This window comes from Lynx canadensis, chromosome A3 (genome assembly GCF_007474595.2).
Source record: "Lynx canadensis isolate LIC74 chromosome A3, mLynCan4.pri.v2, whole genome shotgun sequence".
Taxonomy (NCBI): Eukaryota; Metazoa; Chordata; class Mammalia; order Carnivora; family Felidae; genus Lynx; species Lynx canadensis.
In genome coordinates, this window is record NC_044305.1 from 5,547,127 (window position 1) to 5,687,507 (window position 140,381).

The window sequence follows — 140,381 nt, forward strand, 5'->3', positions numbered from 1 at the left end:
TCTCTTTCGCCACTGACCCAAGTAGCACATCTACCAGCTTTTTGATCCAGGCATCTGAGCGACGTTTCAATGTCAAGAGTGTATCCACTCATTCGCCCGCTCATTCATTCATTCAAAATACAGGCTGAAGGGTCCCTGCAGGGCTCAGTTGGCTAAGGGTCCGGCTCAGGCCATGATCTCGTGGTTCGTGGGTTCGAGCCCCATGTTGGGCTCCGCGCTGACAGTGTGGAGCCTGCTTGGGATTCTCTCTCTGCCCCTCTCCATCCTGTTCGTGCTCTCTCTTCCTCAAAATAAATAAATGAACATAAAAAAAAAAAAAATACCGGTCGAGGTCCCTTCACGAGTCCAGCACTGGTGAAGTCCCAGCAGGCGTCTCAGGATATAGAAGAGGCTCGAAAAACATTTGTTGGACAACAGAGTGAATCTCTCAAGAGCTTGCCAGCAGTGACGTTCTTGGATGTTGGCGGCTTCGTGTTGTGATGGCTTCAACCCATCACGCGTTGAAATTCCAGCTTTTACATTTTGTAAAAACAGTAACTTGTATAAAAAGATGTACAGGTTAATTACAAAGGTGTAAATCCCACCATCTGTGATTTGTGTGATTTGAGATAAATTATTTCAAAGCTCTGGGCTTCAGCTTCTTGACTATATGAAGGGGAATAACAGAGGTGCCGGGGGGGGGGGCGTGGGGCTCAGTCAGTTGAGCGTCCGACTCTTGGTTTCAGCTCAGGTCATGATCTCACGGTTCATGAGTTTGAGCGCTGCGTTGGGCTCCACGCGGACGGTGCGGAGCCTGCCTGGGATTCTCTCTCTCAGCCCCTCTCCCCCCCTCAAAATAAATAAAAGTGAAGAAGAAGGGGGCTATAACTAACCGCAGCACGTGCAGAAATGAACTAAAGTGAGGCTAACGTCTCACACAGTGCCTGATAGCAGAAAGCCCTCAGTGACACTCGCTCAGGTTATGCTCGCGAGCGAGTCGGCTGTGCACCCTCTCGGGCACTCGGACCCGGAATGGCCGAGAGAGGTGTGTCCGAGGGAGAGGGGGAGGAAAGGAAGATTTGACCACCTTGGTCTTCTGTACCCCAAGGGCTCTTTCCTCTCCCACCTTCCAAGGCAGGGGGGCCCTCGGTGCCAGCTCCGAGCACAGAAGCCAGCAGATCTCTCTGGATGGCCAGCGGGGACTGACCCGGGGCACAGCGGGTCCCATCTCTTGCTCTCAAGAGCCGACCTGCGAATAGCGAGACCTCTCCTAGCCCCGCTCCCCATCACCTACGTCAAAGTCACCCTCGGTGCACTGAGGTTCCTTTTGCAAAGTACAGGAGGGCCCTTTCCAGGTCAGTGCGTTGGAATTTGAGCCCTGCAGCGGGGCTCTCCCCTTTCCAGAGTCAGCCCCCTCCCTGGTTTGTTTCCATCCGTCTCTCAGGAGCTCGGTCTCTGCCCTCCTCTCAGGGGCGCGATTATGGCCATCTTCATTTCAGTGTATCTTTCTTATTATACTGTTATTTTTAGATTACACCAGCCAGTGCACCCTCACTTCAAAAATACCGAAACACGAATCTCAAAGTAAAGCCCTTTCCCTAGAAATGAGCAGTTTGCGAAAAATTCTTTAGGAAGTTTTCTATATGTTGACAGTATTTTTTCAACAAACACGGGTAACGCTACGCATATTATGTCAGTCTTTTTTTTTTTGCCTTTAAGCACATCTTAGACGTCGTTTCAGATCGAGTCCTTCCTGTTTTAACAGCAGCAAAGAATCTGCCGTGGGGATGATCTATAGTATATTATTCCCTCCCCTACAGGTAGATATTGAGTGGTTTTCTAATTCTTCACTATGACAAACAGTGCAGCCATGAACAGCCTTATGCCCATATTGGAAAGCCCTGGAAGAATCATGAAGTTGAAAGCTGGAATTCGAATCTGAAAAGCAGAATCAGTGGGCCAACCAATAGTCATAACGGGAATCAAGCCCTTACTAGGTCGCAGGCATGGTTTAATGCTTTCTGTTTATTAATTAATTTAATCCTTACAGCGATCTATGCAATGGTCACTCTCAGCCCCATTTCCAGGTATGGAAACTGAGGCACAGACAGGCGAGGAAATCGAGATCACAGCTGCTAAAAAGTGTGTTTTAAATTTTGGCCCATATTCCGTTATTGACCCCCAGAAAGACCGTATCCAACTATTCTCTGCCAGCTCACCCTTTTGCCCTACTCTCTAACAAAAGCGGGTCATTGATAACTGTAGCCCACATTTACGGAGGGCTTCAGACGCGCTGTATGCAGGGCACCTGGGTGGCTCAGACTCTTGATTTTGGCTTGGGTCATGATCTCGCGGTTGGTGAGTGGGCTCTGTGCTGAGACACCCAGGCGCCCCCAGAGGGCACTTTCGCCTCCAGGTAACAACCAGGGGAACCCCCCAGGAGGTTTTCCATGGGGGGCAGTCACCTCTGTGCCCCTCCCCGTGCTCTGTCCCCCCCCTGCTCTGTCCCCCCCCCCCCCCAACGGCACTCTGTCAACTCATCTACTTTGCTTTGTGGCCCTGCCACCATCCACCTCCAGGTAAGGCCTGTCTGTCACTCACACCTTAGTGTCAATTGCTTTACTCAGCTAATTAGCTCAGCACCGGGCCTGCCGGAGGTCCAGACTTCCCCTAAGGCCTTAGCAGGAAGGAGACAGACTTACTTCTGAGGGAAGATAGCCCAAGGCTGAGTGGGGGTGACCCAGCAAGGACCAGGAGACAAAGCCGCCTTCAGGGAGCCCGGGAGTGAGCCGGGAATAGGGGGGAGAGGGGTGGCTCCCTGGCCACTTAGAAGGAGTTGGGGCGGACCAGAGGAAGGTGCCAGACCCGGCCACTGCTTGCGGGAGGTGGGGGGTAATAACATGGGCCCCCCCCCCAGTGGTCTGCGAAGCCCTCAGGTGACAAGGTCACTGCCTTCACCGCATCCCACCCTGCAGCACCCACGGGCCCATGCTTTCCGCTCTGCGCCCCGGAATGCTTTTACCCCGGGAAGGTAGGGCCGCCCCTTCCCACAGCAACCCTTTTCTGCCTCCCCACTCACCCCGCAGCCATGGGAACGAGTAGGGATTTGCAAGAGATGCCCTTGTGCCCTGATTCCGTGAGACGCTAACTGTAGGGGAAGCGGTTAGGGTTGTTCTGGAAACTTCTGCACTGTGTTTGCAATTCTGTCAGTCTGCGATGACTTCCAAAACAAAAAGTTAACAACAAAGGGACCCGTTCCTCCCGACAGTCCTATTGGGCCCCACGTGTCCTGCATGATGGGACCTTCCTCTTTATCCTGTGGGTCAGGGTCTGACCTTTGTCAACCCGCCAGCCCCGTGCGCCCCCATGAATACAATGCCTGGCCTGACGGGAAAGCCACTCAACAGACACACGTGTTGCCTCCCTGAACCTTCCCTCCGCCCCCCCCCCCGCCCTGCTTTCGGCTTCTCAGGACTTGATCACAGTCGGTTTGGCCCTTAACCTGCTGCTTGAAACCACTTGGCTAAATGTCTCTGCAGTAGGTCGGGTCCCCCCCCCACCCGAAGTCGCCGAAGATGTGTGCCCAGAGGCAGCCAGACAGGGGATGGAAGAAGCCAAACCCGGGGGTGGTTTCAGACGCGAAGCTGGGCTGGGCCCGATCCCACCGGAGGTTCTGGACTGTGGAGGACGCTCAAAGCCTGGCCGGCCTCGAGGCGGGGGCCGGGCTGACCAGCAAAGGCCACGCGCTCTGAAGAGAAGGGCAGGTGCGGGGCCCCGGGGTGCTGGGGAGGGGAGAGCAAGGCAGATGCCGGGGGACGGACAGGAAGGGAAGGTGAAAAGCAGGAACGAGCTGGCACCAGCAGGCGGGAGCCGGAGGCCCCGAGGACGGACTGGAGCCCGTCCCCTCTCGTTCTCTGGCTGCCTGGTTCTCGCTCCCTCTGGCGGCGGTGACAAGGGTGCCCCGCAGCGGCGAGGGCATCGCGACAAAGCCCGACACCTGCCTGGCCCAGGAGTCGGAGAAGCTGAGGGAGCAAGAGGGGAGGAGGAGGGTCAGTGACGGGCCTGGCATCGCGGAGGTGAGCCAGCCAGCAGGCGAGTGTCGGTCTCTCCGACCGCCCCCCGTGATGGGCTGACTGTGTCCCCGCCAAAGAGACGTCGAAGTCCTGTCCCCTCGGATGCCGGCTCGGTGATCTGAACAGGACAGGGACGTTTGGACGCAGACGTGTAGAAGGACAGTATGAAGGTGGCCCCAAGCCAGAGAGCGCCTGGGGCCACCGGAAGCCGGAAGGGGGAAGGAGGATCCTCCCCTGAAGGCTTTGCAGGGGGCACAGCCCTGCCGACCCCTTGATTTTAGACTTTGAGCCCCAGCGCCGTGCGAGAATACAGTCCTGTCTTGTTAACCATCTAAGCTTTTGGTTCTTTCCAGAGGAGCTGTAGGAAACTACTCCAACTCCCTCCCACACCCCACAGAGAAGCGGGTGCCCCCGGCCTCTTAGACGAACGCCACCTCCTCAAGGAGCACAGCTGAGCCAGGCCCTGCCCCGGGGCGTCGGGTCTCTGGGCGTCCCTGTCCAGCCTCCAGCGGCCCATTCGCTCCGTGAGGTCAAGCCTCCCATCCGGCTCCTTCCCTTCAGCTGCCCCAGGCCTGGCCAAGTGCCCCGCACAGAGTGGGGCCTTTTGCACCTGACAGAAGGGGGAGGAGGCCGGCAGGGAGAGAGATGTGACCATCTCAGCCTTGGTGGGCAGGAGAGGGGACCTCCTCTAGCCAGACCCTCACTGGTCAGCAGATGAGACCCCAGCTTTCCTTCCTTGCTCCTGAGGGACAGACAGCCCCAAACCCTGGCTGACCAGGCCCCTCCGAGTGTTAGTTTATCAGGACAATAATAATCTTTGGGGTGATTGACGTTTGGAGGGATTACCAGCCTATAGTGGGGAAGCTGATAGGCATTTATTACCTACTTAACCATTTCAATCAAACAAACAAAAAAAAGCCTTGTTGCCCAAAAGGTGATGAATGTTTCTGTGGAGACACCCTATGAAAATGATTCATTAACATGACCAAGAACTGCCTCGCCTCTTGACCCACCCGGGGAAGAGGTTGGATGATCCCACAAGAGCAGTGCCCTTGGGGGCCTGAGAGAATTCGGGGTTTGTTTCTTTCTGCTTGGGGTGGGGGCGTGGGGGGCATACGTTCACAGGTTTCAGCCAGGGTGCTTTGTGGGATTTGGGGTTTTGTAAGAACCCTGACCCGTGTTCACCTCTGACAGCAAAGCTGCTCGCTGCATCGTGAGGGAGTATTGCCTTGAAAGAATCCCAGCGGCTTCCCCAAAGTCTCCTCCTTCTAGAATCATCTACGGTTCAGGGGCCAGGTAAGGATGTCACGCCTGCGCTGCCTGATGCGGCCAACATGGAAGAGAGGACGCCAAAGGTTTGATGTGTGGAAACGGGGCGGACAGGGACCGTGGCGACGTGACGGGCAGCGGGGGCTGGGAAGTGGCCGGTCCAGGTGCTCCCTCCGCCACACCCCCTCCCCACACCCTTGAGGAGGGGACTTCTCTCTGAGCCTCGGTTTCCTTGTCTGCTCATACTCAGACCTGGTTCCTCGGGGTTTTGCGAGGGTTCGTTGAGAATCAGAGCAGAATTCCTGAGTCCGTTCCCAAGCGGGGCTGAGCACAGCACCTGGTACAAAGGGAATGCCGTGCAAAGTCACGCTGGGGCTCCCTTCTGGCTACTTCGCCACAATTCCTGCCTCCCCAGAGACCCCCCACCGAGCCTGTGCGCTCCAGGACAAGCCATGCTCTCTGTAGACCCCCAGCTTGCTGCCGTTTTCTGGAGTCACAGGTGACGCTTATGCCAAGTGCTCCCACGGCTCTCTCTCTCTCTTTTTTTTTCCAATGTTTATTTATTTTTGGGACAGAGAGAGACAGAGCATGAACGGGGGAGGGGCAGAGAGAGAGGGAGACACAGAATCCGAAGCAGGCTCCAGGCTCTGAGCCATCAGCCCAGAGCCTGACGCGGGGCTCGAACTCCCGGACCGCGAGATCGTGACCTGAGCTGAAGTCGGCTGCTTAACCGACCGCGCCACCCAGGCGCCCCACGGCTTTCTCTCTTAACCGCAGCCAGCCCATGCAGGAGGCACTGGCCTGAGCCCCATTTTCCAGGCTAGGAAAACTGAGGCCCAGCGAGGGTTAAGTGCCTCACCCAAGATCACGTGGCCACTAAGTGATGAGTGCTCAAACTGCACCCTAATCTGTCTGAACCTTTGTCTTTGGTATTTGCAAATGTGCCTTGCCAGCTGGGAGAGGCCGGAAATGGGTGAATGTTTCTTAAGGAATCGGGTACCAGAATCTTTCCTTCCCTTTATCTCATTGAATCACCATGGTGGCCCTTCAAAGTGGGTATTTTATTAGTCTTGATTTATAGCGGCTTGCTCGTAGAGCGTTAGTCCTTTCAGTACAAAGAGTGACTTTGGGGAGGCAGGCGGCTTTCGAGGTAAAATCACGTTTGGGTTCAGCCTCGCTATGGAGCTGTGTGACCTAGGAGCAGTTGCTTAACCTCTCTGTGCCGCAGTTTCTCCCTCGGTAATCCTGGCACCCAGCTCCTACGGCTGTTTGAGGCTCGGTGACTTTGCATCTCCACAGAGGGCTCATGGCAAAGGCTTTGTCCTTGTTGCCTGTGATTATTGGGCCCCGATGGGTTGGGGTCTGGCAATGTCGGTCCCCTTGTCGTTGCTCAGTGGGTAGCAGTGATAGGCGGGCTTCCACCACTGGAAACTGTCCACGCCTATCTGACCCACACTGAACACTACTGCCAACAACACCCCTCCCTTTCTCTCTCTTATTTGAAGATGAAGTTCATATTTCTACTATCTGCTATAGGTGTGTCTGAGAAGGAAAAAAAAGTAATTTAAAAGCCTGGAATTCAAAACCCGCAAACCTTTGAAGCCACAGCCAGCTGAAAACATTGCAGTCAACTGTAGTCACTCATGTTTATCAGGGGGAGAAAAAAGGTTCACTCCAAACAAAAGCGCTTACCAGGGAGAGGGAAAATATGAGAAGTATTCGGTCCAACGCTTCATTTGCGCCGGATCGCACTTCTGAGCAGCTTAACCAGCAAGGCATTTCACCCACTGGGGGCTCAGCTGCTTCCCCCCCCCCACCCCAGGAAGTTATTAAGTTGAAAATAATTAAGGTTGCTAAGTGATTTCATGCCTGTGAAACCACTAGAAAGGAATCCCATCCTTGTTTAATTAAGAAATGAAGAAAGAAGAGAGAAGGAAGGATGAGAGGAAAAGGGGAGGAAGGAAGGAGGGAGGAAGGAAGAGAAGAAAAAGGAAGGGAGGAAGAAGGAAGGAAGGAAGGAGGAGGGGAAGGCGGGGGAGGGGAGAAAGGAAAGCCAGTGATACTCTCAGGGGGATGGGCTCTTCTGGGGGCTCCCTGGGAACAGCTCTTCTTATCACAGAATGAGCTCATTTCCTGCTCAACTGGAAAGTGGTTCCTGCCGCGGCCTCCCCCCCACCCCCGGTTGCCCCCACCCCTTAATGGCACCTCCTTGCTGCAAACAGGGGAGAACAAAGAGATTCTGAAGTTCTCGTGGCATATCCTGTGCCAGCTTCCGAAGACTCGAAGGGTCCCAGCTAGAACACTGAGCAGAAGTTCTGGATGCAGACTGGCTCCAGTGTTCCCCAGGTGGGTGGCCTCGGGAAAAGGCCCTGACTTTTTTGCCTGTCTAGGATTTCACTTATGTGCACAAGATCAGTAGTATAGTGGTCTTGCCTCTCTGCTTAGACCAAACCCTATGAAACTACTGTTTTTGTAGGTCAAAAATGGCCGAAGGTCAGTGATTCCATGTGATGGTACCAGAATCAGCTAACAAGAAGGAGTGTGGGAGTGTTTTGAAAATGGCTACATGTCGTACTGATGCGAGAGGCGAGCTAATTCTACATGTAGTCACCGAACGTCGCCAAGGTGCTGGTGCTGGGCTGAGTCGGCACGTTAACGCAGACATCACTCAATCCTTGCAGCAACCCCAAGGACGGATGCAAGTAATCTTCATTCTGCGGATAAGGAAACTGAAGCTCGTGTGGCCAAAATCACACACTCTAGGACATTTGCCTGGGATGTGTAGCAGCCCGGATTTGAACCCAGGGAGTCTGGCTTCAGAACCCAAGCTCTCCGCCATTAATCAATCATCAACTATTTAAGTCAATCTGTTCATTCATTCAAGAAATATTTATTAAAGTCTTTTATTTTATTTTTTTCCAAATGGGCCAGGCATGGTTCTAGGCATTAAGAATACAGTGATAGGGAAGACAGAGTCCCCAATTCTGTGGGGAGAGAAAGATAACACATAGCAGATAAGGAAAAAGGATTATAGATAATGGTAGTAACAGGAAGGAAGCTAAGAGGTGAGGTGGGGAGGGGAAGGCTATGATATCATGGAAAATCCATATTTGGTCTTTATCCCTAGTTCCTGGCACAGAGATCTTAAAACCTTTGGGATGTCCAGAGTGATAGGGGGTAATAGGAGCATCTTTTGTTATAACATTTGGTCTTTGCCTCTGGTTCCTGATACAGAGGTCCTAAATCCTTTGGAATTTAGTGAGTGGTAGGAATGCCTTTTGTTCTAATGAGGTGATTCTTGGCAGGTCCCTAAATAGCTTCATGATGGGGGCTGGTCACCCGAAAGACTAAATCTTGATTAGAAACTTGGAACTTTCAGCCCCATCCCCCAATCCCAGGGGAGGGGCAGGAGATTGAGTTAACAATTAAAGGTGGTCATGCCTATGTGATGAAACCCCCCCTACAAAACCCTAAATGATGATGTTCAGGTTTCTTCTGGTGAACACATCCACGTGTTGGGACCAGGATGAACCCCCATTCTGCAAGGACAGAGGCTCCTGGGTTCAGGATGCTTCCAGCCCTATGTACCTCTTCACTGGCTGTTCATTTGTATTGTTTTCTGGGAGAAGTTATAACAAATTGATGAACCTGAGGAGGGGGTGTCATGGGTGCCTCCCCCCTCCCCCCCTCCCCCCCAGTTTATGGCTGGTCTGTTAGAAGTATGGGAGGCCCAGGTACCTGATGCAATTGGTACCTGATGTTGGCACCGTCTTTTGGGGCTGAGCCCTTAACGTGGGGCGTCTGTGCTAACTCTAGGTAATGTCAGAATTGAATTGAGTTGCAGGACACCCAACTGGTGTGCAAAGAATTAAAGTATTGGTTGGGGTAGGAGAAACATACATTTGGAGGAGAAGCAAATCATAGTTGGTGTCAGAAGTGGGATTTGTTAGCCTTGCCCCAGTTCATGGGAACACGTGATTTGAAAAGAGAATGGATGGAAGGCAGGGGGATGAGAGGCTGTGGGTTTCTGGGTGGCCATGTGGTCACCCCTCAGCCGGAGCAGCCGCTGTACTGTAGTCAGTTATTAAAGATAAAAGTTAGCAACAGAATTCAGAGTTGGATCCAACTTTTGGCGAGTTGGTTCACTGAATGCATAAGGAAAAGCAAACTAATAAGAAAAAAGCAAAATATGTAACCCCTTGGTTACTGTTATCTGTAATAGCAAAACTGGAGTTAAAAGAAATGCTGAGTTGTACCTTGATGCTAGACAAAGCTCAGATTTCAGGCGGTCAGAGGTTGGCCATCCATAAAGGGGAAAAGAGTGGGGGGATAACAGAGAATACCCCTAAACTCTGGTCACCAAGAACGTAGTCCACGTGACAGAAGGTAAAAACCAAGGGGGTATAGTGTGAAGGAGTCTCAGTTTGTAGATCAGTATCATCAGCTTCCTGAAGAATCTTTACTAAGATTGATTTTGAGGGGCATCTGGGTGTCTCAGTTGGTTAAACATCCAACTTCGGCTCAGGTCATGATCTCATGGTCCATGAGTTCGAGCCCCATGTCGGGCTCTGTGCTGACAGCTCAGAGCCTGGAGCCTGCTTCGGATTCTGCGTCTCCCTCTCTCTCTGCCACCCCCCCCCTCTCTTTCTGTCTTTCTCTGTCTCTCGCTCTCTCTCTCAAAAATGAATAAACATTTTAAAAATTTAGAAAAATAAATAAATACAATGGATTTAAGTGACTAACTCGGGCACAGTAACCTTATGCTGCAGAGTGGAAGAGGCTATTCTGATGGGGCCGTCTGGGTGGTGACATTTGAGGAGGAGGCTGGGTGTCTGGAACATCTGGAATACAGTGAGCGTGGTAAAGGCAGCCAGAAGGTGGGGTAAATGTGGCCCGTGGGGCTTTGGGGGATGCTGGGGAGGAGGCCATGGCCACGGTCCAGGCACAGGTGGTGGTGGCCGGGATCCAGCAGCAGGCAGGGGAAGTGGGTAGAATCCAGATCCACCTTGAAGGGGGGAGTGGTAGGATCTGCTGGTGGATGAGACGTGCCAGGAAAAAGACAAGGCTGTTGGCTTTGTTACTCCAAATCCACAGCTACCGCGTTGGGGAGAAAGGACTAGAAACCCAGGCTCCCGACATTGGTCAAATACTCTCTCTGTCATCCGTTCATTTGAAAGCATTTATTGAGTTCTTGCTGTGTGCCTGTGCTGGGCACTGAGACCTGCTGTGTGGCCAGGGAGCTTCCATTCTCGAGGGGAAGGCAGATGCCAGTCACAAGGGTCTTAAGAGCCCATATCATCACATGGGTGCAGAGAAGCTGGGTGCCCTAAGGACACATGTCAGGGGACCTCACTCCTCCAGGCTTCTTGCCGAAGGACAAAGCTGGACCAGAGAGACGGCCAACACCTCTCAGGGTCCAGGGAGCGTGCCGAACAATTTATAACGGTGCTCTCATGCCACTTTGGTAAGACACCTACAAGGAAGGAACTATTTTTATTCCCCTTTTACAGATGAGACAACCCAAGGTTCCGTGGGAGGGGGTTGGTTGCCCAAGGTCACAGCTGGCAGAACCAAGATACAAACCCTGGGATTTGGATCCTAAGTTTCATCCAGTTCTCTCTTCAAAATCCTCTGGTATCAGCCCCTTCCCATTACTGCCTGGAGAAAAATAGACGTGATTAATAAATCACTATGTCAAGTAATAACCATGTTCTACCTCGAGACAGTCCCCTGTGATAGAAGCAGGTGTGTTTTTTTTGGTGGGGGGGGGGTGGGGGAAGCATAAGGGAAACTTGATGAAAGTCCAGAATTTTCCCCGTGAAGTCCACATGACCTTTAATTACTTACAGATTTAATAGAATATCACTCCACATGATTTATTCCACTGAAAGATTGATTAGTAATACAACTTGAATTGCAGTTCATCTCCCCATGCAATTTAAGATGATTTAGTGCCAAATAAAGACTAACCCCAAAGGCCTTGCTTCAAAGAGCCGCTGTCTCCCTTGTTGTTCTAACGCATTTGGGAGAAATTGTGAGTCCACTGGTCAGAAAGCAATTCGATCTTTCCTAACCTTCAACTAAATGAGGATCCGGATCCTTCCAACCTTGACGGGGTGCGGGCTTGATTGGGGTCTGGGTCACTTTCTTCTGGCCCCGGGTGTCTCAGCTTTGGCATCACGGACATTCGGTCTGGACCCACCTCTGTTGTGGGAACCCATGCTGGGTATTGTAGGATATTGATCAACATGCCTGGCCCCCACCCACCAGATGCCACTAACACCGTCCCCAAGTTGTGAAAACTGTAAATGTCCCCAGACATTGCCACATGTCCCCCTGGGGGGCGCAGAGCTGTCCCTGGCTGAGAACCACTGATCTAGACCTCACTAAAGTGGGGAACCAAAGCGTATTCTTTAGAAAAGAGCAAACGAGCACACTTAAAATCTCACTTGCGCATGTACAGTTGAAAGCAGAGAAACTTGGGCATCTGGGTTCCTCAGCTGGTTGAGATTCCTACTCTTGATTTTGGCTCAGGCCATGATCCCGGGGTCATGGGATCGAGCCCCACGTTGGGCTCTGTGCTGAGTGTGGAGCCTGCTTAAGATTCTCTCTCTCCCTCTCTCTCTGTCTCTCTCTCTCTGTCTCTCTCTCTCTCTCTCCCTCCCTCTCCCTCCCTCTGCCCCTCTCCCCTGCTCACACACACACCCCCTCTCTCCCAAACAAAAAGAAAACGAAAGAGTACATTTATAAAAAGAAGTGGGGAAGCTTTCTCCAAGGGATACATCGTTCCCTTTCATTTCCTTATCTCTTCGGTCCCCGTTGTTACATAGACAATACCCTTCGGATGCCTCCAGGGAGACCCTTGGGGGACGGACACTGTGGACCTCGGGTTTCACCAGAGGTGTTGAGCAGGACACTCTGTGCCCTGGCAGCGGCCGGTGGGTTTCTTCTCTTCCGCATTCTGGATCGTGCCTGAACCAGAGGGACTCCCCAGGCCTCCAGATGAAAAGCCAAGTGGTCAGAAATGTGGCTCCCTTAATGCGGTCTGAGTTCTCGGGCCAGAGGAACACACGTCGTTCCATTCAGCGGCTAGACTCCACCGGCTTCTGGGGTTTCAGCTTTGGGGAACCCCTGTCCCTCCAGGATGACTTCTGATGTCCCTGTGTGTGTGCACGCACGTGAGCCCGAACACGTTGCAAGCACTAGTCATGGAAATTTGTGGGACAGTCCTGCTGCCGACACCCTCTCCCCTTTTCCATCTTAGACAACAAATAAAACAGCCCAGTTCTCCTCTGCGGCAGGACCACCAAGGCTGAGCAAAGGGCCGCCAGCCCCCTCCCGAGGGTTCCCCTGCACTCTGTTCCACTCGCCTCTTTCAAGGACGTCTCAATGAGTGGCCTTGTTGAGACGTCCGCTAAGGCCCAGACTAGAAGGGACCATTAAAAACAGTTTAATCGGAACAAAAGAAGTTCTGTTCTCATTGTCCCCCTGGTTGCAGTTTGGATGCAGCAGCTGAAAACGTATCTGCACCAAGCAACAAACCGGGATCCAGCCACGCTGCCCAGTTCACCCTCCGCAGAGATTTCTGGATGGATCCTTGGAGGAGATAATTTACAACTAAAGCGAAACACGAGGAGAAGCCTTTTTATTTGGCACAAATGTTTCCTATTAAAAGCCTTCGCAAGCCCCCGGTAACTGGAGCTCTTCCCCCACCCCTGGACAAGCTCAAGGTGATCCTAGAAGGGCATGCTGATCCTGTGTGCGAGGAACAGTGTGGAATTGGACCGTGGAAAAGTATGCGGAGGCACAAGCATGCGAAAGAGGAGTGTCTTTGGGTTGATTTTAAATGCCTGTCTTGAAATCTTGGTGGTGAGCAATTTTCTGCCGCTGAGAAGCTCCAAACAGGCAGGGGCATTTGTGGTAAACCTCCAGAGCCTTCCGGAAACAGGGAGAATTGCCCCAAAGTGGAGCTTTTGGCGTGTCGTGCGGGATGGGAACTCCCGGGGCCAGTTCTCTGGGACATCCGGTAAGTTCGGTGCCATCTGTTCTTTGGAACGCACCCCCTCAAAGAGGCGATTTTAAATGCTTTGGTTCTCTTTTTCATCCGTCTTTCATTCTCATTTTCATTTAATTGAATTCTGGTTTTGACTTTAATTTAAGATTTTATGTACAGGCAAGGATGGAATTTCTAAGGACGACTGGGTTCAGAAGCTCATCCACACTTCCAGAAGGGTGAGCCCGCCTGGTTGTGGGCCTTCTCTCGCTGTGCGGGGGTTTAACGCAGCTCGGCACCTTTCTCGCGCAGGCTCGCGAGCAGACGGAAACCAAAGGAGTCACAGGGACCAGTCTTACCGTTTGGGGACTCAACTTGGGGCAAAAGGTGACCGCTAAGGTCTGAGGCGGACCCTTGATGCGCAAACACCCAGGAACTGGCCAGAAAGCCGCAGGGCCACAGTTGGACCAAAAACCCTTCTGCGTGATGTCGGATAAAAGCCGCAAAGAGAATTCGGTACCAGATCGGTGTCATCGCTGTTTTCCCCCCAGTGCCCAGCAGCCAGGGGTGCGCAGGGACCCGTCTTCCTTTGACCCCCGAGGAATTCCTGAGTAGGAATTACGAGGCTGCCGCGAGGACCAATGCCGGAGACTCGCCACCATTTTTCAAGTAATCGTCCCACACCAGGCGCTTCATGGACCGTCTCTCTGAGTCTTCCAGGCAATGAGAGGGAGGAAAAAGGAGAGTGGCGACTCTGCCCATTTTACAGACGAGAAAATGGGGCCGCAGAAAGGTGCAGGCTCGCGCAGCTGGCGGCAGGTCCCGGTCCCCCAACCACGCTCTGAGTGAGCAGGGTTTCGGGCAGGGGGTCAGGAAGCGTTTTCCGTTTTCTGTAAGGAGTCGGATCGTAAATATTTCTGACTCTGCAGAATGTACAGTCTTTGTCACAGCTACTCAAATCTGTCGTCAAACACGAAAGCGGGCTGAGAGAAGAGGTAAGCGGGTGGCCGTCGCTGCGTTAGTCAAACCTTATTAACCAAAATAGGCGACTGGATGTGGTGCGCGGGCCATAGTTTGCCGCCCCGCGGTCTAGTCCCTCGACCACAGGCAAACAGTCGCCACGTCACGAGGACGTCGGGAGACCGGAACCAGTCAGGCTGGTGGCACGTCGAGACCGGTGTTGCCGTGGTCGCTGACCCCATGTCCATCCTCCCTCACCTCCTACCAGAACCGGCCAGAAATCCTCACCGGTTGGCCTCTGGGGCAGCTAAGCGTGCCTCTGTGACCCCGTGCTGGCTGATGAGATGCCCGGAGCTGGGCAACCCATGCAACCGTGAGGCTGTAGGCCATGGGCTGAGGGCAGCAGTGTGGGGTGACCAGGGGGGGAGGACGTCCTCCCCACACGCTTCCCGTGGGCGGAACGCACATCTCCTCTCACGTTTCTGACGCACACAGCCAGATGCGATCCTACGGGTTCAAATACCGGGTCCAGGGCCGGGCGCAAAGTGAATTCTTAAGAAGCAATGTAGAGTCACTTCTTGGTAAAGTCAGAAGGGAGACCTCTGACCCTCTGGGGCATCCTGAGTGATGGGTAAGGTAGGAGGTGATACGTTCTGGCCTGAAGGCAACGTCAGTGCCTCTTTTTCCCCCTCAGTTCCGGGAACAGTTGGGAAGCTGTCGGGGAGTAGGAGGAGAGAGCCTACGTGTGCTCCTGCCACGGCCGCGTTCACAAGGTCATGACTGTGGCTCTCCGTCTCCCGAAGACAGAGATGACCTCTGAATCATCTTCACGGCCCTGGGTGGTGGTACTGAAACTCACCCACCATGTGCCTGTAGACGGTTGGGGTGGAGCCTTCTTACCCACCCCCCCCCCCCCAGGGATGGTTAATTTTAGGTATCACCTTGACTGGGCTAAGGGAGGCCCAGATGGCTGGTAGACCATTATTTCTGGGTGTGTCTGTAAGAGTGTTTCTGGAAGAGGTTAGCCTTCGAATTGGTAGACCGAGTCGAGAAGACGGCCCTCATCGATGTGGGTGGGCATCCGACCCACGGAGGGTCTGAGTACTGCGACAATGTGGACGGAGGGCCAACTGGCCGTCTCTGCCTGAGCTGGGACATCGGTCTTCTCCCGCCCTTCGGCGTCTATGCCGCTGGCTCTCCGGTTTTTCCTACTTGGACCAGAACTTACACCATTGCCTCCCCTGATGCTCAGCCCTAGACTGGATTATACACCCGCGTCCCGGTTCTGCCCCAGGGCATAGGTCTCTTGTTGGGTTGAACCAGTCCCCGACTCGGGGGTGGGCAGGTGACCCAGGCCAGGAAACTCAGGTGCTCCGCTCCTTGGCCCAAGACCCGATGTCCTTTTTTTTTTGGAAGCAAGAATCTCTCTGTCTCCACCACGGTCACCAGCTAGCACTGTCCATCTCGAGCAATCGGTGGCTGAATCCCCTCCCGCCCCCCTCCCCATGCAGAGGATGCCAGTCTGTGGTAGGAAACAAGGAAGCCAACACGAAGACAGATGCCAAGTCAAAAGACGGAGCTGGAGGGCTGGAGAGAACAGAGCTGCAAAGAAGAGGTCGTCCCGTGCGCCCTGGGAGCCGGCACTGCCTGGACAGTGCCGAGCGGCACCCCTCTGATTTGGGCTCGTGTCCTCGGCACTCAATGCCCTCCTGACTTAATATAACAGCTCAGGGAAACGCTGTACTTTAATTAAAGGCCGAGAAGCTATGAAATGAAGAAACCTGTTTGTCTTTCTCCGGCTCGTCGTTTTTTTTTTTTTTTTTTTTTTTTAATTCTTTTTTTTTTTTTTTCAACGTTTATTTATTTTTGGGACAGAGAGAGACAGAGCATGAACGGGCGAGGGGCAGAGAGAGAGGGAGACACAGAATCGGAAGCAGGCTCCAGGCTCCGAGCCATCAGCCCAGAGCCCGACGCGGGGCTCGAACTCACGGACCGCGAGATCGTGACCCGGCTGAAGTCGGACGCTTAACCGACTGCGCCACCCAGGCGCCCCCGGCTCGTCGTTTCTTAAGCTGACCTGACCGGGAAGTGCCTTTTCCGTGTAGCACGTTGCGTACGTTTGACGAACGGAGAGGAAAGAGAGGGTGTTCCAGGCGGCGAGGCAGCAGAGGCGGGGAGGTGACACTCGCGACATCAAACTCATCTGGGAAACGGAGCTGCGGGGTGGCTGCTCGGAAGCCAGGTGTAGAGAATGACCCCGCTCCCCACCTCCCAGCTTCCTGTATGTTTTAGGGTTCTGCTCCTGAGTGAGGAGATCTGTCTCCACGTGGGGCCATTTTCACAAGATGACCTCTGTGAGTCACGTTCCATTGTTTTATCTTTAAAAATTCTGCCGCAGAGACAGACCCCCCCCCCCCTTTCTAAACACAGGATGGCTTTATCTTCTCAGTCTGTTTATCGCCGAATGCCAACAAGGATTTCGGAAGTCACAGATGCCTCGAACTAACCTCTAAGAGGGACTCAGTGTGGCCAACCTCAATTGATTTTTTTTTTCCCCCTTCGAAAATGGAAACGAAACAACCAAATGTCTGCAATTAAATGTTCTGGTTATAACGAAGCTTTTGAACCCCTGTAAATCATCCTTTTATTTCTCTTGCTCCCACCCCCAACCTCCAGCAAGTTCCCACAAGGCATTTGGGCATCAAAGAATATTACCCCATAAAAACAAAATCAGGGCCGTGGTGCCAGAGACTTGGGAGGACGTGGGACACATTACAGCCGGGAGGTGGGGGCGGGGGCGGGGGCTCCAAGCGCTGACCCTGTCTACCATTCATGGGAGCCCCGAAGAAAAATCCTCCTCGGACTGGGCATCCAAACAGCAGCTGCAGGAGGAGAGCTGGGTCTGAGGTGACTGCAATCTTTGCAACCTCTTTGATGTCTGGGAACGTCGTGCTTCCTGGTTATGCAACCGCAGATAGCTTCCTGGGAGCACACTCTTCAAAGGCGGCCGGGGATGGGTCTGGCTAAAGACGATCCCGGGCTTCCGACCAGAAGCGGACGCATACATGGCTGTACCCGTGTCTGGACTCTGCTCCGGGACAGGGGCCCCGGGCTGGGGGCATGGGCTGACTTCTTTTGGCTGTCAGGATGAAGCACCCACTCAGGCCAGCCCAAGAGGGTGATGGGGTCATACAGATGCCGGGGTCCGGGGGTCTGGGCACAGGGATCCATCGGGCCCCAGGAAAAGCTGGGGTTAGAAGGAGTTTCTGGGGCCAAGTGGTCCAGGTGCTCTTGGGATTCACCCCTGGGTCTTTGTACGTGGCGTCGCCTCCTTCGGGGACACCCTTTCCCTGTTTGTCACATGCCTGGCTTCTCAGACGTCACCTTGGCAGAGAGCCTCTCCCTTGTCACCTGAACACCCGAACCCATGGTCGTTGTAGTCTATCCCCAACTGTCAAGGCCATTGTGCCACCCCATCCCCCCTAGGAACACTGGGTGCTACGGTGAGCCTCTCAGGAGCACCTAGCGGGGACAATGCTAGCTAGTGACAGCTGGCAGGAACAATCCCGGCTCCTGATTCGGAGACAGGCGGCGTTCCGGACAGAAACCGAGGTGTCAGGGAGTTCGTTCATTCTCTCAGCGGGCATTTGTCGGTCACGCACTACAGGCAGGACGCTTTCTGGGCTCGATTTACGGTGGTGCACAAGTCAGACCAAAGCCCATGCCTTCGTCACCGTGGGGGAGAGACAAGAAAGCAATAAACATGTAACTCTATGATATTTCAGGTGGCAGTATGTATAAGCGTGTCCCACACACTCTGGGACATACTTACATTTAAAAATTAGGCATCATCGTTGATCGGAAATGCAAATGTGCCGGGTGTCCTGCGTTTTTATGTACTAAATCTGGCACCCTTACTCAGTGGTCAGTCATCGTGTGAGCCACGGAAATAAAAGTTGCGGCTGGCTTTATGGAGAGGTGTGGGTGGAAGACAGAAGGCAGTCAGAAGCAGTTGGCCCAGGTTTTAAATGCCGGCACTGCCCTTTGTCCTGGCCAAGCTCCTTGACTTCTGGGCCTTTGATATCTTCATCTGCGAAACGGGAGACAGAACATCTAATTTCGGGCTGTTGGAAGATCCAAGATAATCCGCGATGCGCCCGGCACCACATAGTTTGTGTCGTCAGTACTGACCCTCATTATTCTTTGCATCATAGGTAACCCGAGCTCGTATCTGTTCATCTTCCCGAACTATGTTTTCACATGAGTCAGGACTAACCTATTTAGAGTGAGGGTTGGTTAAGAGGGAGGCAATAAAGATAACACTAAAGCAGGAGGAAGAGTATTTTTTTTAATATAAAAAATACTGGGCAGGAACACAGCGAGGGAGGCCAGAGAAGGAAGAAGAAACAGACATGGGGACATGTATAATATGGGACAGTGAAGGGTTCCCAGGACCCTGGGAGCCAGAACCCCAGATTTGAATGCCAGCTCTGTCCTGACTCACCGGGAGACGTTGGGCCCCACACTTTTTCTGTGGGTCTCGATTTCTCTATCTTCAAGATGAAGGACACGATACACACATTTGCAGGATTTGGGTTGCAACCGACTGAAACTCACTACACGGTGGCTTAAACGATCAAACGATCTTTTTCAATAAACGAAGAAATAAACGTTTAGTCTCAGTACGTCTCAAATAAAGCATGGGACGTACTTAGACTGAAAGTCGTTCATTATTGGGGCGCCTGGGTGGCATCCGACTCGGGCTCAGGTCACGATCTCGCGGTTCGTGGGTTCGAGCCCCGCGTCGGGCTCTGTGCCGACAGCTCGGAGCCTGGAGCCTGCTTCAGGATTCTGTGTCTCCCTCTCCCTCTGCCCCGCCCCCACTCGCTCGCGCGCACTCTTTCTCTCCCCAAAATAAATAAAAAATTTAAAAAAAGTCGTTCATTATTTGTCCGAAATTCACATTTAACTGGGCATTCTACATTCTTCTTTGTTAATTGGAGCAATTACAGCCACCCTTCCTCGCTCTGTTTAACCGGAGAAGCTCTGTTTCTGTTTTCTGTGTCGAGCATATGTGAAAAGCGTCCTTGATCAAAAGTTCCAGCTGCTGAAAAAAAGAGGCCTGTAAACTTCAGACTGACATGATTCCCGTGGCCCCTTCCAGCTCCCTGATGCTGTATCCTGCAGGCTTGTAGCTGTAGGCAACAGAAACCATCTGGGGCTGACGGGTACAGGAAAGGAGTTCACCAGAGGATCTTGTGGGGCTCACAGAAGTTCCAGGAAGGCCAGAGAACCAGGTTGGGGGTCTCTGCAATTGGGAACATGGCCCCAGATGGTTCTGCAGAACGGCCCAGGCCCAGGCTAGCAGCATCTGACTGGCTGGGACCTGGTCACATGCTCTGGTTGCAAAGCAAACTGGTCCAGGGCATCTCTCATCTGGGGGGGAGGGGGGGTGGGAGGCTGCTTCCCAAGATGGGAGATTCCCTGAACACAAGGGAGGACTCAGACGCAGAGGGGAGGAGGGAGACCCTTGGAGGCAATGGCAGTGAAGGCTTAGGGTCCTGGAGAGAGAATTCTGGATTTTGATGTTTGTGGGGGAATTTTCTGAGCTGGCGGGGGGGGGGGGGGCGCTGCTTTGAAACGCACAGACCTTGGGGTCCTTTGGTGTGGGGAGTGGGGAGGCTGCATACACCCTCCAAACCCAGCAGAGACCTATACAGGGACAGTGGCAAACTGGAGTCCGGCATCTGGCTGGTAGACGGGTTTTCTTTGGTCTAACAGTTGAAAAACAAATTGAATTAGCTGCCCATACACACTGAGAGCCGTCACATAAAAGCAGGGTTTCCGCTTCTCTTGAAAGTTAGCATTCTGTGGGAACGTCAGAATACAATTCCTGGATGGCACCCCCCCCCCGGCCCCCACAGGAATGTGGCTTCCAGCTCACCCTCTCCCCAGCCCTCCCTGTTAGATCTGGGCCCCGGGTCCCTTCCTTCTGTTGTGTTTGTCTCGTGTGTGGTCTCCTTTAGTGGAAGAGGAGGAAAGTTAATTCTAACTTCGGAAACGTAGAGTCCACATACCGGGCGACATCAGCACCCCCTGGGAACCGAGTAAAGGTGCAGAATCACAGGGCCCACGGGGACCAGGGGTGTGGGTATGCGCATTTTGACAGCTGGGGGGGGTGCGGATTTGGGAAATTCGACAGCACAGTCAGGATGGAGAAGGTTTGCTTTCGGATCAAGCGAGGGGGAGAAATGATCTGCTCCCGGGCCACTAAACCACCAGGTGCTTCAAAGCCCGGGCTGTGCAGACAGATGCGGCTTTGGATGATGGTCTCCTCCCGAATGAGTAGCGTGACACTCTCAGAATCCCGGTCTGCTTCTCTGTGGTCCGAGAAGAACAGACCCGCGCCTGGGGGAGGGTGACGCGGGCTTAGGCAGCGAACGGTGTAGCAGGTGCCCCACTTCGAGCTTGCCAGCCGCTCACGTCTGGGAAGGAGGAAAGAGCTTCTTCTACCCCTCAACCAAGAATAGTAAATGCTCAAAACCGGTTCCTTCAACTGAGGAAGAAACAACAGTCGTGCCAGTAAGAAACAAAACCGAAGCTTTCTCCTGGCTCTTTGGGAGACCCTGATAAATAAATCTATCTGGGAGCATCAGCTTTCCCTGGAGTGAGCGTGTGTGTGTGTGTGTGTGTGTGTGTGTGTGTGTGTGTGTGTGTGTTTTCCATCTGCAACTGTGGCTACTGCCACATGCACTCAAGACCGATAGGAGCTGTTTCGTGTCCTACTCCTCTGTTGAAAAATTTGTGCAAAGCCCCAGGGAAAGCGAGCTTGAGTCTGTATCTCCAGCGCAATGAAAGGTCTGCATGGAAAGCCACATTTCATTACAGGAGTGCTAAAATAATTTCCTCTCTGGGGCAAGTGGACACACACACACACACACACACACGCACGCACACAAGGATGTGAAACCCTGTGCACGAGGAGGCTCTCGGCCCCCTATTCCCGGCGGGCGTCTGACGTCCGTCCAGGTCATCAGGCCATGGCCAGGTGGGGAGACAGAGGGAGCAGCTCGCTAGACTGGCCAGGCTGGGGGGAGGGTGCCCCCCGGGGAGCCCCCAGGCCCGCTGAACTTCTGCCGGGACAGGTGGTACAAGGGTTCTGCTGGGGAAGACGAGGTCCCTACCTCCCGCTGAATCTGAGCGTCAGCAGGATTACTTTTTTTTATTGCCTTCGAGACACATGCTGACTTGGTCAAAATCGCTCCGGCAAGATGTGAGCGATGATGTATGAAATGAAAACTTGCCCCAGCGCTGAGAGCCGGGTGTGGACTCTCGGCTGGGCCTGGCCAGACACAGTGATACCCCTCACGTTTCCAGGCTGTCTTTCAGCCAGGCGAAGCAGGCCCCAGGTGTGGAGCAGAGAGGGCGGATCCGGTTACGGCCGGCCGGGGAGTCCTGCGCTGGGTGCCCAGCTCGGGGAACCACAACCGGGGTGGGGGCTGGGGCACCGGCTGCTGGGAAACCAGATAGGCCCCCGGGAAGTTCCTGGGCCCTGGATGGCACAGGAGGGGCGCCGGGGGACAATGAGGGGGTCAGAATGCAAGCCTTGCCCTTTCGTCTCTACTACTGTGATCGTGCTCTGCTCACACCCCTCACCCCGGCTCTCGATCTCTCATAATCGGGAGAAATGGACTTTTCTCTGCTTGGCCAAAACCAGACCCTCACGAAGAATTGTGTTGTTGTTGTTGAATTTTTTTAATGTTTATGTTTGAGAGAGAGAGAGAGAGACAGAGCGTGAGCAGGGGAGGGGCAGAGAGAGAGGGAGACCCAGAATCCAAAGCAGGCTCCAGGCTCTGAGCGTCAGCAGAGTGTGATGTGGGGCTCAAACCCACGAACCACGAGATCATGACCCGAGCCGAAGTCGGTCTCTTAACCGATTGAGCCACCCAGGCGCCCCAGGATTGTGTTTTTTTTTTAATTTTTTAAAATGTTTTTATTTTTGAGACAGAGAGAGACAGAGCATGAACAGGGGGGTGGGCAGAGAAAGAGGGAGACACGGAATCCGAAGCAGGCTCCAGGCTCCGAGCTCTCGGCACAGAGCCCCACGAGGGGCTCGAACTCACAGACTGTGAGATCATGACCTGAGCTGAAGCCGGACGCTTAACCGACTGAGCCACCCAGGCGCCCCTGTTGTTACTTTTAACTTAGAAGGCTTTCCTGTTAACATATTTTCCTTTTCATCCAGATCGTAACAGACACTTATCAAATGCTTTCTCTGTGCCCCAGTCACCTTGCAAAGCACTCTACGTGAATTGCATTAGCTTCCAAATCCTCCTGGGAACCGTAGGAGAAAAGTGACCCTAGGAAATGGGCGCTAATAGCCTCCCATTATACAGACAGGGAAACTGAGGCACAGGGCGCTTAAATCTCTGAGACACAAGGGCAAGTGGCAGGGCTGGGGTGTGAAACCAGACAGACAGGCTCCCAGGGCCAGGCTGCTAGCTCCCCTCTCCCCGACTTTCTCTAAACAATCTCCAAGATTCTGATGGTGTCCTCAGCTCTCAAACCAGCATCCCATACATTCCAGGCCAGATATTTCTCGCCTGTGTGTTGGCATTCATTCATTCATTCATTCATTCATTCATTGGTCCTGCAAGCATTCACTGAGGGCTGGGTGCAGTGCTGGGGACTACTGTGGGGGAGGAAGCAGGGAAAATAAAGAACACACCCCCTCCCCCAGCGTGGATGGCAGGAAAGATAAAGCTAAATCAGGTTGTGGGAATTCGGAGGGAACCTTATCTTTGCCCAGATCTTGGATATGGAGAGCATGCTTTCTCTTTGCCTTGCATGAGAAAAGACGGAAGGGTCTGGGGGTGAGGGGTCTGGGAGACACCTCGCCCTGGCGCCTGCATGGTCAGCCCTCGGTGAACTGTGCTTTTCAGGTATTGGTTCTGCTTATTTTGCTATTCATTCAATGGGCACTTACTGAGCACCTGCTGTGGGCCAGGCTCCACTGGGCTCCCGGTGGGATGTGTGGGATGTGCCGAGGGGTGAACCATAATCCTGGCTTCAGGGCCTTCCTGGGGTTGAGGGGAGCAGGGCAGATGCTGACCAATCAGTTGTTTTCATATGTAAATCGGTAGCACCAGCACCTGCTGCCCCTACCCCCTGCCTCCCTCGCTGGTCACAATCCCCCTGAAAAACTCAAGGGTGGATTAAAAAGCAGACAGGGCTGCAGCAGAGGACTCGGGAAGAAAGTAACCTCCTTCATCTCAGCTGGTGACGGAAGTGAGCTCAGGGGCAACAAAGCCCCGCGTCTGTTCCTTGTTCTGCACAGCCTGTGCACCTGCTGGTCGCTCTGCCTCGGATGCCTCTCCCTGGCGAAGCTGGCTCTCCCTGCTCCTTCCAGGACGCAGGTCAATGGCAGCTGGTCCAGGAGATCTCCTTCCCACTGCCTCATCCTGTTGACTTAGCCCCGTGGCTTATCACAAGATGATCTAGGGCGCGCCCCTCACCCGTGGACTCGGCAGGCCCGCCAGCACTCCTCTGACTGCCTCCGCAGGCCCCCGTGTCTGCTTCCTACCCACCACGATGCCCGTTCGGGTCTCTGCTCCCTGACCCTCCTGTGTTCCCTGTGCTGCCTGGCCCCGGCTGAGTGCACCACATCCTTCTCCGAGAGAATCAAGGGACAGCACTGCCACCCCTCCGGACCTCTAATCCCGTTGAAGCTTCCCGCTTCGTCTCCTCTGGGCTGAAAGCCAGCTTTGCGATGGAGGCCGCCGTGCGGGCTCGCTCTCTGCGGTGCCCTCCAGCCCAGCACTGTGCTTGGCACTGGGACGGGCGCGTAATTTGCAGGGCCCAGTGCAAAATGAAAACAGGGGCCCTTTGTTCATAGATTAGGAAGAATTGCAACACAGAAGCAGCAGAACATTAAGCCAAGCGTGAGGCCCTTTTGAGCTTTGGGGCCTGGGCGTCCCCACGGTTGCCCGCCCAGGAAGCCCACCCTGCCTGACTCGGAGGAAGTCCTTCACAAACCTTTGTTGAAGGAAGGAGTTAATGGATAAAGGGCAGGTGGAGGAGGCTTTCAAAGGGCCTTGACTGACAGGTGGGCAGAGGGGCCTCAGGACCTGTTCCACCTGGAAGCCAGGGGCCTAAGACACATGAATGGCTCTGACCTGTAAGCCTTGTAGATCTCTTCTCCTTGCCTGGCCTCCGGCCTCTCTTCTCCGGCTGCCATCTTGTCTAAAAGCCCCCAAAGGACTGCATGGCAGAACCATCTCTGCTCCGGAAAACTCTAGAAGGCCAGGTTTATCTTGACCAACCCCGGAGCTTTCTCCTGTTCCCAGGTGAGGCTTAGCCAGACTGTCCCCCCACCCCCCACCAGCCGGGGCTCTTGTCTCCCAAACTTAATACTTTACCTTCCTCCCAAACTCTTGTGGTGGCCCTCCATCTAACCTACCATCTGGGAACTCCTAGCTTCTGGATTTGCCTCTTTGGGGCAGTCCCAGGAGGGGAGGGAGGCAAGGTTGAACTTGTACCCACGGCCTCACTCGCACTCCGGGGGAGTATTTTGCTCCCGTTTTTACGGATGAAGACATCAAGGTTCTGAAGGGCAGTAATTCACTTAAGTTCTCCAAACATCATCCAAGGCGTCCGTGTCCCTGCCCAATAGTGCTGGGCCCCGAGGAGCTCAGGATGTTTGTGGGGTGAGGGAAGGCCAGGAGGGAAAAAAGGAGGTCTCAGGCACAGAGCCACAGAGGGGAACTGGGTGCAAGGTGGGTCCTCAGACAATGCCAAGCCAGGGGCTGATGGGGAAGGGCGGACATGGGGTGGGGTAGGGGCCAGGGTATTCAGTCCCAGGCTCGGGAGTGCTAGGAAGTAAAGGGGGGGGGGCAGAGGGGAGGAGGCGGGGCGAGTTCTGCAGCTCACACAATTTCAATCCTTCAGCAGATAATGATTTTGCGGCCACAGTGGCTACCAGGACCCGGGTCCAAGGCGCAGCGGGTACAGAGGAGTCTCAGAGAAGCCAGGCCTGGGTCTCCGGGGTGGGGGACTCCGTTTCCGGTGTGTGACGCGGTGGGGGGGGGCACGAGACAATAAAGGCAGCACGAATAACTCAAAACAGGAATCCAGGCGGTGAGGGGGAGTTCAAGAAAACACAAGAAGTGACCTTACCTCTCCTGGTCCGGGAGGAAGTGGCACCCGAGTGGCACCCGGAGGTGGAGGGTTGGCTATCGGAGCTAGGCACAGAGGGTGGGAAGGGAGAGAATTCCGGGCGGAGGGGGGGGGGGGCAAGAGCGAAGGCTGGCGCTAAGCGCTGGGAGGCGCACAGGGGTCAGCGTGGCTGGAGTAAATGGGGGGGGGGTGGTGGAGCAGAGGGCGGGAGGGACTCGGGGTCACCTCCTCCGGGAAGCCTTCTCGGATTGCTGCGCGGCCTCCGCACCCTCCCCCCCCCTCCCCCGCTTCTTCCCCTTCAGCCGGACAAGAATCCCACCGGTCCCGCTCAGGCCACCTCCCTGGCCGGACTCCGCGTCCCCAGAGGGCAGGGCCGGCTCGGATTCCTCCCTCCGCATCCCCGCGGCGTCCGGCCCGGCGCTGGGCACCCCGTGGGCACTCGGTAAATATTTGTAGAGCGCACTAGAAGGAATGAATGAACCCATTGGGCGCAGCTGGGGGGAGGGCGGGGCCGAGGGCAGGTGGGAGGCCGCGGGCGCGGGAGGGGCCCTTGGAAGCCCGTCCTCCTCCTCCTCCTCCCAGGCCCCAGCGCGTACCAGTCTGGAGCTCCCGAGGCGGCCTCTCGTGCGATCAAGGGCGCACACCGCTGGGAGAGCGACTCGGGGCCCCTGCTCTCCGCGCCGCAGTTCGGAAGAGAGTGGGTCGCCGCCGCCCGAGGGCGAGAGCGCGAGCGGAGCCGGAGGAAGGAGCGCTCGCTCGCCCGCCGCCTCGCTGCCTCCCCGGCGCTCGCTCTGCCGGCTCCTAGGTTTGCCGGCTGCTCCTCCCACCCGCGCCCTCCTCCTCGCTCGCTCGCTCGCTCGCTCGCTCGCTCCAGCCGGTTTCCGAGCCCCGCGGTGAGCCCGGGCGAGTGCGGGGCGAGGGACCCCGGGGCTAGCGCCGAGCAGGGGGCGGGGGTCCGGGCAGAGCGCAGCCGGCCGGGGAGGGGCCATGTCCGGCGCGGGCGCAGCGGGACCCGTCTGCAGCAAGTGACCGAGCGGCGTGGACGGCCGCCTGCCCCCCTCCGCCACCTGGGGCGGCGCGGGCCCCGGCGCCGGGTGCCCGGAGCCCGGGTCGCGCGTAGAGCCGGCGCGATGCACGTGCGCTCGCTGCGCGCCGCGGCGCCCCACAGCTTCGTGGCGCTCTGGGCGCCCCTGTTCCTGCTGCGCTCCGCCCTGGCCGACTTCAGCCTGGACAACGAGGTGCACTCGAGCTTCATCCACCGGCGCCTCCGCAGCCAGGAGCGGCGGGAGATGCAGCGCGAGATCCTCTCTATCTTGGGCTTGCCCCATCGCCCGCGCCCCCACCTCCAGGGCAAGCACAACTCGGCGCCCATGTTCATGCTGGACCTGTACAACGCCATGGCGGTGGAGGAGGGCGGCGGGCCCGACGGCCAGGGCTTCTCCTACCCCTACAAGGCCGTCTTCAGTACCCAGGGCCCCCCTCTGGCCAGCCTGCAAGATAGCCGCTTCCTCACCGACGCCGACATGGTCATGAGCTTCGTCAACCTCGGTGAGTGCGGGCAGGAGGGAGGGGGTGAGCCTCTAGGTCAGGAGGCACTTTGGGACGGGGAGTGGGGGGGGGTCCCTTTTGCACGCAGCCCGCCCATCTTTACACTCCGGGCGGTTTGCAAAACCGCAGTGCCGGCGCAGGGTCCGAGCCCCCGTGGACCCCAAGCAGCGCGCGCCCCAGGTAGGGCGAGCCGGGCTCCTTCGGCCCGTGGGAGTTTGGCGGAGGAAGGGGTTGGTTTGAAGCCCCCTCCGGGTGAAGTCGGCCGGCCGCACCTCTGGGGGGCCGGAGGCGCCGGGCCCGCCGCGGCTCAGTTCAAAGCGCGGGGCTGGGTCATGTGAGCTGTGCCGGGCCCGCGCGGCCCCTGCTACCTGGATTTAAAGGGCCCTGTTGGGCGAAGCTGCCTTCCCGCCTTTTCGGGGCCCCTCTCAGCCCCGCCTGGACCTGGCATCGCAGGCGTCGCACCCCCTTCCCCGCCCCGTGAAGCCCTACCTGTCCCCTCGCGGTGCGCCCGCCTTGGCGTGCGGCGCGCCGCCAGTGTCTCCGGGCGCCCTCCTGGCGGCCGGGCGCCCCCTTGCCTCCCAGCTCTCCTGGCGGGAGCTGGGGAAGAAACGGTGCCATCGCGAGCTTTCTATTTTAAATATTTAATGATAGGTCCCAGGCGGGCAGAATCCATTTTCGGCGTTTATCACGTGTGGCGCGCAAACCGCGGGTTTTGGCGATTGAGTGGCGCGGGATCTCCGAGCAGACGCTGCCGGGGGCGGCGGGGGGGACCTAGCTCTCGCCTGGAGCCGCGATGGCCCCGGGGACGGGAGGCTGGCGCTGCGGCGGGGGCGCGGGGGCTCCTCCGTCTGTGCGCGCACGGTCACCCGACTTGCTCAAACTAACCCCCGGCAGCGCGCTGTAGGACTGATGGTCAAATATTTGGTTTCCCGAGATAACACGCCCCGATAGCGCTGTTTCCTGAGCCGATTTCATTCTACGTGTGTAACTTGCTGCGAAAATGCGAACGGAGCCAGGACAACAAACTCACGCCCACGGGCGCCGTGTCAACAGGGAGATGATACCGAAGCCCCCCGCTGGGGGCGCGGGGCAGGGAAGGGGGCGCGGGGAAGCGGGGATCAACCCTCACGCTGCCAGCACCGGATAAGGTTCCCTGAGTTCCCGGGTCGCCATTGTCTGTCCTAATAGTAGCGAGAAATCAAATAGTGCAGCGACTCTCAGCTAGAAAAGGGTGGGAGGTTTAGATACCAAAATAACCTCAAGAAAGTTTAAATTATACTAAGCAGCCTGTTAGAAGGAGGCAGCTCCATATGTCCTGATTTAGAACAATCTCCAAGATGTATGAGGTGGAAAAAAGCAAGGTGCAGATCAGTGAGGTTACGTATGTGCTTGTATATCATCCGTTCCCCCTGGAAGAAGATACCGTGAACGTGAAATACATTTTACGGGGGGGAGGGGTGGGTAGCACTGGAGCTGGGGCTTAGGGAGTGCGAGCTGGGGTCTGATTTTTCATTGTCTGCACTTTTGTCTGTGTGCCTTTTTTTTTTTTTTTTTTTTTACAATGTGTATTTATGACCTACACCAGAACCTAAAGAAAAATTCCAAATATATTTATAAAAGCGGGGCTCTGTAACCATCCTGAAGCTGGGGGTTAGCCAAGGCCCTTTCTCTGGTGAGGGATTTATGGTATCTAATGCTCTCTTGGGTCCTGGTGACTCTCACTGAACGCAGCAGGTCCCCCGGGTGGCCCTCAGAGCTAGGCTGGGGTCATTAGAAAGGTATATGTAAACCCTGGCTTCTGTGGAAGGCTTTGCAAACCCAGTGCAGCAAAGCACCCTGTTTATACGGATGAGCCTCGGTGGTCAGGGCTCCCCCCACCCCAGAGAAGGACGAGGCTGCTGACTGAGCGCCTCTGGGAAACTTGGGGCAGGGCTGTTTGCTCTCCCTTGGTGGTGGGAGCGAGCTGGGACTTGTTTGGGAAGGCCACAGGTGGGTGGTTCACCTCCTCTGGCTGAACACACACCTTTCAACCCGTTAGCCCCATTTCTTTCATCTTGAAAGGACAAAGACCGGCTTGTCTGAGCCTCTTAATCAGTTGGGCTGGCTTTGGGCTTTGTGGGACAGTCCTGACTTTCTCAGGTCTTGCTTTCTGGAACATCACTCCAAATTAGATGGCAGAGTGGCTTTTAACAGAGTGCGCTGACCTTGTTTTCTTTCTCTCGCCGTCCCTAGAACTCGAGGTAATTAGTTGGGTGAAGACCTGGGCTGCAGTTTGGCAAGACTCCTCCTGTAGATGCTTTAAGGTTGGCCTTTAATTTCTGCTGAGCAACAGCACGGGAGTAAACCGCCCGTCCCTTCCATTCTGTCCAGGCTCCAGAATTTCTCCATGGGAGGGGCTTGGGGGTGGCAGCCGGGGGTGGAGGGGAGTGTGTAGGAGACTAATCTGGAAGCTAAGTTTGCAGAGGGAGCACATGGTTTTTCCTGGGGTTGCAAAGCGTAATGGATCTGTAACATACCAAGTTTTCTAAAGGTGCGTTGAGTCTCACTTTATCCAAGCAGAAGAAAATGTCATTTGTCCCTATCAGACCATTAGTTGGTATCATGCGGGGGACCTGGGGTGACGTTGGGGGGCTGTGGTTGGAGAAGCTGGCGATCTCCACCACCCTCTCCTCCCCCCACTCCACACCGCTGCTGTCCTGCATGCCGGGGAGACCTCTGCCTGGATTCTGAAGGCTTTTGCAGACCCAGTGCATTACTCTCCTGTCTGCAGCCAAACCCGGTTTTGTTCCTCTAAGTTGTTCTCCTTGGAATTCTAGCTTTTTGCCAGGCTGAGTGGGGTCTAAACTAGGGAAGGAGCTGGGAGAGAATGTACAACAAAACCAGGTGCTGAGAATGAGGACTTCAGACCCCACCTTATGACAAAGACCAGCCTGTCTGATGAACCCCCCCGTGTAACGCTAGCTGAGCTGCAAGGGAGACTCACATCTCAGCCTGGGCCCCTTCGCTTCAATGGCGAGATTTGTAAACTGGTTTGGATTAACAAGCCCCTGATTCCTCTGTGTAGAATTTAAGTTTTTGAATTCAAAACAGGCTACCTTCTCTGAAGTTGTCCCCAGGCAATGTGAGTTCTGCAGACCGAATCCAGCCAGAGCCCCCTACCATTTTTTTTTTCTTTTCTTTTTGCCTTTGGGGAAATCCAGCGGCCCCTTTTGGGATCTTCAAAAGAAGCCGGCTGGCTTTAGGGGTGAACGATGGGTGTTCGTCTCCGGCCCAGGTTATGAAGGAAGCAAATTTGTTGAATCTTCGGAGCTGAATTAAAAAAAGAAAAGGCTGGAAACCGGTCACTATTGGACTCCACGTATAAAAGTGGCTTTTGTTAATGCAGCCAAGGAGCGGGGAGAAAGAAGGCTGTGCAGTTTTTTGCTTTATACCATCTGGCTGTTCTTTTTGTTGACAAGTGTTTGGCATTAAGATCTCTCCTCTTGCCCCTTAAGAACAGGCCCTACCGCTGTAGACTATTAGAAAAAGATTCTGTTACAGTTTAAAAATTTCCTTCAGGGAGTGCTTCGAGAAGGGAGCATGGGCTGGAGGCATTTGCAGCTGTAACCTGGCTTGTGTTAAAATTTGGAAGGGGCGGATCCACATTCCAGCACTTGGAGCGCAGGCCCTCACTGGTGAGCAGCTGGAGGTTAATATAGATGTCACACAGGCTTTCCCCCTTCTTTCTAGCTTTCTTTTCTTGTTTGCTGCACGGTGTCCTCACTGTAGGACTGCACCAACAGCTGTGTGCTTCGGAACCCTCGCGAAATCGCTCCCCTTAAACCTCCTTTTCCTGCTTCTTAAATCACAGATCTTCTCCCACCCCCACCCCCCACCCCTTTTCCCAAGGATATATGTGCCCCGGACTTGAACTTTCTTGATCTTCTTTGTATGCCCTTCGGGAATCCAAGCAGGTTGAGGCCGAGCCCTGGGTGCCAGCCTGCTGTGGCTAGTTTGGGGTTTTGATTCCGGGGCTCTGCTTTGGTTGTGGAGTGGGGCGAGGGAGGTGGCCCGGATAGATTGATTTCAGGACTGCAAAGGGACGATTCTGTGAATGCCCGAGAGAAGAAACCGCTCCTAAAGCACAGCTCTTGGGACGCCTGGGTGGCTCAGTCGATTAAGCGGCAGACTTGGTTTCGGCCCAGGTCGTGATCTCACGGTTCGTGGGTTCAAGCCCCACATCGGGCTCTGTGCTGACAGCGCGGAGCCTGCTTGAAATTCCCTCTCCCCCCTCCCGCCCCGACACCCCTCACCTTCTCCCCCCTCCCCGCCATCTCCCCATGAAGAAATGAACTCAAAAGTAAAACACAGCTCTTGTGAGCTGTGGGTCAGGGGCCTTTCATCCCGGGGTAGGGCTCTCAAACCCCTGCGAGATAAACCCAGCTGGCGTCCGATCCCCTGACGGCCAGGATGCCTGTGATGTGAGCGAATATCACATGTCCGCTGAACTCCGAGACAAGTGATGACTTCATTCCGGGGAGAGTCCCATCTAAGTTGATTGATCACCCCTATCGCTTTAATATCTTTTTTCCCTATTGGGTAAGGTCATATTTGGCCCATTGCAAGCATCACAGTGTCCTAACGCTCCCCCAGTCCCCACCCTCCCCAGCCTGCCCATCCGTTTTGCCAAATGAATATTTTGAATGGAGGGCCCGAAGGGCTGGCCATGCTCCTTTCTTTGCAGTCACTCTTCAGACCTAGCTGGGGGCTGTCGACACACTGTTTCTGGCAGGCTGCTGTATCACTTTGCCTCAGTGCCGTCAGGCAGTGTCGCGGGGGTGAGGGCACAGGCAGGGATGCGTGGGACCTGTCATGTTATTGTCAGAAGGAATGCAAAGAAATGCCGTGAAAACGTGGTGGTGGGCGAGCAACGCAGCTGTGTATACTTCTTATAAAAGACTTAAGTCCCACTGGTAAAATCAATATATTGAATTGCACGACCCTCTGCTTTTAATTAGTTTGAATCAAATGTGCCGGTGCCATTTTGCCTCCTCTCGCCTTCATGGGGTGAGGAAATACCAATATTTACATAGAAACTGTTAATTTGTGGTGAAAATGATGGCACATTTAGCTTTACACGCCCAAATTGCTCAGACTTGTTGGATCCCAGAGCAACGTGGAGTCGCAGGGTGACGTCACCGGGGCGCGGGAGCAGGGCAGAGGCGGCCCCAGGAATGCGGGGTCGCCTGGACCCTGGATGTCGCGCGTGCAGGTGGGAGCTGCCGTGGGTGCGGCTGCCCGGGGATGCTGGTCTTTTACGAATTTGGCCGGTTCTTACCCGGTGAGCCAGAACTGGTGGGATTGACCCGTGCATCATCTAAAATCTTTCCTCGTGAGCATTCTTACAAAGCTGTTCAGCGGGCACTTGCCTTTCTGGTTGTTTTGAGTCCTTGCTCCCAGCATGCTGGGTCTTTCGTACGGGGCAGCTCAAGGCACAGTGCTTTATTTATTCCAGAGCTTCAGATGCTTTTCTTTCCAATTCCTGAAACAGTTTATAGAGGAAGGGGAGGGGGGGGGGGTTCTTTCGCTGCAAACGATCCCGTGTATGATCACGGCTATTATGTGAACCATTTGGTATTAGCTGTGTGTTCAGCTGCAGTTGAATTCTGGGTTTTGCAGCAACTGGCATTTGACAAATAATATCTGACAAAAATGTGACTTGGTATTTCTTAATATGGAACAGATATTTTTTCATATATTTCATAGTTGACCTCCCCCCCCCCACCTCCCCGACAGATTGCTTGAACCCAACGGGGAATGACGCGGTGGGTGAACACCGGGGGCCGGCCGCCGCGTGTTCTTCCCCTCGCCAGAGGGGAGTGTTTATGATTTGGGGGGTGGGGGGGAGGACATCAGGAGCGCAAGAGTTTGACACTTACTTATGTGAAACTCAGAGAAGCATGTGCGATGCGGCCTTTCAACATTTGTAGCAGAAGGCATTGTTGGGAGCTGCGCAAAGCCTTTGCTGATCCGAGTGGAGTGGATTGAATTAATGACAACTCTGAGCACCAGTTTTAGGGTAATTGCTTTATTGTTTTGGAGCCAGGGTGCTTATAATCCGGTTCCTGTACAAACATGTTTAACGTGTGTTAATGCATTTGCAAACCAGAGCCTCTCAGCCCAGCCCTGCTTTCCATTAATTGATGTCGGTAGCATGGTACAGTATTTCAAAGGGCTGGCCAAGTATAAACTGTGTTTCCAATTTCCTTCCTTTCCTGTGTTTGGAATGCCAATGTTAATTTGTTCCCTTGCGGGAGAGGGGGCTTCCAACTGCAGCTTTCTATAAAGGGCTTCACGGTGAAGGTCTCCAGCCCTTGCTGATGCTTGGGGCTGCCTGGCCAAGTTTCCTGACACTTTGCAGCTAATTCTGGGTGATATATGGAGTGGGGGGTTGGGGGGCTTCACTGCCTTGTAACGGAAGTTCTCGGTGACAGCCGAGGGTGTGACTTGGCAAGGGAGAACGGAACGGCATCCGCCGCGATTTCTCCTTAGACACAGCTTAAACCCATGTGTCTGTTTCCTCTCTGGTTGCTGTGTGACCTTGAACAAGTCCCTTAACATCTCTGAGTTTGCGTCCTCGTTTTGTAAAGCTGGGTAACGATCCCCTCCTTCACAGATCCTCGCGAAGGCACGACCCTATCACACACGTGTAGAGCCTGGCACACAGTAGGTGTGCACGAAACGGTGGCTCTCGTTTTTATTGTGGTGGCCACAGAACTAGTCATTTCGCTATATTGGTCTCGAGGTGAGGTTTTTTTAAAAATTTATTTCTTAACGTTTATTTATTTTTGAGAGAGAGAGAGAGAGAGAGAGAGAGAGAGAGAACATCAGTGGGGGAGGCGCGGAGAGAGAGGGAGACATAGAATCCGAAACAGGCTCCAGGCTCCGAGCCGTCAGCACAGAGCCTGACGCGGGGCTCGAACTCACAAACCGCGAGATCATGACCCGAGCCAAAGTCGGACGCTTAACCGACTGAGCCCCCCAGGCGCCACCCCCCCCATATGAGTTTTTTAGTACTTAAAATATTTAGGTTAAGCCACCCATGTTATTTTAAAGATAGCAAGAAAATGGCCCCCAAAATGTGTGTGTGTTCACACACACACGATTTCCTTCTTTCCGAGATCGATGAAATTTGAATGAGCACACCAAACTTCTTTGAGGATAAACAGAGTATTTTGCTGACTATTTCTCTTGCTTTTAGCATCTATGGCTATTTAAAAATTTTATTTCCAGGGAAACTAAAATTTGGGTGAAGGTATATGGGAACTCTCTGTACTCTCTGTGCAACTTTTCTCTAAGTCAAAAATCATTCCAAAATAAAAAGTTTTAATTAAAAAAAAAAAGCCCAGCACTGAACTATTTCTTCCCACCCCTTCTGGAAGATGGTCAAAGTACAAATTGTCTTTTCCTTCAAGGGAGTGACAAGCCCAAAGCATTCATTAACAGAACAGCACAGCCTCCCCACTCTTTATTGGAGCAGGTGCAAGGCTGTCCCCCACTCCCCCGGCTGGGGTTAGGCTGCAACAAAGCCCTGTGTGGATTCAGTGCGTTTAGAAGCCTCTGGAGACCCTGGGACGAAAGAGAACGTCTCCAGGGCCCGAGACGAGGGGTGGGCTTAATCACTCAAGGCTTCCCGTAAATTCCCTTCAGCTCTTTCTACACTGCTCGAAAAATCTGACTTAGTGAGTATTAGGTTTCCCTGCATCTTTGAGGTCACGTGTTATTCTTTCCCATCTTTATCTCCCCAGAGTGGCTTTCAAGTTCCGAATCTTTTGTTGTCTGGCTTAATTAAATTTGGCTGTGAATAAAAACTTGCACTGTTTCCAAAATCGAGGACTCGCATGTTTTTTAAGCACTGGAGTTAGGCCTGTGCTGTCTTGTCATGCCAGCCTCTCGCTTGCTTTTATGTAGCTTGGAAAAAAAAAAAAAAATCTAAACACTTAGCGTGACAGTCAGCTTAGACTGGTTCTGTAATGGTCCCGGTGCTCATCTGCCCTGGCAATTTAAGGCGGCCAACAGAGGCAAGCAAGTTATTCTGCGGTTTCAATGACTTGTGTTTGGCCTTTGATAAAGGACTCTTTTCTTGACCGTTTTTTCAGACATTCTTACTATTTTGTTCTTGCACTGCCTTGCCAAATTCTCATGGCACAGGAGGTGATCAGATATTGGCTGCTTGTATGCATGAATGAGTTGAAGATGTTCTAAGACAGCTCTTCTGAATTTTTTTTTTGCTTTTGCCTCTCTGCTTGTAAATTTCTGGGTCGACGCCCTAATTAGAAATAAGTCCTATTGGGGCGCCTGGGTGGCTCCGTCGTTTGAGCCTCCGACTTGGGCTCAGGTCTTGATCTCATGGTTTGTGAGTTAGAACCCCACATCTGGCTAGCTGCTGTCAGCCTGTGTGCACAGAGCCCGCTTTGGATCCCCTGTCCCCCGCCCTCTGCCCCTCCCCCGCTTGCACTCTCCCCCCAAATAAATAAATATTAAAAAAAAAAAAAGAAATCCTACTGTTTTAGTTTTTTTTCTTCTTTTTTTTTTTTTTTTTTACCTTATAAAACATAAGTAAAATATAAATTTAAGGAGGAAGGCACTAAAGGTAAAAACATGGGGCACCTCGGTGGCTCAGTCGGTTGAACGTCCGACTTGGGCTCAGGTCACGATCTCGTGGTTCCTGGGTTCAAGCCCCGCGTCGGGCTCTGTGCTGACAGCTCAGAGCCCGGAGCCTGCTTCCGATTCTGTGTCTCCCTCTCTCTCTGCCCCTCCCCTGCTTGCACCCTGTCTCTCTCTGTCTCTCAATAATAAATGTGTTTAAAAAAAAAAAAAAAAGAAAGAAGGCCCTAAAGGTAAAAACAATGCAAAATTCTGATGTTAATTGATACACATTTTAACTAATTGATCATTATTAATTAATACAAAATTGCACTTTTATTTAACGAGACACCTTCACCTAATTTTGCTCTCACAGGTGAGTTCATGTTGTGCGATAGAATTTGATGGCTTTCAGAATCGTGGCCCAGCAGTTTGGGATCAGCGGGCCAAAGTCCTGGTCCGACATTTTTATTATTTTGGCCCTCCATTTGCCTAATCAGCATAAGTGCAGTTGTCACATGATAACAGAGACCGCAGTCTTGGTAGGCTAAACCCACAGAGGTTTGTTGTTCTCTTGTATTAAGTTTGGCTCCACTGTGGCTTGGTAGGGGCTCTGCGCCTTGGCCGGGTTGGCAGGGGGCGCAGGTCCCCTGGCTGATGGGGCTGACACCCTGTCCGGTGTCACCTGTTCCCAAGTCGGAGGGAAAGGCTCTGTGAATTGTGCCTGGGCTTTGACAAGTGAATGCCCCACTTCTCACATTTCATTGGCCAGAGCTGGTCGCGTGGCCACACCTGACCCAAGGTGGGCGGGGAAACTAGAACCCCAGCTTGGAAAGGGGAGCACCAGAAGGAACCTGGGAAGTGTGGCACTATGGGGGGAAGGCTTTCTCCCGGGAAGAATATGGCAACGGAAGAGAGGAACTGTTGGCTGAAACACGATCCTCACTTTGTATTTAAAAAAAAAAAATGTTTTTTAGGGGTGCTTGGGTGGCTCAGTTGGTTGAGTGACTGACTTCGGCTCAGGTCCGTTAGTTCGAGCCCCGCGTCGGGCTCTGTGCTGACAGCTCGGGGCCTGGAGCCCGCTTCGGATTCTGTGTCTCCCTCTCTCTCTGCCCCTCCCCTGCTCATGCTCTGTCTCTCTCTGTCTCAGAAATAAATAAACATTAAAAAAAGATTAAAAAAATGGTTTTTAAATGTTTTTATTTATTTTTGAGACAGAGAGAGACAGCGTGAACAGCAGAGGGGCAGAGAGAGAGGGAGACACAGAGTCCGAAGTGTTTTTATTTATTTTTGAGACAGAGACAGAGTATGAGTGGGGGAGGGGCAGAGAGAGAGGGAGACACAGAACCCGAAGCAGGCTCCAGGCTCTGAGCCCGTCAGCCCAGAGCCCGACTCGGGGCTTGAACTCACAGACTGTGAGATCGTGACCTGAGCTGAAGTCGGAAGCTTAACCGACTGAGCCCCCCAGGCACCCCAAGATCCTCGCTTTTTATCTCATCCACCAGTTACGCAGAGATTTTTATCAAAGCTTGGCTGGTAAATTTCCATCTTCCCTGACGTCCATCGGTCCTTGAAATGTACTTAATTATGATTGTAATATTTTCCCCACATCCCAGTGCATCCCTCTAGCCTCCCCCAAGTGCTTGCACCCCATTGTGGAGACCAGTGTTTCTAGAAGTTTCTGCATCAGTGAGGTATTGACATGGTTCAACAAGAAGAACCACTTCTCTCTCTTCCCACTTGTAAAACGACTGACCTCTTTAGGACTTGTCTTTCAGCAAAAGCACGCTCCAGCCTCCGTCTGGTTCCCGACCCAGAGAATCAGGAGCCTGACTCTGGTCCTGGCTGGCGCTTGTCCGGCTTGTGCGGATTATTACTCTGTCACGAAGTCTTGCCCCGAGTGGGGGTGCTGCCTTTTCTGCCTGGGCCTCAGGGCCACTTCCTGTAGTCCGGGTGGGATCTTGCAGGGCTGAATGTAGGGACTGAATTCAGAGAGTCCTTCGTCAGCTAAATACGTCACTGAAATAAATCCTAGTGATAAAGGACACCATCTTTTTGTAGCAGCCGCGGAGCTCTTACACCCCTCTTTATCGGGCTTCTCATTTAATTCTCTCAACATTCTGCAAAACGAGTCGTTCCCCTTTTATCAGGGAGCAGGAAGATAAAGGGGCCCCAACTTGCGTTGCTAGAAAGCTGTGGGGTTGAACGTAAAGCAGTAAACTCTTTTCTCCTCGCCCCATGGAGGTATGTGAACGGGGGGCTGGGGGACACGCAAGGGGAGTGGTGTTGGGCCACCAAAACACACGCTGAGCCCTTGACCTTCACTTTGTGGCTTGGTGCATACCTTTTTCTTTCATCATCTATCCTGCTTATGATAACTCCTTCCTCCCGCTCTGGGACCTCAAACAAATTGCCAGGGTGGAGGGTCCCGAGTGCCGTGTACCGGGGCTCCTACATGCACCCCACTCCCCTTGGATGGTGAAATTCCAGAGGCAACTAAAGATGGGTATTTAAAATTTTTTTGGTGGTGGGGGGTGGGGGGGGGCGCGCCTGGGTGGCTCAGTTGGTTAAGTGTCTGATCAGGTCATGATCTTGCGGTCTGGGAGTTCGAGCCCCGTGTCAGGCTCTGTGCTGACAGCTCGGAGCCTGGAGCCTGCTTTCAATAATTCTGTGTCTCCCTCTGGCTCTACCCCTCCCCCACTCATGCTCTGTCTCTCTCTCTCTCTCTCTCTCTCTCTCTCTCTCTCTCAAATAAACATTAAAAAGTTAAAAATAAAAAAAAATTTGAGGTTATTTGTTTGAGAGAGATAGACACAGCATGAACGGGGGAGGGACAGAGAAAGAGGGAAAGAGAGAATCCGAAGCAGGCTCCAGGCTCTGAGCTGCCAGCACACAGCCCCACGCAGGGCTTGAACCTACAAACCGTGAGACTGTGACCTGAGCCGAAACCAAGAGTCAGATGCCCAACCAGCTGAGCCACCCAAGCGGCCCTAGAGATTGGCATTTTAATAGCAATACCTCCAGACACTCTAGAGAAGACTAGAATCACCAAATGCCTAAATGTCCACGAGCAGGAGATTGGAGAAATAAATTTGCAATCCGTTTATTTATAAATTTGTAATCAACCAGAAGGGAACTGAAGGACTTCTTTCTTATGTAGCAATACAGATTCAGAATGATGTCAGGACGGAAAAAAGCAAGTTGCAGGAAGATGTTTAAAGGTATAACCATTGGACACTATGTCGAACCACACACACTCAGGAGGGGGCACCAGGTAATACTATGTGTCGTCCGTGGGTCCGCATGTATGAGGTCACACCAGGGGCACTCCCAGCAGCTGCCTCTCGGGAGGAGAGGAAGGAATGCGATTGGGGAGAAATTTCAAGTAAACTCCAATGGTTCCTGTCAAGTTTTCTTCCTGTTAATAAGAAACCGTTAGGAAGTACAGCGTATCCCGCGTTAGATCTTGGAACAGAACGCGGACATCAGTGGAAACTGATGCGATTTGAAAAACAGTCTGGAGTTTTCGTTAATAGTAAACGGAGATGGGCAATGGTGCTCGTTTCTTCGCTTCGACAAGGGTCCCATGGTCCTGGGGCATGTTCACGCCAGGGGAGGCTGGGTGAGGGTGTTCGGGAGCGCTCCACCAGTTTTGAGACTTTCCTGGAAATCTAAAATTATTCTAAAAAGAAAAACTTTATAACAAAGGAAGCAACCACGATATTAACTCTTGGTAACTCTCTATTGTGGGTGTCCGGATATTGTTACACTTTGCTTTGCGATCTTTGTTGATTGCATTTTTGTTTCCAGGCCCCAAGGACTCGGGGAAACCCTCCCAGAGAGCCAGTCTTAAGAGAATGTTCGCGGTATCATGCCCCAAGGGCCAGTAACTAATCAATCCACAGACCCACTAGCACGACAGGGACTCAGCTGGCAAATGAAAAGCCTGTGCAGCTGTGCCCTGAGACCTTTAAAACTCTTTCTGCCCCCGTTCATAAGATGCCCAATGTGAAGCAGACATTCGTTTATGAGCGCGAGAGACAGGGTGGGGGGGGGGGGTCATGTTAGGTCTCTCAGCGTTCCTCCTGGTCCTGAACTTTGTAAAACGCACCCCCCGCCCCCGCCACCTTCCCCTTTCTCAGGTTCCCTTTTCTGATTGACTTGACCTAACGTTTGTTGAGAGAGAAGCCCTTAAAAATGGCAGTGGGGCCTCAGAACCTTCCAGGGCTAGTAAATGTTTATAGGGTAGAGGCACCGGTTGGTCATTTCCTTTAGGAGGAAACAATAAATGAAGCTACTCGAACCCCAGGCTCCTCATTGTCTTAATATACTTGGGGGAGGGGGGAATGGGAAAGGGGGTCCAGAAACCTCTCGTGGCTCAGACGCCCTGGGAACTGGGCGGTGCCTTCTTTGGGTGGATGTAGGGCAGGGTTTCCCAGTCTTGGCACTCTTAGGTTTTTAGCCAGACGGTGCTCTGTGGTGAGAGCTGTTCTGCGTGTTAACAGGGTGTTGGGCAGGCCCTAGCTCCTCCCTGCCAGGTGCCCATGGCACTGTACCCCGAGGCGTTTTGTGTCCAGACATTGCCAATGTCCCCCGTGTGTGTGTGGGGGGGGGGGAGTTGCCCCCAGTGGAGAACCACTGGTGTAGGGTACCTTTCCTCAAAGTTAGAAACTGATTTGAGAGCCTTTGCTTCGAACCCGTCGGCCCATGGCGGTGAACGGGCGGAGCGGTATTTCTAGACCGATGGATCATTTTCCAGTCGAAAGGAACACGGACTGCAACCAAAATGTGAGCCCTCTCATGGGAGCACAGCACTGCCTGGGTCTGAAACACCCTGGGGACAAAGAGGGAGGTCACATCTCTACAGAGTGGCATCGTCTCCCAGGAACCAAAGTAGTTTTGTTTTGTTTTGTTTTGTTTTCACACTTACTTTGGGGAGAGCACAAGTCGGGCAGGGGCAGAGAGAGGGGGACAGAGGATCGGAAGCGGGCCCCGTGCGGACAGGCTGACCTCAGCGAGCCCGATATGGGGCTCGAACTCACAAACTGGGAGATCGTGAGCTGAGCCGAAGTCGGACGCTTCACCGACTGAGCCACCCAGCTGCCCCACCAGAGCATTACAGTGACTTGTGCTCCGTGATGCTGAAAGGTTATTAGATGCACACTTAGAAGTGGCCCCTCTTTTTTTGTCACCCAGCTTCCCTCAGAGGCATTGGGGTAAAAACGTCTCTTACCAGGTAACTGTCCTCCTCTCTCGGCAGGTAACTTGGGGGGGTGTAGCAGAGAGGTGGTGTTTCTACATCTGCCGTAGCCCAAAAGCTGATTCAAGCAGAGAGACCTGCTGGCTTCAGGCCACGGCCCACGGCCCACGTCTGAACCTCTGTCTGTTTTTGCGTAGCCTGTGAGCAAGAGTGGTTGTTACATTTTTTTGAGTTCATTTTTTTAAAGTAATGTTTACACCCGACACGGGGCTCGAACTCACGACCTCAAGATCAAGAGTTGGATGCTTTTCTGGCTGAGCCAGCCAGGGGCCCCGGTTTTTACATTTTATTTTAATGTTTATTTTTGAGAGAGGGAGAGAGAGAGACAGAGCTCGAGCAGGGGAGGGGCAGAGAGAGAGGGAGACACAGAATCCGAAGCAGACTCCAGGCTCCGAGCTGTCAGCATGGAGCCCGACGCGGGGCTCGAACCCACGAACCTGGAGATCATGACCAGAGCCGAAGTCGGACGTTCAACAGACTGAGCCCCCCAGGTGCCCTGAGTACTTATAATTTTTTTGTTTATTTGTTATTTTTGAGAGGATGGGGGAGGGGCAGAGAAAGAGAGAGATGGAGACACAGAATCCGAAGCAGGCTCCATCCAGGCTCTGAGCCGTCAGCACAGAGCCCGACGCGGGGCTCGAACTCGTGAACCGTGAGATCACGACCTGAGCTGAAGTTGGACGCCCAGCCGACTGAGCCACCCGGGCACCCCGGTTTTTACATTGTTTTAAAAAGCAAGATACATAATCAAAAGAAGAAGAAGACTTCGTGACATCTGGAGATCAGAGGAAATCCAGGTTCCAGTGTCTGTGACTTGCTTCGCACATGCTCGTTCGCCTACGTGTTGTCCGCCTCTGCTTTCCCACCGCAGCGGGAGTGGGGTCATTGCAACGGAGACGATGTTCTCCCAAGCCTTACGGTGCTGCCTCTCTGGCCTGCTGGAGAAGGTCGCTGACCCCTGCTTCCGGCTGCCCACACCCTCTACCTGGGAAGGGCTAAAAATGAAGCCCGAGTTTTACCTGTCCCCCTTTGTCCCTCTGCAGACGACCAAGGACACAACGCACGCTGTCTCCTCCCAGCTGTTCAGAGGGGCCCCTCTGATTTAAACTGATTTCTTCTCAGCCTCCGTCACGCGAGCCATGCGTCGTGCCTCCGTAAGAGATGCCGCGGCCCAGCGCATGCTGCTTCCTGAATTTGCGTGGCCCTAGTAGCCTCCTCCCCGTGTTCTGCTTGTAAAAACTTCTACGGGCGCCAGGGTGGCTCAATCTGTTAAGCATCCGACCTCGGCTCAGGTCACGATCTCACGATTCGTGGGTTCGAGCCCCGCGTCGGGCTCTGTGCTGACAGCTCGGGGCCTGGAGCCTGCTTCGGATTCTGTGTCACCCTCTCTCCCTCTTCCCCTCCCCTGCTCAAGCTCCGTCTCTCTCTAAAATAAACATCAAAAAAACCATTCTTGTAAAACATCTCCGGTGGTAGTTAAGACTGGCTCTGGGGTTGGACCTTAGGAGTCTAAATCCCAGTTCTGCCACTCGTTAGCTTTGTGACCTGGGGCAGGTGATTATACTGTGGGTCCCCGTTTCCTCCTCTGCATGAATACTGGCACCTGCCTCCCGGGCAGCTGGCGGGACCCCCTGGGCGGAGGAGAGAGGAGAGCGGGCATGGTGCCTGCGGGGCATTGGATGCCCAGGAACGTTAGCTGCCGGCAGTGACAAGGTCACTTGCCAGGCCAACGCTTGGGCCACCCGGAGCGGGCTGCCTGTGCCGGCCCCCAGCGTGGCGCCTCTGGGCCCCCAGGGCGGCGGGACCCGCCGTCGGCTCGTGCCGAGGGTCACAGTGGGCTGGACGCTGAGCTCTGCAGGCTTGGGGCTGAGGGTGGTCCCCCCTTAGCCGCGATGACCCCGGGGAAGCGGAGAGCCCGTCTGAGTTAGCCGGACGTGAGACAGACCGGGAAGCTGGCTTTCTTATCGCAGATCCTGTTATCCCAGAAAGTCGCCCCTTGCTGGCTCCGATCCGTACTGATCGGTGCAGAGTTTTAGGGAAACACGGAACCCCCAGGCCCAGTCTGCATGTGCCCTCCAGCTCAAGGCACAGACAGCCCTTTGGATTTACACACTTGGCTGTGGGTTGGTCTACTCGTAAGAAATAAAATTAATTAACTTAAAACTCACAGTAAAATTGTGCCTTTTTTTTTTTTTTTGGTTTTGGTTTTCTTTTCCTGAACGCCACTGATGTCACACTTAGTGGGGTGGCATTTCTTGTGTCCCCTCACGTTTTTATTAAAATTTTTTTTTAACATTTATTCATGTTTTGAGAGACAGAGACAGTATGAGCAGGGGAGGGACAGAGAGAGGGAGACACGGAATCCGAAGCAGGCTCCAGGCTCCGAGCCGTCGGCACAGAGCCCGACGCGGGGCTCGAACCCACGAACTGCGAGGTCGTGACCCGAGCCAAAGTCGGACGCTGAACTGACTGAACCCCCGGGCGCCCCTGTGTCCCCTCGTGTTTTGATACGAATCCCTGATACTTCTCCATCTTAAGTGACCCCCCCCCCCCCCCCAGCTGTTAGCATGCTTTCCCACATTCATTACCACATGTGAGGCCAAGTAGGGGTCAGGCTTGGCCACTCACTCGTCTGGCTTTGGGGACAGCAGGTCCGTGTGGCTTTGAGTCCCAGGTCGCTGGTGTGTGACCTCAGGCAGGTGACTGAAGGCACCCGGGCGCTCGGGGCCTCGGTTTCCACCTTAGTCAGTCTGGGCCATCGCAAAGGGCCACAGACCGGGCGGCTTAGACCGCAGACGTTCGTTCTCACAGGTCTGGAGGCTGCAGGGCTGAAACGAGCTGCCAGTGTGGTTGGGTCTGTTTTTCTCTGTGGCTACACGCGTCCCCACAAGGCGAGGGCCCGGAGCCCCGGTCACCTCCCCCTCGTATGGGGACGCTGACTCCTGCCTGGGGCCCACCCTCACGGCCTTCTCTAAACCCAATCCCTCCCCAAGACCCGTCTCCTGATAGCATCGTTTGGGGGTCGGGCTTCAACACGTGGGTTCGGGGGGGCACGATTCAGCCCACGGCCCTTTCCCCGTCAGGTGGGGTGGCTGGGGGCTCGGGGCCACAGAGACTGAGCGAGATGGTAATGGGGAACCCTCAGGAAATGAGGGGCTCCTGCTGGGGCTGCCCTGGGAGCCCTTGACTGCTGCAGAGTGTCTTCTAGGCCCTTCTGGGAACATGGTGACGAACCAGCCCCTGATGTGCGGACCGGTCTGCCCGGTACAGCTCACTGGGGGTGCCTGTGAGTCCCTCTCCACCCCCAGCCTGGGCCCCTCCTATCCAAGACTGCATTTCCGTAAGTGGCTTCACATTTTAAAAATTATGCTTCTGGGGCGCCTGGGTGGCGCAGTCGGTTAAGCGTCCGACTTCAGCCAGGTCACGATCTCGCGGTCCGGGAGTTCGAGCCCCGCGTCGGGCTCTGGGCTGATGGCTCGGAGCCTGGAGCCTGCTTCCGATTCTGTGTCTCCCTCTCTCTCTGCCCCTCCCCCGTTCATGCTCTGTCTCTCTCTGTCCCAAAAATAAATAAACGTTGAAAAAAAAAAATTATACTTCTGGGGACGCCTGGGTGGTTAAGCATCCGACTTCGGCTCAGGTCACAATCTCGCGGTTCGTGAGTTCGAGCCCCGCATCGGACCCTGTGCTGACAGCTGGGAGCCTGGAACCTGCTTCCGATTCTGTGTCTCCTCTTCTCTCTCTGCCCCTCCCCCGCTCACGTTCTGTCTTTCTCTCTCTCTCTCTCTCTTTCGAAAATAAACATTCAAACAAATGATACTTCTGCTTTTTTACTCCCCTCCCATTACAGATCTTGACAAGAGGCCTGGACCCTTGCAAAAAAGTGTGAAAAAAAGTCACCCCTTCCGTGGGGGCCAGGTGGAAGGCAGCGGGTTGGATAGAAGTTGGGCAGAGTGAGGGGCGCCTGGGTGGCGCAGTCGGTTAAGCGTCCGACTTCGGCCAGGTCACGATCTCGCGGTCCGTGAGTTCGAGCCCCGCGTCAGGCTCTGGGCTGATGGCTCGGAGCCTGGAGCCTGCTTCCGATTCTGTGTCTCCCTCTCTCTCTGCCCCTCGCCCGTTCATGCTCTGTCTCTCTCTGTCCCAAAAATAAATAAACGTTGAAAAAAAAAAAATTAAAAAAAAAAAAAAAAAAGAAGTTGGGCAGAGTGAAAATTACCCTTGAGATCCCTTAGGAAGCTGCCACGTTGGAGAGAGACGCGCTCAGCGCCCATAGTGGACCCAAACGCTTCTCTTTAATCAGAAGAGGATTAGAGTTACTCCCCTCCTATTACAGATCTCCTCTTCTGTAGGAGATGTCTCATCTAGGACGTGTTCTAAGTCACAGAACACCTGCCTAACAGCGGCTTTGGCGCTAAAGACATGTCATTATCTCCCATACCAGCAAGACCTCAAGGAGGTGATTCCGAGTTTGGGGGTGGTAGCTCAGTGGTCTCCTCCAGGTATTCGTGAAACTTACGCCTTATCTTCACCACCTTCAACTTCCTCGTGCCCGTTGCCTCGTGGTTGCAAGATGGCTGCTACAGCCCCAGACATCACATCCTCGCACAATCTCACGTTCAAGGCAAGAGAAAGGGGATGCGTTCAAAGAGCTCTCCTTGCTTGCCTCGCTCTTCATTTTCTAGAATTCTCTAGAAGATTTCTCCTTAAGTCCCAGGAGCCAACCTGGTTTATAAGGCCAGCTGTTGCTGCCAGGGAGGATGGGGAGGTATGAAAGTGGCCTCTAGCCAACGCAGGGGGAAGGGGGTGATTTTCGTTTCTGTCTCTGACACAGCCCCAAAGCTGGTTTCTGGTCTCCAGACAATAGTGTGCCGCCATGAATGTATGAGAAGGCCGGTAGCATGCTGACACGAATTCAGACCCTCTGTGGCCCACGGAGAGACTTGAGCTTCTCTTTAGGCTCACCCCCCCCCCAAGTAGACACAACGTGAGTCCTCAGGACTCTAGCCAACAGCCACTTGTTTGCTGAAAACAAACTTTATCTTATCAGCTCAACCCTCCTGATCTCCTTAGACAGGGGAGCAAAGTGTTTGAAAAGTCCCGAGAAGGTCAGGAATCATTGTCCCCTGGGTCTGAGTTCTGCTTGTGGGACAGGTGGCTCCTGTTTCCCTCTGGACAGAGGATGAATCGATCCAGATACTCGAGGCATCGTAAGAATCCGCGTCGCACGGTTTGCTAGCCAGAGGTGGAAAGCTGCTTGGAGAGAGCCTGCTCAACCTTGTGTGTAGGCTGAGAGCCGGAAAGAACTTTCAGGAAGTAGGCTTTGGGTACTAGGTTGCTTCTGCTTGTCCGCAAGAGAGTAATGCGCGAGGGTCCGAGCGTATCCTTGGGTTCGCCGGTAGGAGTTGATGAGGTGGCAGGTATTTTCAGGGATCGTTTTTGGGCCGCGGGTGTTTGGTGTGAACAAAAGTACACGTAACAGAATTCTTTGGTCCAGGCGAAACAAACCTATTCAAGCTAGCTTAAGGGGGGGTGGGGAAAGGAAGTCAGTGCATCCCAAGCCTTAGGGAAGGACACACCAGCAGCTATTCTCTCTGGGTCCCTCATCTGTCACTGAACAGCTCCCCTCTTGCCTCTCTGCCTCACTGGTTTCCTCTGCTACCCTGTCGGTTGGGAGAAAGAAGGCCACCCACAGCAACTTGTAATTATAACTATCTGGCTAGCCACATACTTGCTTTCCCAGCTTCTCCGGCAGGTTGGGATAGCCACAGAATGCTGTCCGAACCAGTGAGACACGAGAGGAAATTTGCTAGGGGAGGAATGGGGTAGGAGGTGGTTCTGAAAAATATTTTGCTTCCAGATGAGTGACAGCTGAGCAAACAGAACTCTCTGTACTTCTTCTTCTTCTTTTTTTTTTTTCTGCCATGAATGTGGCTCTGTGAAGACATGATGTTTGGAGTCGTGGCAGCCATCTTGTGACCATGAGGCAAAAGGCCTAAGGATTAAAAATCAACATGCAGACAGGGGCAGAGCAAAAAGACCGAAGAAACTTGGGTCCTTGATGGTATGGTAGACCTCTGCACCTCAGAGAGACTCTGAGGCAGCTTGAATCACATGTGTACTCGTGCATCAGTTGGATCTAGATAGTAGATCGTGCTACATGAGTAAGGTTGCTGGGAGTCAGGTTCTGGTCCCTTGTGACTAGGTTGGGGGATTGAGGGTGTGTCTACTATTTAGTTATATCTGTGTTAGCCACTCTTTTTTTTTTTTAATTTTTTTTAGTTTATTCATTTTTGAGAGAGAGAGAGACTGAGCATGAGCAGGGGAGGGGCAAAGAGAGAGAGAGGGAGACACAGAATCCGAAGCAGGCTCCAGGCTCCGAGCTGTCAGCCCAGAGCCCGATGTGGGGCTCGAACCCACGAACCGTGAGATCACGACCTGAGCTGAAGTCGGATGTTCACCCGACTGAGCCACCCAGGCGCCCCCGTGTTAGCCATTCTAATAATAATCTAAGTAGGTACCATTTGTCAGGGGCTTACTATGTGCCAAGCATCCTTTATCCTCTTTACCTAAATTAACTTGATGACTTCTCCTAACAACCATTTCAGGTGGGGGCTGTTATTATCTTCCTATTTTATAGACCAGAAAACTGAGCACAGAGTGTAGTAGCTGGCCCAGGATACATAGCCAGGAAGTGAATTTGAGTTTGGAGGTCTGGCTCTTGAGCCGTCCCTCTTAACTTGATCCTGAAGTGCTCCTCGGGCTCGAAAGATGGGTTTAGGGCAGGTTAGTAAAGAGCCTTGCTAATGGGCAGGTCATCTGCGAGGGCAGGAGGAAGCCACAGAAATGTTTTACAATCGAGTCCTTTAGACATAATACCCCATTTCTTTGATTATCGGCGTTTCTGAAACCAAAATGTCATAAAATTGATCAACGTGTTGGTATCTTTTCCCCCAAGAGCCGTCATTAAGTTGATCACACCTCCTACAATAGAGGAGATACGGTAATAAATACTCGTGTTGTATTGAAGATGGATGAAGCCAGCCAACCTTTACCACGCACACTGTTTACGGAAGTGTAACCGTGTGCAGAACCGTGCACGAATCAAGAAGCAGAACACGATCAGCTCCCAGAACCCCCTCGCGCTCCTCCCCGGGGGTGACCCCTGTCCGGTCCTCCCACGGCATGGGTTCGTCGCCCCGGTTTTAAAACTTTACGTAAATTTAATTGTACAGGAATTCTCTTCGATCACTACTGATCCTTTCCAGTGATTTGTAAGATGTCCCCGTGTAGAACCGGCTCATGTAAGCTGGGGAGACTCCCTCTGGAAGTCGTTTGCACCTCTACGGATGATGTGCAACAGATTTCAAAACCATCCTTTGGCTTCTTGATCGTGGATTCTCCTTCCGTGACCAGAAATAGGTGCAGAGGACAACGGGGTGAGCTTGAGGGTGTTTTGGCGTGGTTCAGTTTGGGGATCCAAGTTCGGCCTGTTGACAGTGTGAATAGCGAGGCACTTGGCTGGCTGGGTGGAGCATGTGACTCTTGATCTCGGGCTCGTGAGTTCCAGCCCCTCGTTGGGTGTAGAGATTACTTAAAAATAAATAAGTAAATAAACTTGGGAGAAAAAAAAAACCCGGAAAATGTGAATGTCAAACGGATGTGGCTCCTGAAGATCGCCGGTGCCAGCAACCCTCCCTCCCCGCCGTGCGGTCCAGCCTTCCAGCAAACTGCCCAGCCCTGGTGCGGTCCAGCCTTTGCACACCTCACCTACACCATCCTGTGTGCAGCGATCACCATGGATGGCTCTGTGGTTCGGTCCAAGTACTGGGCTTTAGAGAAGCTTTTATTTTGAAAGGGAGATGGGAGCCCAGCGTGAAGGAAACGCACAACAGTCTCTTCCTTAGCTGCACCTGCACGGCGGGGGCCTAATGAGTTTGGGTTGATGGAGCCCAGACCTCAGGAAGGATTATAAATTCTCATTTGATTTGATTTGCTTCTAAAATACCTTAAGCCAGCTGTATGTGCCCAGCTGACCCTGGAGTCTTTGGCTGCTTTGGGGCAAGGTCTGGAGAGGCTCCCTCCTGTCCCAAAGCAGCTCCTCTCCCCAGTAGTGGCCGCCCTGGGTGGGGGTGGGGGGCTGCTGTGGTTAGGGCACATGTGTCCCCCTCCACCCCCTGCCTCTGTGACCTTGAATTCTCAAAAGGCCCCGTAACTGGAGGCCCCTTAATGTCTCCATTTTACAGAGGGGCAAGCTGAGCCTCCCAGAGATGGGTTGACTTGTCCTGTGTCCCTGCCGGTGGTTGGCAGAGCCTGTGTTCGAACCCGTGTCCCCCCCCCCCCAGACCCAGTTATTTATTGCTCTTGAGCTGAGTGAGGCGAGGGTGCCGGCTGGGGAGGTTTCTGAAGACTCTTCACTGAGATACTGGAGAACCTGCCAAGAGTCAGGCAAGCGACAGAGCAGATGCGACAGTGGAGAACAACCAAATAGTGACAGCTAACATCGTTCAGGACCTCTCTGGGTGGTGGCATTCTACACACAGCCTCTGTCCTGCGGTTCTTAAAGTGGGGCCCCCAGACCTCCAGTATCTCCTGAGAATGTGTTAGGAATGCTGGTTCTTAGGCTCCACCCCAGACCCCCTGAATTACAAATGCCAGTGATCTCTGTGTTAATGAGCTCCCTGGTAATTCTGGAGCGCAATGGAGTTGGCCAGTCCCTGGTCTATTTTGAGCCAACAGCAACCCGATGAAGGGTTGATTGATTGATCGATTGATTGGTTTTTGACAGAGAGAAAGAGAGCGTAAGTGGGGGAGGAGAAGAGAGAGAGGAAGAGGGAGAATCCCAAGCAGGCTCCACACTGTCAGCACAGAGCCTGACATGGGGCTCGATCCCATGAGCTGGGAGATCATGACCTCAGCCAAAATCACGAGTCGGACGCTTAACCGACTGAACCGCCCAGGCGCCCAGAATTAAGTATTTCTAGAGCTCTCCCATTGTACAGCTCCACGGTTGAAACCTGTTAACGTTCTGTTGCTCAGTGTGTATACTCTTGGAGTTAAAACCTAGAAGAGGAGACCGTTAATAAACAGGTCAGCAGGCCCATCAAAATAATCAGCAGTTCAGTTCTAGGCGGGAAAGAACGGGGCAGGTGGGGGAGGGGAGGTTATAAGGGATGTTAAGCCCCGTGGGGCTGTGACCATGGAGACGAGCCCAGCTCCGCACGAGGGAAGGGGCTGGGGTGCCAGGGTGACCTAGAGCAAAGACAGAACCCAGAGCCACGGAGCCACCAGCTTCCGTCCCAGGCCTCGCACACAACTCAAGGATTAACCTCTCCCCGTCTCCGTGGCATTTTTCACAACGGGGGTGTCTTTGAGCTGGGGGAAAAAAACCTCCTCTTGTACCTCCGAGAACATGTGTCAGACCCTGGTTTGCAGTGAGCTTTACACATCGTCTTGGTGCTTTAAGAAGCCAGCACACCGATACGGCGAAGCATGGCTGTCCAATAGAACCTTCTTCCCGGACGGAAACGCTCTGCGTCTGTGCTGCCCGATATGGGAGCCGCTAGCTTCACGTGGCCGTTTAGAGTCAGATGAATCGCGCTAGAATAAATGGAAGCCTTCGGGTCCCAGCAGCACCAGCCACGTGTCAAGGTGCTCCGCGTAGACACCTGTGGGTTAGTGGCAGTCATATCGGAAGCACAGACACAGAGGTCAAGTGTAGAGGTGTGAGGTTGAACCCTTATAGGTCAAAACTGGTAGAACGTTGGCAACTTTCCATGGTACGGCCCTGATGGGAGTGCAGGGAGGGGGCGAGACCGATGAAATCCGTCCCCTCGTTCTGCAGGGAAAAGCCGAGGTCCAGGGTGCCTGGGGTCCCGCTCACCTGGCTGAGAGCCCAGATGGGGCCAAACCCCAGGGTTCCTCTCTTAGGAGTCGTTTGTCTGTTTGCCAAGGGAGTCTCAACTTGGCATGATTGACAGTTGGGGCCGGACCATTCCCTGAAGGGGTGGGGGGCTGTGCTGTGCGTTGCAGGATGTTTAGCAATGTCCCTGGCCTCCACCCACTAGCTGCCAGTGGCAAATACCCCGTCAGTTGTGGCAAAACAAAAACGAATCCAAGCGTTGCCCAATATCCCTTGGTGGGGTTGAGGGGAGGACAGAATGACCGCGGTTGAGAATAACCAGTCGAGCCGAAAACAGCGAACGGTTTCCATTCTGTGCCTCCGCTCGCAATTGACCAGGAATGGGATCTGGGGACCCGGAGACCCCCGGGGGGCTGGCTGCCTCCCTCGCGGAGCTGGGGCGCCCACGAATGAGGGCTGGCCGCCTGGGTTTGCGGCAGAAGGCTCGACATGTGCTTACAGCCCATTTTTCTTTCCAGCTCCACCAGCGTCTGGGTCTTTTTAGGCAAATAACTGGCTTCAGCCCTAGAGATAATTAAACCCATCTTTTCTCCCTCTCCCCGCCCCATCCCCTAAACCCTTTGGTCCATTCAATTCACAATGATAACATTGTTCGAGCAACACTGAGCGCATGTTGACATTGAAGTGTTTAATCTTGCGGTACAGTAATTCCCCTACCCCACCCCCACCCCACATCTGTGCCGCGCACGATGACAAATGCCTGGCCTGCCAGCGGCCTCGCCTCCGCGCCTGGGTCTCGGGGCATCTAACAAGGAGGCAGTGTCTCCAAAGACCCTCTCGGAGCGCCCGGCGCTGGGACCCCAGGTGGTCTCCTCGGCAGCCCAAGTATTTGGTGGAAAGTTCGAGAGTTGAAACAGCGGTTTTTGGGGGGCGGGGAGACAATGCTGCTTGTGTGCCCTCCGCCAGGCGGGGGGCTAGGGAGGGACGATGGGGAGACGGGCCAGTCTTGGAGCTGTCGGCCTCTCTCGGGGGCGGCCCTGGCCTTGGGCAGGAGCCGAACTTGCAAACTGGAGAGGGACCCGAGTGGGATGCGGTCTTCACTCGCCGAGCTTAGCGTGTAAGGAGGCGGATGTGGCGAACTTGCTGTGCTTCCGAGCTGTGTCCTTACCTGATGATCTCCGCAGCTGGGCGGGCGGCGGCCGTGTCCAGCGTCAGGGAGGGGGTCCTGCGGCCGGTGACGCGGGCACCAAGTGGGTGTTCGGACCGGCTGTGTGGCTCTGGGGAAGCGACTTGACCTCTCTGAGCCTTATCGTCTTCATCTGTAGAATGGACCTGATTCACGTGCCTGCCGCTGAGTAGGGCTTCGATAAGGGTCCCGTGAGATCCTGTGTGTGACCCCTGTGACGCGCCATCCAGGCCCGCGGGAGGGCCTGTGTACTCGTGGCCGTCCACCCCGCTGCCATCCGCCTGGCTGCTGTCAAAACGGAACGCCAGAAGACAACAAGTCGACCCTTCCTGGCGAGGACCTGCAGAGACCGGAGCCCTTGAGTACGGTTGGTGGGATGGTAGGACGATGCAGGCTCCGTGGAAAACGGTACGACAGTCCCTCGAAAAATGAAAAATGTAGTTACCGAGGCTCCTGGGTGGTCAGTCAGTTAAGCGTCCGACTCTTGGTTTCTGCTCAGGTCACGATCTCGCGGTCCGTGAGTTCCAGCCCCGCGTCGGGCTCTGGGCTGACAGCTCAGAGCCTGGAGCCCGCTTCTGATTCTGTGTCTCCCTCTCTCTCTGCCCCTCCCCCGTTCATTGCTGTGTCTCTCTCTGCCTCAAAACGAAATAAACATTAAAAAAATTTTTTTAGGGGCGCCTGGGTGGCGCAGTCGGTTAAGCGTCCGACTTCAGCCAGGTCACGATCTCGCGGTCCGTGAGTTCGAGCCCCGCGTCGGGCTCTGGGCTGATGGCTCGGAGCCTGGAGCCTGTTTCCGATTCTGTGTCTCCCTCTCTCTCTGCCCCTCCCCCGTTCATGCTCTGTCTCTCTCTGTCCCAAAAATAAATAAACGTTGAAAAAAAAAAAAAAATTTTTTTTTTTTTAAATTTTTTTAAAAAGATGGTGAATCTTATGTATATTTTAAAATATTAAATGATTGGGGCGCCTGGGTGGCGCAGTCGGTTAAGCGTCCGACTTCAGCCAGGTCACGATCTCGCGGTCCGTGAGTTCGAGCCCCGCGTCAGGCTCCGGGCTGATGGCTCGGAGCCTGGAGCCTGCTTCCGATTCTGTGTCTCCCTCTCACTCTGCCCCTCCCCCGTTCATGCTCTGTCTCTCTCTGTCCCAAAAATAAATAAACATTGAAAAAAAAAATTTAAAATATTAAATGATTAATATTAAGTTACATTGAATTACAATGAAATAACACAATCTATAAATAAATATAATAATTAATATTAATAATGTATTACTTACTGTTTTTAGTACTAAATATTAAACATAAAATTTAAAAAGTGATAGGCATTACCTAGCTCAGGGATTAGGCAGGGGACAGAGCTTCGACCTAACTGGGCTTTTATCGGTGTTTCTCGAATCTCAGGACAATGGAGCGCTCTCCCACACCCCGCTGGGGCGGTCAGGGAGCATTTGTTGAGCGAGTGCATTGGGGTGCGAGGAGACGCGGAGCTGTTTTCCTGGAAGCGTGTATCATTTTACGCTTTTGCGTGCTATTCCTTTACTGTGCGTTCCGGACAGCACCCTGTCTTCTTCTGGAACAGTTGCACCGCCGAGTGCCAACCGTCGTGTTACTAAGAGAACCTTTTCCTCTGGGAGTAGTTGGGTACGCCTGTTCCACTTTCTAGAGCTCCCGATTTCTGGCGTGCCTTGGGCAGCTTTTCAGACTCCATCACCTCGCCGGGTAAATCTTCGAATGAATGTAGAGCCATCCTGGAAGTTGACATGCCCAAGGCTTCCGGGCCACCGGTTGCCTTCCGACAGCTGCCTTGGTAACAGTCAGCTCCAGGGAGTTCTGGACGTGTGACAGAACCTTCCGGGTGAAGTGTATCCCTGTAGGAAGGAGAGGAGCCTGGGTTGGAAGTTTTAGAGTCAAGTCAGGATGGGGGAGGTTTCTGACACATGGGATCTCGAGCAGTCAAGCGTCCTTGAAAAGTCATTTCTAGCTTCTGGTTATATTGCGGACTCTTGATTGGTTCTCTTGCCTCCCGGAGCGTCATCTTTATTAAAGAGGCTCGGAACTGGAGACCTTTGGACCAGTCTGTCTCCTCTGCCGCGGTGCCCTTCCCTGTCCACTGGGGCTGCTTGTCCCCATCCTTCCTCAAGACTGGATTCACCGTCTTCCATGTGAAGAACTCCCTCATACGTAAACAAATGCACCGGGGTTTACGAACAGAAACTAAAACGAACTGTTCCTCTGGGGGCTGTGTCTCATTTGGCCCCATTGCCGTTACCCCCACATTCTTGACATGGGAACAGTCAGGTGCATCTACCCAAGACCAGCGATTACCTGCCCGCTGACCTGCTGTCCTGTGTCAGAGTGTTTCCCCAACAGAAACGTGTTCGCCAAAAGGCACGTACCAGGATGTTCCTCAAAGCAGGGTGTGTAACAGCCCCAGACTGGAAACTACCCTCAAAGAGGAGACGGGGGCCTGTACCCACAACGGGGTTCGATACAGCAGTGCAGACGAATGACCCATGACTACACACAGCCACACGGGGGGAGGCTGAGTGAAGGACGCAGACGCAGAAGGGTAAGCACCCAGCCAGCTGCGTGAGTCTGCGTGTCGGGTGTCGCGACCGTGGTCACCTGCATGGGGCAGAGGGGTTCCCTGACGTGTCAGCGGGTGGTGAGAAGGGACGCCCGGGCCGGTGGCTTCCTGTTCCCACCTGCCTCTGCTAAACAGATAAATGTCCATAAACACTGACATTCTCCCACCCAGAATTACCCCTCCCAGGACCAGCGTGGGGGTTATTAATTCCAGCCTTTTGTAAAAGAACACGAAAATCGGCTTTGGGGAACGGTGTTTCCCGGAATCCGTTTTCTTTGGACTTCTCTCTTGGTCTCGGAGATCTGGGCCCTTTTCATGTTTGGAAGATGAAAGTCTTCGTTAATGCCCGGGAGCTCTCTTAGCCGGTGGGGTGCTGGAGTGCAGAGGTCAGTGCAGAAAAAGCTAGATTCCTAGGCTCTGGGTTCCCTTTGGAAAGCTTTTCTGTATGGACAAAGGGAGATAACAACTCTAGGCAGTTATTTCAAAACCCAGGTCTTGGGTAATCAAGAATGGTGACGTGACAAGGAAATGTGAAGACGTATTTACTCCCTCAAAGTACATGCATTTCTCTGCTTTCGTGGCGAGAGCTGAACCGTCTTGACCCCTGAGATCGAAATGGTGTAGATTCTGTGCTGTGGGGTGACTGCTGTGTAAAATGGAAGCCTTGGAAATACGAGATTGGGAGTTTGGTTTGGACTTTGAATTATTAACTGCTCTTTTTTTTGGGGGGGGGGGAATGACTGTTCTTTCTTTGATAAATCACAAAGTTATTTCTAAAACCCACGATGCCGTGGTCTTAGGAAGCACAGGAGGTCCATGTGGTTTATGCTGCTCATTGCCCTGAAATAATTAGTGAGGGCAATTTGCTCAGAAAGCCGCCCGAAAGGGCCTGCGAATGTTTGCAACAAATGTAGCCGGACGCTCGGTGCCTGTATCGTTTTAACAAAAGAAACCGTATAACCCTGATCGCTTCACTGTCTTCACAGGTAAGATGCATTTTTATCTTAGACGTTTAAAAGGTTTTGTGTGCACCTGCTGCCTAGATTGAGCTTTGTGATTATGCATCAGTCTTTTCTCTCCTTGTTTGGGGGTGACTTTAGTGATGGCACCTGTGTTCGTGTCGTGCTTATTCGCACATGTCTTTAGTGTCCGGTCTAACCGCACTCTTTTTCAAATACGGTTGTCAGGTACCCACACGCGCATAAGGCTCCTTCTGCACCGACCGTCGTTCCCTCGGCTCATTGTTTGAGAGGCCCAGGACGTGAGTTGGTTCCGTGTGCCCAGCATTGCTGTTAGGTGCTGACTCTGGACAGCTCAGCGAGGAAGGGCCGTTCTCATTATTATCCCCGGGGCAAGGGGAGGCATGCAGAGGTTAGGGAACGCGGTCAAGACCACACAGCTGATAGACACAGCTGAGATTTGAGCTGAGCTCACCTGGTTCCAGAGTGGGCTTCCGGAGGCCAGCCACTCACTTCACTTGTAATCTTGGGCAAGTCCCCGAGCCTCTGGTTCCTCATCTGTAAAATGGGGATCCATCCTGCCTCACCAGAGTCGATCAGATGATGCTGGAAAGTGCCCAGAGCTGGTGCTTCGTGAATACTGCTTTTTGTGTGTGTGTGTGCTTCTGGGTTCTTCAGGCATCTTTGCTACAAGCTGGGGGTTCTGCACCCACGTTCTCTGGGGGAGGACAGAGGCCGATGGTTGGAAATGGAGACTTTATCTGTGCAGTCTGTCGGCATGGGGGGAGGGAGGGGGGCTGTGGAATGCCCCTCTCATATTCTACAGCCGCATGGGACTTAAATAGGACTGTGTAAGGGAACATTTCAGGGGCGCCTGGGTGGCTCAGTCGGTTGAGCGTCCGACTTCGGCTCAGGTCGTGATCTCACGGTTCGTGAGTTCGAGCCCTGTGTCGGGCTCTGTGCTGACAGCTCGGAGCCTGGAGCCTGCTTTGGATTCTGTGTCTCCCTCTCTCTCTCTCTCTCTCTGCCTCTCCCCCACTCGCATTCTGTCTCTCTCTCTCAAAATAAATAAACAAGCTTTAAAAAAAAAAAAAGATAGAGGGGCGCCTGGGTGGCTCAGTCGGTTGGGCAGCCGACTTCGGCTCAGGTCGTGATCTCACGGTTCGTGAGTTCGAGCCCTGTGTCGGGCTCTGTGCTGACAGCTCAGAGCCTGGAGCCTGCTTCCGGTTCTGTGTCTCCCTTTCTCTCTGCCCCTCCTCTGCTTGTGCTCTCTCTCTGTTTCTCAAAAATAAATTAAAAAAAAAAAAAAAAAAAAGAAGGCGAGTACAAAAGAATATGTACCGTGTGAATCCCTGTTTATGATATTCAAAGACAAGGAAAACCAGCCTGTGGCTTGAGAAGTTGGGGAGAGCAGAGGGGTGCTGGGGGGTGATGCTCTGTCGATCTGGGAGGAGCTCCGTGGGGAGGTTCACCTTGACCGTGTGCAGAACTGCACACACGGTTCGAGCGCGTTCCGGACGCGTGCTGTCACGCAATGAGAATGTTCTGACAACAGGCACAGGAATTGGTCTTGCGGGGCTGTTGGCTCAGCCACTGAGATGCGTGGCTGGGATTCGGTGGGGCCTGGGTTCGAGTCCCGGCTCTTTGGCCCCGGGCAGGCCACCCCACACCTCTTGGGTCTCAGGTGCCTTCCCTGCCAATGTGGCATTGTGCCCACCTCCTTGGGTGACCTGACGGTTGAATGAGCTAGAAGGATGACAGAGGACCGGCCCCGGGCATTTCCCCAGTGACAGAGTCGAGGGTCTTTGCCGTGCCCCCTCCCGAAGCTCCGTGGTCCCCAGTGGGCTGTACTTCCTAGAAGCTACCACAAAGACCCCTCCCTCCCCACTTCCGCATAGATCAGAGTTGGGGGACTGGTGACGCGTGCCCATCACCATTGTTTGCCACCCAGCTCAGCCTTGCCCGTAGACCGGGTCAGAAAGGAAATGTTCTACAGATCCAGTGGTTTCTGGAGAGGTCATTCCTGTGGCCAGCTCTGCACATGTGGCCCAAGATTCCAGCACTTGCCGTGCAGGGGTCACCTTCCCGAGATCTCTCCAGTGACAGGGTCGCTCCTGTGCCCAGCCAGAGTCCCCTGGCCTTGAGGGCTGCTCCCACCCCTGCCCCCATCGCAGTATCTTTTAGAACTACTATTAAGGTTTAAAACAGATTTTTTTTTTAATGGAGATCTGTAGGAAGGGCCTTTGGGCTGCCACTGTTGGGGACCTTCTTCCTCAAAGGCGCTCACGTCCTGCTCGCAGCCGGGGTAGCCCTGACCCAGCCTGAGAGCTTCTAGAGTTCATTAACCCAAAGCTCTAGATGAAGCTGGCGTGTTTCTCCCCTCTTCTGGCCAAGCTGGTTCCACTATTTTCCCTGCCTGTCTGGTCTCTCCCCACCCCTCCCCTGTTCCATTTTGGACCAGAGGATGCGTGCACTTGGGAATCACAGGTCCACTCCCAGAAACACCCATTTTGGGCTTGTATCATTGGGGCGTTATTATCGATGCAGCGGGTGTCATACCCGAGGCTAGGATCACCGCCAGAATAAAGCAGAAGCACTGAGGCCTTTGCCTTACGTTATCCAGAAGCCATTTTCAAAAGCCACGTCCCCTGACCTTGCCGTTCACCTCTTTTTTCTGCTTTCACTCTAAGGCTGTGGTTGTAAACCCTGGTGGCCGTTAGAAACATCTGGGGTGGGGCGCCTGGGTGGCTCAGTCGCTTCAGGATCTGACTTGGGCTCAGGTCACGATCTCGTGGGTTCGAGCCCCGCGTCGGGCTCTGTGCTGACAGCTCGGAGCCTGGAGCCTGCTTCCAATTCTGTCTCTGTCTCTCTCTGCCCCTCCTCCCTCCCCCTGCTCGCATACTCACGTGCACTCTTTCTCTCAAATATAAATAGACATTAACAACCCCCCCCCCAAAAAAAATAAACACTCCTGCTTATGAGAATTCGGTTACTTAACTGTCACAACAACCCCCGAAGGAGGACTATTGTCCTTATTTTTAGATGAGGAAATCGAGGTCCAGAGAGATGACTTGTTACCTTGTGCAGGCCAGCTCCTTAGCGGCAGAGCCCGGATTTGAACGCAAGCCTGAGCTCCCGTGAACCCGAGTCTGTCCAGGGTCCCTGGGACGGCTGGGTCTGTGCCCCACTCTCCCCAGCGGGTTGATGGAGAGTCGTTGCTGTCGCTCAAGGCGACCATAGGGTCTGTGGCTGCGACCCCACCCCCACCCCCACCCCGGCTGCACCAGGTCAGCGGGAACGGGCAGGTGGCACCTGGGGGGCCCGGCAGTGGGCCGGCTGGGACGCTGGGCCACGAGCGTGAGAGCCAGCTACTAACGAGCTTTCGGTGCCCGTGTGCTTTCTTCCTTTCTAGTGGAGCACGACAAAGAGTTCTTCCACCCACGTTACCACCACCGGGAGTTCCGGTTTGATCTTTCCAAGATCCCAGAAGGGGAAGCCGTGACCGCAGCCGAATTCCGCATCTACAAGGACTACATCCGGGAACGCTTCGATAATGAGACGTTCCGGATCAGCGTTTACCAGGTGCTTCAGGAGCACTTGGGCAGGTGGGTGCTGTGACGGGTCCCCGGGAGGTGGCGGCCAGGGGACGGGGCAAGTTTGGGGCAGGGGGCAGTCGCGGCTGCTTCCGTCACGGGTCACCAGCCGTGTGCCAGGCCCCCTCCACGGAACGCATTTTTTCAAGAAAGTTTATGGTGTATGTCGCTGTGTCTTAAAACTAGCCCCTGTCAGCAAATTGAGTTAGGAATCGGAGACAGCCAGGTGAGCCACGTGGGTATTTATGGGGGGTCTGGGTCTGGCATGCGTTCACGGGCACCGAGGGGACGGGGGTAGGGAAGAGGGAGAAACATTTTGGGGGGAGGCCTACCCTGTGCCTCACTGCGAACCCCAGCCCATGATGTCAGGCAAGCAGTGAAGGTGGCCGTTTGTAATAAAATGGTAGGGGAGCAGAACCTGAGTAACCAGGCAGAGAGAGACCTGAGCCTTCGGAGAATCACGAAGTCAGGAACCAAAATCTTGCATTGATTTAGTTTTGAGGTCTCCCGGGGGGGTAAGAAGGCTGAGAGATGGGCTGGAGCGTCGAACAAGGACATAATGGGCTCCCGAGGTGGATGTGACCCAGGCGGTGACACCCAGCGGTTGGCTTTCAAGATGTCTCAGGCTGGCAGACTTCTATCGTCTTTTATCGTCTCCCGATGCCATTTCGTCAGTAACTAATGGAGGAATTCATGGCGCCTCCTGAGGGACAGCCCTTATTCGCATGTGCAGCGGGAATGGGGACCTGTCACCACACTAGGGACCTGGGAACCATCACCACCTCCCCAAGCACCACCATGTTAGGGGTCGTCTTACACACTAAGAAAACCGAACTCTTCTTTCTTACTTCCACTGGTTTGCATGTGTAACCTCATTCCGCGTGCATCGTAGCCCTCCGGGATGGGGACTCCTCAGTGACGTGGGGAGAATTAAGAGCTGAGAGCAAAGGGTGTGCCATTTCCCCCCACCACCCAGAGAGAAAGTGGCCAAATTAGGGCTTGAGCCGGGGGGTATACAGAAAGTGTTTCTTTTGAAGATACAGGTTTGAGTAGCTGAGACGCGCGGATGTCATAAAATTCAGACGCGAGAAAAGCAACGAATGTGAACGTTGAAGCTCCCGCCGAGCTCTGAGTCCCAGGGGCCCGTCTCTCAGGCAGCCTCAAGTTCAGTGCTGTGAGCTTCCTTGAATCCGCAAACACGTGTGCGAATGTATGTCTTTCCAGGGGGCGTCTCTTCATATTCTCCCTCCTGCACCTTGCTTTCTTCGCCTCACAGCAAGCCTTGGGAGATCCCGGGTGGGTTCACACAGAACGTCCTTTTTCTCTCTGTCACCATGCCGTGAGGGACTTAGCCAGTTTCCTGCATGTGCGTGGCGGGTTCCCCACCTCTCTGTGTTACAGGCGGACGACACGTTTTTTTCAGGGACGCATTATTTCACGTCCGTCGTGTCTGTCAGATACGGCTCTAGAAACAGACTTGTGCAGCCCGAGGGTACACGCATCGGCAACTGATAGGTTTTGCTGAACGGCTGTCCTTGGAGGTCATGTCCGTTTATACCAACCATGTAGGAGAGGAGGCCTGTTTCCCAAGCGCTCAGGACGCCGTCTCTCATCGAACTGTTTGGTCTCTGTCAGTCTGACGGGCGACAAGGGGTATCTCAGTGTGGACGAAATTTGCACTTTAGAGCCCCCACTGGGACGCAGTGCCCTACACGCCGTCCTGGAGGGGACGGTACCAGAAAGGGACGTGGTGTGGCGTGGGGGAGCTGGCACCCGGTCCTGGCAGCCGCCTCCGAATCTGACTGTGGACACGCAGGTGCCCCAGGTAACCCTGACGGCCTGTGCCCTGGCCCCCAGACTCATAGGAAGAAGCGTGGAGTTCATTCTGGGGGTGCGACACACGTTTGCTCTGTTCGCTCACAGATTGCCCCAGGACTCTTGAACAAAACCAGATGTTTGACTTTTCTCGTGAAGGCTGATGAGCTGGAGGCGAGGCAGAGGCCGTTGGTCGATAGCGTTCCGTTGCCCCCTTGTGCAGAAACCCGAGTGAGCCCGGCTCGCTCCCCAGACCTCCTGGCAGGCCCCCCACACCTGCCTCAGAAATCTCCATCAAGAGGCTTAACCTCCGGAGTGTGGCTGCTCCGAGTGGGTCTGGCCGAACGCATCCGCGAGGGTTGGCGGCTGTCATCTGTGCTGCTCTTTCTCCGGTCCCCGTGCAGGAGCGCGGTGGCCCTTCCCTGGCTGCCGGTCCCCGGGGGTTCTGGCCGGGATGCCGCCCCTTCTCGCGAGCGGGAACCTGCTCCAGCACTGCCGGCTCGCACCCTCCGGTGCCGGGCTTGGTGCCAGGGGTGTCGTCACCCGCCGGTCCCTGCGCTGCTGGGGGACGCTGGAGGCTGAGAGCGGCAAGCCCGGCTTGACGGGCACGGGACCTCCTTCGTGGAGGTGCGAGGCCCCTGCACTTGGACAGAGACGCGTGAGCCCAGCGATTTGTTGCTTCCACCGCCTTGAGCGTCCAGGTGCCGGCCTCAGAACTGGACCGTGGGGACGAGCAAGCTCAGATCACGAGGGCAGGGCCCATCTGAATGGTGGCTGAGGAGTGACCTAGGTTTCTGGGGCGTCCTGACGGAGTACTGCGAGGACAGTAGAGAAGTGCTCAGTGCCGGAGGCTAGACGTCTGAAGTCAAGGCAGGGCCGTGCTCCCTCGGAAGCCTTTGGGAGGTGGTGGGGGGCCCTTCCCACCTCTGCCAGCTTCCGGGGGTGGCTCTCCACTGTCGGTGCCCTTGGCTTCCAGCTGCGTCCGTTCCCTCTACCCTGTTGCCACGTGGCTCTGCTCCTTCACGTGACACTGTGTGTGTGTCTCTCTCTCAGAAGGAAACCAGTCATCTCGAATTAGGGGCCCGCCTTCCTCCAGTATGACTTCATCTTACTCCACGGAGGGTCTGCAAAGACCCCCTTTCCTTTTTTAAATATATTTTTTTTTTTCAACATTTATTTTATTTTTGGGACAGAGAGAGACAGAGCATGAACGGGGGAGGGGCAGAGAGAGAGGGAGACACAGAATCGGAAACAGGCTCCAGGCTCCGAGCCATCAGCCCAGAGCCCGACGCGGGGCTCGAACTCCCGGACCGCGAGATCGTGACCTGGCTGAAGTCGGACGCTTAACCGACTGCGCCACCCAGGCGCCCCAAAGACCCCCTTTCCAAACAAGGTCACACTCCTAGGTCCCGGGGGGAGGACTTGAGCGGATACAGTCCTCCCCGCGACGGGGTAGAGAAGGTGGATGGGAAACAAACGGGCCGCGTGGCCTGGCAGAGTGCTAGTGGTCATTGATGGCCTTGCTGAGCTGGGGATGTTCGAGTGACAGGAAGGATCTGGCCACGGGGAGTGGGAGAGAGCGGGGAGAGTGTCTCAGGGGAACTGCAAAGGCCGTGGTCCTAAGTGAGGGACAAGCGTGGGTCGTGGGGAGGACAGAGGGACGAGATGCTGCCCGGGCAGGGTGAGCCACTCAGTCCTCGCTTAATGGAACACGAACCCTGGCCTCCCGTCCCCCCGGCTGCCAGCAGCTGCTCCCCTCTCTGCCTGTCTCGACCTGCTGGCACCGTGGGCACCTGTCCCATCCCGGATTGAGGCCGCTGCCCCCTCGACCCTGGCTTAGCTCCGTGGAGTGGCTCCAGAGGTCCCAGGGGAGGGGAGAAGGCCCACGTCACTGTGGTTGGATGAGGGATGGGTGGGACGGCTGTCCGTGGCTCTCTAGCAGGGGGCCAGGGTGGGCATGGCAGGTTGCCCCCGATGAGCAGCTTGGCCACAGGCAATCTGTGAGGCTATGAGCCTTGCTTTGGGTCCCCGACTCTGGGGGCGCTTGGCTTGCTGGGAGACCAAGTCCCTTATCAGCAAACGTTTGAGTACCTGCTGTGTGCCGTGCACCGGTGGGAGTAACCAGACCCACGTCCCTGCCCGCTAGGAGCTCACGATCCAGCAGAGGAGATAACATGACAGGTGCAAAGTACCAAATAGGCGGGGAGTGGAGTGACAGGCGTGGGGAGGCAGGGGTGGGGGGAGGCGGGGAAAGGGAATGCTATCTTCAGATTTCCAAATTTCCTTTCCGTACCTGAGACAAGGAGACGAGAGCTCCATTCTCCAGAAGTTAAAAGGTTAAAAAAAATGTTTTTTAAATTATTTATATCTTTTTCTGGGTGGGTTGTTTCGTTTTTTTTTTTTGTTTTTTTTTTTTAATTTTTTTTTTTTCAACGTTTATTTATTTTTGGGACAGAGAGAGAGACAGAGCATGAACGGGCGAGGGGCAGAGAGAGAGGGAGACACAGAATCGGAAACAGGCTCCAGGCTCTGAGCCATCAGCCCAGAGCCTGACGCGGGGCTCGAACTCACGGAACGCGAGATCGTGACCTGGCTGAAGTCGGACGCTTAACCGACTGCGCCACCCAGGCGCCCCTCGTTTTTTTTTTTTTTTAATACAGAAGCAAAATGATTCTGTTGTGTAATTCCCCAGGTAGGATGGCCCGGCTAGTAAGAGTGTGGGTTCAAATACCAACACTATCTACCAGTAACCCTTGGGGCCTCAGTTTCTTCCTCTGTACAATGGGGATAGTAATTGCATCTACCTCCCAGGGTTGTGGTGAGGATAAAGTGGGTTAACATGCTTATTTATTTATTTATTTAATTTATTTTTTGAGACAGAGGGAGATAGAGCGTGAGTGGGGGAGGGGCAGAGAGAGGGGGAGACACAGAATCTGAAGCCAGCTCCAGGGTCCGAGCTGTCAGCACCGAGCCCGACACGGGGCTCGAACCCACGAACCGCGAGATCATGACCTGAGCCAACGTCGGACGCTTAACCGACTGAGCCACCCAGGCACCCCGACATTCTTATTTAGAACATAGTAAGTGCTCAATAAAGGGTCACTGGGTTTAGATCATCACTACTGCCACCACCATCACCACCTTCTTCACTACGATCACCGTTGTCACAGGGTGACACAGAGAGACCCCTCAGAAGAAAACGGGAGCTCCCGGTTTTGGCTGCAGCACTGCTCCCCCCCCCCCACCCCCCCGCCGAATCTCTTAGCTTCGCGGTCTCTGATGGCGATGAAGGCCTGAGCTTGTGTGGAGGCGGGGCCCCTGTTGGCGTTTCCCCAGCTCTGCCGGTGGGGTGGGGTTGGGGACACGCATCGTCTTCAAGAGCTGATCCCCAGAGGAGCCCAGGTCCTGCCCCTGCCACCCCGCCGTGTGGCCAGCCTGCCCCCTCTGCTGAGGGGTCTGTGGCTTTGCTACCACCAGCCGCCCAGCTGCGTGGAGCTGGGCCATCTGGCTCCCTGGCGAGCCTCTGCCGGGGCTCCAGGGAGGCCCCGGGGTGCCGGGGATTAGCTGGCTTTGGGTTAGCCTCAGCGTCTCTCCCCTCGTGGCAGCCACTTTCCACCAAGTCCTCTTGATCTCTCGGAATCCAGATTAAATTCCGATAATGAGCCGAGCTGGAGGCCTTCCACAGCCGTCGGGCCCTGCTTGAAGCTGGAGAGGCCGCTGGAGCCGCCCTTGGCGGCCTGCGGGATGAGTGGGGGCTGAGGGGCAGGCCTGGGGACGGGGGCCTTGGCTCCAGTGGCTTTGCCGGGGGAACTGGGGGGCCCAGGGATCGGGGCCTGCCCTCCTTTTCTGAATGAACCCCAAGCCTCAGGCTGGACCGGCTGGGACCCGGCTCTCTGGAGCTGGATTCGCGTCCGTGTGGAGGTCGCACGACTGAACCAGTTTCGTTCCCGAACGCCGGACTGGGCCTTTCCATCCTGACCCCCTCCCAGCCCTCCCCGCAGAGGCCCCGGCTCGCCCCCCCTCCCCCCAGCCCGTGCTGCCTCACCTGCGCGGGACACAGGTGCTCTGTGAGACACGCCCTTGGGGGACCACAGGCCTGCCGGGGACGGCAGCACCTGTTCGAAGGGGGTCAGTGACTGCCAAGGTCGAGATGGTGTTGGCAGCCATTGAAAACTGTCCCTCAGTCAGTCTCAGGGACTCGGGGTGCCGGGGGAGGGACCTGAGCGGTCCCCGAGGCCAAGGTTGGATCGGCCGCAGCCTGAGCCACCGAGGAGGAAGGAGCTGTCCCCGTGACGGGCCGGAGTGGGGACCGAGGGGCTGCTCGCCGAGGCGGCTGGCGGGCGAGCGGAGGGAAGAGGCGAGCCTGTGTCCCTGTGCTGCCAGATGGGGGTCTTGGACACGCTTCCCCCCCACCCCCGCCCTCCCCGGGGACCCCCAGGGCTCCCGGCTGCCATCAGGGAGAGGGCATCCTGTCTCCTCAGCAGTGCCCTCACCCCTCCCAGAACTCTCAGACCTGCCACGGCTCTTACCTGTTCATCTCAAGACGGGAGCCCCGTAGCATTCTTGCCCGTAACAGTTCAGTGACCAGGCTCCCAGGATCTGGTGAAAACGTGGTCGAGTCTGCCCTTTGCGGGGGCAGGGCGAGGGGGGGCTGACCTTGTGCATTTCTGACAAGCTCCCAGGGGATGCCCTCGTGATTTCCATCCGTGGGAAGCAGGGACAAGCTGCCTGCGTGCTGGGGGCAGAGACTGTCTTACTGGGAGAGCACCGGCGGCGGCAGGGTGCGGGTCGCCGGACCCTTCCCCAGTCTCCCTCGTGTTAAAGGTTCAGGACTTGGGAGCGAGGCTCTGACGTTTACCTGATTTTGAGCTGAGCATGTCTGGGCAGACGGATATGGTCACCCACCAGAGCACATCCCCACCTGTGTTCTAGGTTTGTCATCATTTGGTGCTTTCCGGATGTGACTGCGTGTGCTGGGCCTTTTAGCTTCATCGTGTCCCTTGGAAAAGATCCTAGGAAGACTTACTCTCCCCATTTCCCAGGTGTAGAGACTTCCTCAGAGAGAGGGCGTAACTTACCTGAGGTCACACAGCTAGGACGGGGCAGAGTTGGGACTTGAACTTGGGTCTCCGAGATTCCAGGGCTCACGTTCTCGGCCGCGGTGGCACCGTGGTGCTTCTCGCTGGTACTGATTCCCTCACGTGATTGGGATCCCCGAGCTCTGGTTCTCACCCTGGGCTGGGGGTGAGGATCACCTTGGGGTGGGGGGTGGGGGCTTTTACAACTCCGGATACATCAGAGTCCTGAGGGTCGAGGCTGGGCATGTTTTTACAGCTTCCAGGCTGTGGGCAGGTGGCGAGAGCTCCCTTCTCTCTGGTCTGTGAGCCGTCGTATATGCCTGAGAGATGGAAGGGGACCGATTCCCTCCAGTCCGGGCCTCCATGTTCCCTTTTGCCTGGTCTTTCAACGATGACCGTTTTTCTTCACAGGACCGAAGCCGAGTGCCGTCCAGACCCCGCTTCACAGTCTCAGCGGCACAGGCGAGGGGCTGGCTGAGGGTGGGGAGCCCTTCAGGCTCTGGCTCCAGAGGCTTCCGGAAGCTTCCGGAGCCTTTCTGCTGTTCCTCAAGGCCTACGTGCCTGGTTCCCCGTCTCCTGGCTTGCGCCTCCTTCCACTACACCTCAGCCCCAGGGCGTGAGCTCTGGTTTTGAGCTGCTTTTACAGAAGTTGCCGATTCAGCTCCCCAGTAGAATCTTCAGAGGGCAGGGAAGGAGCAGCTGGCTGCCTGGGCACCCACCGGCTGTTCCGGAAGGTCAGGGGAGAGCATGCCCGGGGCAGTCTGGTCAAGGACACCTTGGCAGGTCTCCTTGCTGCCTTTCTGTAATCACAGCCCGGAGCTGCCTCAGCGGGAACCAGGTCCCCCGATGCCTCTCGGTCCCCCTTGGGGTCCTCTCCCGTGTCCAGAGGGACCGCTCTGGAAAAAGCCCGCATTCGGGGAAAACCCGCCGGGTGGAGACGGCCGGCACCGTGTCCAGTCCAGTTAGCGCCGTCGGCGTCCTGCCCTGTGGGCTGACGCTGGCGGGCCTTGGTGGTTTTTCTGATCTTTGGGCCTTTGTTTCCTTCCATAATTCATCCCAAGCCTGGCTCGGTGGGGAACGATGGTGACAGTTTCCGTCGGTCACATGCTCGCAACAGATCCGGTCGGTGCTTAGCAAAGCGCCCGCGTCCTCTCTTACTCCGCACGATGACCTCGAGACGTCCGTGTTCTCCCGTTTGGTGGATGAGGTCGCCGGGGCGCAGAGTGGTCACATGAGCCTCCCAAGGTCACACGCTAGAGGCGGAATTCAAAGCCAGGCAGTGGAAGTAAAACTCGGCACGCTGGAGCCCCACCTCGAGAATCCCCACGGACTCGGTCCTGGTGTCACCTTGATCCGGACACTGACTTGCTCCCCGCCCTTGCTGTTCCCTTGAGGATCGGCGGGAACTCGGATGAGTCACTTCATCCATTTCATGGGGGTGTAGACTCCCGTCCCACTCCCCCCCCCCCCAGGGGTTCGGGGGCTGTGGGGAAGTGCAGCGGGGTGGCAAGTAGGGCTCCCAAGGTGACTGGAAGGGTCTGGCCGTCTTTCTGCGAGGGGACACGAGCGATCCCAGCAAGGGGCACTTGAGAGGCGCCTCCTACCCATCCGCCCCAGTCTGATCACTCCAGGTGGGCCTAACACTTGGCGGCTAAGGTCACGGTGAGCACGGGTCCCCTTGCCTGCGGGCAAGGGCTGCTGCTGGGCACACCTGCATCGATTCGGCCGGTGCCTTCCATTTCGCCCACCCCTTCTTTTTTTTTTTTTTTTTTAAGTTTACTTATTTATTTCGAGGGGGGGTGGGGGGAGGAGGGGCAGAAAGAGGGAGAGACAGAGAAGCCCAAGCAGGTTCTGCACTGACAGCTCAGAGCCTGACACGGGGCTCGAACTCACAAACCTTGAGATCATGACCTGAGCCGAAACCAAGAGGTGGACGCTCAACCGACTGAGCCCCCACCCCCACCCCCCAGGTGTCCCCTGGCCCTCCCCTTCTTGAGAACGCCCCTCTGAACGGAGAGAAGGGACGGCCACCTTCTTGAACAGCGATGATGACAAAGCTAGCTTCCTTGAGTACTTGCCAGGCGGCAGTCTGTGGTCCTTCGCATCACACCCCCCGAGGGAGGTACCACCAGGCAGCTCGGCTCACAGACCAGGACACTGAGGCACGATGCCGGGTTAGGGAGTAAGGAAAGGAAGCTTGCATCTGTCTTTTGTCCCATCGGGTTTTCTTCCTTGGCCGGCAGGTATGCATTTTCCTTTTCCTACACGGCAGTCCTAGGAGTTGGGTAATGGTGGGGAAATCCGGTTTCCTGCACGAGGAAACTGAGGCAGAGAAGACAAAAGACCTGGCCGGCTTATTCCACAAGTCTGCATAGTGAAGAGGGAAAGAACTTGGGCCGGCGGGGGGTGGGGGGAGAGGGGAGGCGGCTCATGGACCCTGGCTGAGCCTCACCGGAGATCTGAGTGCCAGCTGCTGAGACGGTGGCAGTTGCCCAACAGCAGGGGCGGGGACAGGTGCCTCGAGAGGGCAGGGGTTTGCTTTATTTGGCCCGTTGTCATGTTCTTCGCGCTGGAGTCTGACACAGAGCCGGCGCTCGGTAAAACCTGTGTGTGTGATTGCATGACGGAGCATCTGGCCTTCTGGGGCGTGGGCTTCCCGAGTCCCGGGACCACGGCCGCCTCTTGCCTCGAGGTAGTCCCAGCACCTGAGCGGTCACCAGTGTGGAAACGCACGCCAACAGTTACCTGTTGGCTGAGCGAGTGCCCGCCGAGGAGCCCTAGTCCAGCCTCAGACCGGTCCGTCCCGGCGTGTTCTCTCTTCCGGAACTGAAACCTGAGAACGTCTTGTTTGCACTCTTTCTTCGGCATCTGAGCCCAATTTCCAAAAAGTGAAAATTGCCCGTAATTATAATACTTTTCGATCTTAGGGACGTTTCCCTGTGATGATTATAATTATATTATTTAGAGCTGTGTGCCAATGGGTACCCAAGGGTGGATTGGTTCTCGTCTGCAAATAGGGGACATGTCAGCGTGGGTGCCGCGGCCCTGGGTTTCCTACCCTGGAATGAATTTGGAGAGGATGGCTTTCGCATTGGGGGCTGACTGTATAACGTGATCTGGAGCTTTAATTCCAAAAGCACTTCATACTTGGACGTCTGCTCGCCTATAGGAGCCTGTTTTTCCAAATGTATTAACATCTGTGTTTCATATCAGGGCCTGTAATTGCTTTAGCCTTTTTGGCAGGAGACAAAGAGAATTAATATTTTTCAATGTGGTCGTGAGCGGTCATCTGTAGCTGGGAAGAAAAGAACCCAGTGAGGACCGGGAAGGCAGGCTTACCAGGAAGATCATGTTTTAAAGGCGTCAACCGCGCTTGTGGAAGTCCTCGGTTATTTCAAGTTCATGGCGGAAGGTAGCCATCCGGGCAAATGCTCACGGTTCCTCCACACCCTGGGTCTCCCTTCCTCCGTCTTCTTGCCAGCCTGTCAGCACCATTTTCTTCTTTTCCCCTCACGATGCCCTTGGCTTTCCATCCTGCCGCTCCCAGGATGGCGGAAGGAAAGCGGACACCCGGCCTGCACTCCCCCTCCTGCCCCTCCGGCACCCGAGGCAGGCATTGCTAATGGATCGCGGCACGCCCTCCAGCCTGATCCTCGGCACAGGCCTTCGCTTCGCGGAGCGGCCGAGTGATCAGCCCGGAGGGAAGCCGGCCGGCCCCCGGTCTCAGGTCCGGTTTCCTGGGAGCTCACCCCGACACGAGAGTTACGGGTGAAAGTGAGTAATTAGAAAACGTTTCCGGCACGGAGAAGTGGGCGGGCAAAGGCTGGCCGCCAGGCGCCCTGAAGTCTCCGCGGCGGGACTGTGGCTCCCTCCGCCTGCAGGGGCTCCTGGAGACAGAGGTGCAGAGCTCTGCAGGTGTTGAGGCCCCCAGGTCCGTCACTAAGGGTTAAGGGCGAGCGTCGCAGGCTTGGCAAGCCTGACCTGCCGTGGACTCCGTGCGCATCACCGTGTGAGGGTGGGTTGGGCCGTCCGGGGCCCTGCGGGCCTCCTGGCCTCTACCCTGGAGGTGGCGCCACCAAGTTTCAACAACCCCAAACGTGTCCAGACGTCGTCATATGCCCCCTGGGGGCAGAATGGCCCCCGAATGAGAAGCGCCCGGAGTGGAGCAGGGGGAGGTCGGTCCCCAGGCACTTCCACTCTAGATGTTGGTCGGCGAAGGGTACGCTGGCGTGGGGGAGGGGAAGCTCATTGCCGCAGCGGGGCCTCCGAGGAGGATCTGAGATGCTGGGGTGCTGGACCAGCCCCAAGGGGTGCTGCTGGCTCTGACCCACGCTCGGAATAGGAATTCTTCACCACCCCTGCCTTGTTCTTACTTTCCCGTTCATCTTGCTTACCGCCGTCTGCCCGTTAAAATACTGCTTAGCCCCTGCCATGGCCCTGCTCACAGGCTTGTATCCTTCCACAGTCAGGGATGATGAGGCCCAAACCGAGGTGGCATCAGCACCACCTGGGAGCACATTTAAAGAGGAAAACAGAGGGGCGCCTGGGTGGCTCAGTCGGTTAAGTGTCCGACTTCGGCTCAGGTCATGATCTCACGGTCAGTGAGTTCGAGCCCCGCGTCGGGCTCTGTGCTGACAGCTCAGAGCCTGGAGCCTGCTTCGGATTCTGTGTCTCCCTCTCTCTGACCCTCCCCCCGTTCATGCTCTGTCTCTCTCTGTCTCAAAAATAAATAAACGTTAAAAAAAAAAAATTAAAAAAAAAAAAAAGGAAAACAGAGGGGCACCTGGGTGGCTCAGCCAGTTAAAGGTCAGACTTCGACTGGGGTCATGATCTCGCCGCTCGTGGGTTGGAGCCCAGTCGGGCTCTGTGCTGACAGCTCAGGACCTGGAACCTGCTTCGGATTCTGTGTCTCCCTCTTCCTCTGCCCCTCCCCTGCTCACACTTTGTCTCTCCTTCAAAAATAAACATATTTTTTTAAAAAGTTTAAAAAAAAAAGAGGAAAACAGATTACCATTTTTTTTTTAAGTTTATTTATTTATTTTGAGAGAGAGAGGCAGAGACAGAGGGACAGAAAATTCCAAGCAGGCTCCGTGCTGTTAGTGCGGAGCCTGATGCGGCCCAGGGGCTCCATCCCACGACTGTGAGATCATGACCTGAACCAAGCAGGGACTGGAAGTCTTCGTTTGTATTCTACTTTATTTCAGAGCCGTTTTCGGTTCCCTGCAAAACCGAGGGGAAGGGACAGAAGTTTCCTCTATGCCCCCTGGCCCCACACATGTACAGCCTCTCCCGTTATCAACATCCCCAGCCAGAGTGGGATGCTTGTGACATTGAATGAACCTACTTGGACACATCATTATCACCCCAAGTGTGCTGTTTACACTAGGGGTCACCGATGCTGGTGCACATTCTCTGGGCTTGGATAAATGTACAATGACGTGTGTCCACCGTTATACTGTCATACTGAACGTGTTCACTGCCCTAAAAATGCTCTGTGCTCTGCCTACTCCTCTCTCCCCTCCCCCATCCTTGTTTTCATTGTCTTCATAATCTTATCTTTTCCAGAGCGTCCCGTAGTTGGAACCGTACAGGATGTAGGTGTTAGTATTGAGAACGAGCACCTAGGACCGGCCACATGATTTGTGAGACCTAAGGCAAAATGAAAAGGTCCTAAGGATTTCGAGACGGTGACGGCAGAGCGTTAAACCACGCACAGAGTCCTTCTGTGTGGGGGACCCTGAGTGATGCGACAGGTGCCATGCCCGTGGGGCTGGCCCTGCAACGTCCCCGGGTGTGGATATCTGTCCGTTATCTCTGTGCATTTGGGTACCTTGCGTCTGCACCTTGATTCCGTGGTCTAGCTCCAACCTCATATACACAGACACACAAAGATGCACACACACGTACACGCGCTCTCTGGTGTGGCCAGGTTGACATTTGCACCCCCTTTTTTTCTGGGGGCACCTTGTTTTCAGGCCTCTGCGTTTCTCACCCCATTTCCCTGTCCGTCCGGTCTTCTCCTCTCTTAATTCCCGCTCCTACACCCTCCCCCCACCAGCTTTTTAAGAAATACAATTTACTTTTTATTACTAGGTTTTTATTTATTTCCTTTTAAAGTTTATTTAATTATTTTGAGAGAGAGAGTGGGGGGGAGGGGCAGAGAGAGAATCCCAAGTAGGATCCGTGCTGTCAGTGCAGAGCCTGATGGTGGGACTTGATCCCATGAACCACGAGATCATGACCTGAGCTGAAGTCGGATGCTCAACCGACTGAGCCACCCGGGTGCCCCGATGTTTATTTATTTTTGAGAGAGAGAGAGAGAGAGAGAGGGCACGCGCGCGCATGAGTTGGGGAGGGGCAGAGAAAGAGGGAGACACAGAATCCGAAGCAGCCTCCAGGCTCCGAGCCATCAGTACAGAGCCCGACGCGGGGCTCGAACCCATGACCCGTGTGATCATGACCTGAGCCAAAGTCAGACACTTAACCCACGGAGCCACCCAGGTGCCCCAACCCTACCTACTTTAACATCCAGCTCAAATCCACCATCGTGGTCTCACTGCCTTTTGGACCTGGACATGTGGGGGTCAAGATCACTGGGTCCTCAGCTGGAGAGCCTTGTAACCTTTGGGGCTTTTAGCTACCGTCCCTCCAGTGCCTGGCACAGAGCAAATGCTTCTTGAGCGAAGACTAGACTATGAGAGTCTTTTAAAGAAGATGATTTTTTTCTTTCGGACTCCTTTTCAGGGCCTAGTTAAGGAATCTTTAAAAATGATACTTAGGCCCCAAAGCAGACTTCTTTTTTCTCCTCGACGTTGTGGGTTCAGGGATTTGCATTCAACCTTTGGCTCAGGGATTGGGCCCACAGGTGGGGGAAGGGGAGGAGGAGGAAGGGCAGGGTCGTTGGTGAGTCAGGTGGGACCAAGAGTCAGAACCAGGAGCCTCCGGGGCCGGCTTGTCAAGGGAAAGGAAATGGGGACTCTCGCAAAGCTTTAGCCCACAGAGCGCTGCTTCGGGTCCCTTCACCAACATCAGGGGGCCCGGGCGCATCTCCGGACCCTGAATTCCTGGGAGAACCCGTGAGGCCCAGTCTTGCTTCCTGGGCGGTAACGGGGGGCTGCTGCCTTCACCTTCCTCACTATCTCCTCGTCTTGGGTGGATGTCCCTGCCCCGAGCCTTTGAAGCACTTGCTCCTCCAGCCTACGGCGGCCCACCTTGGGGGATGGCTTCCGCCACGTTGGTCTCGCCAGCTGTGGCCGTGGACAGAGCCTCTGTCCCTCCTCGGTGAGGATGCTCCTACCCGGCGCCGGCCCCTCCTGCTCGAGGGTCTTCTCTGACCCTGGGAATGTCTGCAGCCCACGGAGGAGCCAAGGCCCCCGGGAGCAGCCCCCCGTTGCTGGTGGTCAGGCATAAATGGTGGATAAATGCCCCAGCCTCGTGTCACCTTGGGGAGCACCGTGCTGAGCTGTGTTCGCGCCGCGTCCCCGGGGGGGCTCAGGCGTGTGAGCCCCGGATGCACACGGCTTCCTGTTTGGGCTTTTTTTCCATCCCTGCCTCTCTTTCTGCCTCACCTCCAGGTGGTTCCTGGGGTCACCTCTCAGGCTACTTGCATTTAAGTCCTTGACTCAGGATGTGCTTTTGGGGCCGGGGGCGGCCCCTGAAATACGACGGAAGGTATGACAGAGTGGCCATGAGGCATAGCGTGCGCTTATTACGAAGAGGGAGCTGTTTCCACAGCCTTCCGTCCAGCCTCCACTCTTCCAGTTAAGGATCCACGGTCGGGCTGAAGTCTGAGACACCCCTTCCCACTCGGCATCGAGGTGCTCTGACCTGGCCTTTGTTTTCTGACCTCGAACTTGGTAATCGCGTTACGCGTTTCTGTCTGCACACCCTGCTGTCGGGCTCCCTCCTCTGCTGGCGGCTTCCTTCTCTTTGCGTCTCTGCCTCTGGGTTTGGAATCTTAAAACAGGCTGTGGTTCTTTTTCAAAAAAAAAAAAAAAAAGAAAAAAAGAAAAAAGGCAGGAAAGATGACCCAGCAGGAAAACGGTGTTTATGTTGGTTTGTTTATTCCCTGACTGTGCGTGAAAGAGGCAGAATTTACCTCGTTCTATTTTGGTCTGGGGCTGGAGGCTGGAGGAAGTGGGGCCACCAGGGAAAGTCTCGAAAGATGAGTCTCCTGTCCGTGGTGTCTCGCCCACCCGCCCCCGCGATGCGAGATGCACGCAGCTGCCAGCCTCGGGGGGTTTCCAGAGCCACCCGCAAGCCCCACGGTGCTCCCCGCAAGGCCTGGTTTCTCTGGGGCGGCCCCGGGGCCCTTTCTGTTTCACCGCAGATAGGTTCCCAGGCACTGAAGTCAGCAGCACGGCTCTCCTCTCGTCACTTGGTGTCTGGATGGCTCGTGCCTGGGTGAACGGAAGGAACGACAGGGTCTCCAGTTTCCGGAAACTCTGGGGCCCAAACCCTGGAGCCTTGAGCAAAGGGGGACAAGAGTCAGGTCCAAAAGTAAACTTGCAGTTGGCTTTTTTCCCAGCTGTGGCTTCCTGTCTGTCTGTGTCCTCCCGGCTCCCCCTGGACGCTTACAGATAAAGGGGCCAGTGCTGACAGTGACAAGGGTGCAAATATGGGGGCGGTGAAGCCCAGACCACCAGGCAGTTTCCCACCGGGGGTCTGTTCGGGTAATCTGGTAGCCCCCCGGTTGCACAGGCGGGCCTGGAGGGTGGGGTGTGCAGTGCCCGAGGCTAATCAGCAGGTGTTGTCGGGAGCCTGGGTTCCCGGTGGGTACCGGGGTTGGGGTGGGGGGCAGTGGGCTGGGGGTGGATCCATTGCTGGAGGCGCTTGGGTCGTTTGGAAAAAAACATGGACTTTTCCTCTCTTACAGAAACATTTTTTTTTTTAAGTTTATTCATTTTGAGAGAGACAGAGAGCGCTGGCGGGGGAGGGGCAGAGAGAGGGAGAGAGAGAATCCCAGGCAGGCTCTGCTCTCAGCACAGAACCCAACACGGGGCTCGATCCCACAGCTCCAGCATCATGACCTGAGCTGAAATCAAGAGTGGGACGCTTCACCAGCCGAGCCACCCCGGTGCCCCGACTTTTCCTCTTTTAATAACACAGATAACAGAAAGTGATCCCAGAAAGCCCCCTGGGCTGGTAAGAGGACTCTGAAGATACTCGCACGTTCACGCGACATAAATTGGAGACCTACTGTGTGCTGTGCCGTGTGTTAGGTGCTGGGGCTGCAACGAATGGCTGGCAAAGCAGGACTGTTTCTTCCGGGCTTAGGAGCTTGAGGTCTGGTAGGGAAACAGGGAAAACCCAAAGAACCGTGCAAACGAACTTAAACCCCAGCCTGAGTTCTCGGAAGGGAGAGGCTCGGAGGGCGTCTAGAGACGGTGTGCCCATCAGGGCGTCGGCAGAAGCTTCCTTGGGGAGCCGAAGGCTGAGCAGCTGTGTTGGAGGTAAAAAGGTGAGGGACGGTGTTGCAGCGGCCGCACGTGCGGAGGCCTGGGGTAGGCTGGCGTCTGGTCCGGATGCGAGCCTGGACGGAGGCTGGGGTGGCTGAGGCCGTGGGGGCCGGGCAGCGGGCGTGTGGGGTGACGGGAGGAACACATTAGGGAATTTTGGCTTTTTATTCTAAGAGCCACTAGAGGGTGGAAAGCAGGGCAGTTGTGTACTCAGATTTGAGCCCCGGAAAAGCCCTCGCAGGTTGCTGGGGGTGGGGCGGGGGTTGGGTAAGGACGGGTGGGAGTAGGACCCCCCGCCCAGGCTTTCCCCCATCAGAAGCGTTGCTGGCTTCCCTGAGCCTCAGCCTCCCGCCTGTGGAAGGAGACAACAGCACCGACCTCTCAGGTGTGGTGGGAACCGGCAGGCTCCCTGGGTGACGGACGGGGTGCCAGGCCCGTTCTAAGATCATTGCACCTTGAGTGAGGGTCGGAACTTGGTTGTGAGCTCCTTGCTTTGGGGCTGGGGCAGCTTAAATCCAGGGTGGGGAAGATTCACGTTGACGAGGAGGTCCGCTCCGACCTGGAGCCTTGAGCCTTGGACGCTGGCGTGGCATCGGGAGTGCATCATTCTATGGAATCCATTTTTAGAACAATCCTCATAGTTCGCCCCACTTTATAAGTAAAATAACACGAAAGACAGAAGCTGGCTTGTCCAGGGTCGCTCCACTGGGACTTTACTCTAACTTTCCTGGGACCCAAAGCCTTGTGTTGTAATGCCTACATCCCTGCCCGCCCAAAGTGTGTCCCAAGGACCAACCTGGGGGATTCTTCGCAAAGTGGATCCTGGGCTCTGCCTAGACCTCCTGATTGTTTTCTCCTGCCGGTTGGGTTGCTGCATCCCTGATCGGGGAGAACCTTCTATTTTTAGCTGACCTCCTCGCCCACCTCCTGCCCCCATGACCCATGTGTACGCACACATTTGAGAGACTCTCTATCACACACCAAGGTCAGAGTAGGCGTTTCTTTGCAGCAGGACTTCTCAGAGCCTTTAAAGAGCTAATGCACGTTATGAACTCTCTTAGGGAGCAATAATCTTGTGGTGCATTCCACCCTTATTTGAGAGCCTTTTGATTTTTGACCCTCTCGTTTTGCTCTCTTGGGTGTTCTGTTAGCGGAGGCAGTTGTTGAGAGCTTGGTAAACGCATCCGTCCTCTCACGTATGGGGAAACTGAGGCCCAGCCCTTGATGGCTCCTGACTGACTTCCTGACTTTTGACAACATGGGCCTCCTGGACTGTGGACAGGAGTCTTGTTGACCCTCCTGCGAATGCCCAGGCGGGGGACGGGGGAAGGGAGAGAGACCGACCGACAGACGGACAGATGGCCCCGGGGTGGGGAAACCGCGGGCTGGCGGCTCATGCTCCGGCCGTGGGAGGAGGCTATCATGCTTCTTTGTGTGTTTTTCCACCTTCCTCCCAAATGACTTAATTTTAGCCTTCCTGGATGTGCGTATGGTCTTCACGAAAGTATTTTAAAAAAGCCTCTCTGACTTCATCTTCCTGTCCCAGGGATGCCAGGGACCGTTTGGGTAGCTTGGTAGAAAAGCAGGGCATTCCCCGAAGCCCCCGGGTGGGGTGCTGGGGAGCCGGGCTGGGTCCTCCCCAGCCTGGGGCTCTGGAGGGGCACTCCCCACGGCACCACGCCCCGGCTTCCTCCCTGGGCCCTTTGATCTCCTTCCCTGCAGGGCTGGTGTGCGGGTCCAGGTGCGAGCAGGGCTGCTGGCTTCCCAGCCTGACTCATCCTTTGCAGCAACATGCCTGCTCTCCCTCCGTGACTTCCTGTCAGCCTGGGGCTCCCCAGTGCGCGCCCTCCTGCTCTCCGGCTCCTGGGGCACGTTCTCGAGGCTCAGCGGCGGTCAGTGACGTGCAGAGTTTGAAAGCGCCAGGCCCTACAGTGTTCCAAAGAGCCGCGGGCTGAGGGTGAGGGTCAGAGCAGGGGTGAGGGAGAGGAGGCTGCTGGTGACCCCTCATCGTGACTCCATCCCAGGCTGGAAACTCTTCCTAGCTTCCCAGTCCTCTTCAGACCAGAACCCCCCCCCCCACCCCCACTCCCCGGGGCCGGAGGCTCTCCCCGCCTCTCTTACCTTGCCTCGCACACTCTGTTCCCTCTGCTGGAATGCCCTTCCCGCCCTCCTGGCTGCATTAGCCCTGCCCATCCCTCTGACCTGCCTCAGGAGACACTCTTGTCCTTCCTCTGGGCGTAACAGGGGACTCCTTCCCCTCCTTCGGGCCAACTGACCGGGATTCAATTGCCTTCGCCTTGTGAGGCACTCAGCCTCCGGAGTCCAAGCTCTGTCTCTGGCTGACAGAGCGGGTGTTGGGGGAGTGAGACTCCACTCGTTCCCGTGGCTGCTGGACCACAAATTTAGCGGCTCGAACGCGCACCCATTATGGATCTCGCTGAACTAACGTGAAGGTGCCCCAGGGCCGCGGTCCTCCTGGAGGCCCCAAGGGAGGATCCGTTTCCTTGTCCTTTCCGGCTTCAGATGCCGCCCCCATCGCTCGGGCTCACGGGCTGCGGCCAACAGTTGCGTCCCTGTGACTCCGCGTCTGTCCTCACACCTCCGTCTCTGGCTGGCGCACCTGCACCACCCAGAATCCTCTCCCAGCTCAGAGTCCTTCGCCACATCTGCAGAGTGCCCTTGCCCGGGCAGGTCATGGGTTCTGGGGATGAGGACGTGGTCTTCCGGATTGGGGGGCGGGTGTTACTCTGCCCACCCCATAATCCGAAGTCCATCTCTCTCTGATGGGGGTCGCTTGGCACTGGGCCAGCCACGTTCTCCTGGATTCTCTCCACGCCCACTGACCCCTGGGAGGATTCCTGGCTGGGGGGGCCCGAGGGGAGGGATTATTCAGGTCGCTTTCTGTCTGGGGTGTGCTCCTCATTGGCTGAAGACACTTTTTGTTTAACGTTTACTTATTCTCGAGAGAGGGAGAGAGAGAGAGAGAGACCGAGCAGGGGAGGGATAGAGAGAGAGGGAGACACAATCCAAAGCAGGCTCCAGGGTCCCAGCTGTCGGCATAGAGCCTGACGCGGGGGCTCGAACATACGAACCGCGAGATCACGAGCCGAAGTCAGACGTTTAACCGGCTGAACCACCCAGGCACCCCATTAGCCCCTCATCTGTAAAGCAGGGGTCACGGCTCTGTACCCCGGTGAAGGAGGAAGGATTAGGTGGGAGAATGTCCCTCAAGCCTGGTGGCACAGCCGCTGCCCGGGCCTCAGTGTTGGGGTGCCGGGGCCCCTCGCTGCCGGGCAGGACTCCTGGAGAGACCCGGATGCCTCCCAATGTGGCCCTTCCAAACCCCGGCCGCGTGTGCTCCCCGAAGGTTGTGGGCTGTGTTCCTGAGGGACCCCAGGGGGGGACAGCCAAGCTGGGAGTCGGGCTGTGACGGCACGAGCGGTTCCATCGTACCCTACACTGAGGCCCAGAGCTGGCTACCCCCACGCAGCCGCCGGTGGCCTGCACACAAAGTCTGGGTTTCGGCGCCAAAAATGGAAGCAGCGGGAAGAGATTTCCGAGGCCCCAGGCCGCTGGGACCCACCGGCGGGAGGGGGAGGCGGGAGGTGGAAGGAGGCCCGGTCCCCACAGTGCTGCAGGATCGAGGGAAAGAGGAGGGAAACGGTTCTGAGACAGGAGAGGGGCTCTCCAGTGCCAAGGCCGCGGGCACTGGGGAAGCTGGCTGGGATCTGTTTTCCTGTGGCTCCTGCCCCTGCCAGGGGTCCCCCGGGGCCAGAGAAATCCTCCGACTTCCAAGCTGGCCGTTCTGCGGGGCCCAGGGGCTGTATTCTGTGGGGGCTGTGTTTGCGTAGAGGGCCGATCTCTGAGGTCCGGGTCCAGGGGTGGTCCCCCCCACATTTCCCCGGGGATCCCCACCGCTCTGGGAGGTGGGTCGTGGTGAGGCCCTGTAGATGACGGTCTCGGAATAGTTTCTAAGGAGCCAGAGAGCAAAAAAAAAAAAAAAAAAAAAAAAAAAAAGGACTTTCCGCCTTCCCACGTTGGATTAAAAATACCCACTTTTCCAGCCTGGTGGAACTTTCCGGGGCAGGTGGGCTGTGAGGTACTGGAAAGCGACTCTAGCCATGGCGTGTGGCCCTCCTGCTTCTCTCTGGGGCTTAGGTTTCGGCTGGTTCTCAGGGCTGGTTCTGTCCCAGGAGAGGAGGAGCCCACAGGCCCCAGCCACACACTGTTCCCAGGCCGGTGGTTAAATATTAACACCCCTCCGTGCCACGAAGCCGGGGTCACTGGCGGTTCAGGCCTCACAGGGAGCACGGCTTCAGGGGCTCCTGGGGGTCAGGAGGGAGAAGGTGACCTTCTGCCTCTTCTGTCCTCCTGCCGCTGCTTTCGTCGGAAGCAGTGGGAGAAGGTGAAGCGAGGCCACATCTGCATCTCAGCTCGGCTGCGCCCCTGTGCGCTTGGAGGGGTGGGCACGTTGTCCACACCCACGAACGGGGGCTGAGAGCCGGGGCCAGCGCCCCCTCCCCGGTTCGTAATGCGGATCGGGCCGAGCGGGGAAGTAGGGTTGCCCCGCGGAGATCTGGCTTCTTCCAGAAATGGAAACAACGTGCCAGGGGCTCCTCGGGGGGCTCAGTGGGTTAAGCGTCCGACTCTTGGTTTCGGCTCAGGTCAGGGTCTCTCGGTTCGCGGGTTCGAGCCCCGCGTCGGGCTCTTCACTGGCGTCGCGGAGCCTGCTCGGGATCCTCTCTCTCCCCCTCTCCCTGCCCCTCCCCCCCGTAAAAAATCAAAAAGTAAACCTGAACACATATTTAGAAGACACGGAACGGGCCACTGAATTGGGACAGCGTCGATGAACACGCGAGGAGGGGAACCGTTTGGGGGAGAGTTGTAGCTGAGACACGGTGGGTGGGCGTGGGAACCTGAGCATACTATTAGCATGATGGCTCTTTGCTCTGTGTTTTAGGCCTACGTTGGCTCTACCCGCTTCAAACGACACAGCTTTATTGAGAGAGAAATCGCATTCCGTACGACTCACCCTTGTGGAGCCTACCGTTCGGTGGTCTTTAGTCCGTTCAGAGGTCTGTGGCCATTTCCACTGTTCCACGTGTTCATAAGCCCAAAAGGAAAGTCCGTACCCACCAGCACCCCCCGCCCCCCCACCCGGCCCCCTCCCAGCCACCGCTCGTCTTCCTGATTCTCTGTAGATTTGCCTCTCTGGACAGCTCACGTAAACGGAATCCCCCCGCGTGCGGTCGCGTGGCCTCCTTCCTTTACCCAGCAGGGTGATTTCAGAGTTCGCCCATCTTACCAGCCGGTTCTTTATTCCGTCTTACCGCCAAGTAATTTTCCGTGGCGTGGATTTACCACACTTTGTTTATCCACGTAGCAGTTGATGGGTATTTGAGTTGTTCACACTCTTTGGGGCCACGTTACAAATAATGCTGCCATGACGTTTCACGTCCCCACGAGCGGTGTAGGAGCGCTGTGGTTACCGCGTGTCCTTGCCAACGCTCGTTACCGTCTGTGTTTTTGGTTTTAGCCGTCCTAGCGGGCGTGAGGGGCTGTCTTACTGTGGTTCCGCATCGCATTTCCCTAGTGGCTGGCGATGTTATCTTCCTTCCGCGTGCTCACCGGCCATTGGTAGGTCTTTGTAGAGCTGCCGTTGACATGGGCCTTGTCCGTTGTTGGAGTCCGTGGCGGACGAGCTTTCCCCACCTTGTCCTGTGCCATTTTCTTGACCGATTTGTATATAAGCAGGAATTGTCCATTGATAGTTTGTCAATTTTGGTAAAGGTAGTGCAAAACCATTTGGGGTTTGGGGGTGAGAAAGGCTGTTTATTCCTGTTTCAATTCTTTTTTTTTCTTTTGAGAGATGGCGAGTGGGGGGCACACTTGTGCAAGTCAGGGAGGGGGCAGAGGGAGAAAGAGAGAGAGAGAGAGAGAGATTGAGAGAGAGAGAATCTCAGGCAGGTTCCATGCCCAGCACGGAGCCCGATGAGGGGCTCGATCCCACAACCCTGGGATCATGACCTGGGCTGAAACCAAGAGTCGGACACTCACCCGGCTAAGCCACCCAGACGCCCCGCGTGTTCCAATTCTCAACGCATTTAGTTTGGCTCGAATTCTCTGTTTGTTTTTTTCCGCCGTTTTTAGTATCTTGTATTTCTCCAGAAACACTCGTGCTACGCATTCTGTTTTATAGGACCTTTCTGCTTGGTACCCTATTTCCCCCTTGTCAAGAAGTGTTGATTTGTGTGGTCCTTAGAAGCAGCTCCATGGGACTTGTGTGCGCCGTAAGGTTTTACTAATGTCTCTTAGTAGATGGCTTGCGGTTTTTCTGTAATGCGGCGTGACTGGTTTTGGGGTCCTCTCTCTGGGAGGGACGGCCTCCCCACAACACAGCGGCTGAATCGGCAGAGTCCTATTTTGCTCAGAAATCTAGGCAGGGCTCAGCTGGGAGGTTCTCGTATTTTCCGTAGGGTCTGCTGTGGTCACTCTCTTTTCCAGACCCTCTTCCCCCATGGCTTCTGCCCCCTTCCACGTGGTCCCTCTTTCCAGCACAGCAGCCAGATTTCTTGATCCAGTGGCGAGCTTCCCAGAGAGCAAAGCCAGAGCTGCCGAGCCCCTTACATTTTAGTCCCCAGCCTAGCCGGGCCTCGCTTCCACCGGGTCCCACCGGTCACAGCAAGTGGCAAAGTCGGCCCAGACTTCAGAGGCGGGAAACAGACCCACTGACTTACGGGGGAGCTCCATGTAGGGGCAGCGGTGGGAGGAGTTGCCGGTGGCCCTATTTGCAGAAAACCTACAACTGTAAACATCCTAATGCAGTTGCCTGATGCACTTTGGAGTCCCAAGTGAACATTCTTTGAATGGATACGTGGTCTGTTGACTTGTGGCTCTTGGGAAGTCACGGAACGTCTGGGGCCAAGGCAGGTTGAGTTCCGCGGTCTCGCAGGGAACCGGCCCCTGCGTGGCTCACGTAAGCCCAGGGAGGCCCCTCGGAGCCTCGAGAGTCTGGTGCTGAGCTGGTCTTCACTTGGGTCTCCCCGTCGCCGAAGAAGGTCGCGTTATCCCCATTTGACAGAGGAGGAGACTGAGGCCCAGGGATCGGCTGGCTGGACCTACTCTCCTCCCTTCCCCACCACCCAGACCTCATACCCGTCTAGTATTTTCTCTGCTCCGCTGCTATGCTGTGATGGGAACGTGTGTGAACGCAGCATCCGACCACCTCCCGTGTCTCTTGTCCTCTGGTGAGAGGGTGATTTAAGGACGTGCCAGGGCTCGTGTGCTCAGACTTCCGATGCTGTGCCCGGTCCTGTCGCTTACCAGGTCACTCGGATGGACAGTTGGCTTCGCCTCTCTGGAGCTCACCGTCCTCATCTGTAAAATGGGAACACCACTCTTACCGTCGGGAGCCCCAGAGAACTGGCGGGAGGAAAGCGCCGGGGTGGGGGCGGGGGCGGGGGGGTGGCCTTCACCCTGAGCCTTTTCGGCCTCTGCTCACGCCTGGGCCGGCTCCAGGAGGCCAGCGTGTTCAGGGTAAATGCCACGTCACCGAGGGCTTCTCCGGTTCCTCCTCTGCGTGAGAACCGCTGTGCTCTGATAAGACGCTCGACGTGCTGGCCGGAAACGGCCAGTCGCCCACCTTTCCCTCCAGACTTGGTCGCAGAGTGACGTCTCCGTTGCTTCGTCCGGGCCCGCCTCGTGCCCGGACCGTCGGGGCAGAAGCAAAGCCCGTGTCAGCGTCCCGCTCTCCCCGCCTCGCCAAGGCTCTCCTGCCCCCGTGCCTTCGAAGACGACTCTGCCCCTGCCAAGCCAGCCTGGAACAGACTGCAGCCCGTGGCTAGGGGGCGGGGAGTCGGTGCGTTCCCGCTGATTCACGGATGAGTCAACGCTCCCTGTAACATCTGGCGCGGGGTGTCACGGCCTGTAAGAAGAACGTTCAGTATCGTTTGGCAAGGCGTTCACCGTTCGAAGGCCTGATTCTGTGGCCCTAAGTGACTCCTCGTGGTGTTTTCCCGTCCGTGAGGGCCTCTCCAGATATCTGGTCGCGTTTTCTTGCAAACAGCGGCGTCCAGCAGAGTCCCCCCCCCCCCCCGCCCCAGGTTTGCGACTTCCGTGCTGTAGTGTGTGGGAGCAGGGGAGCTGTGCTGGCTTGAGCGGTGTTTCTTCTCTGCCTGTGTCTCGTTGGGAGCAGCTGACTGGTTCCCTGACGATGTTGGCAGCGATGCATGGCCAGCGGAGCCACCGAGGCACGCGGGGGGGCGAAGACGGCGCGAAACTCTCCTTTGTAAGCTGGCGATCTGCCTGGAACATCCCCCAAAGCAGTTCTGAATCTGCCTGTAACGGGGCGCCGGGCAGAGGTGGAAGTAAAGCGGTCAGGAAAGACTATCTCGTCGTTTTGGTTCAGTTCAGACGTGGCAGTCAAAGCTAGGGTCTTCAGAAAGACTTCGGGGCTCCAAAAAGCCGTCCCTGGGGCGCCTGGGTGGCTCAGTCGGCTGGGCGCTGACTTGCGCTCAGGTCACCATCTCGCGCCCCGTGAGTTCAAGCCCCGCGTCGGGCTCCGTGCTGCCAGCTCGGAGCCCGGAGCCGGCTTCCGATTCTGTGTTGCGTCTCTCTCTCTCTGCCCCTCCCCTGCTCGCGCTCCGTCTCTCACTCTGTCTCGAAAAGAGATAAAGATTTTCAAAAATTTTAAATTGCTTAAAAAGGACAAATACAAACAAAACGAAAAGCTGTCCTTGCTTCCATAATCTCTCTGTGTTAGCGAGGGGACTGAGATCCTCGGGGACTTCCGAGTGGCTGGCCGAGACGCTGCACCGTCTGTTGGCCGGGAGATCGGCAGTCCTGTTTCTTGCACACGCCCTGTAGAACATACCTCAGCATTTTCTGAGTCGGGTTCCGGCCATCGTTGGGTGTCACTTAAAAAGTGGGATGTTAGGGGAGGTGGAGGGGGATGACCCCTCCTCCCCCGCCCCGTTTCCGTCTTCTGGTCCAGATGATGCTGTCACTGTGGAGCGCCCAGCCCTCCCATGGCCAAGGGCTGGGCACCAACTCGACTAAGACAACCGGGTTCTCTGCTCTCAGACTTTGGGATGGGGTGATGCATAGAGAGAACTAGAACTTAAGTTCCTGCCTTCGACAGCTGGGCCGGATGAGACAGCCCTGCACCCTCACACCTGCCTTGGCTCGTGCCGCTTCCCCATCCCTGTGTAGGCTTTTCTGAGTGACCTGTTCACCTCCCCATACGTTTCCAGTGGGTTCTGCGATAAAGGAAATTGAAACACCGGCTAAAGTCACTGATCTAGTTTCTGCGTGCCTTCTCACGACTCTCGTAGACATTAAGGGGCTTGGTACATGTCTAATTTAGCGTTACGGCACGCAGCAGAGGTAGAATTCGGCCGACCTCACAAACGTGGAGTCTCCGGGCCACACAGAAGAGGGATGACAGGAGATGTGTCCCTTCATCTAAGGTGGGGGGGGGGGGCGTCTGCTCCTCGGTGCCAGCCGATGGCTTAATGGCTTGTATTACAATGAGTTTGATTTGCCAGAGGTTCTGAAATGAGGACAATCACACCCGAGCAACGGCAGCGTCCAGATGAACCGCGTGCGTCCCTGGTTGCAAGCTTTGACTGGCAGGTAGTCTGGTTGGATTTCGATCCCGCCTTGACCGTGTTTCAGCACACAGTGACCCCTGCAGTCCCGGGCAAACAGCTTTGCCTTTCTGAGCCTCAGTCTTGAGATCTGCACAATGGCACACGTAATTTTATCCACCTCATAGAGTTGTTGTAAGGATTCAGTGCTGATAGGATGCTGGTCAGGCATTTCAGCCCAGAGTCTGGCACGTGGTAAGTGCTCAATAAACAGTCACTCGATCTCAGGCCTTTATGTGTGAGCAGAGAAAATTCGCCTTAATTCCCAGGAAAATTAGATCACTCCGGGTATGGTGCAGATGGTCGACGTCCCAGGGCAGGGGCTGGTTAGGGTGTCGTTCGCCGTTGTACCCCAGTGTCTGGCACAGTGTGGGGGTTCAAAATTTTTAACTGATTGTTGAAGGACTCAAAATGTTGAAACTTTCAATTCTTACGAGTAAAACTGTGCAGAATGTCATGAGACGTTGTATACTACAATTCTATTAACTATGAATGTAAAAATTCACCCACCCATCCATCCATCCATCCATCCATCCATCCAACCATTCATTCATCCATCTATCCATCCACCCACAATCCACATATCCATCTTCCACCCATCTACCCATCCACCCATCCATCCACCCATCCATCTGTCCGTCCATCCATCCATCCATCCACCTATCCATCATCTACCCCTCCATCCATCCAGCTGTCCATCCACCCACCCATCCACCCCTCTATCCATCCATCCATCCATCCATCCACCCATCCACCCATCCACCCATCCACCCATCCACCCATCCATCTATCCATCCATCCCCTCCATCCCATCTATCCCTCCCTCCCTCCATCTATCCATCCCACCATCTATCTGTCCATCCTTCCATCCATCCATCCATCCAACCATCCACCCATCCATCCATCCATCCATCCACCTATCCATCATCTACCCCTCCATCCATCCATCCATCTGTCCATCCACCCACCCATCCACCCATCTATCCAGATATCCATCCATCTATCCATCCATCCATCCACTCATCCATCCATCCATCCATCCATATATCCACCCCTCTATCCATCCATCCATGCATCTATCCACCCCTCTATCCATCCACCCCTCTATCCATCCACCCCTCTATCCATCCATCCATCTATCCATCCATCCATCCACCCATCCATCCATCCATCCATCCACCCACCCACCCACTCATCTATCCATCCATCCATCCGTCCATCCATCTGTCCTTCCACTCATCCATCCATCCCTCTGTCCATCCACTCATCCATCCATCCATCCATCCACCCATCCATCCATCCATCCATCCATCTGTCCTTCCACTCATCTGTCCATCCCTCTGTCCATCCACTCATCCATCCATCCATCCATCCATCCATCCATCCATCCACCCACTCATCCATCCATCCATCCATCCATCTATCCATCTGTCCTTCCACTCATCTGTCCATCCATCCATCCATCCATCCATCCATCCATCCATCCCTCTGTCCATCCACTCATCTGTCCATCCATCCATCCATCCATCCATCCATCCATCCATCCACCCCTTTATCCATCCAGCCCTCTATCCATCCATCCATCCATCCATCCATCCACCCCTCTACCCATCCATCCACCCCTCTACCCATCCGTCCATCCATCCATCCACCCATCCACCTATCCTTCATCCACTACAACATCAGTTGTAGTTTTACCCATTTTGCTACTGCAAAATGTGAGAAAGAGAGGATTAAAGGGTTGTCTCCATTAATGCCCATCTAGGCGTCCACCACCTCATACGTGGTGGGCTTAGGAGGAAGTTGCACGGCATGCAGATGAGGAGTGTGTGTACCGGTGCTCGGTTGCCTGAGCTCACACCCCAACTCCTGCCTAAATGACCTGGGGCAAGTCATGGTTTTACCGTAATCGTGGCGATGATAATAGCCCTACACCTTAGGGTCGTGAGAATTGAATGAGGTAATATGTGTATTCCAGGCCATGCCTGGCAAATGGTGAGTAATCCAAAAAATGTGAGCTTCTATTCCCTGAGAGTTCAGGCAACACAGAGGCTGCAAATGCCTGCCTTCCTGTACTGTCTCCCATCGGGATCCCCCCTAACAAGTGTGAAGGGTGAGCTCGCCTTGGAGCAGCGCCCTGTCCCCTGCGTGCATTCTCTGTGCCCCTTCTACACTCCCTTTTTCCATCACAGCTACTAAGGGGTCTTCAGCCCTGGATCTTGCTCTGATGTACCCGCTTCTGGGGGCCCGGTGGACCTCCTCCCACCTCCCCTACTCCCCACGGTCCTTCTGTCCAACGGCGGCCGGCTGGTGACAGGGCTGACCGAGCCATGACCTGCCATGCCTCGCGTCTCTCCTCCTCTTTTGTAGGGAGTCAGACCTGTTCCTGCTGGACAGCCGCACGCTCTGGGCCTCGGAGGAGGGCTGGCTGGTGTTCGACATCACGGCCACCAGCAACCACTGGGTGGTCAACCCACGGCACAATCTGGGCCTGCAGCTCTGCGTGGAGACCTTGGACGGTAGGTGTCCCGTCACCACCCCTCTGGTTCCGACACAGCCTGTGCTCCTGGACTCACGTAGGAGCTCAGCAGCAAGTTCATGCTTGTTCCCATCCAGGGAGGGCTCGCTCCTCCGACCCCCACCAAGCAGTGCTCGCTGTCCGCATTTTGATCCCAAGCAAGAGTAGCACCTGCCCCTTTGCAGGAGACGATGACACCGTTGGCCACACCGGGTTGGGCGAGGCCTCATTGTGCAGAGCAAGGTCCCCGCACCAGCGGGCTGGACATCCTCGCGGAAACACAGACTCTGGCCCGTCCCAGGCCTGCACTGTTAACACCGGCACTTTATTTAAAAAAAAAAAAAAATTTTTTTTTTCTAACGTTTTATTTATTTTTGAGACAGGGAGAGACAGAGCATGAACGGAGGAGGGTCAGAGAGAGGGAGACACAGAATCTGAAACAGGCTCCAGGCTCTGGGCTGACGGCTCAGACGCGGGGCTCGAACTCACGGACAGCGAGATCATGACCTGAGCCAAAGTCGGTCGCTCAACCGACTGAGCCACCCAGGCGCCCCTAAAACCGGCACTTTAAAAAAATTTTTTTTTACATTTATTTATTTTTGATAGAGACAGAGCATGAGCAGGGGAGGGGCAGAGAGAGAGGGAGACACAGAATCTGAAACAGGCTCCAGGCTCCGAGCCGTCAGCACAGAGCCTGACCCGGGGCTCGAACTCACAAACCGCGAAATCACGACCTGAGCCGAAGTCGGACGCTCAACCGACTGAGCCGCCCAGGCGCCCTAGAACCGGCACTCTAACTGGAGCCCCGGGTGATGCCTGAGCGCACATAACTGTGTGAGACGCGCTGACGCAGGCACCCCGACCTGGGGACATGGGACATCCTGGGTGTCCCGTGCATGGCAGGATGTTGAACCGTGTCCCCGGCTCCTACCCACTAGAGGCCAGTCTGCCCAGAATGTCTCCAACTGTTACCGAATGTTCCCTGAAGAGCCACATTGCCCGTGGTTAAGGACCTCAGCCCTGGTGCGAGGCAGGAAGCCCCTTCCAGGAGACCCCGAATGTGGTTCTGACCCCCAGTACTTGGAGACTCCGCTGTTGGCTGCGTTCCCCTGTGCTTTCCGCGCCCCGCCTTAGATCCCCCGTCTTTGACGAGGGCGGACAGACGGCGAGTGGGAGCCAGGGTGGGGTTAGCTGCGCCCATTTCTTCCCCCGAAATGTGTTTCTTATTAAGTTGGGGGGCGGCTCTGGGGTCGGTAGCTTCTTCCTTACGCCAGCTTTAAGGAAAAAAAAAAAAAACACACCCAAACGAAGAACACATTTATTTCAGAATGGGTAATACTTGCCAGTGGCTCCAAATTCAAGTTACAGATGCGTGCACCCGTGTGGACTTGCCCCGTGACCTCCTTCTGTAGCTGAACTCCACCTCCAGCGCCAATGCTGTTCCCATGGTAGTGGACGTCTTTTCAGAGATGCCCTCTGGGGATTTACACCATCGCACGTACATTCTGTGTTCCTTTTATTTATCTGTTTTCCCCTGCGGGCAGTACCATAGTCTAGACAGCGTTGGCCGCCTGGCTTTTTTTTCACCTGGCGACTCACCTTGAAGGTTGGGCCTTTTCAGCTGTTAAAGAGCTTCCCTGTTCGTGTGAAGGCTGTTGTGGGTGTGTGTACGTGTGGAGCGTTCGTAGCTCTTCCGCTCGCTCGCTGTGTGACTTTGGGCAACCTCCCTGACCTTTCCCAGCCTCCTCATCCCCAACGCCCAGGGCTCCGGGGTGCTTCTGAGATTACGTGAGTTAATACAGAAGGGGTTTTAAAATAGTGCCCCAATGGGGAGCTGGGGGCAGCTCGGAGAGTCCGACTGTGGATCTCGGCTCAGGTCACGATCTCGTTGTTGGGGAGATCGAGCCTCGCGTCGGGCTCTGCGTGGACAGGTACGTGCCTGCCTGGGATTCTCTCCCTCCCTCTCTCTCTCTGCCCCTCACCTTCTCTCTCTCTCTCTCTCTCTCTCTCTCTCTCTCTCTGTCTCTAAAACAAACTAAAAACAAAGTTTTAACGATTAAAAAAGGGGTGCCTGGGTGGCTCGGTCGGTTAAGCGTCCTCGTCCGCTTGAGTGAGTGTAGCCCTGGGATAAATTCCCGAAAGGGACGCTGTCTGTGGTTTGGATCAATACACCCCCCCCCGCCCCCAAGCAATGCACGAGGGCACCCGTTCCCCCTTCTTTGACAGGACACGTTTCCAAACTTGTCCGTCTTTGCACATCAGGTAGGCGACAAATGGGACCCTGTAGGTTTGCTTTGCTTTTCTCTCTCACGTTTGAGGCTCAGCCCTTCCTCCTGTGCGTGGCCCGCAGCTTCCCTCCGTGTGCCATCCGTTCATACCCTCTGGTAGAGCGTTGGTCTTTTTCTTTATATTCTACGGACAGCTGGCCCTTTGTGCTTGGAGCTGCAAATTCTTTTGCCCGTTTTTACTTTTTCTTTTTACTGTGGTTAATGCCAGGTTTTACCCAACGGATTTAGGTGATGCGCCCAATTTGTATCACCTTTTCGTTTACGCCTCCTGGGCTTGGCCACTTTTCTTTCCCGTCAGAGGCCACCGCTTTGGTCTCGGGCTGCCTTCTCTACCTGAGATTTGCCTAAGGCCATGTACCATGTGGGACGGGCCGCAGAGTTTAGGGCCACGCTTGTCTTGTTTCCAGTGGTTTTCTTTCTCCTGATGGAGCCCTCCCCCCCCTTCCCTTCTCCTTCCCCTTTCCATGACACTTAAGGTCGGGGCGGGGGGGGGGGGCTGGGGGGGCGGTTCCTAGAAGTGCTGAAGTTTTCCATTGCTACATTTCGAGTTGGCAAGCTGTATGTCTGATGGACCAAATTCAGCTTGCAGCCTGTTTTTCTGTGGCCTGTGAGCTAAGAATAGTCCTCACATTTTTAAATGGGCAAGATATCAAAAAAGAAAGACTATTTCATGACATGTAAACTTCCATGAAATTCACATTTTGGTGGTCATAAAGTTTTATTAGTACACAGCCACGCTTACTGATTTACATATTGTCTAGGCCTCCTTTTGTGCTATCACAGCAGCGTTGAGTAGTTATGACAGAGACTCTGGTCCACAAAGCTGAAAATACTTACTATTTTCCGATGATTATTTACAGACAAAATGTGCAATCCCTGTTGTCTGCCAGAACTTCTCAAACTGCGTTCTGTGCAGTGTTCAAGGATGTCCCGGGGTAAAGGAAAGCATTGATGATCAGTGAAGCGTGAGAAATGCTAGGTTGGAGACACTCAGCAGGTTTCTCTGCAGGACTTATCAGAGCCTTTATTTTGCGAATGTCCATTGGGAGTTTCCTGATGGGGAGTATAGCGTAGAGGAATTCCAAACGTATTTGGCAATGGAGTCATTCAACTCTGCTTTTTACTTACAAGCTTTTGAGGAGCAGATTGGGGGCGGGGGGTGAGGTTAAAAAATGAGGCTAAGGTAGGCTTGATCCCTTTCCCTGGACTTGTGGATCCTGGCTAGACCTTCCAACTTGACCTTAAGGGGTCCTGTGCTTCTCTGCCCTGCTGGCTCGAGGCGGCCCAAGTTTGGTTTTTCTCTTAAGGGACAACCAACCCTGTTCTCTTTAGTTTTTGCCACTGTCTTTCTCCCCCAAAGTCTGGGGCTTTGTACGCTTATTTCCTCCAGCCTCTGCTCCCCCCTGGCGTGAAGGGGAGGCTTGGCATCCACTGAGATGGCCTAGCCTGCTGGTTAAAGCTTGGGCTCAGGAGGCCAGACTCCCCGGGTTCAAATCCCACCTCGGCCGTGTGCAGCCATGTGACCCAGGGTGAGTCACTCCATGTCCCTCCTCTGGAAAGTGGGGTTAATAATAGTTTCCACCGTCCAGGGTGGTGGTGAAGGATCAGATGAGCTCATGCAAGTGAAGGGCTTAATTGCCCAGCTTGAGGCAGCAGCCGAGCACAGAGCACTGTCTGCCGTGGTCCCTCGTAAGTCCCGCCACGGGGCCTCGAGGCAGATGCCGCCGTCCAGCTCCTCATGGCACAGGGGAGGACGCCGAGGCCCCTGAGGGTGTGCGGCTCCCTCTTCCGGCATCCACCTGGGAACTCCTCTCCGTCTATGGTGGGGGGGGTGGTGTAGCCTAGTGGTCATAGCTGCTGCCCAGAGTCAGGGCGAGGAGCAGAAGCTGTACCCCTGACTCCGGGCCCGTCTCCTCCCCGCCCGTCCCCTCCCACGCCGGGCACCGGTTGCTGGGCAGGGATGCCGCCCCCCCCCCCCCCCCCCCGGGGACTTGGCCGGTCCGTCCAGGCACCGTACCTGCCACGGAGACAAGTTTGGCCTGGCTGCCTGGGTCAGGGCGGGACCAGCCGCTCAGCCCGCCGGGGGGGAGCCGAGGTATGCCGTGGCCGGTGGGGGCTGTGAATTTGGGGATCTTCTCGGGGATGAGATGAGAGGCAGGTGAGCCCGGCGGTTCTGAAACCACGGGCTCCTGGCTCTGCAGTTGTCCATCGGAATCCCCCGGGGGGCTCGTAGAGAATACGGATTGCCCCCCCCCCCCCCCCCCCGGGGCAAGCCGAGTTCCAGGTGTCTCCGGCCCTTGGGGAGGGGAGGGGAGGGGAGGGGGCACCGAGTCAGGTACAGCATCTCACCCCGATCCAGACCCTAGCAGCATCTTGCAGCCCGCCGGGCGGCTGCCGGAACAGGGAGCCCGGGCCCTGTCGGGGGCCTCAGTTGCCACGCCCGTGCAATGGGCATGATGCCAGCAGTGCTGGTGAGCTCGCCTCCATCCTGGCGAGGCACAGACGCCACAGGTCTCCTCTGAGAAGCTTGGTGCTTGGTGTGGGGTGAGCCTCCCGCTCGCAGGGTCTCCGGATCCCTCCCGGGACCACCCGGGAAGCGGGCGTCCGGTCCCTGTCCCTGCAGCCGCGCCTTCCCGCGGGTGCCCCCGGGGGCGGCACGGCTGGGGCCCGTTGGGGGGAGAAGCTCGTAAACGCTCCGGGCACCTGTGGCTCATCAGGAGGAGCCAACTGGGGAGCATCGTCTCGTCCGAGGGCAGGACGCCGTGGGAAGGAGGCCGGCGTCTCCCCGTCTCTCCCTTCGTCCCGAAGGCAGGAGGAGCGGCGGCCGCCCCCAGGCCACCCAGGCTGTGCTCCCCGCTCCCGGGGCCGGTGGGAGAGGAGCCGAGCAAGCCCCGACGGAGGGGTTCCGACGCGTTCCGGTGCCACCCGAGTGGAGGGCTGGCCCGCTGACCGGGGGGCCGTCCCTGCCGTGCCAGGCGGGCCGAACCCTCGCCGTGGGCCAGGCGGCCGGCGCGGGGCTCCCGCGCAGAGCAGAAGCGGGACCGGCCGGTGGCACCCCCGCGGACTCGGGAGCCGACGGCCCCAGTCCCTGCTCCTGGGGCAGCCGGTTCAGCCTCTCGATGCCTCGTCCTCTCGTCTGTTCCACGGGCGCGGTGATGGCCGGGAGGAAGACATGAATGGATTTGCGGTAAAATGCTGAGTCCTGGGCCCGGCACCCTGGCCAACCGCACGTGTGCTCGAGATCGCCGTCGCCGTGCTCGCTGCTCGCGGTGGCCCGCCTGGGGGGTTGTCAGCAGGGGAGCAGGGGAGGAAACCGAGGCCCAGCAGGTGGGGTAACTTGCCTGAAGGCACCCAGTGCCCTGGGCAGACCGGGGGCTCCGCCACGGGTTCCCAGTCCGGCGCCCCCAACCTCGCTCTTTGCGGGACCGCGTCCGAGGAATGTGGTCAGCGGGGCCCAGGCCGGGGGAGGGTTGTGTGGTTCAGTGGGTGCCCGCCGGGTACACGGCCAGGCCGTCCGGACAGACAGCCCAGGACCGCCTGCAGGTCCCTCCTTGGGAACGAAGCTGTTTGGGAAGGAACCCAGAAGACCGTGGGCTTCCCGCAGGACCATCAGAAGCGGCCAGGGCTGCATCTGACTTTCGTGGACTCCTTCCTTCCATTAAAGAAAAAAAAAAAAAAAAACACCAAAAATTATGTTCTATGACCACGTTAGTATAAAGATGAATATAATCCTGGCCGGATTAAAAATGAAAACATTTTCTGCGACCCCAAAAAGTTTGTGTTTTGTCTTCCGATTTTAAGAGACGTTAAAACATTTCACGGGCCCCTAAAAGTACCGCGGGCCTGGGCACGGTGCCCGCGGACAGCTTGGCCCCGGGCCCTGCCCCCCAGGCCGGAGAGCGACGCCGGACTCTCCCTGCCCCGTCAGACCTGCTTGTTAGAACCAGCCTCCTGCAGCTACGAGCCTCTCCGCCTGCACCGGATACGCGTTTCTTCACTCAACACACATTTGGTATGGCAGCGATTTGTTGTAGGCACCGGGGCTACGGCCTGAAGGATTTTGCCGTCACCTCGCCCACATTCTTGTAGGAAGGTGGAAAGCGGAGAGACCGTATGCTGAGGGTCAAGGTTCAGGCTGTGAAGACAAGTTCAGAGCCTCGAAGGTTCCCAGGACTGCTTCTGGCTTCTCCAGATCAGGGCCCGTGGTTCTCCCGGGGCCGCCTTCCATCTCCAAGCTGCCGGGAGATGATGGAGACGTTGCTTTGGGCCAGAGATGCCTCTGTCCTTACAGACGTGAAAACACCTGGTCCCTTGTTCCCAAGACAAGGACTTCAGCATTTGTCCTTCTTTATAGGGTCCTCCTCCTCCCCCCTGTAGAGAGAAGAAATCACTGGGAGGCCCAGGAGGGCGACGTCTAGAAGCCCTACCCTTCCAGTTCAAGAGGACGATGCGGTGGCCTCCCTGGCCCGTCTCACACTTCTGGGGATTGCGAGGCATTTAAAGGATTGGGGGCGTATGCTGTCCCAAGTGCGATGCTCGGCTGGGACGGGACCAGGAGGTGAGCCGTTCGCCCAGGGCCGCTGGGGAGACAAAGCCCCAGAGAGCCGAGGTTGGCGACTGGTCCCGCCCCCAGCGCAGCGGGCTCCAAGGTGCCTTTGCCCTTGGTGTTGCTTCACATCCTGTTTCTCCAGAGGCCGAGGGAGAGAAAACAGGAGGCCTTGGTGACCCAGAGGCTGGGAGGGGTCCTTCCAGGGCTGGGTGGGCAGCAGGGGCCGGGACAACATTGGGTGATTGAGGCCAGGCAGATGTCACAAGCGTTAACTGCGTTCTCACTTGTCACTTGGGCCTTGGGCCATCGAGACAAGTGGCTGGAACCGGCGTTTTGCACAATCAACAAAGCGCATTCTTACGCCTCGGGCCTCCGCAGGGGAGCCCGTGGCTCTGGGCCTGGAAAACAAGGAAACCACAGGAAAACCAAGATGCTCCTTCTCTGTGATGAGGCTGTGCTCTCTCCTCTCCCGAGAGGCCCCCGTCTGTGCCCCGGGCCGGTTCTGGGGGGACGTCCTCTGGGCTGGGCGTGTGGACTCTGCTCGTGCCATCCCAGGACCTGCCGGTGGTGGCTGTCGCCCGCCCCCGTGCCTCGGCGAACCCTCCCCTGCCGTTTGAGGCTCCGCGTGTCGCCCACATCCGTGCCTGGGCAATCTTTCCTCCCTGCGTCTCCGTCCACCCGGACTCAGCGACGGTCTGATGATTAAGTTCACAGCTTGGAGCCCGCTTCCCCGCCCGTAAACATGGGGTCAGGAGGCCGCTTGGAGCAGCGCACGGAAGGGGCTCAGCGCAGTGCCTGGCGCAGAGCAAAGGGGCCGGAAGGATGGTTTCTCGTCTTTCTTGTGAGCCACCAGCCGCGGAGAACCGACTCTGTCGGGAACGCGTTCATTGGCAGGTAATAGACCATAAAAGTGTCGCGTCTCGGGGGCAGGTATGGTCGCCTTTACGGTCGGGGGTATGTGGAGGCAGGGTCGGTTAGAGCAGAGGTCAGCAAACTTTTAAGTACCTACAAAGTTCCTGTAAAGCACCGGGTAGCAATGGTTTTAGGCTTTGTGGGTCAGAGGTGCTCCGTCACAGGTCGTCCACTGTGCCATTAAAGCATCCAAACAGATGGTGAGTAGGCGGTAAACGGAGGGAGAGCAGGTCTAGAGAGCAGAGTTTCTCTACCTTGGCAGTATTTGGTTTTTTTTATTGTTTTAAGTGTTTATTTCTTAAAGCATTTTTTAAAATGTTTATTTTTGAGAGAGAGAAAGAGACAGAACGTGAGTGGGGGGGAGGGGCAGAGAGAGAGGGAGACACAGAATCCAAAGCGGGCTCCAGGCTCCGAGCTGTCAGCGCAGAGCCCGACGCGGGGCTCGAACCCACGAACCGCGAGATCGTGACCTGAGCCGAAGTCGGACGCTCCACCGACGGAGCCCCCCGGGCGCCCCTCCACCTTGGCACCGTTGACATTTGTGCTAGATCGTCCTCTGTCGTGGGGTCATCCTGACTGGGGGCCGCTCTGCATCCTGACAGAAGTGGTGATCATGTGAGTCTTCTCACGGCTCTGTATACGAGAAATGTCATTTTACTACATGCTCACTTAAAACCCCAAGTTTAAAAAGCCCAGAAAGCAAAAACAGAAGTAAAACACCCCACGAAAGAGGCCAGCTGTGTGTTCTACTAAAGAAGAAACCGGCGAAGCCCTCACCCTGGCCCCATAACCTGCCCGTCGGGTGGACCAGATGTCCCCGCCATCCTGTTTCCCCAGGCATCAGTTACTGTCGCACATCGGGAAAACCTTTCTCCCCGAGCTTGCGGGGCACCTCTGGGCGGATTCAAATACGGGACGCCCCGTTAAATTTGAATTTCAGATAAAAACCCAACAATTACTCCGTGTAAGTGTGTCCCACGTGCTGCAAACATGGTCATTTATCTGAAATTCAGATTTAACCGGGCATCCTGTATTTTCATTTGCAAAGTCTGGCAACCCTGGACTTGGGCAAATCTTCAGGTGTTTTTTTCCTTTTTTTTTTTTTTAACCTATTAACTCTTAGCTACACTCTAGATCGTTTCCGACTTCCCCGAGGATACAGACCTTATGGTTAAAGTATTGGGTTTCTCTGCCCTCCCTGCCTAGACCAGGTATGTCCCCTACCTCCGTCCCTCTGCCTGGCGCATGTGGCCCGACTCCGTATCTAGCGTGACTCGCCCTGGACACTTAGAAACAATCAAAACGAGCACGTGTGCTTGTGTGTGCTATAACTGTGACATCATACACTGAAATCAAATTCTTCCCCCAGCCCGCCCACGTGTCCCGTCCTTCATTCGAGCCTCTCTTGGCCCTTTTTCGGGGGCATTAAAATAAAAATACACTTTTCGCAGGTACATACCCACGGAGGTTGGCATATGCTTTAAATTTCCTCTCTCCCGGGTGTAATCACGCTACATCTTGTTCTGTTCCTTCTCCACGGGGCCCCGCGGGAGCCTGGGCCTGTCTTGTTCCTGGTTATAACCCCCGGGGTGCAGAGCAGTGTGGGGCTTTGGCCCGCGCACCGTGAATACTTGTAAAAAGGTGAATGAGGGGCGCCTGGGTGACTCGGTTAAGCGTCAGGCTCTTGATTTCAGCTCAGGTCACGATCTCCTGGTTTGTGGGATCGAGCCCCACGTCAGGTTCTGTGCTGACAGTGCGGAGCCTGCTTGGGATTCTCTCTCTTTCCCTCTCTCCCTGCCCCTCCCCTGCTTGCACTCTCTCTCTCTCTCTCTCTCTCTCTCTTAAATAAACTTAAAAAAAAAAAGATGAATGGTTTAGGTGCCTGGTCGGTTAATTGTCTTGGGAAAACGCCACATTGTCTCTAGGATTCTGCAGCTAAAAACTGGAAGGCAATGACTTCCAGTTGTATGTCCATCCAGGAGAACAGGTGCTCACTTTAGGGAAGTGTGGGTAAAGCCGTGGCTCTCCACTGGGACATGTGGCCTCCTAGGGGACACTTAGCGATGTCTGGAGACAGCGTTTGTTGTCAGGACTCAGGGAGGGTGCTCCTTGAGCACGTCTGCCATGCTGAGGTGCCCCCCGCTGGCCTGAGTGCCTCCTGCCATCGTCTGCGTGAACGTGCTTTGGCCAGTGTCGAGCCCTGTCCTGTGCCGGGACAGTGAGTGGAGGGGACCACCCTGCCCTGAATTGCCGGGCTGGATGGAGGGCAGCACAATGTGTGTGGGGCCCAGAGAGGCCACCCAAGTGCAGGGGTCTAGAGGAGAGCAGACGGGAGGGGGCTCCGTTCCAGATCACCATTCACCCCACATACCCCCCTGAGCGGGCCTCAGAGGTTTGGCCATGTCCCCCCTCTCCAGACCCTCTGTGGCCGCCATCGTACCTAGAATGTGATCCAGAGCCCCCGCCAGGGCCCCCAGTGACCCAGCCTCATCGTCGGGCCCCCTCCCTCCCTCCCTCCCTCCCTCCCTCCCTCCCTCTCTCTCTCCAGCCCCACTGGCCTCCTCCCTGTTTTTTTTTTTTTTTTTTTTTATTTTAAGTGTTTATGTACTTATTTATTTTGAGAGAGAGAGAAAAAGTAAGTGGGAGAGGGGCAGAGCGAGAGAGGGAGAGAGAGAATCCCAAGCAGGCTCCACACGGCCAGCGCAGAACCCAGCGCGGGGCTCGAACTCACGAACCACGATACCACGACCTGAGCCGAAATCAAGAGTCGGACGCTTAGCTGACTGAGCCACCCAGGCGCCCCCGCCTCCTCCCTGTTCTTCAAACACACGTGTGTGTGTTCCTGTCTCCGGGACTTGGCATTTCCTGTTCCCTCTGCTGGGAACATTTCTCTCCCAGGACCCCTGTGACTATGCAGCCTTCCCTGACCAGTCCCCCTCGTCCCTGTCCCTGCCCCTGCCCTAGACTGCTTCTCGGCCATCACCACCGTCCCTCAGCTCGTCCCCACCCCCCCTCCCGCCCCGGTGGGCCCCCAGGGGGTTGTTCTGGCTGTTTTACGTGCACACCTAGCCCAGGGCGGCCCACGGCAGGCGTGCCGTCGATAGCTGCCGAATGAACTAATGAGTCAGTAACAAGGTGGTTGTTGAAGCCTGGAACACATAACGCAGACGTCCACGGGCAGGAGAGGATGACGTAAAGGCATTTCCAGATGTGAGGCTCCTCTGTGGCCACGAGGGATGAGGTCAGTGTGTTTCATCGATGTGGAAAGATGTCCAGGGTATATTGCGTAAAAACCAGGTTTATAGGAAACGGCAGTAACAGTACAATCCCAGTTATGAGGACCTGTGCACACGTGTGACTGTGGACACACGGGCAGGCAGCTCAGACTAAACAGTCACAGGGGGTTTATTCATCTCGGTGGTTGGGGCGAGAAGCAAGCTTCAGGACCGGTTTGATCCAGTGGCTCAGGGATATCACCAGAGGTTCCATGTCCGTGTCTCTGCTCTTCCTTCCACCAGGGCGGTCCCACTCGAAATTGTCACCCACCTGTGGTCTCTAACTGGTGGCCATTTCTGGGGCTCCGTCCACTCCTCCTGCCTCAGTCCTGTCCAGGGACTTCCTGGAAAGGAAACTTCCAGGGTGCCTCCGCTCCGTTCGTTGGCTGAGTTGGGTCATGTGCCCGCCCCTGAGCCAGTCGCTGCAGCTGGAGGACTAGTTGTTGTCTCGTAGGCCCACCCCTAAGGCACAGCTGCAGAAATGAAAATTGGGCTGGGTACCAGGGACAGGAGCCATGGCATCATCCCCATCTCACAGATGAGGAATTAGAGGCCCCAGCATGCAACCTGACCTCCCTCGGCCCACACGGCTTGGTCAGTGGCAGCTGCGGGTTTAAACCCCCTGAAGACCCACTTCCTTCCCCTCTGTCTGCCCGTTTCGCAGCCGAGGCTGTGCGCCGACAGCTGTGAGGGCGAGCTCGACCCCCTCCCTGCACACACTGCTCACGGCGCTCGCGTGTACTGTATCTAGATCGGCATCAGCTTTTCAGGCGAGGCATTTTTATTTTGCCCTGAAAGCCTTCCAGGTGGGGGTGGGGGCAAGATGCAATTCCTAGGGGCTCAGCTTTAACGGTTTCTTTTATAGAATCGTTCGAATTATAAATGCATGAACTCGAGGAAACCCTGCTGAAGAATGCAGGAAAGCCGAACGTTTAAAGGGGTTAAGGTAAAATAGTGGTGGACAGGGGAAGTCTGCTCTTTTAAACACTGGCTGTTAAAAAACCAAAGCGAACCCCCTGGTGCTGGTCTGGTCCCTGGGAGGCTGGGTTTCCTGACTTGGGCCCGTCTGGGGGGCTCCAGGTGAAGTTAATTCCAGATGTGGACGGGCCCGCGGCCTCCAGAAGCTCCGCTCCCGCTCGCCTCCGGCTCCTCTCGCCTAACTCGGGGTGACGCATTCCTGTCGTGGGTACGCAGCCTGGGTTCAGATTCGGCTCGGCCCCTCCCCAGCTGGGAGGCCTTGGGCAGGTTACTCAGCCTCTCGGAGCTCTTCTCTCGCGAGTGAGATAGGCTTTCTTTGCCCCCTGTCTCTTGCTTTATTCTTCTTTGGGATACTTAACCACCAGGAGGCAGGACATCAATCCCTACCGGCCAATGGCCTGCTTGTTGCCGCAGCCGAAAGGTAGACTGATCCCGGCTCCCATCCTACTGCACACCCATCAGCAGAGCACAGGACACCGAGATTATTCTGCCCGCCTTCTCCTCTCTGCCTCCAGGACCCCATATCCTCTGGGTGTCCTCCTTCCTCCTGCCCACGCTTCTTCTAGATCCTTCTGACTGGGCACCCCTGTCCTCTCGGTGGTGGAGACAGGATGCCTGGGCTCAGCCCTTGTAACGCTTGTCCAGCTACACGCCCTCCCCAGGTGAGCTCCTCTCTGCCACCCAGACGGCCCCCCGACCTCTGCCCTGAGCCAGCATTTCTCCAGCACTTGGGGAACGCAAAGCTCTGCTCTGAGAAGCGTCTGGGTGTTGAGTGGCAGAGGCGGGACTTGAACCCGGGACGTCTGGCACCGGGCCAGAGCACGTTTGGCCCCAGGTCCGTCTCTCCCCCCGGACCAGGAGCTGTGCTTCCCACGCGCCAGCTTCCCTCCCGCGTCAGGTGGGCGTTGCAGACAGCGGCCGCGAAACCACCTGCTTTCGCCCTCCGCCCTCCCCTCCCCTCCCCGGCTGGTTCTCTCCACCCCACCCCCACGCCCGCCTCAGTTTCCCCACCTCCATAAACGGCCCCTCCCTTCCTCCAGGTGCCCAGGCTCAGAGCAGGAAGGTCAGGGATGAGTCCCCACCTCTTCACACCCTCTCTGTCCAGTCCCTCAGCAAGTTCTGTCACTTGTGTCTTTTCACAGTCCCTCCAGGATCTGCTGGTTCCCAGCTTCGGAGGGACTCCCGTGACGCGACCGCTGGGCGAAACTGGGGAAGGAGCGCGGGGGGCGCGTCCCTGTGCGTTTTCTTCTGCGACTTCTCCTGTGAATCCGTATAATTATTTCAAAATGAAACACGAAAAATGAATTTAAAAGACGGAGTTGAGAAATGGACCGTTGAGGAGCCCCCCGTCCCCTCTCCCTGCCACGGCCCCGGTAGCCTCCACCGGCCCCCCCACCCGGCCCCCCCAGGACACCTGGGCTGCTCTGTCACACACAGCAGGTGGCCGTCTCGGGGTTGCCACTTCACGCAATCGCCTCGGTCTCCTGGGCCTTCCGGGAGGCCCCAAACTGGGGGCCGCAAAACAGCGGGCCGCACCTTGCTAAAGCCTGGAGACCGCAGGCCCCAGGGCCGCACCCTTCCGAGGCCTCGAGGAATGAGCCCTTGCTTGCCTGTCCCAGCTTCCGGGGGCCCCTGCTGTTCTTCCGTGTTCTCTGGCCTCCTTCCCTCCGGGTGTATGCACGTGGGTGCATGTGGGTCCGTGTCTCTCTGTGTCTTCGTGTGGCCTTTCTCTGAGGACACCCTCCGAGCCCATGTGACCTTATCTTAACTGATTGTGTCCGCAAAGGTGCTGTTTTCAATGAGGTCACATCCTGAGGTTCTGCACGGACTTGAACTTGGTGGGGGCTGGTGGGGAGGGGACGCTGTTCGACTCGGTAAACAGAGTAAAGGTCAAGTGCTTGCTGTTGCCCACAGGACCCGACCTTACCTGTGCTCCTGAGAGTCCCCCACGATTCATCCCCCGACCCCTTTTCTTCCCTGCCTCCCCCCAGGCTGTGCTCCAGCCAGGCAGCCAGCGTCCTCACTGCTCGTTGAGAGAACCCACCTCGCTCCCTCCTCCCAAGCATTCGCCTCGGTAGTGCCCTCTGCCTGGAACTCCTGTCCCCAGACATCCACATGGCTCCCCCCTCCCTGTCACGCAGTCCTCCGCTCAGACGGCCCCTCCGTGCCTAGGGTGGCAGTCACCAGGGCTGTGTGCAGCTGTCCCCGCCGTCCTCGGGCAAGCAGGCTTCTCCCACCTCTTGAGCTGGTGGATCGCATGACCAGCTTGGGCCAATGAAATGTAAATGCGACTTCCGCTAGCCTGAGACCTGCAAACCTCAGCCTGCCTGCCCCACCTGCCCGCACGCCCAGAGGGCAGGAGGTTTTCTCTGTGCGGTTCCCTGCTGTGTTCCAAGCTCCTGAACAGCATGGCACAGAGTAAATGCCGAATAAATACACGCCGGGTGGACAGATAACGGATGCGTGAATGAACCGTGAGGCGGGAAAGAAATCGTGTCCGGGCGGCCCCTCCCCGCTCACCGGCTCACCGCTTCTCCCATAATTGATCTTCTGTGCATTTGGCTGCTTCCGGTCTAGGGCAGAGCATCAACCCCAAGTTGGCGGGCCTGATCGGGAGGCACGGGCCCCAGAACAAGCAGCCCTTCATGGTGGCCTTCTTCAAGGCCACGGAGGTCCACCTTCGCAGCACCCGCTCCACAGGGGGCAAGCAACGCAGCCAGAACCGCTCCAAGACGCCCAAGAACCAGGAAGCCCTGCGGGTGACCAACGTCGCAGGTACGCCGGGCCGGGAGGGTTAATGCACAGCCCCTGAGGATCCCACAGGCCCCCGCAAGGCCCCAGAATTCATCCTGTACTCAGCAAGTGACCCTCGAGCCAATGCAGCGGGAAGCAGACCCCGCAAAATCCTGTGCTGTGCAGATCCCACTGCTTTAACTGGACAAAGTAATAAGTTCGTGTAGAAAGGCACATGGCGGCACATTTGTGCGTTACGTTAGTATACAACGTATACTAGTGTGTTACAATGTATACTAGTGTGTTACAATGTATACTAGTGTGTTACGTTAGTATATGTTAGTATAACAAGATGCCAGTCCTGTCAATTTCCAAGTACGGAGAATCACGGCCCCAAATAAATGAAAGCAAACTCTGAAAACGTGCAGAGCAGGAGACGCCGCCCCAACATCCCCAGGAAGGCCACTCCTTGGGAGAGGAAAGGAGGACAAACGGGGAGAGTTTGCTGTGTCTTTAATTGTATTTCTTAGGTGAAAAATATTTGAAACTCATGGCTCGCTTTACTGCTTGTTCCGCATGGGCGGTAGTGGGGTTTTTTTGAACGTTATTTGGGATACTTTGAACGTTTGTTTGAAATGTCAGAAGTAAAGAAAAAAAGAGCATTAACTCTTTCAGTGTATTTTGGGGGGTACTTTTAGGTTCATTGAAATGTTGCATTGTGACAAGTAAACACAAACTGAAAATAAAGGGAACATCTTCACAGCAAGCAGCTCAGAGGTGAATAGCAATCCTGAAGGTAGTGAATTCCGCAACAGAAACTTCCAGGAGGTGCTACATTTATGTACTCTGTGCTTCTTGAGGCTCTGAGGCGGACGGCCTCCCATGTTGAAGAGGGGGCGACAGTGGGGCTCAGAGGGGTTAAGTCACTGGTCCGGAAGTGCACAGTGCAAGTAAGTGTCAGCCCTGGGATTCGAGCCTGTTGATTTTGCCGGGAGGCGTCTGCCTGCACTGGATGAGCTTGGGTTCCTCCACAGTCCTGTTCAGTGTTTTCTGACGATTCACCAGGTGTCTGCTGAGCCCTGCCTGGGCCTGCCTTTGTGCCGGCATCGGGGCTTGGCCGAGACGTGGTCCCTTTCCCTACCGGCTGATCAAGCAGCAGGATGTTGATGGCATCTGGTGGCCTGGGGTCGCTGGGATGAGTTTTGGGGCCTGGCTGGCCTGGACCGGCCTCTTCAGCACGGTGGACGCCTGTGGCCTGCGTGCCCACACCCTGGTCCGTGCCACGTTCTGCGTAGCAGACGCTGCCTCTGTTAGGGAAAGATGCTTCTTGATTTTTCCCCCAGAGCAAAAAGAAAATTGCAAATAAATTAAGTTGGCCCGCAGACCACGTCCCCAGTGGGCTGCAGAAATGACCCACCGCCTCCGAGGAGCCCAGCTTGTGCCCCGTCCCCCTCGCCTTGGCTGGGTGCGCTGCTCTCCAAGGGGTATCCCTTGGCTCCTCAGGAAACTGTTTGCAGAATAATGCCCCCCCCCCCGCCCCCGCCAGGCCTCCGATGTCCGTGTCCTTAATCACCAGAACTGGTGACTGTTTCCTTACGTGGCCAACGGGACCAAGGCTGCCGATAGAATCCAGGTTGCTAATCAGCTGACCTTAGGATAGAGAAGCCTGGACGGTCCAGGTGGGCCCAGCACCGTGCTGTCATCACGTGGGTCCTTAAAGGGGGGAAATCTCTCCCCGAGTCAGAGGGGCGGCGAGGCGCGATGTCGCTGGCTTTGAAGCTGGAGGCGGGGTGGGGCACACGTCGCGAAGGCGGGCTTTTCGAAGCTGGAAGAGACTAGGAAACAGATGTCCCCCTGAGCCTCCAGGAGGAACGAGGCCCCGTCGAGGCCTGTGATGCACTTTCCGAGCTACAGAGCTAGAAGCTTATAAAGTGGTGTTTTCAGCCACCGTGTTTGCAGAGCGGTTGACTCAGCAGACGGATGTGCGGGAACACGTCCCCCCGAGGCCATCACGGAGCTCTGGGTGGGCTGCGGGGCAGGGCAGGGCAGGCAGGGTCCGCAGCAGGGACCAGCCTGCCCGCCGCGTGGGGAGCTCTGAGCTGAGCTCGTCGGCTCTGCCTGCCGCTGGGCCCGGAGCTGGCCCGAGAAGCATGTGGGGGGATCACGGGGGTGTTCAGAAATAGGGTGGTAAGCCGGCAGAGCGGCCCCGACCCCCAGATTGACCCCATATTGTCATTAGCTTCCTTGGCCTCATGTGACCAGTTTTTAAGTGTCTGTTCGTTTTCCTTCTCGAAGAAGAAAGGAATGGTTGCTGTGCTTGGTAAAGCTTTCAGAGTCGGGTTTCCTGACCCCCCAGGGGCCCCTGGATGGACTCCAGTGGCCCTGGAGACGATGTGCAGGGATTTGCAGGGAATCTTTTCAGGCAGTTGGATCCATCCTTTCTCGGGCTTCTCAAAAGGGTCTGTCATGCCCCCTGATTAAAATCCAGCAACCGGGGCGGCTGGGTGGCTCAGTCGGTGAAGCGGTTAAACGTCCGCTCAGGTCATGATCTCATAGATTGTGAGTTCGAGCCCCGCGTCCGGCTCTGTGCCGACAGCTCGGAGCCTGGAGCCCGCTTCGGATTCTGTCTCCCTCTCTCTCTGCCCCTCCCCTGCTCACATTCTGCCTCGCTCAAAAATAAATAAACATCCAACAACCGGATCCCTTCCTTCGCATTGGAAGCCTCCTCTGTGCCGGCCCTGGGGACGGGGGTTCAGTGGGGAAAGCCCAGCCACCGTCCGTCCTCGGGGTTTGGGCCAGGCTGGAGGTGGCTGCCGCTCCCGGGCACACTTACTAACAGGCCTGAGAGGCAGGGGGTGGTGACTAGGGACGGATGCATTGGGGGAGGGGACTTCAGGGAAGACTGTCCCCCCGAGAGCTCTGGGACCAGCAGGTGCCCTCGAGGCCTGGCTGGGTCGGCTGGACCAGGGTGACCCAGGGAGCGGGCACAGAGACTTCTGGCGGGAGGCGACAGGGCGCCTTCGAGGGGAGAGAGAGGCCATGGTGGCTGGGACCAGGGGACGGCGGGGCTGGCAAGGTGAGCCATATCAGGCTCTTGGGAGCCCCGTCTTTGAGTTTGAACTTCATCCAAAGCAAATTTGGAAGCCTTGGCAGAGTTTTAAGCTACGATGGGGGGCGGGGGGGGGCAGGGGTGATGAGAATCATTCTGGCTGTTCTGGGAATGGCGAGGAGCAGGGTGGGGTGTCAGAGTGGGGACCCCCGTTGGATGTCTTTCCATATCAGCCAGGCAGGAAGCACGGGCAGATTCCTTGCCAGCCGACACGCAGGAGGGAAGGAAGAGGCACCAGGCCTCAAAGTCTTAGAATTCGACACCCGGTTTCCCCCACTGCATCTTCCCCAAACACTCATCGGGTCTCCATTTGCATAACCCCCAGGACGGGGCTCTCACTACCTCACGTGACACCTCTTCTAGCTTGCTGGCGGTCTGCCTCCTTCCCGGGGCTTGCTACTTCCTGGCCCCTTTTGAAGTTCATCTAAACCCTTCCTGGACATTTAATTTAAAAGCCATAGCAACGCCTCCCCCCGCCCCGCCCCACCCCAACAGACTTGGTAAACCAGAATGGCTGAATGTGTGAGTACGTACATTCACACCTTTTGAAGTGCTTGGCCCCACGTGCTGGGCTGGGAATCCTGCTCTAGGGCCCTACGAGCTGAATTCTCTCTCATACGCAGCCCATCGTGTGCCGGGGGGGCCACGTGCTCCAGCCTGCTGTCCACCACGGAGCTTTCTCTCCTGCAGGCTCATCCCCCCCTTCTCCCCTACATACACCCCAGAGCCTTCTACTGCTCGTAGACGGTGTGGTTGGGGATGGAGAGCCTGGGTCCGTGGCCTCCCTTCGACTGTCTTCTCCCCACCCCCCTGGTAATTAGGCAGCTCCACCAGATGACCTGGGGGGGGGGGGGGGGTGTAACTTGTCAGCGGCTCAGGCAGGGGCCGGTGGAGGCGGATGAAGCCGTGTGGGGTTCGGGGGGATAGGGCAGACCAGAGGGACAGGGGAGCTGGGAGTCATCTCTTCTCCCCTGTCCTAGCCTTTCTGCTAACACGCGGTCATCTTGAACCAGGACCTCTGACCGCTTTCTCCCAGAGCAGCCCGGCGATCCAAGGAGGCCCGGAGTTACAGTGCAGGCGTCTGGGTCTCTGGTGGCAGGGCTGGTGACCGGCCCCCCCCCCCCCCACCTCTTACACCTACAGCTGGCCTCACACGCTGCTGCTTGCAGCCTTGGTCCGTTGGGCCTTGGGTTTCAACATCAAGCCAGATATCATTGCTTCGCTTTAAGACAGGATTGGGGAACGTGGCACTCGGGCCGACCCTCGCCCTTCCTCTGCCCGTGGCAGACATTACTAATCGATGCTGGCACCTTCTCCTCACTGAGCCTCGCGTAGCTTCGGATCCTTCGTTACCCAGGACATGGAGCAAAGCTTCGTAGCCGCGCCCCTGTCCCAAGTTAACGCGCTCAGTCCTCTGTCTCGTTCACGCGTCACTGGGCTGAGGGGAGGCTCCTCCTCCCTCCCCTCTACCTTCCGGCTCCCTACAGGGAAGGCGGGGAGGGAGGCCTGTGCATTGAAGTTGCTGCCTGCGGCCACGGGCATTGCCACAGCAATGGAGGCCATCTTTGCAGTTCCGCTCTGCATTCCGGACAGCATTGTGAATGGCCCGGTCGGTTTCTGGGGCTCTTCTCTGATGGCTCCCTTGACCTCGACCGTCACGTGTTGAGTGCCACTTGGCCCTCCAGAGGACCCCCGTAGCCGGTTCCCTCTCTCAGCCCTCCGGCTGCCAGGCCCAGAGGTGGGGAAGGGGAGCCCGACCCCCCGCTGCCGCTCTGTCCTCCCAGCCACCCCTCGGAGCTCGGTCAGCAAGGCCCGCCTTCTCCCCCGTCCACACTGCCTGCTGCTGAGCCCCGCTCACCCCTCCTCGCTCCTGGAAGGTTCTGGTGCCTGGCCCTCTGTCCGTCTGTCGGCTGCCGGGGCTGTCAGGGTTCTCGCTGACCTTCGCGGTCACGGACGGCGCGCTCCTCCCTCTCCTTCTGCGTCCTCGGGCTGGAGCGTTCCTCCTTGGGATGCCTCTCTGGCAGACTCTCACTCCCTTTCGGTTCTTGTGCAGATGTCACTTCCTCCCAAGGGCCTTCTGTGAGGACCCTCCATCGCAGGGCCCCCTGGCAACACACCCCCTCTCCGGCCTTACTGCTCTCCTCGACAGGACACAACTCAAGCTGACCCGCTGATTGATCATCTGTCACTGGAAGGCGTAGGCGCCCGGGGCAGGGCTTTGTTTTGTTGGCGCCTGTCGCTCTAATGCCTAGAACAGTGGCCGCAAACTAGTAGACAGACCCCCAGGAACAGATGGCATCAGTGAATGAATGAATGAATGAATGAGGCACCAGGCAGTGACACTGTGTCCCCCCCCCCCCCCGGAGGTCATTTCTGTAGTTCCGAGTGTCTGTTGTGCTCAGTCCAACGCGGTTTTTCTCACCGGTTTGTAAATCTTTAAAAACTGCCTTCCTGGGCGTCTGGGTGGCTCGGTCGGTTGAGCCGCCGACTCTTGGTTTCGGCTCAGGTCACGATCTCAACGGTGTGTGAGTTCGAGCCCCGAGTCAGGCTCTGCACGGCCAGGGCAGAGCCCGCGTGGGATTCTCTCTCTCCCTCTCTCTCCGCCCCTCCCCCATGCTTGCGTGCGCGCTCGCTCGCTCTCTCTCAAAATAAATCAATAAACTTAAAAAAAAATAGAAAATAAAAATTGCTTTCCTGGACTATAAAGATATGTATAAAATCGGGAATATTCACAGAGGCCGACGAAGGTGGAAGTCGCGTGCGGTTAACCCGGCCAGCCGTGAACACGGCTCGTCACCTAAGCGTTTCCGGAAAGCCCGTCCGAGACCGTTTTCTGATTGCTGTGCCCTCTGCCGCCCTCCCCCTGCCCTCCCTCCTCCTCCTCTCGTCCAGTATTCCTTCTCTTTTGTCCTTCCCATCCTCACTCCCGCCCCCCTCCATTTCGCTTCAGATTTGTTCTCCGCCTCCGGGTGGCCCAGGTGGCCGTATGTTTGGGGTGTCTGGGACAGCGTAATGTCTCGCAGGTGTCCGAGGGGGTTTCCCGATCTGCTGTGGCCGCCACACGTGACTTCCTAGAGAGCCACCCCACCCACTTCCCAGATGGGGAAGTTGAGGTCCAGGGAAGGGAATTCAGTGATACCCTTTTTATCTGACTATTTCCCACGAACCTAGAAGCCACACGGGGAGAATTCTCGTGAATCAGAGGAAGGCGGAAAACTGGTGTGTCGTGGGATTTGGAGGAAACAAGGCATTCGCTTTCAATGGCTGAAGGGTGTCTGTGTGAATGAAGTTCGTGTGTAGTGTTTTTTATGGTCATTTAAATTCAAGTCAGCAGCGAAGTCTTGGCTTCAGGAGCAGGCCCCTCCCTCGCAGGTGGGCCGGAAGGAGAAAGATCAGCAGCTTGTCGCTCTGAGCCGAGTGTCGTGCGAGACTGATTTGAACATTCGAGGCCACCCCAGTAGACACTGGATCCTCGGCGAACGAGGAGCCCAAGGTCTGGGAGAACCGGGATGTGACTCCACGGCTGGAGGGGCACCACCCCCTTCCCTGGTCCACACCCACTGGTCAGACTCCACTTGGGAGCCGGTGCGCTCTGGGGTCTACACCTCCGGGGTCTGTACCTGGGCTCCAGCTGACCACCGGCCCCACACCGGGACGCACCTTCCTAGGTAGGACCCGCTGGGTGGTTTGGCCGCAAGTCTCAGAAGCACAGATCAAGTGGCATCAGCCGCCAGGGAAGCCATCGGCTCGCGGTGCCAGGGCCGGGTGGGCGCGAGGGTTGGTTGGTCCACAAAGTCAACGACAGTGGAAGCCCGGCTTTTTCGACCTTGCCCTTCTGTGTTCCGAGTTGGCTTCTTCTCAAGGCTGTGGCCGCGTGGAGCCATCAGGCTTCATTCCTCTTCTGCTCCCGAGTGATGGGGGGAAGAGCTGAGCACCGTATCCCATGCGTCTTTCTTAGGAATCAGGAGACTTTTTCCAGAAGCCCCCAGCACGCTTCCATCCACGTGCTGTCGGCTTGGATCGGGCCGTTCGCTCTTACCCGAACGAGTCCTCACTCCAAGGGTGGGAAATGAGCTGGTGAGCTCAGTCCTGGGTTCTCAACCGGGGCGGGGGGGTGCCGGGAGCACCTGAGGCCTCCAGGAGGGCCACTCCCCTGGCCGTCTGAGAGGCCTGACCAGGCAGCGGGAACGGGGTACATCTGGAAGCCTCCCAGGTACGGGCCAGGTGAGCAGGCAGCCCCCGTTCCTCCTTGTGTCTCTCATCCACTGGTTTCATTACCTTCTGGGACACTTAGGCCTGGAGGCATCACAGCAATGGACAGAAGCTGGGGCACTAACCTCTCCTTTAGTTGTGCGTTAATTACACAAATATCAGTGGACACTGGCTCTGGGAATCCAATGGTGACCTTGCAAGACCTTTTTTGAAGGGGCGACATTCAGACAGGCTTGAATATCAAGTAGATACAGACATACAAAGATCACAAGAAACATTTCAGGTGCAGAGAACAGCAAGTGCAAAGGCCCTGAGGCAGAGACAGGCTTGGCATTAGATTCACAGCACAGAAAGAAGGCCGGTGTGATTAGAGCTTAGCGCTTGATGGTTTAGGAATCTGGGTTCCGTAGGACCTGACAGGCCAAGGGCAGGAGTTGAGAGATGTTGCTCGAAGCATGCTAGAAAGTTTTAGGTGGGAGAGAGACAAGGCATGGTTAAGGAAAACGATCCCTGTGGCTGCAGGATAGAAGATGATGTTGCAGGAGCAACAGAGTGAGTGTGTGTGTACGTGAGAGAGAGAGAATGAGAGAGAGAGTGTGCGCACGATCGAGAGAGAGAGAAAGCCGAGGGTTTCTGCATGTTCACAAGTGCTCAGGCCCTAACCCAAATGCCAACAACCCTTACATGCTTCCGGAAAACCCCAGCGCATAGTTTTGACTCCTCAAAGCAGCCTCAGGAGAGTGTTTTTCTGGGAGGTCAGTGGGATCTGACTTCCTGCCCTCTCCTTTCTTCCTGGTGGTGGGGGCCTTGTCCCAGGCCCCGTCTGCGCCCCCTCGTGCCCTTTCTTGAAGGGTGAGCCTCGCCAGTGGGCGGGCCTCACGGAAGCAGACCCCTTGAGCGGGCTCCTGGGCCAGCACGGCGGCCTGTGGCCGTAGTTTGATTCCCGCAGGGAATCTGGGCCCGTGTCTGCGTCTGAACAACACGCGTGGACAAAGACGCCCGGGGTCCGCAGGAGGGTCCAGAGCGTGGCAGGGGCTGAGGTGGCGCGGGAAGAGCGGGAATGCGGGCACGTCTCGCGTGGGCCGTTCGTCGGGGACGGAAGTGAGTTTTAAGGCTGCGGGTACTCGGACAGCTTCTGCGTCCGAAAGGTCGCCTTCCAGCTTTCTGAGTCTGACCGTGCTCACGCCGTTGCCTGCGACCGAGGGAACTCTAACGCGCGCACGTTTCCTTCCCTCCCCACCCCCCTGCCCTGCCCCTCTGCTTCCCGTCAATGCAGAAAACAGCAGCAGTGACCAGAGGCAGGCCTGTAAGAAACACGAGCTGTACGTGAGCTTCCGAGACCTGGGCTGGCAGGTAAGGGCGGTCGGCTGGGTCTGCCCGATGCGGGGGGCGGCTCTGGGCTGGGCTTCCCCCAGGCTCCCCCGCCAGGGCGGTGAGGCCTGCGTCCCACACGTACGGTGGGTCAGGTTTCTCACCTGCTCGACTTGAGACTCCAGCCTCAAGGGCCCTCGCTAGGGTAGACAGTCCAGGCGAAGGATGCAGGGACGCCTCGTGAGATCCAAGAGCGGGAATGGAATCAGGACGCAAGCTAGAACCGGCAGCCCAAACGCTCCGGACCCTGAGCCTCGTTCTCCACGTGGACTCCATTTCCATCCTGCGGCTGGCTGCTCTCAGACGCGGGGGAGCCCGTGTGCCAGAACGCAGCTGCCTGGAGGGCCGGCCCCCACCTCCTGCCCTGCCTGTCCCTCCCTCCCCCTTCCGTGATCCAGTTGCGCAGGGCAGGGAGTTGACGGAGCCAGCTCGGGTCGGGTGCTTGATCCTGAACCGGTCGGCTGTTTGGGGGATGAGATCACGTCCGGGGACCATGACTGCTCCCTCCGGAACCATTTGGATGGAGTGGGGTGAAGGGCAGGGGGCGTATCCCAGGACGGGCATGAGGGTCATACGCTCTCGTGATTGCTTGTGAGTATCTCCGACATCCCGGGCCCTCTTCCGGGCACCAGAGACACAGCCGTGAGCGTGAACAGTGTGCCCGCCCTGGTGGAGCTCGGCTCCCCGATGGGGCGTTGAGATCACCAAGGCCACCGATCTCGTTCTCCCCTCGGTGAACTTGTGGTTCGGTGGGCGAGGCCAGACCCTTCCCTGGGGATCGCTCCCGAGCGCACCTTCGAGGCACTGGCCCACGGCCAGCGTGGAGCCCTCCCCTGGTTCTGGCCCTCGTACTCACGGCTCCCGTGCTCCACGGGGCACCCGGCCGGGCTGGAACCGAGCCCCAGACTCCGCTGCTGGAAGAATCCATGGACTTGAGTCAGTGAGGGGTGTGGGTGTTGCTGGGACGGTAGTGCTGTGCTCACCCGACCGTAAAGGCAGGCACGGCCGCGCGTCCTTCACCAAGCCGCTCGCGTGCACAGGGCGGCTGGGCTGGCTCGTCTACACGGTCCTCTATCTGTTCTCCCCGTGGTGGGTGATTATCCGTCTGTGCCCCACGTGGGCGAACTGGCAGACGGAGATTTCGCCGAACGCAGACCGCCAACGTGTAACCACCTGGCAGTGCTAACGTGGACGTCCCCTCGGTCGTGCCACCTTTCCACAAAGCCGTGCGAGCGTCCGTTCCGGACTCAGCCCAGCCCCCGGGTGGTGGTCTTTCTTCCATTCTGCGTTCAGTGGGGACCGTGAAAGCGCATCATCATCTGTTTCTCCTGCTCCAGCAGGACCCCCGCTGCGCAGGACGGAGCGGGGCCGGGTCTTTGTGCCCGGGAGCGCGGAGTGTGGCCCGCAGGAGGCGGTTTGGACGTGGAGGTTAGTGGGCCGTACGGGGGGCTCTCACTCGCCCTCATTCGCCCTCTCTCGCCCGCAGGACTGGATCATCGCTCCCGAAGGCTATGCTGCTTACTACTGCGAGGGGGAGTGTGCCTTCCCTCTGAACTCCTACATGAACGCCACCAACCACGCCATCGTGCAGACGCTGGTGAGTGCGGCCCGCCTGCCATCGGGGTGGCCGGACCCTGCCTCGGGCTCCCCCAGGCTGGGGCCCCCACCCCATCCCGCCTGGGCCCCTTCCTCCATTAAAAAAAAAAAAAAAAAAAAAGATTAAGAATCCTCTTCTACAACGGCATCGGCATAACAATGTGTACAACAACCTCTGACCCTAAAGTTCCTGTATTTCTCCCAGTTTTGAAAGAAGCGAGAACAGGTTCCCGGGCTCCTAAAGGCATCTCGGACAGCGGTCACTGTGCCTAATGGGGAAGTCGGCCCTGGTCCTGCCTCTGTCTGGGGGACTGTTCTTGGCTGTCCGCCCGTCTACCCCACGTCCACAGGTCCTTCCCCGACCCCCCAAATCCGTGCTTCCTTTGGCTCATGCTGGCTCGAGAGCCTGTCCCCTTTCCGAGTTCACGTCTTTGCCTCCTACCCTTGAACTCTGGGGGTTCAGCCATCCTAGGGCATCTCCTGAGCATCTCCTGCATGTAGACCCGGACTGGGAACAGCGGCCACCGCAGGGAACGGCACAGATGGGGTCCTTGCCTTCGGGGCCTCGGTTTCCAGGGAGAGAAACGGTCGAGTAGACAAATGAGGAAGCCTGAGAGGAGTAAGGGACAGGAAGGTGGCAGACAGGACGATAGGACAGAGAGATGGGGTGGAGGGGGGGCCTTTCAGGTGGAACTTCCCTGGGGTCACTGGAGGATTCAGTGTGATAATCAGCTAAGCTCTTACCAGGGTGCCCAGCACTGGGACCCCTGGTGCATGTGATTTTTATTACTCTCCTGAAAACCGCAGTAGTGATAAAAATTAGGAACTTGGTTCTTCGGTGTAGAATCTGCGGCTCAGGGGTCTTGATTATCTAGCTGTCTGCCCTGAACATTACTGGGGCCTTTCCTGTCAATCGGTCGTCCTCCCTGGCTTGAATGCTCCTGGTGACAGAGAGCTCCCTCCTCAGGGCCATCCCCTCTGTCCTGCAGTTCTGTTTGTGATGGACTTTTTGGCTTCTTTTGTTTCGGAATAAACCATCTCTCTTTTCCCATGTTCCTACCCACGTGTTACCTCCTGGAGAAAAAGCCCCTTTGGTCCTTTCACTTGGGCCGCGGTCTGCCCTTTGAAGGAAGGCCTCTTCTTTTTAGCAATGCTTTTGCAAGGTCCTTCCTCCCCCAGCAGTAAACTCCGGAGCCCTGTTCAGGATTGAAAGTCCTCGGGCTGGAAATGAATAGTGCCCCCACCCTGTTCCTTGGCGCCCACGTGCCCCCTAAGGTCCTGTCCTGAAGCCCCTGGGAGGTGCCCCGGGGGTCTCCCGGGCTGCCACGGGTCTAACTCTACCCTCCGACCCCTGCTTCATGGCCCACACAACAGGAGCCTAGCCGTCCTGTGACCACCCGCCCCGTCTGCTCATCATGAGGAAACTCTGGGATCAGAGCGAGCCCTTCGATTATTCCGAAAAGATGCTTCTGTGGTCATGTTTAAAAGGGGGTGGGAGGGGCGCCTGGGTGGCTCCGTCAGCGGAGCGTCCGACTTCGGCTCAGGTCACGATCTCGCGGTCCGTGAGTTCGAGCCCCACGTCGGGCTCGGTGCTGACAGCTCGGAGCCTGGAGCCTGCTTCGGATTCTGTGTCTCCCTCTCTCCCTGCCCCTCCCCTGCTCACGCTCTGTCTCTCTCTGTCTCAAAAAAAAAAAAAAATTAAAAAAATAAAAGGGGTGGGGGGAGAAGCCTTGCCTGCCGAGAGTCCTAGTGAAATACAGAGGAAATGAGCTGATGTCTGGGATTTGCTTTCAAATGATTCAAGGGTGGAGGTGGGGGGGGGGGCAGTTAGATTTGTAAGGTTTGAAATGGTCCGTCATAAAAAGTTACCAAGTGTGCTGGCTCATGTCAGAGGTCACAGGCTGGAGGCCTGTACAGGGTGCTTTCCCTTGGCATGTGCTTGGAAACCTGAAGTTTGACATAAAAACAAAGCAAGAACCAGACTCCTGGCCTGTCCCGGGCACTCGGCATATTCAACTCGCTGGCTTTGGTTGGCCGCGGTCAGCTGGCCGCGTCCGCCCTGCGGTGTGCCCCAGCCCTCGCTCTTCCCTCTCGTCTGACTCCCTGCCTGCCTCGCTCATCCGGGGCGCTTGTGTGGCCCCTTCAGGCCCGGGGCGTTGTTTGCCACCAGCCCTGGTCTCCGTAGGGCGCAGAGAATCCCACGAGCACGAAGGGCAGTAAACCTGAGCAGCCAGCCGGCCTCTGTCTTCAGTCCTCCCTTCCCGACCTTCTTTCTTGATGATGTCCAACCAAGCGTTCGCCCCATTTTGTCCTCTTAACTGTCACTACTAACGAGGCAGGACGGTCTCGTATCGTTTAGATCTGCACCCTCCAACGCGGTAACCACATTTACACGTGGCTCTTGAGCACTTGAAATAGGGCCAGTCTGAATCAAGAGGCGTCGGGAGTCCAACATGCACCCTAGGGGCGCCTGGGTGGCCCAGTCGGCTAAGTATCCGACTTCGGATCAGGCCATGATCTCTGGTGAGTTCGAGCCCCACGCTGGGCTCTCTGCTGTCAGCGTGGAGCTCGTTTGGGATCCTCTGTCCCCCTCTCTCTGCCCCTCCCCCCCTCAAAAATCAACATTACAGTACAATGCGATACGCACTAGGGGTGCGCCTGGCTGACTCAGTCAGTGTAAGCATCCAACTCTTAGTTTCAGCTCAGATCATGATCTCACGGTTTCTGGGGTGAAGCCCGTGTCAGGTTCCTTGTGGAGTGTGGAGCCTGCCTGGGATTCTCTCTCCCCACCCCTCCTCCACTTGCATTCTCTCTCTCTCTCTCTCTCTCTGTCTCAAAACTAAAAAAAAAAACTTAGGGGCACCTGGGTGGCTAAGTCGGTTAAGCGTCCGACTTCAACTCAGCTCGTGATCTCATGGTTTGGGGGTTCGAGCCCCACGTCGGGCTCTGTGCTGACAGCTCGGAGCCCAGAGCCTGCTTCGGATTCCGTGTCTCCCTCTCTCTCTGCTCCTCCCTCGCACATGCTCTGTCTCTCTCTCTTTCTCTCCTTCAAAAATAAATAAAAACATTACAAAAAAAAAAAAAATACACACTAGTTTTTGAAAACTTGGTACCAAAAAAAAGCAAAATACATCATTAATGATTCTTTACGGTAAGTATGTATTGCAACGATCATATTTTTGAAACCCTGGGTTAAATTAAATATATTATTTAAATGAATTGTACGTATTTCTTTTCCATCTTTTCACATGCGGCTGCTAGAACATGGGAAATTACATGTGTGCCTCGCTTTCTCTTTTTCTTGGACAGGACAGGTGAGCCCGGGGGTCAGCCACCTTTCTCTGGACAGGGTCAGGTGGTAGATCTTTTTAACCTCGCGAGTCCTACGGCCTCTGTTGCAGCGACTCAAGTGTGCCAGGTGCAGCCCTAGGTGCCAATAAAACTTTATTCGCAGGAACAGCTGGTGGGCAGGATTCGGCCTGCGGGCCCATTCTGTCTCCACTTGGGGCAATTTTGCCCCCCCCCCCCAGGGGACATTTGACAGGTTCTGGAGACATTTTTGGCCGTCGCGGCTGGGGGTCGAGTGCCCCTGGCCCCCCAGAGACCCCTCCAAGCCCTCCGCACTGTACAGGCAGCCCCGCGGTGGAGACCCGCCCGGCCACTCGCTTCCCAGCCGTGTGCTGTGTAGACGTCGGTACTCTGGTTCCCTGCCGTGGGAAACGGGCCCTCTCAGAACCGAGCTAGTCCCGTGTCCGCCCAGGAAGCGCCGAGGGCGAGCCCCGCGCGCGGTCGTTTCGCCCTCGTGATCCTTCTAGAAACGAGGTGGCCGGGGGGGAGTGACGCGACGCGTCTCACCGCTGCCGCCGCTTGCTCGTTCCAGGTCCACTTCATCAACCCGGAGACGGTGCCCAAGCCGTGCTGTGCCCCCACGCAGCTCAACGCCATCTCTGTGCTGTACTTCGACGACAGCTCCAACGTCATCCTGAAGAAATACAGAAACATGGTCGTCCGGGCCTGTGGCTGCCACTAGTCCCTCCCCGGAGCTCAGATCCTCGGGGGCCACGTTCTTTCAGGATCCTCGGTCTCCCGCCACCCCCTGCCTTGGCAAGGCACCAGCAGACCCGCCGCCCCTCGAGAGGCCTGTCCCGCCCCCGTCCCCAACCTCAACGGTGTGGGAGCGTCAAGGAATTTGAGAGGTGAATGCCTTTTGATCAGGTTTTCACCGGCCTCCTATGGACAAGATCCTACAAGCTGCTGCAGGCAAAGCCTGAAGGAAAACAATATATATATAAAGAAAAGTGGCCCGGCCGCGATCATTGGCTGTGAAGTCTCTGCCGTGCGCTGACTCGTTCCCAGGGGTAATTAGGAGCGCCCTTCAGCCGGGCCCCCCAGCAGCGGGAGGAAGGGGGCGCGGCGAGGCGTGGGCGCGTTGTGTCTGTGCGCAAGGAGAGTTAACACAGAAGTTCCTGTAATAAATGTCACAATAAAACGAATGAACGAAAATGGTTAGGATGTTACAGATATATTTTCCTAAACAATTTATCCCCATCTCTTGGTTTACTCTGGTTTCGTAAACAGAAGCTGTGGCCGGGGGAGGATGGGGAGACACCCCCCACCCCCCGTCATTCTAGTCTGGTTTCATTCTGAGACTTGCAGAGGCCCACTGTTTATATAGACCTGCCTAAATCTAAGATTTAGCCGGGCAGGGAAACGGCAGATTTCTGCTCGCAGGAGGGGGGGTGTTGACCTTGAAGGAAAAACATGTTCAGCTGGGTGTGTGTGTGTGTGTGTGTGTGTGTGTGTGTGGTGGCAGAGATTAAAATAGGCATGTGGAGGGCTGGCAGACTTTGGAACCGGTTTCCCGGCTCTCCTCACGGTAGGACACTCGATGTGGCATGCCAGGGTGGACGGGACAGCCAGCGGGACAGCACCTGCAGCGACACCTTGCACTCTAGCCAACATGGCCCCATTTAAAGGAGTGCCAAGGAAGCCCAGCTCTAGATCGGGGTGGGGTGGGCGGGGGTGCTGGCCACCGCCCCGGGGGGCTCCCCCGTTGGGCCGTAGATGGACAGCAGCGTTCTGAGGTCTGGGCTCCAACCGGGGCCCCCGGTGGCCCCTGCTGAGGGCTCTGCAAACAATCAGCTCCTCGAAGTAAGCAGCAGATGACGTGGTTCAGATCTGCTGGATGCCAATCTCAGATGGAAGGATCTAGAAGCCGCTTTGGGAGTGACGTCCTAATCGGGTGTTCCAACTCCAAGTTGCCATTTCTGATGTGGCTCTTGGTGTGAGCCTCCCTTCCCTTGGCCAGTGGGTCCCCTAAATGCTGTGCACCCAGCCGCTAGCTGCCACACAAGCCTTGGGGAGCTCTGGGCAGTCTAGAGCAGGGTTGTGCAGATGAGGCTAATCCACACGAGGCTTCATCCAGATGAGGCCTGTGCCCCTGGAGTCCCGTCCAGCAGGGGACTGTTTTCTCCACCTTGATTAAGTTGGTTCCTGGAAACACCAGAGCCCCCGTTTTTATCTTCTTTTATTTTTCTTCTTCAGTAGCTTAGGCTGCAGCCTTCACTCGGCCCGGTCAGTAGGGGAGAGTCACTGTCTTTGCTGTGCTTTGTTTTACCTGTTGGCAGATCTGGGGATTTTTGTGTGATTCCCTCTAGGTGCAAGTTTTCTGGCCACTTGTACCCCAACTGGCTTCTGGCTCGCATCGTCTGTACATTGAAACATGTAAATAGTTGTTACAAAACAAAGGAAATTATTTATGTCCATCGGAAGCTCACTTTACACGCTCCTTCTTCGGTCCCTCGTTCAGGATGATGAGTTCGCTTCCCCACCCCCCCGCCCCCGGCCTGTTTGTTTTCTTATTTAAGACTATTTATTAACGGTCAGACCATTGTACCTTCAGCTGTTGCATAGAGCGGTCCTCAGCGAATTTTCTGTATAAATAGACAAAATAAAGAGGGTTTTTGACTTTTCAATAAAAGGAGACATTTGGTTCTGATTCTTGGGGCCGTGGATGTCGGGTTCTTTCCCTCTTAACTCCCGGACGTCGCCGCTCCCTTGGTTCGCTAAGAACTCTCCGCCTTGGCCCCCACCATCGGCGCGCCGTTCGTCAGCCAGGCCCCGGGGAGAACGGGGCGCTCGTCAATACTTGGTCCAGCTGTGTGGGGGTCCGGGCAGGAGGGATGGGACCGAACCACAAATGTGAACCGGGGAGGCTCGACTACAAAGATCCTTGATTGAATTACAGTGCAGCTGTCAACAGCTGTTTCAGAGAGGCGGGGGGGTAAATTAGCTGTGTTTACTGCTAACATAGTTTAAAGATTTAGTCATCCCAATAAAAGAGAGGCACAAGAAGGAAACAAAAAAGGCAGGCTGGGGGCGGGGGGGGGCGGGGAAGTGCACACCCAAAACTGAAGCAGCAAGGGCCCCGTCGCCGGCATTGTCCAATGCAAATTGTTTCAGTGGTTCGGGGCGGGGGGGGGGGGGAGCTGTTGGCTCTGGGCTCGAGCTGGGGAGGGACCGACCGGTGGGGGCCCGGGGGAGGCAGCCAGGGGCCCACCTCCTTGCCGTGCGTTCGGCAGCGCTCAGCCGTGCAACATCGTGGGTTCCTTTGTCACTTTCAAGTGCACCCAGAGGTCGCCTGGTGGATGTTAGGAGCCCCGCTGTTACTTGGCCAGACGGCCCGCCCTTCCCCGTTGCCTCAAACGAAACAACCGCTCCCAGCAAGTTCCAGCCCCCGGGATTTCCAAACCCTCCTGTCACTGTCCTGAGGCGCAAACTAGCTTTTGTTCCAGTTGCAGGCCAGAGACCGGAGGGCCGGATGCGCGTGCGGACGAGCCTGACCCCCCCGCCCCGCCCCCCAGCATGGTGTTGATACGTCTTCCAAAAGGGAGTTCATGGCCATCATGGTTTTTGAAAACTAGGAGGTTGAGGGTGAAAACTCCTCTTGAGAAATGGGCAGACCTGCCTGCCGTGGGCCGCCTTCCTGCGTGGAGACTCTCGGCTGGAGCCAAACAGCGCTCGTTAACCACAGTCCTCACTACTCCCAATCGTCTGTCTCGTTAGGCTGTTATTCATAAGGGGTGAATGTCAGTTGCTGTTTTAATCATTGCAGATGGCTATGGATTTGTGCCCACATGTCTACTAAAAGCCACACCTTCCGGAAGAAGCCGAGAGGCCAGTCTCAGAGCGACCTGCTGGCCCGCCTCCCCCGTCAGGCGCCTCTCTGGGCTCCTGCGGGCAGGGGTGTTGTGGCCGCGGCAGCGCACGTGAGGTCATTTGCCTTCCCGGTTTCCACCCCTCTTGCTCACTTTCACCTCCGAGCGGTTTCTCATCGCCTCCTGTCCCGCCCCTGCTCTCCGAGCACCTGCGTCAGGCACCTTTGCTCCCGCGGCGCGGCCTGAGGTCCCCGCCGGCCACGCCGAGCAGGCGCAGAGAGGTGAAGGCGTTTACTCGAAGTCCCCAGCCACCAAGTGCCGCGATCAGAATTTGAGCCCCGCAGCCTGGCCTCCACCGAGATCACCGCAGCTACGATCGCCCGGGGGTGCTTGTAAAAGCGGGGTCTCTGGGCCCCCAGCCCCAACCCTCCCAAAGGCCCCCGGGGCCGTGTGTCAGTCCCCCAATCCATGCCAACTTCCTGGACCGCAAAGGGCAGGCCCGGGGTCTCCGTGTCGTTTCCAAGCCGCCCGAGACCTTCCTTTGTGAGAACTCTGAGCACAACACAAAGCCTCCTCCCTGGGTGTGGCCGGCGGCCTCTCCTGCCGAGCGAGCGAGTGAGCGAGGCCTTCGCTGGGAGCCCTCCCTCGCCTGCCGGTGACGGACCGTGTGTGGGCCCTGCCGAGAGGCTGGGGGTGTTGGCCGCGGCCACTGAGGCCATCTGCTCGGAGAATCCTCACACGTACGTTTGGAGTCCTTCCCTCCGTTCAGATGTTTCGGGGAAGGTGAGCGTGTTCGCCTCCCGGAGCTGCCGTGACTGATGACGACAGTGGTGGCCGAAAACAGAAGGGTTTGCTCGCAGTTCCGAGACCAGAAGTCAACACTCAAGGTGTCTGCGGGGCTGTGCCCTGTGCAGGGACGTCAGGGAGAGTCATTCCCAGCGTCTCCCAGCTTCTGGGGCTGCTGGCTCCCTCGGCTGGTGGCTGGGTCACCCGTCGTCACATCTCTCCGTTTTCCTCTGGTCCTTCCTGGGCCTTTTGTCATCGCGTTTAGGATTCGCTGGATAATCCGGGATGATCTCGTCTCAAGATCCTTAATTACATCTGCAAAGACCTTTTTTCCCAAATAAGGTCACATTCGTAAGTACGAGGCATTAGGATGTGGACAAGTCTTTTTTGAGGCCACCGTTCATCCCATTACGGTGAGGTTCCTGTCTTTCTCCCACGGCCTTGTCCCCTTCTGCCCCCACGAAGCTCTGGAGCCTACCAGAACTTCCCAGCAGCCTCAGTCCCAGCCTGCCTCGTGCCATACGTGCTGCCGTTTTCTGCCCCATCCCGTGGCTGGAGAAGGGGCTGCGGGAGCCCAACCCCCGCTTCCCCCCACTTCCCGCCCTTGGCCCGTGCACGACGGGAGCCACCGTCCTCCGGTGGGGCCGACGTGGCACAGGGATCCAGGAGGAGTAGGTAGACCACACACAAGGATGACCACGGCCAAGGGCAGCCAACCCGCGCTGCCCTTTGCGGGAGCGGGGATCTCTCCGAGGAAGCACAGCCTTCCTCTTCGGCCGGAAGCACTCATTCGCTCGTTTGTTCATTCACTAGTTCATGGCACGCACCGCCACGCACCAGCCCCGCTACGGCCACTGGAGAGGCAGGGGACGAGGCAAAGCGTCCTCACCACGAAGCCTGCATCCGGGGAGCATGAGAAGCAAGTCGTAACTGGCACCGCGCCGTGGCCGCGTGGACCCCTCCCCTCATGCAGAGTGATGCAGATTCTGTTACGACCGGGTTGGAATGGCAAGTAAGTCAGGCTGAATCCCATTCATTTCTTACCTTCTGATTTTAAAAGACGTGAAAACACCTCGGGGGCCCCTGACAGTGCCGTGAGCCCCGGGCACTGTCCACCGTGCCTGCTGGACAAGCTGGCGTGGACCGTGAGCACTTCAGTGGCGAGTAATGATGTGTGTCAGGAAGGAACAGTGAGCAGGGGAAGGAAGTGAGGGGTTGGCTCTGCTTGGCTAAGCTCCTCGGACGGAGTGGTCAAGGAAGGGGTGGGCCCCCGAAGGAAGGACAGAGCAGTGGAGTGACTGCAGGGAAGAGCATCTCTGCCTCAGGGATCAGCACGTGCAAAGGCTCCGAGGCCCCAGTGGAACCTGTCCTGCCTCCTCATCTGCAGAGGCTGGAGGTGGTGAGCCCCGAGGCCCTTCACCAGGCGTTTGGGGTGAGAACTGACACTGGTCAAATTCACCGGTGGGGGCAACTGGCAGGACACTCACTCACCTGCTCTGGGGGAAGTCCACTGCTGCTTTCTTACGAATATCTGTTTGACGTGGAGGAGAGTTCTCACGCCACAGCGTCAGAGGCAGTGCGTGTTGGGCAGAGGGACCTGGGGCCAGTTATTTAGTTAGCTGTGGGATCCCCGCTGTGGGCACGTCTCTACCTTCTCTGTGACCTCAGTTTCCTCCTCTGTGAGACGGTATGGTGCCCACCGAGATAATGTAGGGTGAGCATAAGCTGTACTTAACCGCCACCACAACAAAACCCCCACGTCACAGTGGCTTAAACAAGATAAAAGTTTCTCATTTAAAGGAAGTCTGAAAGTCAGCTGTCCAAGGTCAGGATGGCAGTTCCACCGCACCATTTGGGATCTAGTCTCTTTCCGCCTGTCTGCCCTGTCATCGTCATTCATGGCCTCCATCCTCCCAGTCCACTTCGTGGCCCAACATGGCTGCTGGAGCACCAGCCATTATATCTGTATTCTAGGCTATATGCTTCCTTCCAGTAGCCGTCCTAACGCGTAGACACAAAATATCCAGTCATCCGCCAATTAGCAAAAATACAGTCACGTGGCCACACCCAGCCGCAGGGGAGACTGGAAACTATAGTCTTTGATTCTAGGTGGCGAGGTATATAGTCAAAAATCAGCAGTCAGTGTTTTATTGCTCTCAGAATTTTATGGATGTTGGAGATTGGCAACTACCTATTGGTATTAGTTTTCTCTTGCTACAGCACAATTACCCAAACTTGTTGGCTTAAATCATCACCCGTTTATTATCTTACACCTTCTGCGGGTCAGAAGTGTGGACGTGTAGCTAGGTTCTCTGCTCAAGACCTCACGGGGCTGTAAGCAATGTGCCAGCAGGTGCGTTGTTTTTTTTTTTTTTTTTATGTGTATTTATTATGTTTATTTATTTTGAGAGAGAGAGAGAGAGGGAGAGTGTGAACATGGGGGAGGGGCAGAGAGACAGGGAGAGAGAGAGAGAGAGAGAGGGAGAGAGAGAGAGAGAGAGAGAGAATCCCAAGCAGGCTCCATGCAGCCAGCACAGAGCCCGAGGCGGGGCTCGATCTCATGAACCTCAAGATCATGACCTGAGCGGAACTCAAGAGTCAGACGCTTAACCGACCGAGCCCCCCAGGCACCCCCCCCCCCGCCGTGGCTCCATTCCTACCTGGAGCTGAGGCTTCTTCCAAATTCATCCCGGCTGTTGGCCAAATCCAATTCCTTGCGGTCGTAGGACCGAGGTCCCCATTTTCTTCCTGGTTGTCAGCCCTGGGTCACTCTCGGCTCCTTTACAGGTGCTCCCCTCACAACACGGCCACTTCGTTCTTCAAAGCCAGCAGGAGGACCTCTCTTCTTTTAAAGATTCATCTGATGAGGTCAGACCCACCCAGGATAATCTCCCTTTGATTCGCTCCAAGTCCGTTGGTTAGGGGCCCTAACTGCACCTGCAAAATCCCTTCACCTTTGGGTGCGATCATTCGACGCCGGGCAGAAATCTGGGGGCTATTTCAGACTTCTTCCCTCGCACATCACCTGAGCTACCCCACGCACCTTGGGTTATGGAGGACGTCAGGGGTAGCACGGGCACAGAAAGTCCCTGGCAAATAGCAGGCACGTGAGAGAATGATCATGGCTGTAGCTGAACACAGAGTCCTCCCAGGGAGGACGCCCCCCCCCGCCCCGATCCCATCCAGTGAGTTGAATGATTTAGGTTGTGACCTACAAGTGCCCAGAATCATTACCTGTCGCCCCCAGAGTCTTTGTAAAGTCCCTCATCACCTCAGCTACTCTCACATGTGCCCGGGAAGGATGATGGCATGACCTGTGTGGATCTTTGCAAACCACAGTGTGAGCCCTGGAGTGCTCCTTCCGGGCCAGGGACCCCGTCCGAGGCACCGAGCTCATGCAGATCCGCGGGACAAGCCTGAGAGCCGCATACGCTGACCGCCGTCCCCACTTGAACACACAGGGAGGTAGAAACCATCACACATTTGCTGGGCCCTGCACACCTCCAAGGGGCGCTGTTTCCCGGAAGGGGTCGGGGAAAACAGCACCTCCAGCGGGGGGCAGTGCGGAGGCGGCCCTGGGTCCGGGGGCCTCCGATGGCGGGACGGAGCCTCTGTCAGGGGACCCAGTCCTTCTCCGGGCTCGGCCCCGCCCTCAACGTGAAGTCTGTCCATCCCTTCCAAGGGTACTTGCAGTGACCCCTCGCAGACACGTTTCCCTTCGCCTGTGGATCGGTCCGCCCTGGCTCAGACCGCTTCAGAATCTGGCACTGGCCTCTCTTGGTCTCAGATTTGAGGAAACAAAAATAGAAGAGGGAAAACACAGAACTCGCCAAAGCCTTTCGCAGCAGCTGTTTGGACAGAGGCAGAGTGCACCTGGCCTGGGCGAGCGGCGCCCTCTCCGCCGGCCGTCTCTCAGACCCGGCGGCCAGCAGGCCCAGGAGCTGGCCCAGGAGCGGGCCCGCTCGAAGTGCCGTGACACTGAGGTGTGGCCGCCACTCTTGTCCCAGCACCGCGGGCCAGCGTTTCGCGACGGTACGAGCTCTCCTCTCTCCGGCCGCGTGTCCTAAGCAGCCGCACGAGCCTCTGTGCTCGGAACGGCCCCTTGCTGATGCGAATGGGCTGTGGTCATCGTCCTGAAATCCTTCCTGCCTTTGAGTCAGGGCCCCACCCGTGTCCTGCCGGGCTGTCCTGTGCTTGGGGACTAGGACAAAGACTTCGGGGCCAGGCCCGGGGCCCAATTCTGACTCGACACGTCTGCCATCCAGCAGGTGTGTTTTGAGCATCGATGCACTGTGGGCGGGGTTCTGGGCCCCGAGGACGCACCGTGACCGAGGGGGAAATGAGGGCCCCGTGCTCGTGGATGGTGGTGCGTCCAGGGGCAGAGGGAGCAGAACAAGTAAGCAACCAAGGGAAAGGGGTGACAACGTTGAGCGTTGGGTGGGGATCGGTGCAGGGGAGCGGGGCGGGGGGCAGAGAGAAGGCACTCAAACCAGGTGAGGGGGGTGTCAGAAAGGGGATGTGACAAGGGGCGCAGGCAGAGTGCGCAGAAACCCCATGTGTAACGCCCCATGGCCACGGGGCCGCCCGCAGACCCCGAGGGGGGGACATGAGGCCAATAGACGCGTGACGGGCAAACTGTGATTCTCGGCCTCGGCTGCTGCCGTTTGGGGCGGGGCACGCTGCACACTGTAGGATGTTTAGCAACATCCCTGGCCCCCATTCCTCTCCTGTCCCCCAAGTGGTGATAGCCATTGATGTCCCCAGACATTGCCCCGCGTCCCCTGGGAAGACAGTCGCTCCCGGTTGAGAACCACTGATGGAGAAACGGAAGCCGGGCCAACAAGGCAGAAGCCTGGGAGCTCAGGGGAGATGTTAAGGGGCGGGGGCCCCTCCTGCCTTCTGGAAACCCCCCCCCCCCCCGCCGTGGTGTCCACTCGGCGGGTTGGTGACAGAGTCTGTGTGGCAGTGCCCGCCTCTCTGGGAGAGCCGTGAACACCTGCAGGAGGCAGTGAGGGGACAGCAGACGGCTGGACATTCATTCTAGGGGACAGTTGAAGGACATCTGCCGGGGCGGGGGTGGCCACCGATCGAAGGACCTCGTACGCCCTACCAGGGGGAGAATCGGAGCCTCTTACGAGCTGGCGCACCTCGAGGCACCGCACAGCGACCACGGAGCTCCCTGAAGCCCCAGCTTCCTCTTCTGTGAAATGGGCACGGCGCTCACAACCTCTCAGGGACATGGGGAGCATTAAATGAGATGACGTAAGCAGAGCGCTTAGCTCAAGCACCGGGCTGATCGCCGCAGCCAGAGTGATCCTGTTAAACCCGAGGTCTCTGCCCAGCACCCTCCCCGAGCCCCACCCTTCTTCGAGTCAAATCACCCCAAAGGCCCCACTGCATCTGTCCCGTCCCCGGTTTCCTGGGCTGCTGCGACAAATGACCCCTAACGCAGTGCCTTACAGCAGCACGGACTTACCCCTCACAGTTCGGGGGGTCGGGAGTCTGTCCAGGCCGCAGGAGAGGGCTCGTTCCTTCCAGAGACTGGAGGGCCCCCGCCTTTTCCGGCTCCTTCAGCGCCTCTGCTGTCGCCCCTCGGCTTGCGGCCCCTTCCCCAGCCCCAGGGCAGGAGAGTGGCGTCCTCCAATCCCCCCACGTCTTTCTCTGATCCAACCCCTCTCTCACACGGCCCCCTGTGATGATGTTGTGCTAACACAGTCCAGGACCATCCCTCTGCCTCAACGATCCTTAACCCAACCATATCTGCCAAGTCCCTGGTGCAAGGTGGGATGGAATAAAAAAGAAATATTTGGTCTTTGTCCCCGGTTCCTGGCACAGAGCTCCTAAAACCCTTGGAAATTCCTGAGGGATGGGAAGAAGGGGGTTTTGAGATGTCGGCCGATTCCCAAAAGTAGCTCCCTCCAGCCACGTCTGAGTTTATTATGCTGAGGAGGTGACTCTTGACTGGCCAGAGGGACGGACCCCCAGAGGAGGGCAGCCCAAGTCCCTGACCTCCAGGAGGCTGGGGACTGAGTTCATCACCACCGGCCAGTGATTTACTCAGTCCTGCGTACTTAATGGAACACCCGTTTAAAAAACCCCTGAAAAATGGGGTTTGGGGAGCTTCCTGCCCGGTGATCGTATGGGGGTGCCGGGAGGGCCAGAAGCTCTGAGCCCCTCTCCCCCCTCCCCGCCATGCTCCGCCCCAGGGATCTCTTCCATTTGGCTGTTCCTGGCTTGTGTCCTTTACGGCCGGTGCTAATAAGGAAAGTAACTTGAGTTCTGTGAGCAGTTTGAGCGAGTCACCCAAGCTGAGGAGGGGTTGTGGATATCCGCCCCCCCCCCCCCCCGTTTATAGCCAGTCGGTCAGAAGTCCAGGTGACAACCTGGGACTTACAACGGGCGTCGACGCAGGGGACCCCCTAACCTTGGGTCTGTGCAAACTCTGGGTGGTTAGTGCCAGCATCGAATCGAATCAGGACATCCGGCTGGTGTCTGAAGACTTGAAGAAGGGGCTCCTCCTAGGGTCGAGGGTCGAGGGTCGAGGGTCTCGGTGCCAGAAGTGCTGTGGGTGAAAATAGCGGACACTAGGTGACATGTCAGCTCTGTAAGGTACGATATTCACAGAGTCCAGGGACTGGGACGTGGACATCTTTGAGGGGCCCTTATCCGGCCTCCCGCACCTCGCCCCACCCCCTGTCCCTTTATGTTCTCTGCCACGGCCATGCATCATCCTTGCTGTTCTCAACACCCCAAGCGTGCTCTGCCTCAGGGCCTTTGCACTGGTTCCAGCCTGTGCCAGGAATGCTGTTCCCCCAGACAGCCACAGGCTGTTCCCTCAGCTTCCGTAGATCTTCGCCCCAAGTCGCCTCGTGCGTGAGCCCTGCTCCTGGAGAGGAGTTTGGTCACTGCGGTGTCCCCAGTGCCCAGCCCATGGCTTCCCTTGCATGTTTGGTGAATACATGTCATTGTTGTCATCAACAGGCCTGGAATCAGACGTGGGGTGTGCCCCTCGCAGCTGCACGACCTCGAGGAGGCCTTCGCCCTGGCCCTCGGCGTCCCTCCCTTTCAGATCAAGGCTGGGGTCAGGGGCCCTCGGTCGGCCTCACCCCGTGGGCACATTTGACGCCGCTTGGGGATCATCAAAGAGAAGTCTTCCCAGGTGTGCCCGGGCGTGCCAACGGAGCAGTGAACCTTCCCGCTGACTTTTATCCCAAACCGTGGCTGTCTTCTTTGCTTTTCCCGCTCTGTGACAGGCAGTGGCGGGGGAAACTGGGGACGATGCATCTGCCCACGTTCTCCCAAACCGGAGGCATCACTTGAGGCAGCCGGCCGGCCGCCGAGTAGAAGATGACACAATCCCCAAGAACAGCGTGGGCGTGTGTCCGGTGGGGGTGGGGGAACGGCGGGGGCCGAGGTGGAAAGGGTGGGGGATGGAGACGCGGGCCCCCGTCGGCTCAGAGGCCCGCACCTTGGCCCTTGACCCTCAGCGCCGCGTATCCAACTTAATTATGTTATCGAGATGCGGGATGTAGAGGGTTTGAAGTAGAGAAATTCCACGTTTGGGCCCTGACCCTCTCTAACCGAGTCCAGATCTGGGATCTCTTTATTTTAGGAGGTTTTTAGCAGAAGTGACCTCACGCAGCCCGTCCAGCCCGGGGTTGGGGAGCAGACCTTGGCCTCGGGGGGCGGGGGGGGGTGGTGGTGACCGCCCAGAGGTGCTGGGGAGGAGGATGGAAAGCATCGCTCTGAGCAGATTCCTTGCCCAGATGCCTTTGGGGAGGGTGGTTTCCCCAGACAAGTGCTGGTCTTTGTTCGACGCTTGCGAAGCGTGTTGACGAAGGAGAGGATGACAGATGGCTGGGTCCCATCCCATCCTGTCCTTCTGAGCGGTCCCTGAAATAACACCATTCGTGGGGCCAAGCGGAGGCCGCTTATCTTCAGAGCCAGCCTGCTGATAGCGCTGAGCGGGCCCTCTCGGAAGCCCGGGGCTGAGATGGGGCGGCGGTCGTGGGCTTAATGCGCCGCAAGGCTCTTTGCTTCCTGGCCCTCCTGGTGACCTCCCAGGGGTATAAATAGTCCAGCGGGCCGGGGGCCTGGCTGTGTGGGCGTGGCGTTGATGGCGGAGTCTGGCACGCCCGGTCCGTGACCCCCACGGGGTCACGTATGTGCAGAGGCCTGCCACGGCTTCTGCCCGCGTGTCCTCAACCACAGTGGGGCCCTGGGCTCGATGGTCTCACCCCCGATGGCCTTCCTTCCAGCCTTTGCCCAGCCGGGACGTCCTGTCCCCGCCGTGGGCTCCGACGTGCTCCCCTTCAGCGTCGTGCCCGAAGCCTCCGTCTGGCTGCCGGTTCAGCCTCCGAACGCTCCTTTGGTTCACACGGATTGTTCCCAATCTTAGATCCAGAAACGAACAAGGGCTCGGAGGAAGAGGTCGAAAACATTGCCCATCAATCCAGCCTTCTCCTCTGGCGGACGGAAAACAGGACGCACGTTTCCCTTCCTCTGGTCGGTTGAGAAACGCCTGACTCGTCCCGTCCAACACACACACGACAGCCGCAAAGGCTTCATCTCTGACTCTGTACCTGGCACTGTTCCAGAAAACAGGCACGCGGCAGGGCGGGCCGTGAGAGGGATAAGGCACAGTCCACCACGTCCCCGAACCCGCAAGTGACAGCCCCCCAGCCACAGAAAGCGGCTCCGCCATCAACAGGAAAAACAGCGGCTCGGCCGGGCGTAAAGGGAGACTGACCGGGGGCATGGCGGCATCGTGGCCAGCGGTTAGGCCACCTGCTAGGACAGGTGCTGGGAGACATTTCGGCGGAGACGGGAGGATAAGGGGGGCTCACCATCGGCCCAGGCCCCCCCACAACCCCTTGGGCGAGGGAAACACAGTCAACGTGATGTAATCGCATTTATCCGGGGTTTGCTACTGAAGAATGACACCCGTGCAGGAAGGAGCACCAACTTTGCAAGAGTGAATATGCACCAAGTGACCCCAGAGTGAGGGCCTCTGCCCTGGGAATAAATCAAGAAATAGCATCACCCCCCCCCCCAAGAGGTCTCTTCCGGTACAGCCCCATCTCCTAGGGTAAACACCTGCCCAGATTCTCACCCCAAAATTGGTCTGGCTGTCAGAGAAAGGGAGGCGGACAAAGTCGAATTGATGTTTGTTCTTGTGTGTCTGGCCTCTTTCCCTGAACGTTATGTTTGTAAGATCGACCCATCTCGCCGCGTTTACCTGTAATCGGTTCATTTCCTCCGCTCTATAATATTCCATTCTGTGACTAGAGCTGATTAGTTTATCTGTTCTTCTCTTGATGGGCGTGTGGTTGTTTGGAGTTTCTGTTTGGGAAGGAGATGAAGGGTTGGGGCACCTGGGGGGCTCAGTCGGTGGAGCGTCCGACTTCGGCTCAGGTCATGATTTTGCGGTTCGTGGGTTCGAGCCCCGCGTCGGGCTCTGTGCTGACAGCTCGGAGCCTGGAGCCTGCTTCGGATTCTGTGTCTCCTTCTCTCTCTGCTCCTTCCCTGCTCACGCTTTGTCTTACTCTGTTTCTCAAAGATAAATAAATGTAAAAAAGAATTAAAAGAAAAAAAAAGAAGGAGATGAAGGGGTGTCTGGGTGGCTCGGTCAACGGAGGGACCGACTCTTGATTTCGGCTCAGGTCGCGATCCCAGGATCGTGAGCCCCGCGTGGGGCTCTGTGCTGAGTGTGGAGCCTGCTTAGGATTCTCTCTCTCTGTCTCTCTCTCTCCCTCTGCCCCTCGCCCACTGTCTCTCCCAAATAAAAAAGAAAAAGGCAATAAAAAAAGGAGATGATGCTGGGAACATCCTTGCCCATCTGCCTCTTGGTGAACAAGTCAGCGAGTCTACTCCTAGGAAGGAGATCAGAGCAGCTGGGTCAGACGGGGACTTGTGACTCGTTCGCTCTAGTCGATTCCGCCCCCCTGTTGTCCAGGGTGGTCGAACACTAAGTCCCCCGCGGCAGCCTACGAGAGCCCAGACCCTCCCCAACACCTGATATGTCTGTCTTTCTCATTCTGCATACTCTGGTGGGCTGTACCATTCAATTTTGAATTTTCTGTTTTTGAGTCTATTTTTTTGAGGGGGGCGCACAGCCACACCAAATTCTTTAGGGGCAGGGGCAGAGGCCTTAGGGGCCACTGGTTGCCGACCCGAGTGCCGCATCCCGGGTGCTGATCTGGGTGTTTCCACCCGCTGTCCCGGTCCGGCCCGGGAGAGAGATGCTGTGATCGGCCCCCCGAGCTGTGTGGAGGGCCACATCTACTGAGAAGGCCACCTTGTCCCTGTTCACACAAAGGCGCTCGGCAGGCGTGGGCTTGGCCCCCGGAGAAAAGGGGTGTGGGCCCAGAGAGAGTAATTCGGGCTAGAGAACTCACTTCACCCTGGCAGGGCCCCCCACCACGGGAAGCCGGGCAGGTCCACCGTGAAAGCCGCTCTCGCCGGGACAGCTGTGGAAAGGAGAGTGACGTGTTTATTTATTTAGGATGTATAGACGGACTGCTTCCCAAAAAAGGTTCGGTGGGAGGCTTCACAAAAAGCGTAAGTGTATGAAAGATGGGAAGATGAAACATAAAATCGGACTAAAAGTGTGTGAAAAGGGGCTGTGAGTCAACGACTCAGGCACCTGGCAGCGGGGGAGGGGCGACCACACAAATGTGCGAGGGGCCACCCCGTGAGACGTGAGCATGACGTCGACCCCGTGGAAGGCAGACCAGAAAAGCAGAAACCCCGGGGCCCTTGCTGGGGTGACCAGCCGTCCTGGTTTGCTGGGCACTGACAGGTTTCCCCAGAGGGTGGAGATTTCGGTGCTAAAACTAAGGAAGTCCCCAGCACGCTGACTCGAGTGGGCCACCCCAGCCCTCGGTGGCATCGCGTGAGCTGCTGGATCCAGCTGTACTCGAAAGCCGGCCACCCCCACCCCAACCCCTCTGCGGACGAATCCCTTGTATTACTTTTGCTTCCCAGAGAAAGCTGTGCTTTTGTCACTTTTCACATTTAATTTCTACTTATGCAGAGGTAAGTAAGACCTCTATGTTCAGCTGAATACAAGCTTGTGACAAAGAGCAGCCGTGGGCCAGTCCCCACTCCAGCACGGACTCCTGCTTTCGGTGGGAATACAGGTGAGGATCCACCATTGTTTTAAAGACAATTTTTTAACTGTTTATTTTTGAGAGGGAGAGAGACACAGAGTGCAAGCAGGGGAGGAGCAGAGAGAGAGGGAGACACAGAATCGGAAGCAGGTTCCAGGCTCCGAGCTGTCAGCACAGAGCCCGACGCGGGGCTCGAACTCACAGACCGCAAGATCATGACCTGAGCCGAAGTGGGATGCTCAACCGACTGAGCCACCCAGGCGCCCCACGCCATTCTGAACTTCATTGTCCTGGGCACCTGATGGGCACTTTCAATGCGGGAAGAAAGCACTTTTTCACTCTTTTGGATCTTTCTTCTCATATATATACCTCTGTATTTCTAAAAAATATACCCATACTCTTCTTCCTTGACTTTCTATTTTATTTGATTATTTAAAAAAAATGCTTATATATTTATTTCGAGAGAGAGAGAGAGAGAGGATGCACACACATGCGTGGGAGAGGGGCAGAGAGAACATCCCGAGCAGGTGCCGTTTTGTCAGCACAGAGCCCGACATAGGGCTCAGTCTCACGAACCATGAGAGCATGACCTGAGCCAAAATCAAGAGTTGACGCTTAACCAACTGAGCCACCCAGGCACCCTGTTTTATGTTTTAAACATTATTTGTTAAGTTAAACATTAATTTCACATTGAAACATTAAAAATGCTCCTGTTTTAAACATTACTCATTGACCTCTCCTACGAAAGATGAGGATTGAACACCTTACACCATCTGCATATACAGACTACTCTCGTACACCCTCTTGGTCTATTGATCCCAATTTTTGGTGAAATGCATGTTTAGCGTTTGCACAATTATGGCCGTGGAAATACTGTTTACCCTCGACACCATGCGGTATATTACGGCATCGTTTCCTTTCCTGCACAGACTTTTGTTTTTCCTGAAGTTTATAATTGCCTCTAGAAGACAATCTGCTCAGCTTTCTTTGTGCCCCTATCTCTTTCTCCAGCTTTCCGAAAGAATTCTGAAGTTTTTTCTTTTTTTTCTTTTTCTTTTTTTTTTTTTTTTAATTTTTTTTTCAATGTTTTTATTTATTTTTGGGACAGAGAGAGACAGAGCATGAACGGGGGAGGTGCAGAGAGAGAGGGAGACACAGAATCGGAAACAGGCTCCAGGCTCCCAGCCGTCAGCCCAGAGCCTGACGCGGGGCTCGAACTCACGGACCGCGAGATCGTGACCTGGCTGAAGTCGGACGCTTAACCGACTGCGCCACCCAGGCGCCCCAAGTTTTTTCAATACATCAGGTAATCTATTGGGTGACTTTCTTTTCGTTCTGGGTTTTCAGTTATTCTTCCTGGTTTCCTGTCGGTGGCTTCCAGGCCTGCTGCACGGCTGGGACTTCCCCACATGCCACCCTGGGACGAGTTTTCACCTCCCTCCTGCAGTGCGTCCCCCCGGTTCCTGGATCCCGTGCCTTTCATGGTTTATACTGTTGTGTGATTGGGACAGAGGCCTCCAGGAGCTACTGGGATAAGATACACGGGAGGCCACTTTTTGAAACTTCCAGTATCTGAAAACATCATTCTGTCTCACACGTTGATTACTTAGCTCAATAGAAAACTTCTCGCTTGAGAATGATTTTCCTCCAGACTCTTGAAGGCCTCGTAAGGCTCGGCTCCTGCTTCTCAGAGTTGCAACATTTCCAGGATTGTTGTTCAGAAGTTCAAGGCTATTCTGATTCCTGTTCACTCGTATACGAACTTTCCCCTCTTTCTCTGGCAAAACTTGGAGTGTCCTTTTTGTCTCCGGTTTTCCAAGAACTGTTAATGCTATGATCATTTCTCCCTCCATCCTATCTCCTCTTTCTAGAACTCTTGCCAGTTGTGGGCCGGGTCCCAGCATGGAGCCTCTGACTTCTGCTTTTCCATCGCCATGGTTTTATGCCAAGCTTTGGGATAATAGGGTGACCAACTCTTCCTGATCTGCCCAGGACTTTCTTGGCCTTAAAACTCAGAACCTTCCACCCCAGGAGAGCCCTCCATCCGGGGAACGACCCTTCTCCAGGGGTGGCTTCTGAGTGTTGTCCACCCCCCAGACTGTCCGGACCCACCTGAGTTCAGTGTTCCCTGAACAGCCGCTAAAGGCAACCCTGCTCATCCAGGCAGTGGGTTCTCGCGGCCTCGGAGAGGGATGGAGACCGAATCACTCATATCACAGACACTCACGAGTTTCTGGAAAAGTCCCTGTATTTCTGGAAACCCCAAAGATAACCGGCGTGCATGACTATCATTACTGAAATTGCTGGCTGCGGCCGAGACGTGCAAACCCACTGGCCTCCTGGCGGCACTTCCCCCGCCCGCACTACCTCTGTAATTATAAGAAAGCATTTTAAATTGTTCCAGTCCAAACAAGACCTGGAAATGCCGAGAACAGTCTGGTCGTTGGGGCTGCAGATTAACGGCCGCCGTGGAAGGGCCTGGAAAGACTTACTCATGGCCAAGGGCAGGGCTGGAGGTGAGGTGCTCACCGCCTCTGCTGCCGTAGGGTTTGTAGATGGAAAGAAGGCAGCAGACCCCTAGTCCCCCCGCAGGAACGGCCGTGTGGGAGGGGCCCTTTAATTCGGCTGGTGCTTCTCTGCATTCTGAATAAGGATGCATTTGGAAGAACCAGAACTCAAAAGAAAAAAGCAGATATTGCCACGAGGAGTCGAGCTTGGTAGTCGCTCACACCTTAGACTAAATTAATGTACACAAAGACGGAAGCAAGCCCACGCCAAAGCCGTTGCTAGAGGCCAGGTGGGACAGTGGCGGCCAAGGAGGTGCTGGCGGGGAGGGAGGACCGAGGCGTGTGCCCTGATGGCGGACGCCCCCGCCTTTCTATCCCAGTGTCCACCTGCTTCCTGGCTGTGTTATTTGGCTTCCTGGAGCCTCAGTTTCCTTATCTGCAAAATGGCTATAATTATAGCATCTGCTTCATAGAGCGGTTGTAAGGATTAAAAAGAAAAATAACCCCATGTGCTTAGCATATTATGATAACATGGACCATCACAAGTGCGCAAGGACTGGTGCCGTCGTCATAATCATCAGGCTTATTTGGCCGTGACCCGCCTGACTCTGCCAGCGGAAACGATCCCCACCCCGCTGGAGGTTCCCGCCGCCCGAGACGGAAGGCGCGGGAAAGAGCAGACCGTAGGCCGGCCTCAGCTGAGTGAGACCACAGTTAATTGGAACTCAACTGAGCCGGCTGCCCCTTTAACCAGACCCCGCCTCCCCCACATGTCTACACCCCACGATGAGCACAGAACAAGCGAGGACCTGCCCAGCAGGTCCTGGGAGAGGGCGGGGCCTGGCCCATCTCCTGGAAGCATCTCTGTCTGCCTCTGTCAGTGGAGGTGATGCTCCAGGCTCTGTAAGAGCAGGGCCACGAAAGGGGGGGGGGGTCCACTCAAGCCCTGTGGGTCGCCACGGAGGAGAGCCCGAGCAGGGCATCACGGCCTCAGGGGGTCGTGGGCAAAGTGACCGGAAACATTCCTTCCCTCCATCTCCTCTGGCTCAGAGATTTCTGCTTCGTTGAGCTCTTCCTGGTCAGGGTCCTTCTGATGAGCCCACAGTTCTTGTTGAAATGAGGGAGGGGATCAGTGGGGGTGCGGGGGGAGAAGGAGCGAACGACGAGCTAAAACATTTGGTGCGGTGGGGGTAAGTGCGGGTGTGGTGGAGGCCCGTGGGGCCGAGGGACCAGGACCCACACCGCTGCCTACTAGTCCCCCTGCCCTGCCAGCCCTCCACTTCCATTTCACAAAAGCCCAGGCACAACCCGGGCTGTTTTTAGAGCGCGGAACGGAGGAGAATACCGAGCAAGCGAAATACAAAATTCTTTCCGGCGGGGGTGCTTAAGGAAAAGAAGGATATCCAGACATTCACCGATTTGAACCTCCGTCACAAACACCTGGGAAAATATTTTGAGGCGTTGATTCATGTTCCTTCTGCCTTTTCTTCCTGCCTGGAACATGGGCGTGCTGGCCGGAAGCTCGGCTGCCACCTTGCAGCTATGAGGTGACAAAGGTGCGGATGAGGGAGAAATGGGGAGAGATAGGGAGAGGAGCAGAGGGTCAGAGAGGGACACATGCATGAGCACTGTAGGGAGAGAGAAGTCCAAAGGAGGGACAGGGTGAGGGGACAAGCCCATATGGGCCACCACCACTTTATCGGAACGCTGACTGACTGCTCTGGGGAGCCCCCCATCTGGGCACCACTGTCCCGAGCCCTCTGCCGTCTGCAGCCTGAGACAAAACGAGGGGGCCCTTACCTCCTAGCAAGGTCCGGGAGTGCTAAGGAGGGTCTGGAGGGCCCATGTCACATGTTGTCCCACCAGGGACTCTCAGTGACCCGTGCTTCTGCTTCGGAATGTGGGAAGGAGGGATCCCTCCTGGTTGGCATATTTCTTTGAGGCTTCTGCCCGCGGGCCCTGGCGGGGGATGTGTTTCCCTGAAGGTGAAGAATAAACAAGGAAGATATGCAGGGCAGTGGCTCAGGTCTGGCACAAACGCGGCCGGGACCACGAGCGTGGTGGGTACCTGCGTGGGTGTGCATGTGTACGTGTGCAGGTGCCTGTGTGGGTGTGTGTGTACGTATGTGCAGGCAGGGCCACGATCGTCAGAACAGCCGTCGTCCAGCGCCGTGGAATTTGCAAGGCACCTTTTCAAAAATACACAACTCGGCCGCTTAAAGTACGCAGGTCAGCGTTTTCAGTGTATTCGTGGTTGTGCACCCATCACAGGCTCGCAGAGGGTTTTCCTGGCCCCCAAGAGACACCTCAGCCTCATCAGCAGCCTCTCCCCAGTTCTGTCCCCCCCCCCCCCCCCACTCCAGCCCCAACCCCTGGCAAGCGCTGATTTCAGTGTCTGTGGAGCCCTCTCTCCCGGACATTTCTCGCAAGGCCAACCGCACAGCGTGGGGTCTGTGTCTGGCTCCTTTCGCCCCGTTCAGCCACCTGTCACAGGGGTACCATCGCTCCCCTCGTCTGTGTGGCTGAGTAACGTCCCATCGTAGGACAGACCGCGATCTGCGCATCGGTCAGTGGGTCACTGGGTTGTTCCCACTTCTGGCTTTTGTGACTCATGCTGCCGTCGACATGCGCGTGCCAGTTTTCGTGTGGACGTAGGTTTTCGTTCCTCTTGGGCAGGCCCTGAGCGGGCCTGCCAGGCCATAGAGTAACCCTCCACTTTAACTCTTGACGAGCCGCCACACTGTTCTCCGGGGCAGCCGTGCCGTCACGCGTTCCCACCGGCCGGCCGCCCAGAAGGGTCCCGATTTTCTCTGCGTCCTCGCCAACGCTTGCTTTGGTCCGTCTTTTGATTCTGGCCGTGGTAATGGGTGCCGAGGGGTATCTTACTGTGGTCTTGATTTGCATTTCCCCGATGGCCGAAGGCGCGAGCATCTCCCGGTGCGTTTCTTGGCCATTCGTCCCTCTTCTCCGGAGCCGTGCCCATTCGGATACTTTGCCAGTGTTTTCGTTGGGGCTTTTTGTCTTTATTGGCAGACCGCTTCTATAGACCCACACTTGGGCCCCACGTCATGGCTGCTGGGCTGGGTCCATTCTGTTGTCACCGCATCGTACAGACGGGGGATCTGACGCCCATCGAGGTCCCACAGGGACGACTACATCGTTTGCGGGCTCCAGTATACAACACGGAACGTGGGACCCTTTGTTCACGCTCGTTACGAATGTGAAGACAGTGATGGCAAAGCATTAAGCCAGGCGGGGGCCTTACGCCTGCACGGCTCTCCCACCCGGAAAGCTGCCCCCTGTCTACCTGACTGTAAAACTAACCGCTAACATTTGTTGAGCGGTCCCTGTCCACCGGGGTCTATGTGAGACGCGACCTACAGAACATACCGAGTCTTGAAACTAACGCAGCGGCTGCCGTTATTGTCTGCATTAAAAAAGAAAAATTTAACGTTTATTCAATTTTGAGAAGAGAGAGGGAGACAGCACGAGCAGGGAAGGGGCAGAGAGAGAGAGAGAGAGAGGGAGACACAGAAGCCGAAGCGGGCTCCGGGCTCTGAGCCATCAGCACAGAGCCCAACGCGGGGCTCGAACGCACGGACCGTGAGATCGTGACCTGAGCTGAAGTCCGACGCTCAACCGACTCAGCCCCCCAGGCGCCCCTCATGGCGTGCACTTTAAAGATGAGAAACAGAGGCTCAGAGACCCCGCGTCACTTGTCCCAGGTCTCAGCGTGCACGTGGCAGGATTCGAACCGCGGTCTGACTCACGGCGTGGAGAGCTGGTGGTGTTAGCCGTGGGCGAGGTCATGGGCTTGGTTCTTCCCAGAGCCCACCTGAGACGGTGACGACAGCGACCGCGTGCGGCGAGCAGTGTGCGTGGGGGAGACGCGGGAGTAGGGAAGTCAGGCAGGGAGGGGAGGCGGCCGACAAAGGGACAGCTATGGCCGCGGGCAGCCGAGCCGCTCTTGCTGGGGACTCCAGGGGACAGGGAGGAGCATGCATTTCAGAGCCGGGAGGATACTGGCTTATTTACCCCCGTAGCTCAACCCGCCCATAGCTGCTCCCCTGGGGGGCGCTGGCTCCCAGAGGGCTTCCGGAACGCATCTGATCCTCTCCCCGACCCCGTAAGGTAGGCAAGGCATTACGCCCATTATATAGATGGCAAAACCGAGGCTAAATAGCTTTCGCAAGGTTATGATCTTCGTGGTCGGTCAAGCTGGGATCCCCCCCCACACACCCTCAGGGCCCACGGCCCGTGCTCCGAAACTCCGCTGGCCTCGGCCCCGCCTCTCCGCGGGCCACGGAGCAGCTGCACCCTGGCCACGGCCCCGCTGGCCGACGAACCCACGTTCTCAGCCCCAAGATGCAGGGAGCCCAGATGCTCAGTGTCCTCCCGGACCAGGGCTGGCTCGGGCCTGCCCCCCGCTGGCCCCGGCTCCGTGCCTGCAGATGGTGACGGCTGTGTGGCCTGGGGTTTTTATCACCGTGCTGTGCCCGTCCTTGGTCCCTCCCGCCCCGGCCTGGGCGCCCGCCACTTTGATGTGGTTTCTGCTTCCCGTCCTGCATCTGGTCTGCACATGGAGGGGTGGGCATCTGAGCTTGTCCCCACTCGGCGTCCTCGCTGCCGCTCCTCCAAAGCCGTTCGTGATCCCAGCATCGTCCAGGTTCCGTAGTCCGGCTTTGGGGCTCTGCCTTTGGAGGCGCTTGGGAGTCAGGGCTTGGGGGCGGCTCCTGGGAAGACACGGGAAAGCCGTGGCGCCCAGCCTGCTCTTTCAGGGCAAAGAACAGGGCCCGTGCCCACCCCGGCGGCAGCAACAAGTTGCGAGTTGGCAAAGCGCGTGGCTCCGAGCCCCCCGCGTGCCCCTCCCGTCACCCCAGAGCCCCCTTCCTCCCCAGTTCATTGTCTAAAGAAGCAGCATCTGCACAGCGGGGGAGGCCGGCACCACCCTCCACCCGTGTGCTGTTGCATGTTTGGAGATGCACCTTGCAGCGGGGGGGGGGGGGGAGGCCGGGCGGTGTGCATCTCTAGGGACACTGCAGGGCCACCCCGTGCGCCCACCGATCACAGCTGCAGGCCACGGAGTATGACCAGCAATGAGTACATCCGTACCAGTGCCTTCCGGGGGCCTGAGTGTCTGGGTTGGAATCCCAGCTCCTGCTCTCAGGGCTGTGTGACCGCGACGGAGTCACTAAACCCCTCTGACTCTTCCCTTTTGCGTCTGAATGGGTAGACTGGTGCCCTCCTCGAAGGGCTGCTCAAGTGAAACAATACGCGCCTGCCTCCGCACCCAGCAGAGAGAGAGTCAGCGCTCAGAACACGGAGTGTTACATATACATGTAAACTACACAGGTCCATCCGGGCTGATGTGTGACCTCTTTTGAAGCTGAGCCGATGGAGTTTTCCACACTCTGGTGGATGTAGCTGCCCAGCATGATTTTGAGCCACGGGGGCTGACAGCGCGGGGCTCTGGAGCCAAGTTGCTGGGATCGCAAAGTCCAGCCTTGGCTGGGTGGCCTCAGGCGAGTCACTTAACCTCTCTGTGCCTCACCTTCCACATCCATGAAGCAGGAACAAAATCAGTCCCTCGATCAAAGGATTATTGTTGAGAATTAAGTTAATGAGAAGATAGAGAGGGCTTTGGCCCGTTTTCTGGCACAACATAAGCTCCCTGGACAAGCTGTGGTTTCTTTATTATCTCTCCGTGGAATAGGTGTGCCTTCGCCTCTTTGGTGTGACTTCCCATGAAGCAACTTGCCCACAGGCGGCATCTGCAACCGAGCCCTGTCTGTAGGACACCAGGGCCCACCCAGCTCATCAAGGAAACCTAGAAGCTTGAAACCCTGAGACGGAGAAGCCAAAGAGGCACTTCACGACGTAGGTCAGATGGTATCGCCCTAACCCGGGAGCTGTTGTGATTGGCACAGGGTCGCCAGTACTGTTGGCCTGGTCTCAGTGGCTGCGGAGGGCACAGCACTTCCCCGGATGGCCCAGCTCAGGCCCCGAGAGTCCCCGTCACTCCTGACCCTGGGAATGGCATAGCCCTGGGCCCCTGAGGATCAGTCCCTCCTTCCCAGGGGTTAAAAAATGATCAAACCTGAGTGTTCCCTCGGCAACCGTTCTGTCATTTACTGATGGAGGAAAGAAGCCCCAAAGGGAAAGCTGCGTGAGACGGTCAGTTAGGCTTCCGACTTCGGCTCAGGTCATGATCTCACAGCTCGGG

The 140,381-nt window shown here is 56.2% G+C and overlaps 1 protein-coding gene across 1 annotated transcript; it reads left to right on the plus strand.

Annotated features, from left to right (window-relative positions):
* Positions 1-26,579: 26,579 nt before the first annotated feature.
* BMP7 (bone morphogenetic protein 7) lies at positions 26,580-117,414 on the plus strand. Its single transcript, XM_030309338.1, has 7 exons — positions 26,580-26,997; positions 58,878-59,070; positions 87,427-87,575; positions 102,154-102,351; positions 110,907-110,983; positions 112,488-112,598; positions 116,478-117,414. The coding sequence occupies exons 1-7, from the start codon at positions 26,580-26,582 to the stop codon at positions 116,625-116,627; spliced, it is 1,296 nt and encodes a 431-aa protein (XP_030165198.1). The 3' UTR covers positions 116,628-117,414.
* Positions 117,415-140,381: the final 22,967 nt, after the last annotated feature.

What these genes read in the sequence shown, in the direction of transcription:
- BMP7 (XM_030309338.1), top strand. Translation starts at nt 26,580, where the DNA reads ATGCACGTGCGCTCGCTGCGCGCCGCGGCGCCCCACAGCTTCGTGGCG. An exon ending in CTTCAGGAGCACTTGGGCAG is followed by an intron (nt 59,071 to 87,426) that starts GTGGGTGCTGTG and finishes CCTCTTTTGTAG; the next exon opens with GGAGTCAGACCTGTTCCTGC. An exon ending in ACGCCATCGTGCAGACGCTG is followed by an intron (nt 112,599 to 116,477) that starts GTGAGTGCGGCC and finishes TGCTCGTTCCAG; the next exon opens with GTCCACTTCATCAACCCGGA.